The sequence below is a fragment of the Moschus berezovskii genome, chromosome 4 (genome assembly GCF_049115385.1).
Source record: "Moschus berezovskii isolate FMDL1 chromosome 4, NW_MosBer_1.0, whole genome shotgun sequence".
In the NCBI taxonomy this organism is placed as follows: Eukaryota; Metazoa; Chordata; class Mammalia; order Artiodactyla; family Moschidae; genus Moschus; species Moschus berezovskii.
The window spans coordinates 95,611,514-95,755,692 of record NC_142463.1 but is presented as its reverse complement, the minus strand read 5'-3'; the positions used below and the strand labels follow the sequence as shown (position 1 = coordinate 95,755,692).

Genomic DNA, 144,179 nt, shown 5'->3' with positions numbered 1-144,179 from the left:
CCAGGTTCCTCTGACCATGGGATTCTCCAGGCTAGAATACTGGAATGGGTTGCCATGCCCTCCTCCAGGGCATCTTCCCAACCCAGGGATTGAACCTGCATCTCTTACGTCTCCTGCATTGGCAGGTAAGGTTCTTTACCACTAGTGCCACCTGGAAAATGTTGATTGAGCATTTGCTATGCACCAGGTAACATTCCAAGAGTTTTACACAAATGATGTCACTAGAGAGTGACAACAGCTCTGTAGCAAACACTCCTGTTGCCTACCAAACCACCCATTCCTTTCTTCACAGCTGGCTAAGCCCTAATTTCGTTTGGGTGTCTACCACTCTTCCGAGTAACTAAAGGAGAGCTATATCCCAATTGGTCTAAATCAATTATTGTGAGTCCATTTCTCCTAGAGTGATTGGTTTCAGCATAGACATGGAATAAAATCCTGGCCCTGAGACAGGAAGAGAAGTCTAATGAGTAGGGGAAGGGAGGTGCTTCTCATTAATTTCTGGATGCCAGAAACTTTGGCAATCATTTACAATTTAGGAGGGGAATTAACCTCAGAGCAAGAAGACATAAAGAGAATGTCAGAACCAAGAAATGGAAAGTAATTGAGTCTTTGATGGGGTCATTGATTACAGAGGTAACCAACCCAGAAATATCAGGACTTCTTTTTATGTGAGGAGACATATTTTCCTTATTGCTTAAATTGAATTACTTAAAGCCCAGAGCATCTTAATCATTGCAAAATTAGTTAGAATGTTCTATTACTAGTTCCATTTCACAAATGAGATAATTGAAACTCAAAGAGCTTAAGTAAGCTGTTTACTCAAGACTGACTGCATATGAAAAGTTAACTAACTCTAGGACCCTTAGACTCCACATAGTGCTCACTCTCTCAGTGTGAGAACCCAATCTGACTTGGCTTTTGTTTATCCTTGCTTCTAGCTGGCATACCATAGGAGCTCAAATACTTTTTGAATAGTGAGTACTTGTGTGGTCTGAACTTTTATGGCCATTCTCCCGTTAACATCACTGAAATATGAATCTCCTGAAAAGGAACAGAAAAATACGCTTCATTTGGGTCCTGTACACTACAACTGGGTCCCCTGAAAAACAAGTTAAAAAAGGAAGTAATGCAACAGAAAAGTTCAGTTCAGTTCAGCTCAGTCACTCAGTCGTGTCCGACTCTTTGCAACCCCATGAATCACAGCACACCAGGCCTCCCTGTCCATCACCAACTCCCGGAGTTCACTCAAACTCATGTCCACAGAGTCGGTGATGCCATCCAGCCATCTCATTCTCTGTCGTCCCCTTCTCCTCCCGCCCCCAACCTTTCCCAGCATTAGAGTCTTTTCCAGTGAGTCAACTCGTCACATGAGGTGGCCAAAGTATTGCAGTTTCAGCTTTAGCATCAGTCCTTCCAATGAACACCCAGGACTGATCTCCTTTAGAATGGACTGGTTGGATCTCCTTGCCGTCCAGGGGACTCGCAAGAGTCTTCTCCAACACCACAGTTCAAAAGCATCGATTCTTCGGCGATCAGCTTTCTTCACAGTCCAACTCTCACATCCATACATGACCATGGGAAAAACCACAGCCTTGACTAGACGGACCTTTGTTGGCAAAGTAATGTCTCTGCTTTTTAATATACTATCTAGGTTGGTCATAACTTTCCTTCCAAGGAGTAAGCGTCTTTTTGAAAACAATTCCTTAGAACCTCTCCACTCCAACATAGTTGCCACTTTGGGGGATTCCCTTATAGTCCTTTTTATATGCATGCAGAACAGTTTGGCAGATGCATAAAAAGCACTCGATAAAAGTTGATAGTCATTTGTAATTTTAGAAAAAAATCTAATTTTAGCAAACTAGAAAATTAAGAAAATTTCTTTAACCTTTTAAAGCATTTCATCAAAAAACAACTGCAAACATCAAATTTAATGTTGGAGATTTAAATGATCTCCTTTAAGTTCAGTCTCAAAACCATCACTACTTCTACTCAGCATTATATTGAAAGTCCTAGTTGGTGGATTAACAAAAGGAAAATAAATAGAAGTTGAAAAGACAAGAAAGGAAGAAACAAAGCTATTATTATTCACAAGTATTACTATTATCTACAAAAAAGAAAAAAGAAGAGAATCTGTAGAAACACTATCAGCATTAATAAAAAACATTCTGCAAAGTTGTTAGATAAATATGCAAGTACAGATAACATTCCAATATACCTGCAACAATTAGAAAATGTAATAAAAAAATAGTACTTTCAATAACAATGAAACTTGTGAGTTTCCTAGGAATAAAAACCACAAAAAAAGGATATACAAAATCTCTATGGATAAAATTGCCAGAGTTTACTGAAAAACACAAGTTCTAAAAATGTGAAATATGAAGCACTTATGAGTTGACTTCAATTATTATAAAATTTCCAATCCTTCTGAAATTAAACTATGAATTCAACATGAAGAACAGAGGCGCACTTATCAGACATCAATAATTAAAGCTATAGTAATTAAGATTTCAAAAACATGGGTAGACTAGTGCTTCTCAAACTTTCAGGCCCCCAGGAATCCTCTGGGGATCTTGTTAATCCCAGATCCTAACTGAGAAGGTCTGGGATGGGGCTTGAGATGTTGCAGTCCCAATAAGCTACCAGGTGATATTGATGCTGCTGGTCCAGGAAGCACCACTTTGAAAAGCAAGGAAGTAAATAATTGAAAGAACAGAATAATGAGCCCAGAAACAAACCCATGTATTTATGAAAGCTTGCTCTATGACAAAAGTGGCATTGCAGATTAGTAGGGAAAGTGGATTATTTATAGATTGGGTTGACTCAAAGTTCTTATGAAAGGGACATCACAAGCTGAAATCAAGATTGCTGGGAGAAATATCAATAACCTCAGAAATGCAGATGACTCTAAGGGCAGAAACTGAAGAGGAACTAAAGAGTTTCTAGTTGAAGGTGAAAGAGGAGAGTGAAAAAGCTGGCTTAAAACTCATCTTTCCAAAAAGTAAGATCACAGCATCTGATCCCATCACTTCATGGCAAAATGATGGGGAAAAATCAGAAACAGTGACAGACTTTATTTTCGTGGGCTCCAAAATCACTGTGGACAGTGACTGCAGCCATAAAATTAAAAGACACTTGATCCTTGGAAGAAAAGCTATGCCCAACCTAGATAGCATATGCAAAAGCAGAGACATTATTTTGCTGACAAAAGTCAAATTTATGGTTTTCCCAGTAGCCATGTATGGATGTGAAAAGAAAGACAAGCAGGAAGAGTTGATGCTTTTGAACTGTGGTGCTGAAGAAGACTCTTGAGAGTCCCTTGGACTGCAGGGAGATCCAACCAGTCTATCCTAAAGGAAATCAGTCCTGAATATTCATTGGAAGACTGATGCTGAAGCTGAAACTCCAATACTTTGGCTGATGCAAAGAACTGATTTATTGGGAAAGACCCTGATGTTGGGAAAGATTGAGGGCAGGAGGAGAAGGGGGTGACAGAGGATGAGATGGTTGGATGGCAGGCATCACTGACTCAATGGACATGAGTTTGAGCAAACTCCAAGAGATACTGAAGGACAGGGAAGCCTGGTGCGCTGCAGTCTATTATCTTGCAGAGAGTCAGACAGGACTGAGCGACTGAACGATAGCAACATAGGAATGTCAAAGTTAGGGAGAGCTCTGAAGATTATACATGGCTGGCTTTGAAGATGGAAGAAGGGTCTACAAGCCAAGGGTTGCAGATGGGCTTTAGAAGCCAGAAAATGTGAGAAAACAGAGTCTCTCTCAGGGCCGAAAAAAGAATGTTGATTTTAGCTCAGTGAAAGCCATTTTAGACTTCCATCCTCTGGGCTATAACAAACTTGTTGTTTTAAGCCAAGTTTGTGGTATAGCATTAGAGGAGCATTACAAAATAAATGCACATACTGCAAAAGGTACAATAAAACAAAACAAAAACAGAAACCACAGACTGGGAGAAAATTTTTGCGATGCATACAGGTGACAAAGAATTAAATGGGAAACTATAAGGAAGGCAACAACACACATACATCATGAAAAATAAGCCAAGAGAACAACTAGAAAAAATGCAAAGGGTACGTATAGAATTGACAGAGGAAGAAAACTCAGTGATAAAGAAAAATAAGAAAAGATGCACAGCTTCATTAAAAATCCTAGATATGCAAATTAGAAAAACAGTGAGATGCCATTTTACACCCATCAGAATTTTTAAATTTTGATAATGCCAATTATTAATGAGAATGTAGAACAATGAAACTTTCATAAAATACTGACAGAAGAGAATATTTTTGTAATGGAGAGAGCAACTGAGTGGTATTTAGTAAACTTGAAGTCACTCATACCCTATAACTTAGCAATTCCACCTGTACATATTTCATTAGAGACACAATCACATGTGAGTACTCGGAGAAACAAGACTATTCATTAAGGCACTTTTGTAATTTTAAGCAACTGGAAACAACCTAAACATCCTTCCATGGGCAAATGGGTAAATAAATTATAGCATATTCCCACAATAGAAAACTCACAGCAATTAAAATCAATGATTCAGCACTTCCTCTCTTACCTAACTGTACACATAATTATGCCTTAGCTGGCTTCCCCATCTGTGGTGTCTTCTCATTTTTGTACCACTGGAAAATATTTGAAAATCTGATCATGCCTCTACCTTAGTTAAAAATTCACCAGTGTGTGGGTTGTTTGTTTTGTTTTTTTAATTTGATTGTGCAGGGTCTTAGTTGCAGGAGGCAGGATCTAGTTCCCTGACCAGGGATTGAACCCAAAAACCCTACACTGTGAGCACCAAGTCTTAACTATGGGATACAGGGAAGTCCTACCTGTGTGTTATTTTTACGTATAATTTCTAACCAATAGACCACATATGTTTAAAGTGTGCAATTTGATAAGTTTTGACACACATATAAATGCCACCATGATCAAGGGAGTGAACACTTCCATTGCCCTCAAATGTTTCCTGTGTCCCTTTATAGTCTTACCCTCAACCTCTCTCATCCCCAAATAGCCATTGATCTGCTTTCTGTCACTGTAGATCAGTTTGCCTTTTCTAGAGTTTTATGTAAACAGAATCATGCAGTATGTGTTCTCTTTTTGTCTGGCTTCTTTCTCTCAGCATAATTTTTTTGAGATTCATCCATGTGACTGTGTAGCTTATCCCTTGTTATTGTTGAGTAGGGTTTCTCTGTATATTCGTTTATACATCCACCTGTTGGTGGACATCTGGGTTGTTTCCAGTTTTTTGGCTTTTTTTTTAAGGCAAAGAATATTTTATTCAGAAAGACAGCTGACTAAAAAGATGGCAGACTAATGTCTCAAAATAACTATCTTATCAAAGTCTGGATCCAGTTTTTGACACAAATAAGCTTGCTATAAGTCTTCGTGGATAAGTCTTTGTGTAGACTTGTGTTTTCTTTTCTCTTAGGTAAATTCACAGAAGTGGAATATTTGGATTAGACAGTCGGTGTATGTTTAACTTTTTAAAAACACTGCCATAGACGTTGCACCATTTTACATTTCCATCAGCAGGCTTCAGTGGGTTTTTAAAAATAATTTTCTTCATCTATTTATTTTTGGCCATTCCGGTGTCGTCTTTGCTGTGCAGGCTTTTCTCTAGTTATGGTAAGTGGGTGCTACCCTCTAGTTGTGGTGTGCAGGCTTCTCATCACGGCAGCTTCTCTTCTTGCAGAACATGGGCTCTAGGGTGAATGGGCTTCAGTTGTTTGGTATGTGGGCTCCATAGATGTGGCTTCTGGGCTCTAGAGCACAGGCTCAGCAGTTGTGGTACACGGGCTTAGCTGCTTTACAGCATGTGGGATCTTCCCAATCCAAGGATTGAACCTGTGTCTCCTGCATTGGCAGGTGGATTCTTTACCACTGAGCCACCAGGGAAGCCCTTCAGTGGGTTTTAAGAATAAGATCTGGGGCACTTGTTACAGCATGGACCTACTGCATAGTACAGGGAACTATATTAATATCTTGTAATAATCTATAATGGAAAAGAATCTGGAAAATATTAAACACACACACACATATATATAAAGGAATCACTTCACTGTACACCTGAAAAATTATAAATCAACTCTACTTCAATTAAAAAAAATAAGATTTGGGGCACTTGTTAAGCACTGGAAAAAGGGCCTTGGGAAATGTGCCTCCCAGTGACAATTTTATATTTACCTGTGTCACTACTGCACTGGAGTTCACTTCCTGACTACCTGAAAGCTCCTTAGTCATGGGGACTGACCCTGTTCACTCATTTTCATGTCTCTGAAGCACAATCCAGTACTTGGTGCATGCAACTGTTCAGTCCATATTTACTGAATTAACAAATTGCACCATAGTTTTTAATAGTGAAAAACCGAAGAAAATTTCTTGATAAGAAGTGCAACAAAGGATGGCTTACCTATGCTCTGTAATACCATGCAGGTCTTTAAAAAAAGCAGCACAGTAGAGCCAAATTTACTGACGTGGAAAATAGGCTATAATAGACTTTGAGTAAAAAACAACAAAAAGCAAGTTTCAGAATGATTCTTAGAGTGAACCATTGCTTTAAAATAAAAACTGCATATATATAAAATATATTCTACTGGGCCCAGGGAAAGGTGTGGAATGCATGCTCAGTCATGTCTATCTCTTTGTGACCCCATGGACTGTAGCCCACCAGACTCCTCTGTCCATGGGATTTACCAGGCAAGAATACTAGAGTGGATTGCCACTTCCTACTCCAGGGGATCTTCCCTACCAGGGATCTAACCTTAGTCTCCTGTGTCTCCTACATCGTCAGGTGCATTCTTTACCACTCTGCCATCTGGGAAGCCCAAAGTTGTGGAAAGACAGCATCAAATCTTTAACATGCTTTGTGGCGCTGTGGGGCTGGAGGAAGGAAACAAGCAAGTCATAGTACTTCGTGAAGAATTTAGAAAAGTTTGCTTTGTTTGAACTTTTTATTTTTACAAGTATGTATGAGTTTTGTAAGTCAAACATGTTTTTAAAGCATACAAGAAAGACAAGAAACCATCCAAGGGTGGGGGGAGAGGCAATTTTTGCCAGCACCCGCTTTGTCTCTCCTCATCCCCATAAGTGCTAGCGCTGCTTGCAGTACACCTGGGCCTTGTCGTCTTACCTATACCCCTACTTTCTCAACTGCACCATGCCCTCTCCTCTGTGTCCGCCTTCTCTCATCTTAATCCTGTCCTCTCACCTGTGCCCCATTCTCTTACCAGTTCTCCAGAGTCTATGGTTCTTGGCAGTTTCACAAAGAGCAGAGCCTTTGGAGTATAGTTCACCTCAAGCCAATTCATGTTAGTGAGTTTACCTCCCCAGCTGGAATGCAAACTCTCTGGGAAGGAAAGGAATTAACATATTAAAAAAAAAAACTGAACTCCTAACCCCTGGCAGGCGCATCTCTAGCCAATCGAATCCTCACAAGAACCTTGTAAGCTGACCTTTTCATCTCCATTTCACAGAACACTAAGCTCAGAGAGCTTGTCACCTGCTCAGAGTCTCACAGCAAGGACTCAAACAGAGCTCTGATTGGCCCCCAGCTCCAAACTTTCTGTGCCGTGGCTCCAGGGATGCAATCACACCACACCCTCCCATGTACTTCCCAGATCAAAAGTCTGCATAATGATGGAGGTAGTTTATCCTTCAGCCAGCGAATCCATTAAATAGTCTTTGCATTCATTTTTCATTAAAGCTTCATCTCCCCAAAACTTAAAATAGGATTGGAAATTTGTTATGTTTGACCTAATTTCACCCGTTAACATAATTTATCAAATTAGAGAACAAGAGCTCTTTATCTCTTGGATAAAGAGCGGGGAGTCCAGGCATTTCACGGTGAGGAGACAGGGTACCACTAGGGTGTGGGGTCCCAGGAGCATTCAGCGAGAGAAAGAAGGAGGCCTGAAGATGGCTCAGCAGTTGAGGTGGGAAAGAGGAAAGACAGTGGTTCATGGCAGAGTAGGAGGGTCTCCAGGCTTCGTGGAGGAAACCTGGACTCATAGACCAGCTCTGCTGCCCGTCGGCTGGGAATCTGGGGCAAACCAGTTTACCACCTGAGCTTCTGCTGTCTCCTCTGAAAACTGTGAGAAATTACCAGTGTCACCAAGGTGAGAGCATTGTTATAATGAGGTGATTGTGTGAATGCTGCTAGTAAAGAACCAAAAGAGGGAGGCATTTACAATGTTTCACATCTACTGACATAACCTTACCTTCTTTTCTTTGGATTGAAAGCTCTCAGTCTGAAAGAGGGGATGTTATGAAATTGCTGTTAGAGCCTTAAAGTAAAGTGAAAGTTGTTCAGTGGTTTCCAACTCTGTGACCCCGTGGACTATACAGTCCATGGAATTCTCCAGGCCAGAATACTGGAGAGGCAGCCTTTCCCTTCTCCAGGGGATCTTCCCAACCCAGGGAATGAACCCAGGCCTCCTGCATTGCAGGTGGATTCTTAACCAACTAAGCTACTGGGGAAGCCCGTAATGGCTTAGAGGCAGGGATTATCTTTATACCCTCCCCACTGCCCCCATCTCCTGGGACCTAGAATAGTGCCTCCCAAGTGCTCAGGGAGGTCTGCTTGAATGAATGATGAATGAATGAAAAGCTGAATTCAATTCACAACTGCTCAAGCAGTGGCCTTATGCAATAATTGCAACCATGCTCCTGACCATCCTCCCAAGGGCTCTCCAAGTACAAGTCTATCCTGCAGCAGCTGGGAGCAGCTATTAGGAGTGGGGCAAACATGGTGAGGAGAGTTCAGTTTACAGGTAAGAGGAGGCCCCCTAATCACCTCTTGTTGGCCACGACAGGCCTGGGGCTGGTGCCGGAATAATCAGGTCTAAGACGGAGACTAGGGAAGGATGCAGTGACTGGACAATAAATGGAAAGGGATCTTCAGATTATGAGATAAAGCAACAGCAACAAACAAAAATAATAGATCCTCATCAAATAACTTTTTAAAGTATAACACACACACAAACTGTGCTTATAGTCACTCTAATTGATGATGACATCTAAGGAGAATAATACTGTGTTTTTTGTTGGGGGCTTAAGATAAAACTTTTGTGTGTGTGTGTGTGTGTGTGTGTTCTCTGTATCCCAGTAAACATGGTGCTGGGTTTTCCATCCATTGATGGTAACACATACTGTTCATTTCCAGCTGCAATTCTTGATTGCTTTTGGCAGAAAAAGCGCTGTTTGGGGTTGACATAAGAGAATGATTTGATACTGACAAGAGATGGGTTCTTACAGTGGGCTGAATTATACACACATGTCCTCCTCCCAAAAAAGATCCATATACACCCTAATTTCCCGAACGTGTGAATGTTACTTGATTTGGAAAAGGGATCTTTGGAGATATAGCTAAATTAAGAATCTTGAGATGAGATTATACTGGATTATCCAGTGGGCCCTAAATATGATGACTGGGGTCTTTATAACACAAGGGCAGAGGGTGGTGTAAGACAGACAGAAGATAAGACACTAAAAGGAGAAGGCAACGTGAAGACAGAGGCAGAGATTGGATTGACGTGACTACAAGCCATGGAAGGCCAAAAGGCCAAGGATTGTCATAAGTCACTGAAAGCTATGAAAGAGGCAGGGAATAGATTCTCTCCCAAAACCTCAGAAAAAAAGTCTGGCCCTGCTGACACCACGATTTTGGATTTCTGTCTCCAGAACTGTGAGACAATAATTATTACTGTGTTGAATCATCCACTGTGGGATAAATTGTTACAGTAGCCATATAGAACTAATACAATTCTGAAATACTATTTTCTCATGAAATGTTCAAAATGAAAGATACTAACACCCAAATTTCAATTTAACCTCAATAGTGAAAAGTCCCCAAGAAAGCTCGGGTCAGTTTCTCTGGGCTCAGCAATTTCTCAGAGTCATTTCCTAGACTCCCTAGGCTCCCCGACTCCTCCAGCAGAGTTTTGCCCCTTTCTCCATACTGTGGGTCTTGTATAACCCTCCCCAGAAATGTGCTCAGCTGAGCCCCATACCCCAGTTCTCATGAACATCTAGCACTATGCCCACGTTAAAGGGCTTGGGAAAGTCTGAGATGCCCTTGAAATCCTCGTAATGAGGGTATGTTGATTCTGGTTCTGGGAGCATAGGAACTTTCTTTGTAGCACTTAATGCTTATACCACAATGTCTCAACACTATTAAGCACCAGATAACCGAATGCTGAATGGTTAAATCTAGCATATATCTCTATGTTACCTGACTGAATACATGGTGAATGGGGTGAAATTGTGTTCTAATTTCCTTCGTATCTCCTTTGAAAGTTTCTATGCCCCTAAGCACTCAGGGACCCTGTGCTGATCTGCTCTACTCTCTGGGAAGCCTGTTCTGTGGCTCCTGCCATCTCACCCACAAAATGAACCTGTCCCATGCCTGTTGATCTAGGCCTTTCTCTAATGCTAGGGACAGTTATCAGTAATGCATTAATTAGGTCAGAGTCCAGAGAAGAAAAAACTCAGGAAACATAATATCTATCTTAGAGCCATAGCTGAAGAGCCATCCGCTTAGAAGAACTGGATGTAGATGGACGGCAGGTTGAAATTCTAGGTATCTTCAGAGAGTAAGACAAAGACAAAAGACTGGGTCGGCCAGATTTGGTTTTATGTCTGAGAATCAGAGGTGTATAACAATAGAGTGGTCTGTTTTATGAAGAGGTGACAGTACCGTTTTCAGAAATATTCAAGCAAAGCTATCACCCCAGTGATCATCAAGTTCACGCTAGCCTGGACTCACAGGCTGGTTGGGCTCCTCTTCCACCTTCACCACTATATGTATGTCCCCTTAGAAGCCACATGACTGGTCGGAAAGGGTGCCTTGTCCAGATCAAGCATGGCCATTTCTGGCTAGTCTCAAGTAGCACTGTCCCTGGTTAGAATCTTTAAACAAGCTCTCACAGTCCCTTGAACAAATCACTTGAATAATGTTATATTTACCTGTACATAGAATCATGATTATTTTGATTTCAGGTAAAAGACATCCAACTCAAGTCAGCTTAAGGAAGAAAAAGGGAATTTTTTTCATATGGGCTTCCCTGGTAGCTCAGATGGTAAAGCGTCTGTCTGCAATGTGGGAGACCCAGGTTCGATCCGTGGGTCAGGAAGATTCCCCTGGAGAAGGAAATGGCAACCCACTCCAGGATGCTTGCCTGGAGAATTCCATGGATGGAGCAGCCTGGTGGGCTATAGTCCATGGGGTTACAAAGAGTTGGACATGACTGACCAACTTCACTTTAATTTGTTCAGGTACTTCTGAAGGACAGAGGTGGAGCTGGTCTCAGACACAGTCAGTCAAGGCCTACCTCTCCATCCCCTACCTCTGCTTCCTCCTTTCAGAACCCAGTTGCAAAGACTACTGACTTCATCCCAGCCAGCAGCCCAAGGGAACAGGGCAGTACAATTGCTTTTTAGGGAAGAGCTCTGATTGGCTCAGCCTGGGTCACGTGTTCGCCCCTCAGCCAAATCACTGTACCAAGAAATTAGGGACTATGATTGGCCAGAACTGGGCGATTTTCACTATTTTAGCCCCAGAGAGGGGACTGCAATTAGAGGCCAAGTGAGAGTCACATGGATAGATACTTGAAGGAGGTTGCCTGGCAGATAAAACTGATGCTAAAGCTGAAACTGCAATACTTTGGCCACCTCATGCGACGAGTTGACTCACTGGAAAAGACTCTGATGCTGGGAAAGGTTGGGGGCGGGAGGAGAAGGGGACGACCGAGAATGAGATGGCTGGATGGCACCACCGACTCTGTGGACATGAGTTTGAGTGAACTCCGGGAGTTGGTGATGGACAGGGAGGCCTGGCGTGCTGTGATTCATGGGGTCGTGGAGAGTCGGACACGACTGAGCGACTGAACTGAACTGAACTATGCTTAAGAGTTTACAGAGCGCTTGTGCTCACATGATGTCATTTGATAGCTATAATCCTGTGAGGAGTATAGATCACACGCTGTTTTTCCTCCACCACATGATTCTGCTTCACCTTACAGATGCAGCTAGTCCCACATTTAAAATACTGTGAATTTCTTAAAGAACTTTGTTATAGTAGGATAGACTCATTGAATGTCCTTTATTGTCATCTGATAAAGTCCTTACACACCACCAACTCAAACTATTTCAACTCCTGACAGTAGAAAACTCCCTTACGAGTTTTCAGAAAGCAGATCCTCTAGGATTAGAACCTAACATCACACAGAGAGTAAATCAGTAGCAAAGTCATCACTTTACTCCCTGGGGACCCACTCCTGAAGCACGGATCCTCCTTCTCTTACTCCAAACTCTTCCTTGGCTGTTTCTCTGCCAGAAAAACCAGAGATGCCACTAGGTAAATCAGACAGGTTTTATCTGAAGCAGAACTGCAGATGGCAACAGGTCATTTGCTGAACTGTACACTCATTTTCATTCTTTTGTTAATCCATGCATCTGTTCATTCACATACTAAAACTGTATTGAGTACCTGTACACTGATTAGTGATCAGGCAAAGCAATTTTAATAAAGAAATCCCAAAGCAGAATAGCTTAAGAAAAAAAGGACTGTATCTGTCTCACATAAATGTTGGCACGAGCTGTCCAGGGACTGGAGAGCTTTGCCAAGGACCCAAGTTTCTTCCATCTTTTTTCTCTGCTTTCTCTGCTACACCTGCACCCCAGCTCATAGAAAAGGGAAAGCACAAAAAGGACACGCTACTCTGTTATTAGGAATGGGAAGTGGATGATTGCCTGACTTTTGCTCTCGACTCTTTGCAGAAACTCTGTAGGGCCATGCCTAGCTGCAAAAGAACTGGGAACTGTAGCTCCAGCTAGGCAGCCATGGACTCAGTCAAGACTTACTCAAAGGAAGGAGGGGAGCATGAGTAGTTGGAACAGTAGCAGTATCTGCCCCAATCTGCTCCACATAATGCAGGTTGCTAGGTAAGATGACAATTGCACAGAACTGCTCTCAGGTTGCTTGTAGACTCATAGGAATGAAGTGCCTTGTCCCTAGTAGCAATAGAAGGCAGTAAGAGGAGGAGAAACACAGAGGCAACACCAAAAGCTGAGAAAATTCAGAGGAGGAGGGATGACTTGAACTTGAGATCTTTAGCTTGACTCCTAAAGGAGGTGGCATTTAAGCTGTTTGGCCTGGGCTTGAAAGATGGATATAAACCTGAAAATGGAAATGGGGTGAGGCCAGTGAGCAGAGCAAAGAGCAGTGATCACCCCAAATCGCAAATCGAAGAGCAGGTCTGCACATGAATGAGCAACTCCTTGGCTGCCCCTTCCTGACAGCACTGCACACCCACTCCCCACCCCCCACCGCTGTATCCATCTGCTTTAGCATCTGCCAGTCACGGGCATCCCCCTTGGTCTTGGAAGACTCAGAGGCATGCAGAGTATTTTTCTAACGGTGGCTTGGTGGCTCCCCCTTAAGCCATCTTCCATTCCTCCAGTGCGAGAGAGGCCTCAAGGCCTAAGGAGACAGGCCAGGCTATGAGTCAGAGTCGAGAGACCTGCAATCTAATAACTTATTCATGACAAACCTTTTCAGAGCGTTGCAGTTTACAGAGCGTGCTGACCTGTAGAATTTTATTTGCTTCTCATCTCAACTCAGAGAAGCTGGCTCAAGGAAGACATCAGACAGGAAAAATGCTTTGAAAACTCAGCATTGCTACAGAGTGAAAAGCATCACCATAGCAACGCTAAAATCTTTTTATTTCAAACTTCATTGATTCAGAATTGGTGGTAATTTGCACAAGTGTCCAGGCTGAAAATTTTCTTTCTGCTCACTATAACTAAAAAGATTTGCTAAGCAAACTAACAGCGTGGCCAAGATTGCCAGCAGCCGTTTATAACCCACGGAAGACAGCCATTTTCAGTGGGAATTGTGGCACTATTGTAAGTGTATTGGCCTCTAATTAATTTTGAACAATGCCCTTTTCATTAAAGTAGGTTTGGCGGGATTTCTACAAGGCAATAAAACTTGGTTAGTCATTTGTTTGAGCTTCTGAATATTCTAAAAGAGTAAGAAAATTGCTAAGCAAATGAGTTTGGGGCCTCACAGAGAGAATGTGTTTAAGAAAAGACTGGACAACCATTTGGCCAGGATGTTGAAGAGGAGATTCTGGCACCAGTGTGCAGTTTGGATTAATTCTGGCAGTGAAAACACTTCCTTTTCCTTTCCCCTAAAATCTCCATAGAAGATCCATCAGGCTGACTCACACAGAGTGCTGCTGCTTGCACGGAGCGTGTATCCTCTTGATTTCTCACCTCTGACCTCCACTCCTCTCAAGGTATTACTGACGAGGCACTGGAGAGCTCCAAAACTTGGTGACATGTAGAACATCTTTAAATCCTGTGTCTATAAGTTTATGGAGAACTACAACAAATGACAGCTGACGCTTATTCAGAGCTTATTCTGTGGCAGGTCTTGCTAAGTACCTGTTTTTACAGATGAGAAAACTGAGGCTTTGAAAGGGTTTTTGTTTGTGGGTTTTTTTTTTTTTTTTCGTCATTGAGTGGCTTGAGATCTTAGTTCCTCGATCAGATCAGGGATCGAACCTGCACCCTTGGCAGTGAAAACTGAGTCCTAATCACTAGACCACCAGGGAATTCCCTGAGGCTTTGAGAGTTTAAGAAATTAGTCCATGAGCATGGCAGCGCTGAGATGCAGGCCTGGTCTCACAGGTACAAACAATATGTTTTAATAATCATCCTCTTTCTAGATCACACCTTAGTATCATCAACCCTCTCTCAGGTCAGTGGAACACGATTCAGTGGTCTTGCTGCATTTTTAATACTTTAAGTCCTTACAAAGAGGATGAATATCCATCTCCCAACCATATTTCTTGAAGCCTTAACCAGAAAACTTAGTGATACACCTCTGTCCCAGGGTCCTGGAGCTTCGGGGAGAAGTGGCCGACAGTTGAGGGTCTCAAGAAGGGTAACTCTGTAAAGAGAAACCTGAACTTAGCAATACTTATTGTGTTTCCAAGTGGATGCACATTTGCTGGGGACGTGGAGGGGGCTCCAGAAATCAGACACTGGGGATGAATATAGAGCCACATGAACAATTTATGGCACTTCAACTTGGTTGTTTTATCTGAAGGTCATTCATTCAACAGACATTTAATGAGACTCATTCTATGCCAGGCACTGGGCTGAGTGTTGTGAACGTTGAAAAAAGACGAGGCCTCTGCCTCTCAAGGGAAATGACTTGTTGAAAAATAACAATATTCAGAAAGTAAGAACAGCAGCACAGAGCGAGGAGCAGTCAGAACAGAAGCCCCGTGTGGGTGTCTGGCTCTCACTGCAGACTTCTGTAGGGACAGCTATTAAATGCCTACAGTCGTGTTGAAGGGGGTGAGCCCTCTTCCTTGAAGGGGAAGGGTCAAAAGAGACTTCCTGAAGGATACTTTAGTGACTCCTCATGATGACCCTGCAGTCTCACTGACAAAGATTTGGCCAAGGGGGAGGGACCCTCTTTCACTAGGCTCCCTCTCTGCAGCCCCGGGCTCCCCAGGCTGCCGGCTCTTGCTGCAAGCACTTAGAGAACAGGCGAGGCTGATGGGAGGGTTGGGAGGCTGTTCTCTCACCTCAGATAGCCTCTCACTTCGCAGAGGGAGGCTGCATTCTATTTGCGGACAAACTCCTGGCAGAAACATCTAGGATTCTGTCTACCTTGTGGGCCCTGCCCACCTGGGGATCTGCGTTCTCATTCCAGGCTTCTCTGTTGTTTTGACAGGAGAGAAGCTCCATGAGAAACAGGAACTGCCATCTCCTGGGGAGGTCGGAAGGAGGAAATGGATGATGGACCTGAGGGGAGACATGGATGGAACTGGAAAAGGGATTCTGATGCGGAGTACCACTCTGTTACTGGCTGTACCACTGCATAAGCTCTTTTTGAGACCTCAGAGGTCACCAGCTTTCCTTCTCCAGCCTTCTCTCTTTTTTAAATTTATTTTTAATTGAAGCATGGTTGCTTTGCAATATTGTGTTGGCTTCTGCCATACATCAACATGGATCGGCCACAGGTATACATATGTCCCCTCCTTCTTGAACTTCCCTCCTACCGCCTGCTAGGCCTTTGCTTAAATGCTCTGAGTTTCAAGAAACAGGCTCTTACCCAGTTTGCTTCAAGTGAAGGCCTCATTTGCATGACTGCACTTGGTTATGAAGACTATTGGATGCTTATAGGGACCTGGGGACAGCAGGATACTTGGCTCCACAGAGGCCAGAAGAGGGACAAGAGCCAGGACCATGGGACCCATGACAGTGATAGTCTACCCCTCTTGGCCCCAGGGGCTCCTCCATGTCACCATGGAGATGTCCCTCCCATCCTGCTGTTGCGCTGGAACATCCACAAACTTATCCAGCCCCTCAGCTTCTGTGGCATCAGGCCTCCTGCCACCTCCAGGGCCCTGCTACTCTCTGTGGACTTTTCTTCAGTTTCTCTTTCTTCCCCTAAACCCACCATCACTCTCTTCATAACCTCCAATTCATATTCCTGCTTCTGGAATTTCTTGCATTCTAGAAGCTGGTTCGGGCAGCTATGGCCAGATGGCCATAGACACATGGCATCACAGTGGCTTCCAATGAAGGAACGTCCCTTAGTAGAGGCCTCTGGGCTAGTTCCAAGGTCCCCACATCCCCTGCCTTTCCCCAGCCCCATGAAAAGGGAGCTGTAGGCACTAATGCATTAGGGGACCCGTTCTGCCCAGTTAGGGCCTCTGCTTTCAGACTCAGGCTCTGAAAGTGTGGGGGGGAGGGGGGTTAAAGGTGCTTAAAGGTCATCCAGACCACAGTCCCTATGAGGTTCTGGTCCCTTGCACCACAGTCTGGCCAAAGCATCACCCAGCCACTTTTTAAATACCCCGTGTGAGGACGCCCATGCCTTCTAAAGCAACCCCGTCAACCCGTGGTCTACTCTGCATGTAGAAGGAAATTCTTCTTCTATTTAGTTTGAATATGCTTTAGCCTGTATTCTGCCAAAGACAGAACCGTTGGTCTTATTCTATCCTTCCAGGCCTTGATGGGTCAGTTCAATCCCTTTTAAATATCATGCTCTTGTAGGTAACAGAAGACAGTTTCCTTGCACCTTCCCTTCAAGAACCTAATTCCCTCTAGTTCGTACAAGCATCCCTCACGTGACCTGTTTTGAGTTATCTTAGCACTGTACCATTCTCCCTGGACCTGTTCCCGTGTACTTATGTCCCTCTTAAAATGCAGCCCCAGAGGAGAAGCAGTTCTCTAGGCAACAAGTTCCCAGCCACGTGTGGATAGGCCTGCTTCCATTGCAGATTTCTGACTGTTCCTCTTATACTTGCTTCTAGTCAGGGCTTCCATGGTCCCCAGTGATCCTTCTGGGTGGCGTATTATCAGCAGTGCTTCTGTTTTTAGGACGTGCATATTTGTTCAAATTGAACCAGCCAAAGACCACCAGGGACAATCTGTGGTCTGGAACACACACACACACACACACACACACACATATCAGTCATATTTCTTGGCTTGCTACAGTGAGAGGGGACACTCCAGAGGAACCATCAGGTATGTGTTCCTGCAGAAGGATTCTGAGGGGGCCATGGGGAACAGTGCCCTGCTCTGGACTGGCTGCTTTCTGATTGGGGTTCAGGGGAAATGGAGGGATGAAGGGCTGTCAGGAGACCAGGGTGGTTTGGCGATTGGGTGTCCTCATTACTGGGAGGGTTTAGCAAAGCACGTCTGGAACACCATTAGGAAGAAAGTGGTGGTCATTCCTTTTACAGCCACTGCATGCATGACCTTGGGAGAAACAAGGTCACCGCTAGGTCTGCAGCTGCTTTTATCTGTGTCCTCCCAGACTGATTAACTAGAATACTCTCTCTTTTTCAGTCTTAGCTCATTTTCACTCTTTCAATCCCAGCTGGATGTTTATTCTTTCAGTATCTTCGTGGATTCAAGGGGCTTTCAGAGGCAGGAATGATGTTGAGCACAATCCCCATGTTCCACCATGTTTTTTCAATGACTGTCCCATATAAACCATGCAGGCCTGGTGGTGGTGCCTGCCTGACCGTCTTCTTTTTACTCCTCCTACTGTCATTTTTTGGGCTTCTCTGGTGGCTCAGCGATAAAGAATCTGCCTGCAGTGCAGGAGATGGAAGTTTGATCCTTGGGCCAGGAAGATTCCCCAGAGAAGGAAATGGCAACCCCCTCTAGTATTCTTGCCTGGGATAATCCCATGAACAGAGGAGCCTGATGAGCTTCAGTCCATGGAGCTGCAAAAGAGTCGGACACAACTTAGTAACTAAACAATAACAACAACTGTCATTCTTAGGCCTCACTTGGACTGTGATCACAGTCTACCACTGTCCCCAGACCTCTCATCTGAGCCCCACGTCCATTCATCCAAATGTCTGCCTGATAGCCCACTGGGAAGTCCAACGTGCCCTTCAAATTCAGCATTGACCTCTCTTGTCTCCTCGTCCACACCTGATCACTTGCTCCTGCCTCAGGGCTGCTACTGGGTATCGTGACTTCAGCCCACCCAAGCATCCTCCTCACCCAAGATGCCTCCTTTTCCAGGAAGTCCAAACGGTTGCCATACCTTATCCATGCTTCCTCCTAAATATCTTTTAAAGCTGTTTTCTCTATCTCTGGTCCATTGATACTTTGCTTGGATTAACATAACAGCCTCATAACCCAGCTCCCCCTCCAATCTCTTCACCCTTTAATTCATGGAATGCCCTGCTGCCAGAGAGGAATCTTAAATCATGCAAATTTGATCCTTTTCCTACCTGTGTGATGTCCTTTCACAGCGTCTCATCACCTGGTGCGAAACCTGAAATATCTTACACAGTTCATGAAGCTTTTCATCTGATGGGCCGGCTTTTCCAACCTTGTTTTCTACCTCATCTTCCCTTCAGCATGTGACCCAGCCACAGAGAACCAGCTCCCTGGACTGGCTGCCCTTCATCCTTTCCCCTCTTTGGACAGGCTGTTCCCACCATCCTGGATGTCAGAAATATTAATGACACTGTTACCAATGGTAACAACATTGATACCATTTATTGATCACGTACCATAGGTCAGACACTCTGCTAATGAATTCGCAAGCATGCATCAACATAGCAATTCTGTAAAATAGGTGATATCATTATCTCCATTTTACAGACGAAGAAATTGAGGTTTAAAAGAGGTTAAGAGACCTACCCAAGGTCACACAGCTGATCAGCAGCAGAGCCAGGATATGAATCCAGGTTTCCATCCACTGCACATGATAAATTTCAATCATGCTCTAAAACTCAACTGCCATATTCCTGTTTTTTGACTCCATCTCTTGCCTCTTCTTAATAAGCAGTTAGTAGATGCCCACCTTCCTGCCACGGCATCTTATACCTAATTCAATTATGTCAACCATCTGCCTGCTGTCCTGGGCTTGTAGATACATCACAGCCCTCCCTAATAAGCAGCCAAGCTCCTCACTGTGGGTTTTGCCTATAACCCAGGCTGTGGCTGCCATAAGGAGGGGCTCCTCCAAGCGGCCTTGGCTTGGGAAACTCTCTGTTGGTCTGGCTGAGACCTTCTCAGACCTGCATGGTCTCTGATGCTCTCCTTTCATAGGTGCTGTTTCTGCATCATTAATCTTCAACTCAGGATTCAATGTCTTCTACAGTTGCTGAATTCCCGTGGGTGGCATCAGCCCTGCCAAGTGTTCACTGCAAGCAAGCACCATTCCCATAACTTCTGGGGATGGTAGTGCCTCAAGTCACACATGCACAGCCCTGGGTGGATTCCCCTTCGCCAGGCCAGCCTCTGGGAAAACTTCTTTCTCCCCCAGACAACTCCTCTGTGATCAGATGCATTCTGCCTTCCCTGGCAAATTTCCTTGAAAAAGACTCTTCATGTAGAGCTTTTGGCACGATAGTCCAAGACAAGGTTATAATAAGCATCCTCTTGAAGCCTTAAATACAGTCTTTGGCTCTGCAAATACCATCATGATAGACTTGCGTTCTCAGTCCTAAGAAATGTTGTGGGCACTGGAGCTCAGAAATGTCCTAGGCCATGAGGCAGGCTTTGTTCTTCTTTGTGTCTGGGATCCAAGGAGAAAATAGGGGGTTCCAAGCGCCAGTTCACACGACGCTCTCCTGGAGGCCAAGAGAGGGTCTCTGCAAGCATGCTTCTGTGCTGAGACGGTGAGCAGAGCACATCTGTGTGGGCCGCTCAGTGCCTCTGGGCCATGGGGCTATGAGACTGAAGTATCAGGGACAAATTTTGACAAGTTAGTGGCCAAAAGCAGAGGCTGGGAGGAGGCCTGGATGGAGCCTCCCTGCACACACTGCCTGTGGTCAGAAACGCTCATGGTTACAGCTGGAATTGGGGACATGGGGCTCAGATGACTTCAGAAGGGTACTGGTGGGTTGCCTCACTGAAACCGTGAAAGGGTGAACATCAGGCTCCCTGTGTGCCCCACCCTCCTGGCCTCCACCCCTCCTTCATGCTCTCCCGGGTAGTAGCCCTGGGCCACATGTAGCCATTCCCGAGGGCTAAGGCAAATTCCTCCTTCCAAATCAAACTCCAATACTTGTTTCAAATCCACGTGTCCCTTTGTTTCCCAGAAGACAAACATGTTTGAGGAATTCAAGCAAAAATACAGAAAAGTTAAAAGCTTTGTAATTTTGATAGGAAGGAAGGCCTAGTTAAAGACTTTGGTTGGGAGTATTTTCACAAATCACACACAGTTTGGAAAGCTAGCTTTTTCATCCATTGAGTTCCTCAAGGCCTGGATAAAACTGCATTTTCCTAAGGAAACTGCGGAATCCTTGTGAACTGCCTTCACCTTTCAGGATTTTTCAGAGAGGGACAGAAAGTGAGTGGCCCGTGAGTTGGCTGCCTGGGGGGCACTACTGGGGCCCTAATGCTGGCACAACACAGGTCTGGACAGTAGGATGCAGTGAGGCTGGGCCAGAACCCTGGGGGAAACTACTGCTATGGCCAGAAAGTTTGCAGTTTCCAGGGCACTTTCTTCCCCACAAGGGAAGCCACTGGCAGCTGCAGCTGAACCTGGGCTTCCAGGCTTTACCAGAGGCATGGCCTGGGAGAGATGAGGCAGAGGTTTTCCTCCCCTGAGCAAATTCTCCATGAGTGGCACCTTTGCAATCATTTTTACAAGGTGATATTGTAACACAATGGTTATGTATACTAGAATGAAAAATTCATTGCCAGAAGCAGAGGGAAACAGAGGGTCAGTCTGCTCAGTTAGTAACTGATGCCTTTAGAGACTGTATTAGTCAGCACCAACGGCTGTAACAAATACCACCAACTGGGTGCCTTAAACAGCAAACATTTATTCCTCACAGTTCTAGAGGCTGAAAGTCCAAGATCAAGATGCCAGCCGGTTCAGTTTCTGGTGAGAGTTTCCTTTCCAGCTAGCAGACAGGGCCACCTTCTTGCTGTGTCCTCTTATGGCAAAGAGAGAAGGAGCAAACTGTCTGGTGTCTCTTCTTATCAGGTTACTGATCCTAACAGATTAAGACTCTACCCTTATGGCCTCTTTGAATCCTAAATACCTCCTTATAGGTGCTATCTCCAAAAATTGTCACACTGCGGGGTTAGGGCTCCAATATATGAATTTGAGGGTAGGGGGAATATAATTCAGTTCACAGCAGTGGTCCAACAGTGGAACATTCAGGAATGATGATACCCTTTGAGGTGCTTGCTGCCCTTCCAATCAAAGTCTCAGGCCTCATCCTCTAGCCTACCCACATCAGGCTCCTCTTCCCATCTGGTTGTTCAGTCACTCAGTCATGTCCGACTCTTTGCGACTCTATGGACTGTAACACACCAGGCTTCCCTGTGCTTCGCCATCTCCCTGAGCTTGCTCAAACTCATGTCCATTGAGTTGGTGATGCCATCCAACCATCTCACCCTCTGTCATCCCCTTCTGCTCCTGCCTTCAAGCTCTCCCAGCATTAGGGTCTTTTCTAATAAGTCGGCTATTCACATCAGGTGGCCAAAGTATTGGAGTTTCAGCTTCAGCATCAGTCCTTCCAATGAATATTCAGGACTGATCTCCTTTAGGATTGACTGGTTTGATCTCCTTGCAGTCCAAAGGACTCTCAAGAGTCTTCTCCAACACCATAATTCAGAAGCATCAATTCTTCGGTGCTCAGCCTTCTTTATGGTCCAATTCTCACATCCATACATGACTACTGGAAAAGCCATAGTTTGACTAGGTGGACCTTTGTTGGCAAAGTAATGTCTCTGCTTTTTAACATGCTATCTAGGTTTGTCATAACTTTCCTTCCAAGGAGCAAGCATCTTTTAATTTCAAGGCTGCAGTCACTATCTGCAGTGATTTTGGAACCCAAGAAAAGAAAGTCTGTCACTGTTTCCATTGTTTCCCCATCTATTTGCTTTGAAGTGATGGGATTGGATGCCATGATCTTCATTTTTTGAATGTTGAGTTTTAAGTCAGCTTTTTCACTCTCCTCTTTTACTTTCATCAAGAGGCTCTTTAGTTCTTCACTTTCTGCCATAAGGATGAGGTCATCTCTGTATCTGAGGTTATGGATAATTCTCCTGGCAATCTTGATTCCACCTTGTGCTTCATCCAGCCTGGCATTGCATATGATGTACTCTGCATAGAAGTTAAATAAGCAGGGTGACAATATACAGCCTTGACGTATTCCTTTCCCAACTTGATACCAGCATGTTGTTCCATGTCCAGTTCTAACTGTTGCTTCTTGACCTGCATTCAGTTTTCTCAGGAGGCAGGTAGTTGGTCTGATATTCCAATCTCTTTAAGAATTTTCCACAGTTTGTTGTGATCCACACAATCAAAGGCTTTGGCGTAGTCCATAAAGCAGAAGTAGATGTTTTTCTAGAAGTCTCTTGCTTTTCCTATGATCCAACAGATATTGTCAATTTGATCTCTAGTTTCTCTGCCCTTTCTAAATCCAGCTTGAACATGTGGAAGTTCTCTGTTCACGTACTGCTGAAGCCTAGCTTGGAGAATTTTGAGTATTACTCTGCTAGCATATGAGATAAATGCAATGGTGCAGTACTTTGAACATCTTTGGCATTGCCTTTCTTTGGGATTGGAATGAAAACTGACCTTTTCCAGTCCTGTGGCCACTGCTGAGTTTTCCATATTTGCTGGCATATTGAGTGCAGCACTTTCACAGCATCATCTTTTAGGATTTGAAATAGCTCAGCTGGAAATCCATCACCTCCACTAGCTTTGTTCGTGGTGATGCTTCCTAAGACCCACTTGACTTTGCACTCCAGGATATCTGGTTCACATCATCGTGGTTATCTGGGACATGAAGATCTTTTTCATGTCGTTCTGTGTATTCTTGTCATCTCTTCTTAATATCTTCTGCTTCTGTTAGGTCCATACCATTTCTGTCCTTTATTGTGCCCATCTTTGCATGAAATGTTCCCTTGATATCTCTACTTTTCTTGACGAGATCTCTAGTCTTTCCCATTTCATTGTTTTCCTCTATTTCTTTGCATTGATCACGGAGGAAGGCTTTCTTATCTCTCCTTGCTATTCTTTGGAACTCTGCATTCAGATGGGTGTATCTTTCCTTTCTCCTTTGCCTTTAGCTTCTCTTCTTTTCTCAGCTATTTGTAAGCCCTCCTCAGACAACCATTTTGCCTTTTTGCATTTCTTTTTTCTTGGGTATGTTTTGATCACTGCCTCCTGTACAATGTTACTAACCTCTGTCCATAGTTCTTCAGACACTCTGTCTACCAGATCTAATCCCTTGAATCTTTTTGTCACTTCCACTCAAGATCTGAGCCACAGTCAGCTCCTGGTCTTGTTTTTGCTGACTGTATAGAGCTCCCTCACCTTTGATTGCAAAGAATATAATCAATCTGATTTCAGTATTGATCATCTGGTGATGTCCATTTGTAGAGTTGTCTCTTGTGTTGTTGGAAGACAGTGTTTGCTATAACCACTGCATTCTCTTGGCAAAATTCTGTTAGCACTTGTGCTGCTTCATTTTGTACTCCAATGCCAAACTTACCGTTACTCCAGATATCTTTTGACTTCCTACTTTTGCGTTTGAATTCCATATAATGAAAAGGACATCTTTATGGGGTGTTAGTTCTAGAAGGTCTTGTAGGTCTTCATGCTGCTGCTACTGCTAAGTCACTTCAGTCGTGTCCGACTCTGTGCGACCCCATAGACGGCAGCCCACCAGGCTCCCCCATCCCTGGGATTCTCCAGGCAGGAACACTGGAGTGGGTTGCCATTTCCTTCTCCAATGTGTGAAAGTGAAAAGTGAAAGTGAAGTCGCTTAGTCGTGTCCGACCCTTAGCGACCCCACGGACAGCAGCCTACCAGGCTCCTCCATCCATGGGATTTTTCAGGCAAGAGTAGGTCTTCATTCCGTTCAGTTCAGTTCAGTTCAGTCGCTCAGTCGTGTCCGACTCTCTGCGACCCCATGAATCACAGCACGTCAGGCCTCCCTGTCCATCACCAACGCCCAGAGTTCACTCAAACTCATGTCCACAGAGTCGGTGATGCCATCCAGCCATCTCATTCTCGGTTGTCCCCTTCTCCTCCCGCCCCTAACCTTTCCCAGCATCAGAGTCTTTTCCAGTGAGTCAACTCGTCACATGAGGTGGCCAAAGTATTGCAGTTTCAGCTTTAGCATCAGTCCTTCCAATGAACACTCAGGATTGATCTCCTTTAGAATGGTCTTCATAGAACCATTCAATTTCAGCTTCTTCAGCCTTAGTGGTTGGGGCATAGACCTAGATTACTGTGATATTGAATGTTTTGCCTTGGAAATGAACAGAGATCATTCTGTCATTTTTCAGAAGCAAGTACAGCATTTTGGACTCTTGTTGACTATGAGGGCTACTCCAATTCATATAAGGGATTCTTGCCCACAATAATAGACATAATGCTCATCTGAATTAAATTCACCCATTCCAGTCCATTTTGGTTCACTGATTCCTAAAATGTCGATGTTCACTCTTGCCATCTCCTGTTCGACTATTTCCGATTTACCTTGATTCATGGACCTAACATTCCAGGTTCCTATGCAATATTGCTCTTTACAGCATCAGAGTTTACTTCCATCACTACTTCCATCACCAGTCACATCCACAACCGGGTGTTGTTTTGCTTTGGTTCAGCCTGTTCATTCCTTCTGAAGCTAATTCTCCACTCTTCTGCAGTAGCATATTGGGCACCTACCAACCTAAGGAGTTCATCTTCAGTGTCATATCTTTTTGCCTTTTCATACTGTCTATTTATGCCTCTGCAGCCATGAAATTAAAAGACACTTGCTCCTTGGAAAGAAAGCTATGACAAACATATAAGTGTATTCAAAAGCAAAGATATTACTTTGCCAACAAAAGTCTGGATAGTCAGAGCTATGATTTTTCTAATAGTCATGTATGAATGTGAGAGTTGGATCATAAAGAAGTCTGAGAGCTGAAGAACTGATGTTTTTTAACTGTAGTGCTGGAGAAGGCTCTTGAGAGTCCCTTGGACAGCAAGGAGATCAAACCAGTCAATCACAAAGGAAATCAACCCTGAATATTCATTGGAAGGACTGATGCTGAAGCCAAAGCGCCAATACTTTGGCCACCTGATGCCAAGAGGTGACTCACTGGAAAAGACCCTGATGCTGCGAAAGATTGAGGGCAGGAGAAGAAGGGGGCGACAGAGGATGAGGTAGTTGGATGGCATCACCGACTCAGTGGACATTAATTTGAGCAAACTCTGGGAGACAGTGAAGGACAGGGAAGCCTGGCACGCTGTAGTCCATGAGGTCGCAAAGAGTTAGACATCACTGAGCAACTGAAGGACAACAAATGCTTCTGCCACATCACCCAGATGGGCAGGGTGGGGACCCTTGAGGCATGATGCTGGAACATAGGCTGGCAGAGATATCTGGACAGCAGTCTTGTCAGGGAGCCCAATGGTTAGGCACTGGATGAGCCTGGGGGAAGGGGAAGAGGAAGCAGAGTGACCAATATCATCTATCATTTAGCAGAAGCCTGAAGCCATCTGAGGTCAGGACTCAGCAGTCTTATAAAGTCTATTCTTGGGCAGACTTCCTCATACATTTCACAGGTTAAACCACTGAAACTTTTGGGCCTCTGCCTGCCTGGCCTATGAGGCAGAGATAGTTCATCATATGTTAAGGCCAGATTCATCTAATAAATAAAACATACTTGGGTTGAGGAGGGATAGAGTGGGAGGTTGGGGTTAGCAGATGTAAGCTATTATATATAGAATGGATAAACAACAAGGTCCCACTGTATAGCATAGGGAATTTTATTCAATAGCCTGTGATAAACCATAATGGAAAAGAAAATGAAAAAGACTGTATATATATATGTATAAGTGAATCACTTTACTGCACGGTAGAAATTAACACAACATTGTAAATCAACTACACTTCAATAAAAATTTTTGAAAACACTTGGGATTTGTCTACCATTATAAATAGTTCAAATTATAGACAAAGGAAAATCTTCAATCCCCGTGATTCTTCCTTCTCACCCTGGAAAGTTCTTTGCTCCCTACCCCTGTTCTCCTCAGGCTGCACCCCTGCCCCCACCCCTGGCTGTCTTTTCTCTGCCTTTGTTTCACAGCAGTGAATGGTAATGACCTTCAAAAGCTCAGGGGACATTCTTTCATTGTTGGAGAATCCAGCCGCGCCGCCTGGGCTTCCCCCATCAAGACTTTATTCTTCCAACAATGAATCATTGCTGCCATCCTGGTCCTGTGCTTCCTGTGAGGAGGTAAGGGAAGGAAATGGGAAGGGGGTGGGGGGCACTGGGCAGCTCACGGAGCACCTGCAGGCCTGGGTGGGCTCTGCTCATAGGAGTCTGCAGAGGTAGAAAAGGCAGGAAGGGGAGTCAAGAGGCTGGCCTGAACAGGTGTGGGGTCACATGGGGCTTCACAGCCCTCTAGGTGAGGGGCCTAAGGCAGTGCCATTAACACAATAGGCTTTGGACTCCAACAAGCCTGGCTTTGACATCCGGATCCACTGCTTCTAGCATCCTGGCATGTGCCCCAGCCTTCTGGAGCCTTCCTTTCCTTATGTGTACACAGGAATCTCAGTCCCCTTCATAGGATCATGGCAAAGACCGAAGGACATGACCAACACAAACCAGCTAGAACAGGGCCTGGCATAGACCAGGAGCTGTGCATTTAGTAGCCTTCTTCCTTCTCTCTCGGATCTTCCTTTTCTCCTTTCTCTGCTTAATAGGAGAGCAACCAGACCTAAGCAAGGGTACCATCCTCAGAAAGGTTTGGCAGTGCCCATGCCCAGCCATCTCATGGCTGCCAGCTGCCACACACACAAGGGCACCGTTTCTTGCTTGGAACCAGAAACAGCTGGGGAAATGTCTGGGAACAATGAACCTTGCCATGTACCAAGAGGGACCTAGTCCTCTCGTTTGTTTGACCTCAACTCTGATCTATTAGTTAATTCTCACATCACAGATTCATGGTCAGAATTTGAATCCCCTCCTACAGGCAGCTCTTATCATCATTCGGCTCCATAATCATCATTCAATATTTATTATGTCCAGGCCTTCTTCCAGACACCATATATTTCCTTCAGTCTGGAAAGTGGAAGGCTGAGAGAGGCCGCTGAGAGGCCCGTGAGGTCCCCAGAGGTGCCCGGGGCTCAGGAGTGAGGCCTTGTTCGCTCGACCCTAGTGGCGTAGGTTTAGGAAGGGATTGGTGACACTGGAGCAAGAGGACTTTTTAAGTTACGTGAAAGGAATCTATTTCATACCAGCAAGTAATAAACTCACAGAATTCATTACCCAAGAGGGAGTTGAGCGTAAGCAGAGAAAGTATGTCAAGTGAGGTTTCAGGCAAATTCATAGTTGGCTGATCTGTGTGGGGTGTCCCCTGTCCCTGTGACCTTGCCACCAGGAAGGACACCCAGCATTCAGCAGGACTTACAGATGAAGGACTCTGTCCTCTTGGGCCTTGCATTCTGGCCTTGCGACAACTCATACGCCCATGAGACTGTGCTGAATTTCTTAGCTTTGTGATTTGTCAGTGTTATTCATCTGAATCGGTGGAGATAGGGAGTAGCAATCCTGGAAAAATGAGCCTTTCAACAGGGGGGGAAGCAGCAAACCTTACAGTGATTTCTTTTTCTTGTCTAAAATTCCAAATGCCTACACCCTTTTAAGACTGCAGCAATTTCATAAGAGCATGGAGCATTTGCACTGGGAGGGAACTGCTGGACCATTCCACCCACTGCAGCGTCTGCCCCGAACACTTCTGTGCAATAGCAATTAGACTCAGAAATAGAAACAGTGACGATGCTAGAAATGCAGTTGCTGAGCTATGTATCTTTGAGGCGAAAAAGTCTACATACCTAAGAACTGAACGTCTACTCCTTTATGCGACAAATATTTTGAGCAGCAACACTGAGCCATGTGCTTTGGATATGAAGATGAATAAGGCATAAAAATATCTCTTCTGAGAGCTCAGCCCATGGGGAAAACAGGCAAACAGCTCCCATAATGCGGGTGCTATGGGAACAGGGGACCCATCCATCTCTACCTGAAGAGGTCAGGATTCAAAGGACTACCAGGGGTTCCTGATGTAGGTGAGAAGGGTAAGAGGGATTCACGCAGACAGGAGAGTGGGGAACATTTAGGTGCTTAAATTCACTATGGGTGGAACTCAGGTCACCTGAGACAAAGAAGCAGGAGGTGAGTCTGGAAAGAAGACATTGAAGTGGTGATCCAGGCTAACGAGGAGGGCATTAATAACTTTTGGAAGGGAAGCTGGGAATTGGTGATCAGATTCTAACAGTAGGAAGATCATCATGGGATGAAGCTGGAAACAAGGAGAGGAGTAAGGTAATTTGCAGAAGAACAACGACTAGGGACCAGAACAAAGCCTTGAGGTTGTTCCAAAGGTAGAATCGATGGGCATATGGGGCAGGGAGAAAAGAGGGGGTATTCAGGGATGACTTCCTGGTTTCTTCGAGCAGATGGAGGTATCACTGAATGGTAACATAATGCTAAGCAAAGAATGTGACAGAGAAGGTAACAGCACATGATGTGCTGCACTTGCCTTCCGTATGAGGCAGTCAAACTGAGATTCCCGTTACGTGGTGTATATAGAGATCCACGGAGGAGGCAATGGCAAGCCACTCCAGTACTCTTGCCGGGAGAATCCCATGGATGGAGGAGCCTGGTAGGCTGCAGTCCGTGGGGTCGCTAAGGGTCGGACACGACTGAGCAACTTCACTTTCACTTTTCACTTTCACACATTGGAGAAGGAAATGGCAACCCACTCCAATGTTCTTGCCTGGAGAATCCCAGGGACGGGGGATCCTGGTGGGCTTCAGAGTCGGACACGACTGAAGTGACTTAGCAGCAGCATAGAGATCCAAGTCCCCAAAAGAGATGCAGTCTGGAGATCCCGGGTCCCAGGGGCGTCAGCTGGTGGTGATGAAAGTGTAGCAAGGGAGAGCCCAAACACGGACAGAGAATAAGATGGAGGCTGCCATGCCAGAGAACGCTGAGAGCAGAGGAAAAGGAACCCTCCAAGGAGAGCAAGCCAAGAGCTGGGAAGAGACAGGCTTCTTAGGAAACAAAGGAAGGGTGATTTGTGAAGAAAGAGTCAAGTGATGCAGAGGTAAAGGAATATAGGGACTGAAGAGAAGCTATTAGACGTGGCACCTGGGTCCTTACTGCTGACCAGGTGGAAGACGATTCCGTGGGAGACGTGGGGAGAAACCAGAAGGCAGCAAGTCAAGGAGTGAATGGAAGGCAGGCAGTGGGGACAATAGGTAGACTAGTCCACTCAGAAACTCAGCTAAAGGAAGGAGAAAGCTTGGAGGATGTACCAAGGAGAAAAGTTTGGTAGAGGAGACTCAAACACAATTAGAAACAGACTGTTAAAGTGATTTAAGAGGGAGAGAGAAAACTGATGGAGCAAGCATGAGGAAGATGCTCAGAGAGGAGCTCAGGTGTCCTGTGTCAATTTTTCCTCCCTGTTCCATCCCTCCTCTGCAACCCTCTGACATCCACTTGGACCATTCATCTAATGTCTTCAGACACTGCTTTACATTATGGTTATTTGAATGTATATCTTACCTTCTGTAATTAACTTTGTATTCCTTTCAGGGAAGGAACTCAGTCCTAAACATTTTTGTTGTAATCCATGGAGTTTTTTTTTTATTATTATTTAAATAAAACTGAGTTTCACAGTATTTTTTAAAGTGAGGTATAACTCACTCCAGTAATTTACACTCAGTAAATTACTGGACCCAAAGAGCATACAGCTTGATGAATTCTTAGATATGTATAAACCAATGAAATCACTACTCCAATCAACAGGATATTTTAAGCGCACGAAGCTCTCTCGTGGCCTCACCCAGATGGTATCCCATGTTGAAGTAACTATCATTCTGGCCTCTTTCACTGAAGTTTTGCCTGTTTTGGGTCTTCTTATAAATAGGATCTCATGTGCATGTTCTTTGGTATCTAATTTATTTCTCTCAGTAATATGTCTTTTATTGTGTGTGATGGTAAGTTCCTTTTTATCTGTGAGGTATTCCATTGTGTAAATATATACCATAGTTCTTCTATCTGGTGATAGATGTTAGGGCTTTTTCCACTTTGGGGCCAATAAAAATAGTGCTGTTATGCATGTTCTTGGCTATGTACATTGGGGTCATAGCACTCATTCTGTTGGGTGTATGTCCAAGAATGGTATCACAGGATAATAGGGCTGACATTTGTTCAGCTTTAGTAGATGTTGCCAATGTGTTTGTGCCAATTTATATTTCCTTGCAGTGTAGGAGTGCTCAGGCTCTTTAGTATTTTTAAATAAAATGCAATTCAATGAGGAATGCTTAAGACATTGAAAAGAACAACTGCTTTCAAGAACCATCAACACTTCAGAAGTATCTATTGATATGTTAACAATTGCTGTGTAAATAACAGACCACTGCTCGATCCACTAAGGGTTCTATCATAGAACCTCTGGTTGACCTACTTTGAATTAGGTAAGTTCTTGAATATAAAAATAAGTAAATTTCTCTATATGTAATTTCTATAATGTACTATTGTCACTAGCTTTTTTTTTTTTTTAAAGCTTTCTTGTTCATATTCAGGTCCATGAGGTTTCATTTTAATATTCAATTATGGATCTGATTTTCCTGGGAGCTGGTAGAACCACCTTGTCCTAACACGATGTATACACCTTGGATGTCTCAGGAGTCAGCATTAATTCAATTATTTATTTATTTGTTCACTCTGTAAATATATATGGAGCAGCTAATCTGTGCCAGGCACTGGGAGAGGTCAGGAGGGAGAGATCAAGAATCCTTAGCTATGGATTCTGCCCTGAAAGAACTTGGTCTAGAAGACCTATATAGAAAGGATTTAATGCAGAGGAGAAAGTTAGCAAGCCTCATATATATTTCATTGCAAGTTTTTCTAACACAGCAGAGCTAGTACCAACTTAGGAGGAACTTTAGCAAAAGAAACTGCCATTTAAGTGTCAGTTATCTCTCTGACTGGTGACAGCAGGTCCCCTGAGGGCAGAGCTTTGTTCTCAGGTCACTTGAGTATTTCAAGACAAGCTTCATCAAGGCCCATTATCTGAAGGGGAAAAGAAGTAACAAGAACCTTTGCTGTTGCTGTTCAGTCGCTCAGTCCTGTCTGACACTTCGCCACCTTGTGGACTGCAGAACACCTGGCTTCCCTGTCCTTCACCATCTCCTGGAGTTTGCTTAAACTCATGTCCATTGAGTCAGTGATGCCATCCAACTATCTCATCCTCTGTAGCCCCTTCTCCTCCTGCCCTCCATCTTTCCCAGCATCAGGGTCTTTTCCAAAGAGTCAGCTCTTTGCATCAAGTGACCAAAGTATTGAAGCTTTAGCATCAATCTTTCCAATGAATATTCAGGACTGATTTCCTTTAGGATTGATTGGTTTGATCTTTATGTTGTCCAAGGGACATTCAAGAGTCTTTTCCAGCACCACATTTTGTAAGGATCAGCAAGAACCTTACGGTTTGACAAAGGATGTTCTTTTAAATACCCCTGGGGAGAAACTGGACCAAACTGCATAAAGTCAAGAAACCTCTTGGAACTTATTACTCGTGTTTGTGTGTGTGTGTGTACGTCCAACTCTTTTGTGACCCCATAGACTATAGCCCACCAGGCTCCTCTGTTCATGGGATTTTCTACGCAAGAATACTGGAGCAGGTGGCCATGTCCTATTCCAGGGGATCTTCCTGACCCAGGGATGGGACTTGAGTTTCTTGCATCACCTGTACTGGAAGGTAGATTCTTTACCACTAGCACCACCTGGGAAGCCCTTGACACGTTTATAATCTTTCCAGTTATTGAGATAGTTCCAAATGGTGTTAGCTGGCAGCAAAGAGCTCAAGAATCCCCAAGAAAAACTCATTAAACTCAACACTAGGCTTAGATGGTTGCCTCGGGAGTGCTGATTCTGGAACAGTGAGCAATCAAGGAAAGAAGGCTTACTCTCTGGACCCATCACACCAGCATGATGGCCCTACTTTGGGGCCAGCTGCTGAGTATGTGAGTGTGACCTTGGAATCCAATTTAGAACATCCTTAGATAAACTTCACTTGGGAGAGGGTGGGATGTGGACATTTAAAAACTGAGTTCCTATTCACACTCTAAGTTGCTGAAGAGCTTCATACCAATTATAGGCTTAGCAGATATTGTTGTTTATGGTGGCAGAATTTTCATCCCATATTCCCTCCAAATCCCTTTGCTATTTCTTGAACACATGGGTTTCTGAGACCTTCCTACAGGAACACTGTCAGAGAAAAAGGACTGTCATGTATATTCTCCATCTAACATTATATATTCTGGGATTTTTTTTGCACCATCCTTCTGGAAAGACTTTTACTTTTATCCTGTGTTGAAACTTCTGTTCTTATTATATCTTTCCTTTTCTCTGGAAAGGTTTTCATAGAGAATATATTTTTTGAGATGTTGCATGTCTGAAGATGTCATTATTCTATCTTTGTAGATTGGGGATAATTTGGCTGGGTACAGAACTCTAGTTTGGAAGCATTTCCTTTCAGAATTTTGAATGCATTGTCTCATGTTCTTTTTGTTTCCATTGATGATACTGAGAAATCCAAAGCCACTCTCATTTCTGATTCTTGGTATGTGACTTTTTCTTTCTCTAGAATCTCGTAGACTCCATTTCTTCCAATTTTTTGACAATATCTAATGAGGTACCTAATATGGATCTGTTATTATGTGGTATATATTTAATACATTCTTTAAAGCTGGAAACTTTTAATTTTTTATCTCTGGGAATTCTGGGGGGTCATTTCATTGTGATTATCTTCTTTCTATTTTCTGTTTTTTATCTCGTTCTTTCTCTGAACTCCTATTATTTACATATTAGACTTCTTGAACTAGTCTTCTAATTTTTGTTTCTTTTCTTTCCAGTTTTTTTAATCTCTGATTTTTTGCTCTACTTTCTAAAAGACTAACTATTGAGTCTTTTTTATTTCTGCTGTTTTTAATTTCCAAGAATTCCTTTTTTGGCCTCTGAATGTTCCTTTTTTGTTTCACCTTGTTCTTTTTCCTTGGATTCAATATCTCCTCTTATCTCTGCAAAGATGTAATTTAGAAAAAGGCAGAGGCACCAGAGATCAAATTGCCAACATCCGCTGGATCATGGAGAAAGCAAGAGAGTTTCAGAAAAACATCTATTTCTGCTTCATTGACTATGCCAAAGCCTTTGACTGTGTGGATCACAATAAACTGTGGAACATTCTGAAAGAGATGGGAATCCCAGACCACCTGACCTGCCTCTTGAGAAACCTGTATGCAGGTCAGGAAGCAACTGTTAGAACTGGACATGGAACAACAGACTGGTTCCAAATAGGAAAAGGTGTACGTCAAGGTTGTATATTGTCACCTTGCTTATTTAACTTATATGCAGAGTACATCATGAGGAACGCTGGGCTGGAAGAAGCACAAGCTGGAATCAAGATTGCTGCGAGAAATATCAATAACCTCAGATATGCAGATGACACTACCCTTATGGCAGAAAGTGAAGAGGAACTCAAAAGCCTCTTGATGCAAGTGAAAGAGGAGAGTGAAAAGGTTGGCTTGAAGCTCAACATTCAGAAAACAAAGATCATGGCATCTGGTCCCATCACTTCATGGGAAATAGGTGGAAAAACAGTGGAAACAGTGTCAGACTTTGTTTTTTGGGCTCCAAAATCACTGCAGATGCTGATTGCAGCCATGAAATTAAAAGACGCTTGCTCCTTGGAAGGAAAGTTATGACCAACCTTGATAGTATATTAAAAAGCAGAGACATTACTTTGCCAACCAAGGTCCGTCTAGTCAAGGCAATGGTTTTTCCCGTGGTCATGTATGGATGTGAGAGCTGGACTGTGAAGAAAGCTGATCGCCGAAGAATCGATGCTTTTGAACTGTGGTGTTGGAGAAGACTCTTGAGAGTCCCTTATACTGCAAGGAGATCCAACCAGTCCATTCTAAAGGAGATCAATCCTGGATGTTCATTGGAGGGACTGATGCTAAAGCTGAAACTGCAATACTTTGGCCACCTCATGCGACGAGCTGACTCACTGGAAAAGACTCTGATGCTGGGAAAGGTTGGGGGCGGGAGGAGAAGGGGATGACCGAGAATGAGATGGCTGGATGGCATCACCGACTCTGTGGACATGAGTTTGAGTGAACTCCGGGAGTTGGTGATGGACAGGGAGGCCTGGCGTGCTGTGATTCATGGGGTCGCGGAGAGTCAGACACGACTGAGCGACTGAACTGAACTGAACTGATACATACTTTAAATCTCCTCTCCCTGCATGTTCTCAGTTTCCTCACACACTACTTTTATTTTTGTTTGTTGTTTGTCTTGGTGTTTATTGTCCATGTTATCAACTCTCCTCAGATAGTAGTATTGGGATATTTGATCATGATTAAGAGAGTGAAACTATTAATCTGATTGGAAGTTTTTAAGTTGTTTGAAAACTCTGGACAAATGTGTAGGACTTTGGCCTTTGTGCTGCAATGTAGGATTATTGGAGAACCTCCTATGTCAGTATTCCAAGTCTGTCCCTCATGGGTTACACAGATTCCCTAAGCACTCTAAGTATTTAAAAGAGTGCCTGACACATTGCAAGTACTTAGTACTTGTTAGTATTGTGCTAGCTATTACTACTATTATTGTAGAAAATACACTCACAGAGAAGCAAATATACAGGCAATTCAATGAATCAAAGCCAGTATCTTTGCTTGGATATTCAGAGAGAATCACAAAGGTGTAATTATTCTCAGAGATTTGGACACAAACTTTAAATGGTGGCTTAGATGCTTCGTGTTTGGGTGGATGACAGAGAAGGTGAATAGAAGGAAGATGCTTGGGGCTGACCTGGGAAAGGATGAGTAGGGAGCTGATTGAGAAGGAAGAAGTGGCTAGCAGGAATGTCAAATGGTCATGGTGGCTTCCAGAGAATGCTGGTGGCTTCCTCATTTAACCTGGTATCTAAACATTGGACTTCCCCAGTGGCTCAGCAGTAAAGAATCTGCCTACAATGCAGGAGCTGCAGGAGACACGGGTCAGGAAGATCCTCTGGAGGAGGGCATGGCAACCCACTCCAGCATTCTTGTCTAGAGTATCCCATGGACAGAGGAGCCTGGCAGGCTACAGCCCACAGGGTCACAAAGAGTTGGACATGACTGAAGTGACTTAGCATGCAAACATTCGCTATCCTTGTAGTTCTAGTGGAATGGGATTTGACGCACTTGGGAACAGATTTGTTAATTAGCCCCATGGCTCCCTGGGTGCCATCCATTTTATGGGTGATGGCACCAGAGGACCAGCTATGCCAGGGGAGAGAAGGAATATTCCATTAATCTGGCTATGGGTTATTAAGCCACTCTTTCTTCCTGTCACAAACAGATTGTGAATAACATCATGTTCTCTCCCATCCTCCTTCTCTGCCTCCTCTTCCTTTTCGACAGCCTGGGGAGGATTGTGAATCCCGCCGAGTCTCATTGTTCTCAGCCCTATTTCAGCCTGTCCAGCACTTGGTAATGGGAAGGGCCCTCCTTTTCCTCCTTCTGACACCTGTTGGTCTTCAGCCACCTGGGAGTCCCCTCCAAAAACCTGTCTTGCAGCTTCCGCAGTGCTGGACCGCTGGCCAGAGTGATGGATTCCTCCCAGGAGTTGCTGTAGCCTTTGGCAGGGGATCAGCTCTGCGAGTCATTGATTTCAACTGCTCAGCATCTTTCTCAGCTCTTCTTGTGAGTCTGCCTCTCCCAACTCAATTCTAATAACTTTATTGGCACAAAGAGGTGGAGAAAGCATTGCCAAAGTCAATAATCAAGTTTCTGCAACAGAGATAATTTGATTTTTTTTTTTTTTTTTTGTGGTTGCTTTGTGGAGATAAGAACTGTGTGGGCCTATATTGGGTTTTATCTTTGTATTATTCTCTGGTAAGGCAGTTCATATAAGGAGGTCTGAGTCAGATCATTTCTCTCAGTAATGCAGCCTCATTATCTTCTATTTCTTGGTTTATGCTTGTTTGTTTCCACATCTTTTTCACACATAAAATTATTTTAATGGCAAAAAATCAGGTAAGCAAATCTTCACTGATCACCTACTATGTCTTAGTGTGATGGGGTATTTAAAAAATACACTATGTTTTATTGAGAGTAGAAGAAAGATAGGACTAACTCTAAAGAAGTAATGAAATATGGTTGCTCATCCATCCAAGGCAACTCATAATATCATTCCTATCAGAGAGAAAAGAGAGCTGAATGGTTGAGTGTACAGGTTCAACTCTGCTCCTTCATTATGTGGCTTTGGGCAAATTTTCTTGTGCCTCAGTTTCCTCACCTACAAAAAGGGAATGATATCAATAGCACCTACCTCTTAGGGCTGTGGTGAAAATCATGTAAGATTGAACATAAAGCACTGAGAGAAAGCCCTGGCAATCACTAACCACTTAATAAATGTTAGCTATTTTTATTATTGTGACTTACAGAGACCTTACTGGTTTTCCTGTTCAAGCTCCTCCTCTTCCCAGTGAGTATCTAAGAGGCCAGAGAAATTGACTTGCGCAAAGACAAGGATCCAAATTACTGCTATGCTATAGCATGCTGCCCTGTTGGTCAATGGCATGAGTTTTGATTCTAGAAACTCAAGGGAAATTTCAGTAGGGGATTCCTCTCCAGCCCACTATACCACGAATAATCCCTCACAGAGTATACAGGGACTTTTATTGTCTCCGACTCACTTGATTTCTTGGAGCAGAGTTACACAGACATGACCAGCATTTGGCTGAATGATGGTACCCCTGGTTTAGATCGTGTCAAGGTGGTATAGTGGTTAAGAGTCACGGTCTAATGCCAAACAGACTTGACTGAAACCTTGGCTCTTCCTTTTATACATGCCCAGAGATCTTGGACCAGTTACTTAACATCCTTAAGTCTCAAGTTATCCATGAGTAAATATGAACAGTAATGACACTACCCCTTATTGCATCGTCATGAGGATGAACCATGGTAGTATATAAAGAGCTCAGCCGACTGGTACAGAGTAATGCTGACTACATGGGAATTAATATGGTTTTTGTACTAGTTTTTAGTACTTTCTCTTACTCATGCTCATTTTATCTTCAAGACATCCCTCTAAGAGAGGAAGGAGAGATTCTTTTATTCCCACCACCTATTCATAGAGGTTCACTGAGCATCACAGCTCACAAGTGGCAGCAGTGGGACCAGAACACACAATGGCTTCAGGGCACCTATAGCACTGCTCCGTCTCCTATGTTTACACCTCAGAGACTAAGAAAACCTGAAAATGTCCTCAAAATCAAGAGTGGGTAAAATAAAGAAGAAAAAGATGAATAAGGTCATCACCAAGTAAAAGCTGGAGTGAGGCTTTTCTTAGAGACATTAAATCAAAATGCACATAAATGAAACAGATATGAAAAAAAAGGAAGTTCCATGCAGTCCCCAAAGGACCAAACAGCAACATGAAGCATGCTATCCATAGAGAAAGACAGACGTGAAAATCGTCAGAAGCGCCCTCATAAGTTAAGGCTGGGACAATAGTTTAGGGAACTGAACACTTTCAGCTTATCCCAGATTTGCTGATTAAAAAAAAGATGGGCAGAGAGAAGGGGAGGATCAGATCATTGTTTGCAAAGATCATTCAATGCTCACGAAAATGGTTCTGAAGATGAACTTGGTTGCTAAGATCATAAACTCTGCATTCACACAAACACAAGCCGGGGAGTTGGCATGTTCTGGGATTGTTCATTAAGTCAGGATGCAATCAGATGAGAGGAGGGAATGGTACCCATTTGCTACAGATCCTTCTTCTCCCTCCCTCCTTAAGGAGCTGTGAATCTGGAGACCCTGCACAGACAAGCCGTCTGGTGTGAAGCATCTGTCTGAACCGATACTGAAGCCAGGAGTGAACCCGCCTCCCGGCTGCCCTGCTCCCTGTGCCGGCATGGTCTGGTTAGTCCACCTTCTCCCCTAAACCTCTCCCAGACATCAGCCACCCTTGGGATAGGCGGGAAACCTAATAGCTCTCTTAGCATCAGTCTCCCCAACTTTTGCTATTGGTGCCTGTGGCGGGAGCCTGGGAGTTTATAGGGTAAGAGGAAAGCTTGAGTGAGGACATGCTGGTTCAAGACCTGTTCTGACATGTATGGGGTTGGAGTATGCTCGCCATGGAAGAGACTGAGAACTAGACCCTCCCACCATCGCTGCCCAAAACTGCCCTTCTCACAGTCCTTGAGCTCCACAGGTATAGGCTGTCATCCACCCTCCCAACTAAAGCAGCTGGACCTTGGAAACTGGCCACAAGGGTCCAGCAGATATCAGAGGAACACGGACCCCAGGGGATGCCTGTACTGTCTGCAGTATCATTGTAGATTTGGCGCATCTGAAACTTTCTCTTTTTTTGCCTCACTGATAATTGGGTTTTTTTGGGCTGCGCTGGGTCTTCATTGCCGTGTGCGGGCTTTCTCTAGTTGCGGTGAGCAGAGGCTACTCTTCATTGCAAGGCGCCACACTGGCTTCTCGTTGCAGTGCTTCTCTTGTTGCAGAGCACAGGCTCTAGGCCCACGGGCTCAGCAGTTGTGGCGCTCAACTTTAGTTGCCACACAGCATGTGGGATCTTCCCAGACCAGGGATTGAACCTGAGTCTCCTGCATTGGCTGGTAGATTCTTTACCACTGGATGACCAGGGAAGGGAAATGCCACTGATAAAATCTGTTGCTTTATCACTGGTCAGGGTTAGTGCAGCCCTGATGCTCTCCATCACTCAGGGAAGTTTCATAATCCCCAAGTCAGCTCTCTGCTGGTGCTGGGAAAGGCAGCGGAGAGTCCACACACAGACTGCCTGCTCTGTGGAGACAGAAGCTAGGACTATCCACCCAGGACCTCAGCACCTGAGATGGACTGCCATCCTCTGTAACATTTTGTTGACTGATCCCTAGGGAAATGCTAATGGGCATTTTGCTATTGAGTGCTGAAGGGGCAGCTGCCAAGGCAGTAGGGCATGACAAGGAAAGAATGCTAAGAACCTCTGAGAAACAAAAAAGGAAGCTGCGCTTCTTTACACTGAAAGAAAGTAAGGCTGGGAAAGGGTATAAGGTGAAGGTACCATGGTGAAGGAGTGGGGTTGCCATTCCTGCCCTGAAGAGTCCAAGGGACTAGGAGCAGATCCACAGAGGAGACTGATCACAGCCTGGGATAGTCCCAGGGGTGGCTGCCTGGTTAGGACAGGCAGAGGAAGGAGCAACTAGAAGACTGTTTCATCCTCCATCCCTGGACTTTCAGCCGCATCAGCATGTCCTGACTTCACCTCCGAGGAATAGTGCTTGTCTGTGGATTAGAGGTATTCCAGTTGGTGTCTTTTTTCAAAGCAGCTGCTGGAAAAGGTGTAAGGCTCATCCATGAGTTTGAGGACAACGTTTGCTTCTGGAGGAGGAATCTTCTGCTCCTCAAAACTACAAAACCTACTTTGAGCCATACCCCCATGGGGTGCACCATTTTGAATTCAGCAAATTAAACTGGGAAGTAAAAGCCATCACACCATTTGGATTTATTGCCATTTCAGTTTTTAAGCCATTTGCCAAGCGCTATGTAATGAAAAATGGGCTTCCCAGGTGGTTCTTTACCAGGAGGTAAAGAACTTCCCTGCCAACTCAGGAGACTTGGGTTTGATCCCTGAGTTAGGGAAGATCCCCTGGAGGAGGGCATGACAACCCACTCCAGTGTTCTTGCCTGGAGAATCCCATGGACAAAGGAACATGGTGGGCTATGGTCCATAGGGTCTCAAAGAGTCGTAACTTAGCACGCATGCACGTATGTAATGAAAACAACCTTATATACTACCCATTTGGTTCTTAACTCTACTAGTTCCATTTTATAGAGGTAAACTGAGGTCTTAAAAATGTCAAATAAAGTCATGCAGCTAACAAATGTCCATCAGACTTCCTGATTTTTGCTGTTTTGCTTTCTTTATTTCTTCACATATAATCTTTTTTCCCCCCATTATCCCAATCAAGAGTATCATGAGGCTATAACTTAGAGTTCATGATTGAGTGACTGGACATGAGTGAATCTCCTAAAATTATTTGCAGAATTTGCATAAGAGGACATATCTTTTTTCTGGAGAGGAGGGGTCATAATTTGAGCAGATTCATGAGTTTTCATGATACACAAAACATTAAATAGTACATCATAAAAAGAAAAGTTGTATTGCGGAACACTTCTTTTGCGTCAAACATCTGCCCCCTCCCTATATACTCCAGTACAAGTATAACATCCTCCAAACTAAGCCCTTAATAATTATTTCAAATGTTTGGCATTGGCCTACATAAAACATTCAGAATGATTGACTCTTCACTTTTATTGGAATATTTTGGCTCTGTATGGACACAACCTAGCTCTTGTCCTAACTGTTCCCTGTGTCTTTTCCTCCCACTTCCACTCAGCCTGGGGAGGGGAGATGGTACACTGTCAGGAGATGTTTCTGGTCCTCTTTAGAATACTACCTTCCAGCCTCTTTAACAGATACTCTTGGTTTCCCACCCAGAATCCCAGTTTGTTTGTTTTTCTTCAGTGTGGTCATGGACTTTCCTGAACTTGGCTTTATTCCCAGACCCAGCACATCAATCTTGATAATATCACCAATCATGGTAATTTTATTTCCCTTGCTAGGAATTGGCTTAAGAAGGAACATGTAACTCAATTTTGGTTAATAAGATTGGAGAGTAACTCTTCTGGGAAAGAGTTTTAGTGTTTTAAAGAACTACAAAGAATACAGAGGTCTCTTTTCTACCTCTGAACATGGTTGCACAGAGATCTGATCATTGGAGCTGTGGTAGCCATCTTGGGTCCATAAGGAAAAATGGCCGACCGGGCAAAGATGCCTGAGCAGAAGGTACAGAAAAACCCTAGGTCTTTGAAGCAGTTGCTGAAATACTGAATTAAACAAGGAGCTGCTCTCCTTTTAAACCCTGTTTTATGTGAGCTAGCAAATGCCTTCATGGTTTAAGCCATTTTGAATTGACAGCAACTTGTCGGCAAAAGCATCCTATTTAACGTGAGCCCCTCACTATGAAACTCCTTCTATGGAAAGTCTTAAAGTAGGATTATTTGCTATTTTTGAGATAGACCCATCTTATAGAGAACAAAGAGCCAATGTAACTGGATAAATGACCAAAATAGGAGGGTTTGGGTAAGATATCATGAATTAACCTATATGACCCCAAATTCCAAATTTTAGAAGAGACTTTTAAGATAACTTAGGAGGTTTAAAAAATTCTGACCAATGGATCCCTACAGTTATCTAGGTATGATTTAGAAACCTACAAATATTTGATTCAAATTCATTTCTAACTGTGTTCTACAATTTTAAATTTCTCAATTAAAAAAATCACAGTTAAATATTCACACGCAAAATGTTATATACTGGAGACAAATCAGGTATTAGATTGTGCCTCCAGCTTTACATGCTTCTGTGTATACAGCTCCTGACATAAATGTTTTGTAAATGTTCATTTATTCAGAATGTACAGCTCTGCACTGGTTCTTTGTATATTATTATTTAAATGCAGGCTTTCCCATGTCTGTTTACATAAAATTACACAGATGAGTATCAAATATACCATGCATGGGCCCTGTGAAATTAAGTGTCAGGTGAAATATACCTTTGTTCAGCCCCTGTGTGATCATAGTACAATAATAAGCTTTAAAAAATAATAGGTAAATGTAGTACAAAGATTATGTCACATTATGTATAATTTTAGCACTTGTTATAAAATGTGAATGCTTCTCTCTCCCTTTTAAAGAAAATAAGCTCACCTTGACAAGGTAAAACTTCTGGGTTAATCCTAGAAAACTGGTCAGCAAAGACCTTATATTAATACCTAAAATATATATTCAGTGTTCTAAGCAAAATAAATTTGTCTATTTTAAAATTCTGAGTAAATATCTAACAGAGATAGGCAATGGAAAACCTTAGACATCACTGGATATCTTATAATTATTCACAGCTGTTGTTACTATGTATCCAGCACTGTTCTAAGGTCTCACTTGTATTGACTGATTTTAAACCAGCCAACGGGGAATTCCCTGGTGGGCAAGTGGTTAGGTACTCAGTACTTGCTGTGGACCAAGTCTGATCCCTGGCTGGGAAACTAAGATCCTGCAAGTTACACAGTGCAGCCAAAATATAAATGAATAAACTTAAAGCAACAGTGCTTCCCTTGTGACTCAGCTGGTAAAGAATGCACCTGTGATGCAGGAGACCCTGGTTCGATTCCAAGGTTGAGAAGATCCCCTGGAGAAGAGAAAGGCTACCCATGCCAGTATTCTGGCCTGGAGAATTCCATGGACTGTAGAGTCCATGGGGTCACAAGAGTCGGACACGACTGAGCAACTTTCACTTTCACTTCACCCAACAACTTTGTAAGGTTGGTACAATTAATGTGTCCTATTCTACAGATGAAGGACTGAAACAGAGGCACTCAGCCAGCAAGGGGCAATCCAGGATTGGAACCCACAATGTTTGTCTCCAGAATCTGGACTCTCATTCACTGTAGTGTATTTCCCTTTGGACAATGAAGATTTATTTCATTGAAAAAGCTGTTCAACAAAACTCCCTCCCTCCAGATTTGATGCTTGCCAGTTAAGGAATGAGAGCAGATATGCTGTTATTGACTCCACTTTGAAGAAGACTTGTCCTCATTACCTTCTTTCAAACTCTCGGATCTGAAATTGTAGAGTGAAAAACTGATATATTTGCAACCACTTACTTGTGTGAATTAAGATTCTCTCAATATTCTATAATTAAAACAAAATTTTAAAATACATTGGATGAGCATTATTTATAGTTTCTAAGATATAGAGGCAATCTAAGTGTCCATTAATAGATGAATGGGGAAAGAAAATGAGGTGTGTGTGTGTGTGTATATATATATATATGCTTGCTGTGCTTATTCGCTCAATCATGTCTGAGTTTTTGCAACCCTATGGACTGTAGTTCACCAGGGCCTGCCAGGCTCCTCTGTCCATGGGGACTCTTCAGGCAAGAATAATGGAGTGGATTGCCATGCCTTCCTCCAGGGGATCTTCCCAACCCAGGGATCAAACCCAGGTCTCCCACATTGCAGGCAGGCTCTTTACCTACTGAGCCACCAGGGAAGCCTATATATATATATATATAATGGAATACTACTCAACCATAAAGAAGAATGAATTTTTCCATTTGTGACAGCATGGATGGACTTGGAAGGTATTATGCTAAATGAAGTAAGTCAGACAGATAAAGACAAATACTGTACGATGTATTCCTTATGTGTGGGATCTAAAAAAGAAAACAAACTATAATAAAAAAGAAGTAGACTCACAGTTATAGAGAACAAACCAGTGGCTCCCAGGGGAAAGAAGGGAGGAGAAAGAGATGAGGGACTAAGAGGCACAAACTATGATGAACACAATAAATAAGCTACAAGGATATAATATACAACACAGGAAATAGAGACAATACTTTATAATAACTATAAATGGAACATAACCCTTCAAAAGTGTGAATCACTGTAGTGTACACCTATAACTTATAATATTGTACAGAAACTATACTTCAACAAAAAATACACTGAATGATGAGGTTGCTATAAGAATGCAACTGCCTTTGGTTTCCGCTTTATTTTCAAACTTTATGTATTCACTGGAAGAACCTTTCTTTTTCTTATAGATTAACATGGTAACAAGTACAGAACTCAACTAATAGAGTGAGTTTATGGTAATATCCACTTCTATCTTATTTGATAGACATGGACCTGTCCTTCCTGTTTTGGGCAATGAGTTTTGGAAGGTTCTGTGGTTGGTGGAGAGCAAATATTAGAAAAGCAATTGGGAACAAGGAATAGAAACTCTGCAGTCTGTGGGGTCGCTAAGGGTCGGACACGACTGAGCGCCTTCACTTTCACTTTTCACTTTCACACATTGGAGAAGGAAATGGCAACCCACTTCAGTGTTCTTGCCTGGAGAATCCCAGGGACGGGGGAGCCTGGTGGGCTTCTGTCTATGGGGTCACACAGAGTCGGACACGACTGAAGTGACTTAGCTGCAGCAGCAGCAGCAGCTTCAACAAAGAGGGGTTTGTTTCTATCACATAACAAGAAGTCAGGAGGTAGGTGGTGCTGGTGATGTTCTGGCTGCTTAACAATATCAGGGCCAACATCTCTGTTATTCTCCTGCCCTTTCCCTCATGGGCACAGGAAGACTGATATAGGTGAAGCCAACACATTCACCCTCCAGACAGGAAAGGGAGCAAGGACAGCACCTGCCTCCTCTTTCCCTTCCATCAGGAAAGCAAAATTTTCACAGAAAATTCCTGCAGGCTTCTGTTTATTCTGTTAAGCCAAATCTGTTACCTGCTCACTTCCAGTGCAGGGAGGCTGGAAAAGTACTTAGCTTCCTTGGACTTTATAAACAAGGTGGGCAAGAGAAATGAGGCTGGAAATGGATGCTGAGTCAGCCAATACATAGAAGCTGCCACAAAGTAAAAAACAAAGACCTTCCAGGTTACCTTGGGCAAATGGTCAGTTTGAGGGATTTAATAAGTAAGACAACCACGCACCCTTTTAAAATTGATTAACTGCTTATTATGCATTTAGCAGTGTACTGCATGCTTGGGAGTCTTAGAGGCTTGACTGTAACGGTTTCCCCCACCTGAAGGAGAAGATGCCCTTGCTAACCAGTTTTCCACTGTGCTAAGGAACCATGGGAAATTCTCAGTCTCCATTTTAGTATAAACAAAAGGATTAGATCTCAAAGGACACTTCAAACTCTAGAGTTCTCTTCTGTGTAAATAATCACTTATTAAGATGTTCTCTGTCCCTGCTTCAATGTCACTGTCAGTGTTATTGTCAGCACATTAATGATGCATATTTTTCCAGCAGCTTAAGTGTCATGGCATTAATTTGATGTGATGGGAGCAACCCGAATGTTACATGGCAATTATATTTTAATGGAAAGCAGTGCTACAAGCTTCAGAAGCAAAGACAGATGGTAGAAACTTGGAAAAGAAAGGAAAAATAATCAACATTAACAGAAAATAAGAATTTAGAAGGTGAAGCTAGTATCAATAAGCAATTCATAAACATGAATTTGTGTCCCTGTAAGATTCTATCACTGGTTAGACCCCCTTTCAGGAACAGGTGGTATAACTATTTGTGAAGGCGGCTGCTCTTCGTGCAACCTCAGGTGCTTACCCTGAGTGACCATGTAGACAGTTCTTCATACATTCAATAAGCCTTCAATGAACACTTCTTATGTGCCAAGCATTGTCATAGGTCCTTGGAACATAAACACAAAAGAAGTTGAGGTCCCTTACCTTAGGATGCTCATGTCTATCGGAAGAGACGGCTATTTTTGGCTAAAAGTTGAAATTTATTGGGACAAGCTGCCATAACAGAACTGTGAACCAAGTTCAGGGGAGATCCTGCGGTGATACAAGACAATTGTGCCTGATGCAGGGAGGGGGCAGGAATGGAGAGGGCGGTGGAGGAATGGGAAGAGTCTGCCCAGCAGAGGAGAGGTAACTTTTCGTGCTAGGATGAGTACAAAGGCATAGAAATGTGTTTGGAAGATTGCATGTCATTTTGTGCATCTCCTAGAATACAGCAAGCATGGGGGAGAAGGCCAAGTAAAGCATTTGAAGAGTTTAGCTCGTTTTGAAAATGTTTTGGCTACCTTACATACAAAAGGACAGGCTTAACAAATTAAGGCAAATCCATATGGGCTACTGGTTTTTCTTGGTTTTTTTGGCAATTAGCTTTTAGTTTTACCATCTGTACACTACAGGGGCTGGAAGCCTGGGAACTACTCATTCCTTTACCTCCAGGATTTTGAATACCACTGCCATTCAGCAGGTGAGATGCACTTGTTCACATTTGGGGGTAGAAGGCAGCTGGAAGTAAACTGTGTTAGTCTGTCTCTAGTATTGGCTTGTTTATGTTTGGGCTTTGGTAGAGGGGAGGATTTACAAAGTTCTCAAAGTATCCTTGTCAACTACTCGCTTCACCACCGTAGGATAGCTCTGATCAATAGTGGCAGTTTCCTGCAGTTTTCTGACCTGGATGCCAACATCGATTTTCTAATTTGTAGGACCACAGCTGCTGTGATGAACCTAAAAGTTAGCAGCAGCTATCCCTCCTTTCATTTCCCCAACAGTTGGGTCAGTATCCAATTCTATTTAATCTCGTTGCTTGAAATACGAAGAGTAATTTCTCTTTCCCTAACTGAATATTGATGGATAACTTATCAGTACAAATGAAGGTAAAGGAAAAACCATCCTTATTTGCAGGCAATAAAATTATCTACATAGAAAATCTACAGTTGTGTTTTAGAATTGAAAAAGAATGTTCATAAAGGTTTGCTAAATACTAACATATATATATATATATAATCAGTTGCACACATCACAAACCTGGATTCATCCTTGATTCTTTCTGTACTTCCCACATCTAATCAATCACCAAATCTTATTGCTTATACCTATTTGATATTTCTAAAATGTATCAACATCCCCCTGTGACCGCCCTCATCCAGACCACCAGCATTTTCTCCTAGATCGCTTAGTCCATTTGGGATACTTAAAAAACACCATAGACTGATATGACTCATAAACAACAGAAATCTTTTCTCAAATCCTAAAGACTGGGAAATTTAAGATCAAGATTCTGGCAGACTGCCTGTCTGCTAAGGCCCACTTTCTGATTCATAGATGGCTGCCTTTTCACTGTGTCCTGACATGGTTAAATGGACTAGGGACTTTCTGGGGTCTCCCTTATAAGGGCCTTAATGCTATTCATGAGGCCACCACCCTCATGGTCTAATCATCTCCCCTGAACCCCACCTTCAATACCCTCACATTAAGGATTAGGCTTCAACACAGGAATTTTGAGGGAATAAACACATTCAATCTATAGCAATGACTGTAGCAACCTCCTAACTGGTCTTCTCAATGAGGTTTTATCTTCTTGCATTCCTTACGGCATAGGTGGAATGGTCTTTGTAAAGCATGAACTCAGGTTTCCCTGGTGGTGCAGTGGATAAGAATCTGCCTGCCAATGCAAGAGACACGGGTTCAATCTCTGGTCTGGGAAGATTCCACCTGCCACAGAGCAACTAAGCCTGTGCGCCACAACTACCGAGCCGTCATTCTAGAACCCACAAGGTGCGACCGCTGAGCCCAAGTGCAGCTATTATTGAAGCCCAAGCACCCTAGAGCCTGTGCTCCACAAGACAAAGCTACCACAATGAGAAGCCCATGCCCTGCAATGAAGAGTAACTAGAGAAAGCCCACACAAAGCAACAAAGACCCAGTGCAGATAAAAATAAATAACATTTCTTGAAAAAGAAGTTCAGTTCAGTTCAGTCGCTCAGTCGTGTCTGACTCTTTGCGACCCCATGAATCACAGCACGCCAGGCCTCCCTGTCCATCACCAACTCCCAGAGTTCACTCAAAAAAAGTACAGTCATATAAAAAAAATAAAAGAAAACACACACTCAATCCAGGCATTCTTCTGCTTCAAAGGCCCCTCCTTGCTCTTAGGAACAACCCCAAATTCCTGAACACCGTTTTCAAAGCCCTTCACAATCTGCCCCTGTCTACCTCTCCAGCTTTACTTCTTTCTACAATTCCTGAACACCGTTTTCAAAGCCCTTCACAATCTGCCCCTGTCTACCACTCCAGCTTTACTTCTTTCTACATCTACAGAACCATACTGTAACTCTTTCACATTCCCAAATAAGCCTTTTCATAAAGCAGGTATCTTCATATGGGACACTGCATCTTTCTCCATAGGCACCCACCCCCACCCCTTTAGCTCCGAATCAACCATCAAGCTTGGGATTGGACCTCGTTTCCTCTGATTTGGTAAACCAAGCCAAGAATCCTGCCAAGTACTCTCAGAATTCCCTGGAACCCCTGTCCCACCATGGCACTTACCACACTTTATTGTTATTGCTTGTTTAATTCTTCTCTTTCAGTCACTTTTAACCTCCACAGAGGATGGAAGTGTGTGAATCAATGTATTTCTAGTGCCGACGAATAGATGTCTATTAAGTATTTGCTGAAAATGGACCCCTATTCTAGGCCCTTTTCAGCAATTGGATTCAAGGATGAAGGGGTTGGCAGAAAGGGCAGGTTAGGGTGAAGACAACCAGGATGCTACTGATGGATTACTGTCCTACACAAACCACTACAGAGGACCACAGTGAAGTTCATTTATATCTCAGTAAATTCCAGGACTAGGTGAAGCATTTGCCCTGGGTGCACAATTTAGAGAGGTACCAAAAAAAACTCAGGAATAGGGATACAGAATACTTTAATAAATGTGAGAACCATATAAAAGCTGGAGGCAAAAGGAAAAATCAGGAAAAATACCAATCCTGTCTATATTTAAAATTTGTCTATTTTGCATATTTTGTTGAGTTTTTACATTTTGATCTTTTAAAATATTTCATTAAAATACTATTTACTCCACTGATTACTGAACTTTTTGACACATGCTTAAATTTTGTAACTCAAGTACATTCATCACTCACCTAATCATAGTCCCAGCTCTTAAGTATCCATAGGATGTTTTACCAAACTCTCATGGGAGGCTTTTTCTGCTTCCTTGTTCAGTATAATATTTGCTGTGGGTTTTAATATACCTTTTATAAAATAAGAGCTTCCCTTTTATTCCTGGCTTACCAAATATATTTATTAGGAAAGGTCATTGAGTTTAATAAGTACTTTTAAAGCATTTATTAAGATCATCATACAGTATTTGTCCCTTAAAAATGTAGTGAATTTGATAGGCAAGAAATAACCTAAATGTCCATTGACAGATGAATAGATAAAGAAGATGTGTATATATAAAGATTATATATATATTCCATATATATATATAATGGAATATTACTCAGCCATAAAAAGAACAAAATAAAGCTATTTGCAGCAACACAGATGCAACTAGGGGTTATCATGACCCAGGTTCGATCCCTGGGTCAGGAAGATCCTCTGGAGAAGGGGATGGCAGTCCACTCCAGTATTCTTGCCTGGAGAATCCCATGGGCAGAGGAACCTGGTGGGCTACAGTCCATGGGGTCACAAAGAGTCGGACATATCTGAGTGACTCACACTACTACTACTAGGGGTTATCATACTAAGTGAAGTCAGAAAGAGAAAGACAAATACCATATGATACCACTTATATGTGGAGTCTAAACTATGACACAAATGAATCTGCCTATAAAACAGAAACAGATTCACAGACATAGAGAACTGATCTGTGGTAGTGAAGGGAGAGAGAGGACAGGAGAGGCATGAAGCGGGAGGTTGGTGTTAGCAGATGAGAGCTGTGATATAGAGAATGGATAAACAGCAAGCCCTACTATATAGCACAGAGAACTGCGCTCAGTATCCTGTGATAGACTATAGAGGAAAAGAATATAAAAAGGTATGTGTACATATAACTGAATCACTTTACTGTACAACGGAAATTAACACACCATTGCATGTTAACGATACATCAATAAAAATACACTAAAAAGAATGCAGTGAATTACATGGATAACAATGTCATGTTTTTCCCGATTTTTATCATTAATAAACAATACACGTATCTATGGATCATTTATCTTCTGTCACTTGAATTACAGCTTTAGGTAAAATCCCCCATTAATATTCTTATAAATTAAATTAGTGTGTTGCCATTTTATTTTTAGCTGCTTCGTTTTAAACTTTTCCCACATGAAGCACATTTTTTAAAAAATTCTATAATCAATAGTATCAGTCTTCCTTCATTAATGGTCTAGGGGAATTTGACACATTTTCTCTTCCTAGTGCTTCTTGTTTTCTGTCACATTTTGTGCTTAATGGAAGGGTTGGTGGTACTGACAGTACAGTAACCATTAAAACTGATGGGCACTTTCCATACCTTTTATGGGAAATAAAAGAAAATCTCCACATATGGCAGAATTCTGTCAGGAGAATTTACTGCCACAGACTTCTCTAATACATCTGAGGGCTGCAGAATAATAAAGTTGGAGCTTAAGTATGAGAAAAGGTAGCCAACTCTTTTATGTCTTGTCTTCATATTTTGGCTGGGAATATAAAGTAAAAAATTGTTTCATGACTGACTCACCAAGAACGGTTCAGCCTCTCTTTCCGAGGAGGATCTGTTGACTTGTTAATTGGATAAGTCAATGTGAAGTCTTGCATTGGAAGATGCAAAGTGAAACAGCGGCACGTGGTGAAGCTGAGGAAGTAAATGAGATTGTCCAGAAGTGTGGACAGTGGTCATGACCACATCTGCCACACTCAGCACAGGAGTACTCAGTCAATATCTAGCAATGGGTAAAAGAAGGAGCCATTAAATCCTGCCAGACGCCACTGTCAAGGACTAAGCTAAGGTGAGGAAGATGAGAAGAGATCAGAAAATCCAGCAATGTGGCGTCATGAATGCCAAAGAAAGAATGCTTTAAATGGAAGGAAATAGACATTGTAATAAATGTTGCTGAGAAGCTGCAGCAATTACAAAATAGTTGATTGGAAGTAAAACCGAAAAATGCCACAGCCATAACTTAAAAGAAGTAATGATTTTGATGTTGTTTGGCATGACAAGAAGTTCAGAGGGAGATATTCTAAGACAAGGCAGTAGCTCAGTAATGCCATCAAAGGTCCAGATCCTTTCTCTTCGCCATTTACAGAGTTGAGTTTCCTTTTTGTGTCACAACAGGGCTGCTGTATCTCCAAGTATTGTGTCCACATCCACAGCAGAAGGAGGGGCATGGGCAAAAGGGTAAGCCGTAGACCAGCTGAGTCCACCCATCTTTTTCAGGAAAACCAAAACTTTCCCAGAAGCTTTTACTTTCCCTTCTTTGATGAGATCTAGGTCACATAGTCACCTTCCGATCAATTACTGACCCAAAGTCTGGAGATTCTGTTACCCAGCAAGGACCTGCCATCTTACTTGCATAGAAGCCAATACTATGGCATGAGCTTTTGAAAAAGAGAGTTTTATCACCAGATGGAGGGACAAGGAAATAGGGGGTAAGACACTCAAACCTGCATCTTTGATCCAGGGTTCAGGATGATTTTTAAGGTATTAGGAGACTGTCAAACTTAGAAGCTGATTGTCTAGTCTTGAATTAGTCCATATGAGCTACTCAGCTGCTGGAAGACACAATCTCCTTATTGAAGTATTTCTCGTTCTTAAAGTGCTCTAGAGGCAACATTTCTGTTCTTTGAGTTCTGCAGACCAGGAGTTTCCAGCCCCCAGGGACCAGAACCAGTCTGCATACGGTCAGGAACTAGGCCATACTGTAGGAGCTGAGTGGCTGGCCAGCGAGGGAAGCTTCATCTGCCGCTCCCCACTGCTTCCTCACATTACTGCCTGAATCATTCCCTCCCCCACAGCAAAACCAGTCCCTGGTATCAAAAAGGTTGGAAACACCTGCCTTAGACTGAAGACTATTTAAGGTCAACCTACTCTTGAGAGTCCCTTGTACCGCAACGGACTCCAACCAGTCCATTCTAAGGGAGATCGATCCTGGGTGTTCATTGGAAGGACTGATGCTAAAGCTCAAACTGCAATACTCTGGCCACCTCATGCGACGAGTTGACTCACTGGAAAAGACTCTGATGCTGGGAAAGGTTGGGGGCGGGAGGAGAAGGGGACGACGGAGAATGAGATGGCTGGATGGCATCACCGACTCTATGGACATGAGTTTGAGTGAACTCCGGGAGTTGGTGATGGACAGGGAGGCCTGGCGTGCTGTGATTCATGGGGTCGCGGAGAGTCGGACACGACTGAGCGACTGAACTGAACTGAAAATGCGGGTTCCCATCTTGCACATGCGCAGTGCCATCTCTGTAAAATAACCACAAGTTTGAGTAATCAACAACCTATTTACTGAGGCAAAACTGATTTAAGCAGGTGCTTCTTCAGTTTGATTAATCAACAACGTATTGAGACAACCTAAGGAGGCGCAACCAATTTTAAGCCAGTCAGTGGTTTACATGTGTTAATCAGATTCATTCTCTACGATCAAGGGGGTCTTCAATGGTGAATGATAAAAATGGGGTTCTCTTGGAGAAAAGAAAGAAGAAAGTGTTGGGAAGACAGTGGATGATGTCTTTTGCCAATGTTACATTTTTAAAGGGTCTGAAGAGGATCGGTTGCATAATTTGCAGAGTTCAGTACAAAATGAGAATTCAAGATTCCTTATTCAAAATTAAGAATTTCAAGACAGAAACAGTGAAGCATTGAAAACAAGCACAGGGCCCTTTGGAGTGTGGGACCCTCTGAAATATGTTTATCCCGTGTCCATAAAGTCAGCCTTGGACCCAAAGCTGTCCATTGAACTGGGCAGTTGAAAGATCATTGGTCAATTCAGGTGAAGTGGGAAGGAGAAAGGAGGAAGAGAATGCAGTAGGCTGAGAATTGAATGGGATGTGAGAAAGTGAAGATGACACCAATATTTTTTGGAGAAAATAGACATGATGCAGTGGGAGAAAGCTGGCTAAATAGGGAAAAAGAGAAGAGAGTGGGCGGAGGCTATATGTCCCCAGCAAACCACTGCAAGGCATTTTCTCTCTCTCTCTTACACCAGCTTGTATTGGAGACTGGGGATGACTTTCATATAGGGCAGATAGAGAGGGGCTGGAGCTGAGAGCTCCACTCACCCTTATCAAGGCACACGCCACCTAACCAGGAGATCATGGATGCAGAGAAGAGAGCCCCAGGTCAGAAAAGTTGAGCTCAAAAAATCCCTGTTCTTCAATGGACTAGCAAAACCGAGTCCTTCTCTCTTACTTAGCTCAGCAAAGAATAGCAAAACATGTGTCACAGTTTATATGAGGATGACTTGCTACAAAGGGAAGGCACAGTTGTTATCCTTTGAACAGACACCCTCCACACAAAGCCTGGGCATCCTTCTCCTCCACACCAGCCCCTCAATACTTATTTTAAGAGGGGATGTCAATTTTAAGAGATTCATTACTTATATAATGATGCTGTCAATATAAGTGATGGTGAAATGGTATCGGGGGAGGGGCAGGAAGAGATAGACCTGTTTATGTAAACCCACTCTGCTCCCGCCCATCAATTTTACCATCCATTGGAGGCTTGGGCTCATGGTTTATGCCACTTGGTGAAATAATCAGTGCTTCAGTGATGTCACCCCCATCAGTGCCAGGAGACATAAATTTCATTTCCCAGAAGATGCAGCAGACATTAGCTTCTGGGCAAACAGTGACTATAGCAATAAATATTGGCAGAGAAGAGAGACCTTTAATGGAAAAGCTTTGTGAACCTGGAGTAGCTAGACTGTAAATCCCAAAACAGAGAGGGATTTAATTCTTTAGATCAGAAGACAGAGTCATCAGAAGCAAAATAAATAATTCCAGAGCCCATTTGAAGCAATCAACTATTTAAATCTAAGTATTAAATAAAAACCACAACTGAGGTTAAAATATATATATATGTATATATATGAAAATGAGACAGAAGCTCCCCATCTAGAAAGAAAACAGCCTTGCCTAGGCTCTGAGCTGTGTGGCCAATCAGAGGGGCCGTGTCCTCCTCCGAGAAAGCAGAGCCAATCAGAAGACCACAGGCAGAGCCTCTGCTCTGGGACCAGGAAGAAGGCTAGGGCCAGGAAGAAGGGCAGGGTCAGGAAAGCCAAAGAATTGGATCTTATCTGAAGGTTACAAAAGCTGAAAGTGTTCAGGAAGAACAGCAAAACAAAACAAAAGAGGATATGTTGCAAACTTATATTTGTCAGCAAAATACATTAAGAGAATGAGTTCTATGACATTTTAAGTAATTAAATGTGAATTTCATTCTTTATCCCTCTGCAGTGAGTTCGTGTCAAAGACTGCTGCTGCAGGAAGAAACCAGAGGCTTGTCTTCATCTTAAAAGATGTCTAGGCCCCTAATGCCTAACAGTCCCTGACACTTAAATCCTAGTTCTAGGAACAATCTCCCACCTGGAGAGAAGACGGTCTGGAACCTTGAACAGGTGGAGTTGAAAGAAGGTGCTCAGCTTGTGGTCTTTGCCTCACAGGGCATTTTCCCTGGACTGCAGATCCAGATGTATCCCACAGAAACTGGGTTGAGAATCATCACTGTTGAGACCTGCAGTGGAAGCGTTGAGAAGGCAGGCTTGAGAATCCCAGATAGATGGTGATACCCTCGGGACAAGAACCAGGTCTTATTCATCTTTATATTTCTCCTGCTCAGCGCATCGCCTGACCTTTGGTGCCCTCAAAACTCATTTACTGAATAAATGAACAAATAAACTTTGGATGAAATACTTGTATCTGAGTCTTGGTTCTACCATGTAAACCCCACGTGGCAGTAAGCAAACCCCCAGAGCTCTTCAGACTATAGTTTTCTCCAGGGAAGTCAATTATGCTATGTGGTTGTAAGGAATAAGTCAACTAAAGTGTGTGAAAGAGCCTGGTAAATTAAAATGCACTAAAAATATGTAAAAAGTCAAGAGAAATCTTTTTCTTGGCCTCTTGTTATCTTTCCTCACTACCCTATCTCTCTCCCAGGTTCAGACTAATTTATGATCTCCCACTATTGATGCTTTTGAACTGTGGTGTTGGAGAAGACTCTTGAGAGTCCCTTGTACCCAAGGAGATCCAACGAATCCATTCTAAAGGAGGTCAATCCTGGGTGTTCATTGGAAGGACTGATGCTAAAGCTGAAACTGCAATACTTTGGCCACTTCATGCGACGAGTTGACTCACTGGAAAAGACTCTGATGCTGGGAAAGGTTGGGGGCAGGAGGAGAAGGGGACAACCGAGAATGAGATGGCTGGATGGCATCACCGACTCTGTGGACATGAGTTTGAGTGAACTCCGGGAGTTGGTGATGGACAGGGAGGCCTGGCGTGCTGTGATTCATGGGGTCGCGGAGAGTCGGACACGACTGAGTGACTGAACTGAACTGACTATGGCCTTAAAAAGCACTAGAGTGATGAAGGATGGAGGAGGTAGAAAGAAAAAATCAGCTTCAAATTGCTGTCAGTTTATACATCTCTTTCTCAGCTAAAAGTAGTGATATTCCTAAAAGTGTATCTGCAATTTCCATGGACCCAGAGACTACCCACCTCACACCCAGGCATCCAGAACAGTGGCCATGTATTAAATGGACACACACACACACACACACACACACTGGAGAGAAGTGTAGATATCCAGCTGTTGAGGCACTGTATCTCCCAAAGGATACTAAGTGACCCAACAGATCTAGGCTTATTCCCACTGAAAACAGGAAGTGAGCTGTTTTTGATGCATTACATCAAGGGTCAGTACTCCGTAACCCATAGGTCACATCTGGCTTTTTGCCTGTTTTTATACAGTCCACAAGGTAAAGAATGGTCTTGCCCAAGGTCCAGCAGAAGAGCATATAGATTAAGCAACTAGTCCTCTGTGTTCCTAGAGATGCCAGATCCATCCTGGGTCCCTGGTTTGTACAGTGATCCCGTGCTCACTCACTCAGTCGTGTCCAACTCTTTGTGAACCTATCTACTGTAGGCCACCAGGTTCCTCTGTCCATGGGATTTCCCAGACAAGAATATTGGAGTAGGTTGCCATTTCCTAGTCTCCTGTGTCTCCTGCATTGGTAGGCAGATTGTTAACCATTGCGCCACCTGGGAAGCATAAAGGAGGAACGGAGCACCTAGATAGAGGTCCCAGTGTAAGGTAACATGGCCCCAGCTAGAGGTCCTTGCCATTCATGATCCCACTAAGGGTGCAGTTCTATTGGAGAGCAAACTGGTCCCTTGAAGCATAGCCAGTGGTCCCTGTGAGTGCCTGGGGTGTGGGCTGATCTTCACATCTAGGTGCTACCCTACACCAGCCAGCTCTGACTGGCTCTTTGCAAACAGATGTGGGGAGATCCAGTCAGGACAGGCTGAGGTCCCTTGTGCCAGACTACACTGCCAACGTCCCGGGGTCACCTGCCCTCTGTGTGTAGCTCCGTCCCCTGTCCCTTTAGTGAACTGCTTTATTGTTTCACTATTGCGGTTTTATTATCGGTACTGCATGCAATCTGCTTTCTCCCTCTTAGTACTCTCCCTGCCTCCTGGGGATGTAAAATGCCTCCTTCCCTGGGTAGACTCACCAAGTCTCTCCTGACGCCACCTTTGGTCAGACGCTCTTTACAGGGGGTGGAGGCAGAACCAACAACATTTAGCACCTAGCATGAAGCAATAAGAGCAAAGTAGTGAATGATAAAGTCAAGTTCAAAGTGCCAGCGGCCTAGGTGTCAATCTGTTTGGAACTAGAGAACCCGTCAACCAAGTGCAAGGGAGAAAGTCTAAACTTAAAAGTTATACAGGGAACTTCCCTGGAGGTCAGGTGGTTAAGAATTTGCCTTCCAACGCACAAAGTGTGGGTTTGATCCTTAGTCAGGGAGATAAGATCTCACATGCCTCGGGGCCAAAAAACAAAACAACAACAACAAAAACCTGTAAAACAGAGAAATATTGTTACAAATTCAATGAAGACTTTAAAATTGGTCCACATCAAAAAAATCTTTTTAAAAAGTCTTTAAAAATTTAACTTCAAAAAAAAAGTTATACAGTCCAGGGAATACTGCTTCTTTCAATGCCCAGTGCCCACATGGTGCTTGTCTAATGGGATCTATGAGCTGAGCTCAAAGGTAATGGGAAGGGCTAACATGGATTTTAAAAGTGAGCCTGAAAGATAACTAAGGATGTAAAAGAAATGCCTCTTGCTTCTGAATGGCAGGAACATGAGATTGTCTAGGGAAAGGCCCCAAAACAGAATCTGGCAAGGAGAGACGGAGGAAGCCTGGTGGGTCAAACGAGGCGACTCTACTAGGGAACTGAACTCTGGTTGGAGGCTTAAGAAGGCTCAATACAGACATGAAGGTGTGTATGTGCCTCATTCAGGAAGGAGGGTTGCTATGGCAAAGGTGTGGTTTTGGTGGTTTTGGAAGGAGGCACTCAAAGCGCAATTTGTAATCCTAAGGGGAGAGTTGAAACGGGCTATGGAATTTAGAAGCAGGTGGTGGCTCAGCAGTAAAGAATCCACCTGCCAATGCAGGAGATGCAGTTTCAGAAAGATTCCCTGGAGGAGGGAGTGGCAACCTATTCCAGATAGTCCATGAAGTCTCAAAGAGTTGGACTGGACCAAGTGGAGCACTCAGGCATGAAAGATTTCACTGGGATGAGGGGCAGCAGTTCTCTGAGCTGTGGAATTCACTCTTCTGCACCTGCTTTCAGCGTCTGTTCTACCCAATTGGCTGCAGAGGGCCCCCGGTGTGCTGAGCAGGGGACTGTGTTTACCAGCGTCCCTGTGCTGTCTGAGGCCAGCTGATATCCTAAGAAAAAGATTTCTCACTGGGACAGACTGCTTGACGTTGGAGCACCCTTGGGGAAACCACCCCCCCCCCCAACGCATTGGTGCTTCCCCCAGCACTATACCTCACTTTCTAGAAAACTGCAGAGGAGCAAAATGTGTACAATTTGCATCAAAATACAAGTGCACTAATGGAAATTACATTTCTAATTTGCATCTGTATAGTGCATAATGGTTGAAGTTATTTCCAAAGGCAAGATCTTCCCTTGGGAGGTGGCTATTATTTTCAGTTTTGCTGTTTTGCAGACAAGGATGATGAGTCTGAGTATGAACCTGTTACCTTACACAACAGTAAGTCCAGTAGTAGAGAAGTCCAGAAGCTGTGGTTCACGGGTTTAGTTGCTCCTTGGCATGTGGAATCTTCCCAGACCGGGGACTGAACCTGTGTCCCCTGGATTGGCAGGTGGATTCTTATCCACTGTACTACCAGGGAAGTCCAGATTGTGTCTTTCTTTCGTTCATTTTTATGATAAAGGGTATCTTCACTAGAAGCCCTTCTCTGCAGACTTTTCCTCCTGCTACATGAGCCAGAATAGGGTTACAGGTCCATCTCTAATGGAGTCACTGGAAGGAGGATGCATTATCAGGATGGGCTTGGATGAAACACACTGCTTCACTCTAAAATTCGTGGCCACTCACATCAAGAGGGCTCTTCCTGCCACAGTCCCGTGCACTGGAGACTCCTAGCCCAGTGCTTCTCCCACTCGAGTGTGCATCAGGGTCATCGGGGGGTGGGGGCGTTGTTTGAGCACAGGTGGCTAGACTTAGGTGAGCGTTTCTGGTCCAGGAGGTCTAGAGCAGGGCCTGAGAATTTGCATCTCTGACAAGTTTTCAGACGATACCAATGCTGTGGGTCCTGGGACCATACTTCGGGAACCACTACTCTAGATCATTGACCCTTACTGCCCTAGACCACACCATCAGCCTCTTTTCTTCTCAAACATCTACCACGTCTCCCCACTCGACCCTCCGTCTCAAGTGATACTGCCCATTTCAGTGAGACGACCTTGCAGCTCCCACCATCACATCTAACATGGTCCTCAGACATTCTGCTTTCCTCTCCATCACTCTGCGTGAGCTGCCATGCTCCTATTGAAGGTCAGTCCCTACATCTGTACACTCAACCTCATCTCCTCTCACTTATCCAAGAATATCACTCAAAAAAGTGGTAGCAAATATGCTCTGACATTGTCCGTCTCCAAACAAACAAACAAAAACCACCAAAAACAGACAAACTTCCTTGACCCAATTCCTCCTCAACAATTACCTCAATTCTGTTTCCTTTGATAGCAAATCTCTTGAGATCTCATCCTCACTCTCCTCACTTCCTTTCTTTCATCCTCTCTTGATCCCAGTCTGATCCAACTTTTGTTTCCACCTTTCCTGTTGAAACTGCTCTTGTCAAAGTCAACAATGACTTTCTGGTTCCTATTTCCAGTGGTGAAGTCCCAGTTCCCACCTTATCCAGCCCATTAGCAGTACCCAACAAAGCTCATCACTTCCTTTTTGGAACCACACTCTCTTTTGACTTCTGGCCACTGGTTTCTCTTGGTTCCCTTCTCTCCTCTCCGACTGTTGCCTATCAGTTTTTTCTACTGACTTTTCTTTTTTTCACTGACCTCTAAAGCCTAGAGATTCCTAAAGCTCAGTCCTCTCTACCTACATTTTAACTGGATATAGTTCTATCTAGTGTTGTACATGCTGTCTACCTGCCAAAATTCCCTAGTTCATATCTCCAGTCTACATCTCTCCACTGAATTCCAGAAACATGGACCCCATAGCATGCATCACAAGATATGAAGTGGATATGTCAAAATTAACATCCCCAAAACTGGGCTTCTTCTTCTTCCCCAGCAATCCAGCACATATATAGACCAACTTTTTCTTCCTACTTATAGCAAATGGGGATTTCATTCTTTCCAGGGCTTCCTTGGTAGCTCAGCTGGTAAAGAATCTGCCTGTGATGCCGGAGAACGTGGTTTAATTCCTGGGTTGGGCAGATCTGCTGGATAGGCTACCCACTCCAGTATTCTTGGGCTTACCTGGTGGCTCAGCTGGTAAAGAATCCACCACCAATGTGGGAGACCTGGGTTCAATCCCTGGGTTGCGAAGATCCCCTGGAGAAGGGAAAGGCTACCCACTCCAGTATTCTGGCCTAGAGAATTCCAAGGACTGTATTGTCCATGGGGTTGCAAACACAACTGAGCGATTTTCACTTTCATTCCTCATGCAAGAATCTTGGAATCATCTTGACTCTACTGTTTTCTCTCATACCATATCCAAACCATCAGCACATACCACTGGATCTACCTTCAACATGTACCCAGAATCTGATCCCTGACCACAGCTTCTACTGCCATAAATTCTGGTCCAAGCCACTCTCCTGTCCTGCCTCCACAGTTATCAAAGCATCTTAGGGATTTCCCTGGTGGTCCAGTGTCTGAGATTCCACACTCCAAATGCAGGGGCCTGGGGTTTGATCCCTGGTCAGGGAACTAGGTCCCACATGCTGCAACTGAAAAAAGATCCTGCATGCCACAGCTAAAGAAGCTACATACCACAATGAAGACTGAAGATCCATTGTGCCAAAACTAAGACATGGTGCAGCCAAATAAATACATTTTTTATTTTTATTTTTTGAAGACTACAAAGAAAATATCATTAAAAAAAAAAAGCACCTTAATTTCTCTACTTCTTATCTTTCCTCCCCTCACCTCCCATCATCTATTTTCAACACAACCAGCCAAAAGATGCCATTGAAATGTAAATCAGATTATGTCACTCTTCAGCTCAAAATCTCACTCAGGGCAAAAGCCAAAATCTTTACAAAGGCCTCCAAGTGATCCAGCCCTGGAAGTTTCTCTGACACCATCCCATTCCCTTTCTCTCACTTCTCTGCAGCTAGGGTGGCCTCCTAGCAACTCCCTGAACCCACCGAGCACAGGTTTACCTAACAATGTGACTCTGCCAGGGGCACCCCTCCTGCAGAAATCTCTGAATTTAGCTCCTTCACGTTTCTGCTCAGATGTTTCTTGTTCAGAAAGACTTTCCCTGACATCCCTAAGTGAAATAGGAACAATTCCTTCTCTCACTTCCACCACCCCAACATTTTCTCTTTCCTAAAAGAGAAAAACTGACCCTAATTTTCTCATAGCACATATTATACCTAACATATTATGTAGGTTATCTGCTTATATGTCTCCCTACTAAAATGAAGGCAGCATGAGGGCAGGCAATTTGAACTTATAGTGGACACCCAGTAAAATTTTTGAATTGATTAATGGAAAGGGGAGTTCCCACAGAAAACAACGAATTAGCAACTAAGTTATACTTTGAACTCTTGTGAGTTAGGTTAACGGGAGTCAGTCCCACAGAGTCCTATCAACTCTATTTTCAGTCTGAGCTTCTGGTCTGCAAGGCCCAGAAATAGATGCTCGACTACATTATCCCTTGGTAGATGCTATCATCCTCAGAGACATGGCCATCTAGCTTTCATCAAAAGAGCTCCATTTTGTAAAGGGAACACTTGTACATTATTGAGAATATAAATTGGTACAGCCTGTGTCAAAAACATTATGAAAGTTTCTCAAAAAAGAAAAAAATAGAACTACTATATGACCCAGTAATTCCACTCCTGGGTATATACCCATTAAAAAAAGGAAACACTGGACTTCCCTGGTGGTGCAGTGGATAAGAATCTGCCTGCTGATACAGAGGACACGGCAGGGGACATGGTTTGATCCCTGGCCTGGGAAGATTCCATATGCCTCTGAGCAATTGAGTCCTTGCACCACAACTACTAAAGCCTGCAAGCCCTAGAGCAACAAGTCTCAACTACTGAGCCCGCATGCTGCACCAACTGAAGCCCATGTGCTTAGATCCCATGCTCTGTAACAGGAGAAACCTGCTAAACAAGAAGCCTGCACACCACAAGTTGAGAGTAGCCCCGTTCTCTGCAACTAGAGAAAGACCGCATGTAGCAATGAAGACCCATCACAGCCAAAAATTAATAAATAAAGCAGTGTGTACGTATCAAAAAAGATTTGCATATCTTCTAAAAAAAAAGAAACACTAATTCAAAAAGATCAGTGCAATCCAATGTTCATAGCAGCATTATTTACAATAACCATGATATGGATGCACCTAAGTGTCCATCAACAGATAAGTGGGGACTCATCTGGTGGCCCAATGGTTAAGAATCCCCCTACCAATGCAGGAGACAAGAGTTCCATCCCTGGTTTGGGAAGATTCCACATGCCGTTGGGCAACTAAGCCCATGCACCACAACTCCTGAAGCCTGCATGCCCTAAAGCCCATGCTCTGAAACAAGAGAAGCCAGCACAGTGAGAAGCCTGGGCACCACAACTAGAGAAAGCCCACATGTGGCAATGAAGACAGCACAGCCAAAAGTAAATAAATATTGTCGAAAAACAGGTAAATGGATAAAGATATGGCATATGTGTGTGTACATATATACACACACACATATATACATATATATATACATATAGTAGAATATTACTTAGCCAGAGTAATTTTAAGAAAGAAATTTTACCATTTACAACAATATGGATGGACTTAGAAGGTATTATGCTAACTGAAATAAGTCTGACAGAGGAAGACCAATACTGCATGATATCACTTGTATGTAGAATTTAAAAAATAAGATAAACTACTGACTATAACAAAACAGAAACATACAGATATAGAGAACAAACTAGTGGTTACCAGTGGGAAAATGGATCAGGGAGGGGCAAGATAGGGATAGGGAATTAAGAGGTACAAACTATTATGTATAAAGTAAATAAGTTACAAGACTATCTTGTATAGCACAGGGAATATAGCCAGTATTTTATAATAACTATAAGTGGAGTCTAACCTTTAAAAATTGTGAATCACTATTTTGTATACTGGAAACATACACAATACTGTAAATCAACTATACCTCAATAAAAAAAGCAAATTCTCCAAGTCCCAGTTCCTTTAGTAGTTAATGAAACTGGTGGCAAATTTATTTTACAAGCAGATAATCCCTCCCTGATTGATTAGGTTCACAACCAACTAATTCTTGTACATTGTTTTTGCTCAAAGCTGGGCACACATGTATGCTCCCATAAAGAAACTTACTCATCAGAGTTGACCCTCTCCTGCCACAAGTTAATGCTCAATAAAAACCACCCAATCATTTTGGTGATTCCATTCTGCACAGTATAACCACCTGTGTGAATGTGTGCTCAGTCGTATCTGACTCTTGACTCCATGGGCTATAGCCTACTAGGCTCTTCTGTCCATGGAATTTTCCAGGCATGAACAATGGAGTGTGTTGCCATTTCCTTCCCCACAGGATTTTTCTGACCCAGGGATTGAACCAACGCCTCTTGCATCTCCTGCATTGGCAGGTGAATTTTTTACCACTGAGCCACCTAAGAAGCTCCTATACCTTGACAAATAAATTGATTATTCTATGAGGAGTCTTTACTCTTTTATCGGCATTGATTTGATTTCTTTCACGTAAGCCAAACTTGTTCTCATCCCCAGACAATGGTGTTCTTTTCTTAGAAATAAACAGCATCCTGTGAAAATGGCAAGAACGTCCATGAGGAATTGTCTGGGTTGGAGCCTTGCCAATGTGGCATTTAATACCTGTCTGCACTACAAAGAGACCTGAAATGACCTCCCCAGGTGATTTTTTTCTCTTCTGTGGAAGACCGCACTAGAGATTTTGGAACAATTCAACAGATCATGAGACTGGCAAAAAGAGACAGAAGGACTCAGTTGGGAATGAGACGGAGCAGCAGCCTGACCCCTCCACTGAAAGGGATTAAATTGAATTAATTGGATTAGAAGCTAAGGCAGGAGGTCTCAGATACTGAGAGGGTACTGGAGTCTTTCAGAGTCCTGCCAGTGATAAAGCATAGGTGTCACTGGTTTTAGAACAAGCCACCTGAAAATAAGGCAAATTCCAAACCCATTGGGTGAAATCTTTGCCAAATAAATCATTAACTCTCCTTGTTGTAAAAAAGGAAGAAAAATCTCCTTAGGCAAGAAACCCAGAGCTCGCTGGGGGCATTTTGTTTTGAGAGCAGTATGAAGGGAGTAATCATCACATGAATTCCAAATAGAAACTTCAGAAAAGAAAAAAATACAAAAACAAAACAAGAAAGAAACTTCCTCCAGTCTGAAACAGGGCCAAATGCTATGAAAATGGCCTGGGGTCACCCATTGATAGGTGTGAAAAGAATTTAAAGTTGTAGGTATTCCTGATAGTTAAGTGATTAGAGTTTGTTTCTCTTTACTTGTGGCTTCCCTAGTAGCCACTCCAGTACTCTTGCCTAGAAAATCCCATGGACGGAGAAGCCTGGTAGGCTGCAGTCCACGGGGTCGCTACAAGTCAGACATGACTGAGCAACTTCACTTTCACACACTGGAGAAGGAAATGGCAACCCACTCCACTGTTCTTGCCTGGAGAATCCCAGGGACGGGGGAGCCTGGTGGGCTCTCGTCTCTGGGGTCGCACAGAGTCGGACACGACTGAAGCGACTTAGCAGCAGCAGCAGCAGCAGTAGTTTAGCAGTAAAGAATCTGCCTGCAATGCAGGTTCAATCCCTGGGTGGGGAAAATCCCCTGGAGGAAGGTAAGGCTACCCACTCCAGTATTCTTGCCTGGAGAATCCCACGGACAGAGGAGCCTGGAGGGCTGTGGTCCACTGGGTCACAAAGAGTCAGATACAACTGAAGCGACTGAGCATGCACAAACTCGTGCTTGAGCTGAGTATTTCAACATTTTTTTCGGATCTTGCTGCATGGCATGTGGTATCTTAGTGCCCCAACAAGGGATTGAACCTATGCCCCCTGCCTTGGAATCATGGAGTCTGAACCACTGAGCCTCCAGGGAAGTCCCTAAACATTTTTAATAGATGTAGAACTAGTCATAGGTGAAAGGATAAATTGTAAAAGGCAAAACATAAACCAAAAGGGACTTCCTTGGTGGTCCAGGGGTGAAGACTCTGAGCAGCCAAATTCATTGATTAATTAAAATAAACCCCAGACCTGTTGTGTTTGTTATCTAGCTGCTATTATTCAGATTCAGAGTTTATGTATTAAAAAGCTCAGGTGAGTTTCTGTGTTACCATGTCTGTTTGTGCCCATCTCCAGTGAGTCATCACAGCTACTCTGCCTGGGGACCTCTGCTCATCTCCACTGAGTCATCACAGCTACTCTGCCTGGAACCTCTGCTCATCTTGTAAGGCCATCAGGAGTCACATGTCCAGTAGGAATTAACACTCAGAACTCACCTCAAAAGCAGAGCTTGTCAGATTGTGCTGTGCCTTCAAACCAGGTCAGTCCTGCTAACATACAGATTCCGATTCCCTGGGTCTAGAGTGTGGCTTGAGAGTTGGCATATCCAACAAGCTCCCAGGTGATGCCAATACTGCTGGTCCACTGACTGCACTTTGAATAGCAGGGCTTTGAGCTACATAATCTGCAACTTGGGTTCTCTTTTCAATGATAGGATGTCCAAGGAGGTAGATTCAGGTGTAACTGGTTAGGTCAAACGTCTGGAGCAATGGCTCTCAAAGTGTGGTCTAAGACAAGCAGCATGAGCATCACTTGGGAGTTTGTTAGAGATGCTAATTCTTGGGCCCCCCTCCCCAGAGTTTCTAAACCAGAACCTCCGGTGCAGTGGCAGTAATCTGTGTCTTGATAAACCTTTCATGTGTTTCTGATGCTCGCTAATGTTTAAGAACCACCACTCCAGTACACTAAAATCACCTGAAAAGTTAAAAACAAAATCAAGACCTGAGTCCATTCAAGAGAATCGAACTCGGTCATTCTGGGGTAGGGCCCAGGCATCCATAGAGATTCTATTGTGTAGTCAGTGCTGAGGATAGCTCGGCTGGAACAGAAAGCTGATTCTTCTCATGCAGGAGGATTATGTTTAAAGCATCTCTATGACCCACCGCAGGCTTGTTGCAGGTCTGAACATCTATCCAAACAGTGTGCACCCTGGGTCTCCAGTGTAGCTGGGTCAGAGTGTGGATGATGCAGAATTAGGCCCTCACTCCTCACCCTGACACTCCTCCCTGCCTAACCCGTGTCTCTCTTCCCTGCTCACAGTGTGCTCTGGCTGGAGCAGCCTCCTGCTATACCACCACCAGTCAACAGTCACCCATCCTTAAAGACCCCTATCAAACCCGGGTCTTCAGAAATCCCTCCCTGAACTCTTGCTAGGTTAGATTTACTCTTCCGTAGGGTTTCATGGCATGCTATTTGCAATTCTTATTTTCCTGTATTAGCTTCATGCGTCGACTCTTCCTCTCCACTGAATTGTAGACTCTTTGAGATACCAAGAACCGCATATGACTCAACTATGTTATCTCTTCCTTCAGTGTAAATGCAAACCTAGTAGGCATTCAATAAATATCTTCTTGAATCTGGAGTCAGAGCAGCTGGGGTCGGGGTTTGTCTTTGCTGCTAGTGGCTGTGAAACAGGAGAGAAGAGGGCAGGGCACAACCTTTAAAAGAATGACATAGTCGTTGAGGATACGACATAAACTAGTTAGAACCAACTAGGTCCAAAATGGCAGAATATTTGACTTTCAGGGGAACTTGGGCCTCATTATATGTTCATTGTAACGTATTACCATGCTAATGACATACCCACTCATGCCATGACAGTTTCCAGGCTGACCATAAAAGTCCACAAAGTGGGCAGTGGTCCAATTCCTGGAAATCTCCATCCCTTTCCCAAAATAGTTGCAATAACCCTCCCACTCATTAGCCTATGGAATTACCCAGCACAAGAAACTAACCATACAATACTTTGGGGCCTCTCACATTCTGAGATGGCCCACATTCTGTCTGTGGGCTGTGTTTCTCCCAGGGCCTCTCTCACCTTTTCAGATCGACTGTATTCTGTCTATGGAATGTATATCCCTCTAAATAAATCCACTTCTTACCTATCACTTTGTGTCTCACTGAATTCTTTCTGTGATAAGACATAAAGAACTTGAGCTTCAATAAGTCCCAATCAGAGTTTTGGCTGGGTTCAAATCCCACTGAGTTCTGTGGTTTCAGCCACATGACTCATGTTTGCCAATTCTCTCTTAGTCTTGTTTATCTTATCTTTAAAATTAGGATGTTGAACAAGATAATCTTTAAGGTCGTTTCCAAACCCCAGATTCTATGATTCTGCGTAGTCTATTCTTATCCTTATAGAATACACACAAGCCCTACTTATACTCAGTATAGTTGGCTACTGGATTAGAGTTGGACACAAATTCTTTGATATTCCTCTCATAGAGGGGTGAGGTCTACTTCTCCTCCCCTTTATTCTGGGCTGTACTGTAACTTGCTTTGGCCAATAATAGACTGCAGTGGACATGATATTGTGCCAGTTCTGGGCACAATAAGTGACTCTATATCGAACCTGTTTCTTTTACTTTAACCTTTGTATTATATTGCTCTTGCTACAAGAATGCTGCCTATAGTCTGCAATATATAGGACAGTCCATTCTCAAGGCTCTGATGTTTCAAGGTATAACGTCAGAGATACATTTTCCACTCATACAGAGATAAAAGTTGCAGAACAGAGAGTAACATCTGTCTTGTTGGAAGTTTACAGGAACATTGTGACCAGACCTAGGTGAACAGAAGAAAGGATTCTGGCACCAAGAAGTTCACAGCAACCAACCACACTCCGTCCCCTTTTCGCGTAGAAGAAACCTGAACTCTAACTCAAGAAAGATGGTTTTCGGGGATACTAGTCTGCCACCTTCTCAGTCTGCTGGCTTTCTGAATAAAGCCGCTATTCCTTGCCCCAACCAGTTATCTATTACTTGTCTGCTGTGTGGGGAGCAGTATGAGTTTGGACTCAGGAACAGAATTGTTTGTTACGTGAAGTCTGGCCAACTTACTGGAGAGATGATGCAGAGAGGCTTTGAGTCTATAGGAAGAGAGAGGGTCTATGGAGTCCAGTCTTCCAGTCATCCCTGCCAAGGTGCCAGACACGTGAGTAAAACTGTTTTGGGCCCTCCAGATCAGCCACACCACTAGCTAAAGGCCAGCCAGTGATCCCAGTTGACACCACCTCAAGCAGGAGAATCACGCAGCTGAGCCCTGCCCTCCCTCCTGAGGTATAAAATCACAATACATAATAAAATGGTTGCTGTTTCAGTCACCACATTTAGGGAAGTTCATTATGTGGCCACAGACAACCAGAACACCGTGTTGATGGCATTCTGTGAAATTCTTTGCAGTTTAACATGCAAATATTTGATAGATGTTGGAGAAAACATAAATGAATACACCCGTTCATAAAAGAAAACTGTTAAAGTGGATGACATTTTGCGCTCTTTCCACTGACTTTGATTTCTCAAGTCAATTACATGGGCGGTGGACACATTTTTAGAGCAAACTGCATACCCACTAAAAACAAGGGCCTCCTTGAGATCTCTCTCAATGACTATGATGTAGCCCAGGAGCGCGGTGTCAGGACTTGTCCAGCAGATGTAGGAGGAGGCAGGGAATTGTAATGAAGGCTGGAGAAGGTGGGGCCCTCACTCAAAGAGGGCTTTGTCTGTTCCTGAACACAGTGTGGCCATTTCCTCAGGCGAAATGTTCAGTTTGGGAGAGACTTGCTATTTGAAAAGACAGATTTTATTTCCTCCTCTTCCCAGCTAATTTAAACCTCCACCGATCCCAGGGGAGATTTTTAGTGCAGTATAATAAGGACGCTTTCAGAATCACAGCCTCTTTTTTTCTGAATGTGTTTCTTATGTAAATCCTGCATCAGAGCCATTTCCCTCTTCTTTACACTTTACTTCTGCTTTTAAAACCTGCAAAATAGAAACACAGAGAAAGACACCTTGAAAATACTTTGGGTTTCATCTCTTTTCCATTTTTACCTCAGGCTCCCCACATTTTAAAAAAATCCTTATTCTTCAAGTCAAGCATATTTTAAAATCATGTCCTGTTGAACTGGAGAAGCAGAAAAAAAGGTGATTCTTGTATATTTAGGTCTAAATATACCAAGAAATGCAAGGCACTTCATAATGATCTAATAATCCTCAGAATGCCGCAGTGAGGTCAGGGGGCCCTGAGCAAGGGCGTCAAGAGTCATTAAAGAGGCCCCTCTGAGGCTATGGTTCTCTCCTCTCCCATATCAGTGTTTCTGGAGGCAACACCGGGGAGGAGGGAAGAAAAGTGCTGGCTGCATAGGTCTCTTTCAAGAAGGTTTTCTTTCTTTCCTGACTCCCTTCCACTTTCCCACTGCCTCTTACTACGGAGAACTGGCCACGGTGTAGTATTTGTGGTCCACGCAAGTTATCCTATATGGCAGCTATTCTACAACACCTAACTGTACCAATTTGTTCATGACTATTCACCTGGGATCCCAGTCTGACTGTGGCTCAGATCATGAATTCCTTATTGCCAAATTCAGACTCAAATTGAGGAAAGTAGGGAAAACCACTAGACCATTCAGGTAGAACCTAAATCAAATCCCTTATGATAATAAGTGAAAGTGACAAATAGATTCAAGGGATTAGATCTGATAGACGGAGTGCCTGAAGAACTATGGATGGAGGTTTGTGACACTGTACAGGAGGCAGTGATCAAGACCATCTCCAAGAAAAAGAAATGCAAAAAGACAAAACTGTTGTCTGAGGAGGCCTTACAAATAGCTGAGAAAAGAGAAGCTAAAGGCAAAGGAGAAAAGGAAAGATATGCCTGTTTGAATGCAGAGTTCCAAAGAATAGCAAGGAGAGAAGAGAAAGGCTTCCTCAGTGATCAGTGCAAAGAAATACAGGAAAATAATAGAATGGGAAAGACTAGAGATCTCTTCAAGAAAATTAGAGATACCAAGGGAACATTTCATGCAAAGATGGGCTCAATAAAGGGGAGAAATGGTATGGACCAAACAGAAGCAGAAGATATTAAGAAGAGGTGGCAAGAATACATGGAAGAATTATACAAAAAAGATCATGACCCAGATAACCATGATGGTATGATCACTCACCTAGAACCAGACACCCTGGAATGTGAAGTCAAGTGGCACTTAGGAAGCATTACTATGAACAAAGCTAGTGGAGGTGATGGATTTCCAGCTGAGCTATTTCAAATCCTAAAAGATGATGCTATGAAAGTGCTGCATTCAACATGCCAACAAATTTGGAAAACTCAGCAGTGACCACAGGACTGGAAAAGGTCAGTCTTCATTTCAATCTCAAAGAAAGGCAATGCCAAAGAATGTTCAAACTATGGCACAATTGCACTCATCTCACATGCTAGCAAAGTCATGCTCAAAATTCTTCAAGCCAGGCTTCAACAGTACATGAACGAAGAACTTTCAGATGTTCAAGCTGGATTTAGAAAAGGCAGAGGAACCATAGTTCAAAATCCAACATCCACTGGATCATTGAAAAAGCAAGAGAGTTCCAGAAAAACATCTACTTCTGCTTTATTGACTATACCAAAGCCTTTGACTGTGTGGATCACAACAAACTGGAAAATTCTTCAAGAGATGGGAATATCAGACCACCTGACCTGCCTCTTGATAAATCTGTATGCAAGTCAAGAAGCAACAGTTAGAATGGGACATGGAATGACAGACTGGTTCCAAATCAGGAAAGGAGTATGTTAAGTCTGTATATTGTCACCCTGCTTATTTAACTTCTATGCAGAGTACATCATGTGAAATGTTGGGCTGGATGAAGCACAAGCTGGAATCAAGATTGCTGGGAGAAATATCAATAACCTCAGATATGCAGATGACACCACCCTTATGGCAGAAAGTGAAGAACTAAAGAGCCCCTTGATGAAAGTGAAAGAGGCGAGTGAAAAAGCTGGCTTAAAACACAACATTCAGAAGACTAAGAGCATGGCATCCGGTCCCATCATTTCATGGTAAATAAATGGGGAAACAATGGAAACAGTGACAAACTTTCCTTTCTTGGGCTCCAAAATCACTGCAGATGGTGACTGCAGCCATGAAATTAAAAGACACTTGCTCCTTGGAAGAAAAGCTATAACCAAACTAGACAGCATATTGAAAAGCTGAGACATTACTTTGCCAACAAAGGTCTGTCTAGTCAAAGCTATGGTTTTTCCAGTAGTCGTGTATGGATGTGAGAGCTGGACTATAAAGAAAGCTGAGCACCAAAGAATTGATGCTTTTGAACTGTGGTGTTGGAGAAGACTCTTGAGAGTCCCTTTCACTGCAAGGAGATCCAACCAGTCCATCCTAAAGGAAATCAGTACTGAATATCCAGTCCATCCTAAAGGAAATCAGTACTGAATATCCATTGGAAGGACTGACGCTGAAGCTGAAGCTCCAATACTTTAGCCATCTGATGTGAAGAACTGACTCACTGGAAAAGACCCTGACACTGGGAAAGGTTGAAAGCAGGAGGAGAAGGGGACAACAGAGGATGAGATGGTTGGATGGCATCACCGACTCAATGGGTATGAGTTTGAACAAGCTCTGGGAGTTGGTGGTGGACAGGGAAGCCCAGCGTGCTGCAGTCCATGGGGTCGCAAAGAGTCGTACATGACTGAGCAACTGAACTGAACTGAATGATTCACCTGGGTTCTCAGGTGGCTCAGTGGGTAAAGAATCCACCTGCAGTGCAGGAGACCTGAGTTGGATCCCTGGGTCAGGAAGATCCCTGGACAAGGGCATGGCAACCCACTCCAGTATTCTTGCCTGGAGGATTCCATGGATAGAGGAGCCTAGCAGGATGCAGTCCATGGGGTCACAAAGCGTTGGACAGGACTGAGGCAACTGAGCACATTCACCTGCTTAGGAGCAAAAGCAGTGAGGGAAAGAAGGATTATATCTCATTTCCGTATCCCTGCACACAGCAAAAACAATAAAGAATAAAAATACACTTAATGAAAGAACGAATGATTGAACAAATGAGTTTCAGTTCCAAATTGGGCACTTACTAGCTGCATTTCCTTGGGCAAGTTCTTCCACCTCTGAGAAGATCCTGGTTTCCTTCTGCGTGAGATGCGGAGCGTAGCAAGCCCCTCCCTCGTGGGTAGCTGTGAGGGAAAAAGGGGTAACATTTGTGAAGTGTGTGGCAGAATGTGTCAGGACGTGTCAGGCACACAGTAGCTTCTCAGCTAAGGTTCAGCCACTCCTCTTTTCCAGATCCACCTCCTAAAGCAGGGCCTCAGGATGGACTGGGCCTGGCTGCTCTATAAGCCTTGCGTGCCGGTGGGGGAAGGGGGTCACCTGTGGGGCTTGCTGTGCCCAAAGTACTGCTCTGCCTTCCTGGCTGTCACTTATATCAGTTTCCTTAAGACCTGGTCCTTTAACCTGAGGCTTTCCTGTTGTTTAGTTGCTAAGTCATGTCTGACTCTTTTTGACCCCATGGACTGTAGTCTGCCAGGCTCCTCTGTCCATGGGGATTCTCCAGGCAAGAATACTGGAATGGGTTGCCATGCCCTCCTCCAGGGGATCTTCCCCACCCAGAGATTGAATGCGTGATCACTGGGCAGGCTGATTCTTTACTACCAAGCCACCAGGGAAGCCCCAACCTGAGATTGAGATTCTATTTAAAAGGCAAATTTTGGCGAGGGAGGAGAAGGGGACACTTCAGGCCTGGAACCTCAGTGTGAATGAGATAAGGAGAGAGGGGAATGGAGGAAATTGGGAATCTTGGGATTCCCAAGACAGGTATCAGGAGAGGCTGCCTGGTGTACAAGAGAGATCAGAGTTCAGATCTGAGCTCTTCCTGTTGCTGGAAGCAAGTAAATTAGTTAATGTCTTCAAATTGTAGCTTGTTGTTTGTCAGTCACCCAATCGTATCTGACTCTTTGCAATCCCATGGACTGCAGTACCCCAGACCTCCCTGTCCCTCACCATCTCCCAGAGTTTGCCCAAGTTCTTGTTCATTGCATTGGTAATGCCATCTCATCCACTGATGCCATCTTCTTCTTCTGCCCTCTATCTTTCCCAGCATTAGGGACTTTTCCAATGAGTCCTCTGTTCACATCAGTTCAGTTCAGTTCAGTTCATTTCAGTCGCTCATTTGTGTCTGACTCTTTGCGACCCCATGAATCACAGCATGCCAGGCCTCCCTGTCCATCACCAACTCCCGGAGTTCACTCAAACTCATGTCCATTGAGTCGGTGATGCCATCCAGCCATCTCATTCTCTGTCGTCCCCGTCTCCTCCCACCCCCAATTCTTCCTAGCATCAGACTCTTTTCCAGTGAGTCAACTCGACACATGAGGTGGCCAAAGTATTGCAGTTTCAGCTTCAGCATCAGTCCTTCCAATGAACACCCAGGACTGATCTCCTTTAGAATGGACTGGTTGGATCTCTTTGCAGTCCAAGGGACTCTCAAGAGTCTTCTCCAGCACCGCAGTTCAAAAGCATCAATTCTTCGGCAATCAGCTTTCTTCACAGTCCAACTCTCACATCCATACATGACCACGGGAAAAACCATAGCCTTGACTAGATGGACCTTGGTTGGCAAAGGAATGTCTCTGCTTTTTAATATGCTGTCTAGGTTGGTCATAACTTTCCTTCCAAGGAGTAAGCGTCTTTTAATTTCCTGGCTGCAATCAGCATCTGCAGTGATTTTGGAGCCCAAAAAAATAAAGTCTGACACTGTTTCCACTGTTTTTCCATCTATTTCCCATGAAGTGATGGGACCAGATGCCATGATCTTTGTTTTCTGAATGTTGAGCTTCAAGCCAAACTTTTCACTCTCCTCTTTCACTTTCATCAAGAGGCTTTTTAGTTCCTCTTCACTTTCTGCCATAAGGGTGGTGTCATCTGCATATCTGAGGTTATTGATATTTCTCCCAGCAATCTTGATTCCAGCTTGTGCTTCTTCCAGCCCAGTGTTCCTCATGATGTACTCTGCATATAAGTTAAATAAGCAGGGTGACAATATACAACCTTGACGTACTCCTTTTCCTATTTGGAACCAGTCTGTTGTCCCATGTCCAGTTCTAACTGTTGCTTCCTGACCTGCATACATGTTTCTCAAGAGGCAGGTCAGGTGGTCTGGTATTCCCATCTCTTTCAGAATTTTCCACAGTTTATTGTGATCCACACAGTCAAAGGCTTTGGCATAGTCAATGAAGCAGAAATAGATGTTTTTCTGGAACTCTCTTGCTTTCTCCATGATCCAGCAGATGTTGGCAATTTGATCTCTGGTGCCTCTGCCTTTTCTAAAACCTGCTTGAACATCTGGAAGTTCACGGTTCACATATTGCTGAAGCCTGGTTTGGAGAATATCTGTTCACATCAGATAACCAAAATACTGGAACTTCAGCTTCAGGATCAGTCCTTCCAGTGAATATTCAGGGTTGATCTCCCTTAAGTTTATTGACCTATAAAAAAGGACTGTAAAAGAGAACGTACGGGGTGACTCTGGGGTTAAATGAGGCGGTATAGCAAATCCTTAGTGTTTGTGCGCAGTGGGTGCTGGAGAGAGGCATAGGCAGCGCCTGCGGGCTCCAGTAGGTTAAATAAGGCTCACATTGGGGCTCCATCGGGCCTTGGTTACTATTTCCTTTCCATCACCTCAATTTCTCAGGCTCCGCTCTTTGCCTGGGGCCAGCTGTGACCACACTGACAGCCACCTAAATTAATTATGAGAGAATGCACCTTTTCCATCCTCAAATCACAAACCAGAGACAAAGGCGAGAGTACACCAATAATATTTCATACCAGCGGAGACAGTGGGCCTCAACTTCAGCCTCAGGAAGGAAATGGTGAAAACATTTCACCACTGAATTGAAAGCCAGGAGGAAACAGTAGGTGGGAGGCAACCCAGACAGTGGGGCCGGGCGGCTGCGGGATGTGCCTCGGAGCCCGAGGCGCTAGGGGCTCGCCACCTCACTCCTCCCCACCCCCCAGGGCTCGGGCCTTGGCGCCGAGCTCTCACCGCTTTGTTTTTCTCCCCGGCTCCCTCTCAGCCCTGCCCGCAGCTCCTACACCTCCTCTCCAGGAGCCCCTGCGGGACGAAGGGTTCACCGGGAGCACCGCGGGCTTCTTCGCCCTCGCCTCGCCCCTCCCCTGGCTCCGCCTTCCCTTCCTCTCTCTTTCCGTTTACTCTTCGCGTCCACCTGCAGTGCGGGAGACCCGGGTTCGATCCCTGGGTTGGGAAGATCTCCTGGAGAAGGAAATGGCAATCCACTCCAGTGCTCTTGCTGGAGAATCCCACGGACAGAGGAGCCTGGTGGGCTACAGTCCATGGGGTTGCAAAGAGTCGGACACGACTGAGTGACTTCACTTTCACTTTCCTCTACTCTTAGGGCTTCCCTTGTAGCTCAGTCGGTAAAGAATCTGCCTGCAGTGCAGAAAACCCGGGTTCGATCCCTGAGTTGGGCAGATCCCCTGGAGAAGGAAATGGCGCCCCACTCCAGTGTCCCTGCCTGGAAACTCTCATGGACAGAGGAGCCTGGTGGGCCGCAGTCTATGGGGTCACAAAGAGTCAGGCACGACTGAGCGGCTAACACTTACACTCACTGACTTACCTCTACTCTGCGCTCTTTCCTCCCCGCCTTCTTGCTTCTGCCCTCCCTGCCTCGCACAGCCTCCCTCTCCGCACACCCCCTGGTCTGGAAAGCCCCAGAAGAAGGCTGATGCCCTGAGACGGATCCCAGCACCCCGCTGATCTTTCGTTGCTTTGTTTTGAGGAGGAGCTAGCCATCTCCTAGCACGCCCTGGCTGGCTTGTCCCAGTGGCCCGGATGAGCTGCTGGACACCCAAATCTCGATCTTCCTCCTGGGCAGTCCACAACGCCTCCTCACTGTCCTGTGTGCACACTAGGCCAGCCCCAGACCCATTAAACCAGTCAGTCTCTGTGGTCCCCAGACAGCAGGGTCTGAGAGCCACATGCTGAAGACACAGTGAAACGTAACAAGGTATCTACCGTCTGCTCTCCCTGCTGGCTTCTGGTTGCAGAAATGCCACTACAGGGCTCAGGTTGTTCAGGGAGCCCAGTTAGGAGTGGGAGGTGCAGGCAGGAGAGCCAGGTACACCCCTGGGGTGGGGATGGAAAAAGGCGTCTGGAGGGCCTTCTGGCGAGGCTGGGCCCCAGAGCGGAGCCTTATCCAAATCAGAATTCAGTGCCACACTCTGAAAGCCTCTGACATTTCCTCCAGGGTGGGGATGGGTTTCACCACAGGTCACATTGCTCCAGGAAAGAAAAAAGAATCGTGATCTGAATTGTCATGGAAAGTGTATACTTGAAATCTTATTAAGGTTTATTTTTAGATCCCATGTCTGCTGCACTTATCACCAGAGACAAATTCTAGAGGGGTCTCTCTGCTTTACTGACCTTTAAGAAAAGACTTCAAAGATGAGAGAAGAGTGGGAAGAGGTAGGTCTTGTCCTGGGAGGGTATGTTTTTGTGAAGCCCTCACCTGCCTTGACAGGGCAGTAGCCCTGGCCTGGGTCCAACAGGCTTCCTGAATGTACCCCGTAATGCCAGGACTGTGGGAATCCTTTCCGGGGGTGAAGGACATTGCCCCTGTCTTCTTCCAAGCCTTGACACCACAGAAGACAGGTCTCCCTACCCACCCCGACCCCCCAAGGCAGGGTCAATCAAGGCAAATTGACCTCTGGAATTGTCTTCTAGCAGCAAACAATTGTTGAGTGCTTTCTATATGCAGGTACCTTCTATACAGCAACTCACTTAATTCTCACCACCACCCTATTTCCATCCTCTAGTTACAGGTTAGAAAACAGCCCTGCAGGGAGATCCAACTAGTCCATCCTAAAGGAGATCAGTCCTGAGTGTTCATTGGAAGGACTGATGTTAAAGCTGAAACTCCAATACTTTGGCCACCTCATGCGAAGAGCTGACTCATTTGAAAAGACCCTGATGCTGGGAAAGATTGAGTGCAAGAGGAGAAGGGGACAACAGAGGATGAGATGGTTGGATGGCATCACCAACTCAATGGACATGAGTTTGGGTGGACTCCGGGAAGACAGGGAGGCCTGGTATGCTGCGGTTCACGGGGTTGCAAAGAGTCAGACACGGCTGAGCACTGAACTGAACTGAAATAGAGAGCTTAAGCATTTTGTCTGATGTCACAGAGCTTTCCGATCACTTCCCTCATCCTAAAAGTGTCCACACCTGCAGGTACCCTGCCTAAGTCCCACTAGCCAAAGAGCACAGTGAGGGTGGTCATTCACATCCTGCAGTCCTGATCACAGGTGCTGAGGAGGAGGGAGCCTGGGCAATAGCGCAGGAGCACGGCTGCAGACGGAGTGACTCTGCATCAGTGCTCTGGCAGCCGGTGCCAAGAGCTGCCTGTCCCTGCCAGGCTGCAGAACTGCCGCCCACATCTGCCTCTTGAACTGGTACTTCTCTCCTAACGGCCCATCAGCAGCTTAATCTCTCCCTCTCCATCAGAGTCTATGTAGTCATTTTGTAACAGCCCCCTACAGTCCCCAGTTCTCCCAGCTTTGAGGGCAATGTGGAGGCACTGAATACATTCCCTAGAAACCTAGAGAGGAGCCTGGAGGCACCTTGAAGGATGCTGCTGCTCCCCACTGGAACCAATCAGAGACACAATGACTCAAGAAGGGAGGGGTCGGGGAGAGACTCAGGTCAGAAGGGGATGGAGTGTGGGATGCAGAGGTTCATGGACATGGTCCTGCCATGCCTCTGGGGACTCTTGGCACTGTCCTTTCTTTGGCTCAAAAGCTGCTTCTGTACCGCATGTTTTGCCAGCTCCCTTCTGATGAGGCTGGGGGGCGAGTAGGGAACAGTCTACAAGAGTAGGCCAGAGCAGGAGAGGAGATACCAGTGGGAGTAGGGAAAGCTGGAGTGGCTGCTCCTACAGGAACAGAATCAAGCCAAGCCACCTCCCTCTGCAAGGCAGGGCCCAGATCACCTTGGAACATTGCAGGGGGGTGTTGGGGCAGCAAAGGAGGAATGCCAAAATGGCTGTAAGCCTCTCAGAGCGTGTTGAGAGTCAGCCCATGCCCACACACATGGATGCACAGTTATATACCTCCAGCGTCCCTCTTCCACACACACAGACTTTGACACACATTATGGGCTCCCAAGGTGGTGATAGTGGTAAAGAACCTGGCTACCAATGCAGGAGATGAAGGAGATGCGGGTTCAGTCCCTGGGTCGGGAAGGTAGGTCCCCTGGAAAAGAAAATGGCAACCCACTCCAGTATTCTTGCCTGGAGAATACTATGGACAGAAAAGCGTGGTGGGCTACAGTCCATGGGGTCACAAAGAGTCGGGAATGACAGAGCAAATTTCTTTCTTTCTTTATGCTTAGGTTACATACTCGGGCTTCCCAGGTGGCTCAGAGGTAAAGAATCCACCTGCCAATACAGGAGACATCAGAGACATGGGTTCGATCCCTGGGTTGGGAAGATCCCCTGGAGGAGGAAATGGCAACCCATTCCAGTATTCTTGCCTGGAGAATCCCATGGACAGAGGAGCCTGGTACAGTCCATGGGGTCACGAGAATTGGATACAACTGAGCAACTAAGCACAAGCATAGAGTACATACCCACATTTGACATAAGCCACACACACACACACACGTGGGCAAAACAAAGACACGAAGGGACCACCAGTGAGCCACACCCTTGTGAGAGACGTTTTTGTCCGTTTACCCAGACAGGCCCAGACCCAAAGGCACACAGTGACAGACTCCGAGATGTGACCACTGGGCATTCCAGACAGCTGGTCCCAGAACCCAGGTGTCCAGCACTGAGTTGTCCAGAGCTCAGCTGCTCTAACCCAGCCTGGTTCTGGAAAGCTCTGAGAATCCCAGGAATGGCTTGGAGGTGCTGGGCTTCCCCCGAGGGTGTGAAACACACAAACTGGGGTTACCCGAGAAGCTTTTGGAATGCCTGAAGGAGACGAGGGAGCTCTGTCCACTCTGAATGGCCTCAAGCTTCCATGGGGGTCCTCTTCTTATGTGGGTGGTGGTGAGTGCTGGTCAATTGTACTCCTTGTGGCCACAGTGTCTACTGGCCTGGATGCCACCTATGATGTGCCCCCTGATCCACACAGAAAAAGCACCAGACCTGGAGGCTGAATGTGATGTAATGTGTGTGCTCAGCTGTATCCAGCTTTTTGGGACCCTATGGACTGTAACCCGCCAGACTCCTCTGTCCATGGGATTCTCCAGGCAAGAATATTGGAGTGGGTTGCCATTCCTTCTTCAGGGGATCTTCCTGACCCAGGGACTGAACCAGAATCCACTGGTGCAGAAAAAGCACCAGACCTGGAGGCTGAATAGCTCAAGGTTAAAAGCACAAATTCTGGAGTCACACAGCCTGGATTTGAATCTGTGCTCTGCCGCTGACTAGCTATGTGACCCTGGGCATGTTACTTAACCTTCTTAACCTCTCTAGGCCTCAGGTTTTTTCAACTGTGAAATGAGAACAGTAATACTTACCTCCTAGGGCTACTGTAAGAGTTCAATGGGTATATTTGAACAAATTGCCCAGTGGTGTACACTGGGAGCACTTTGAAGTGGTGGCTACCTGAGTGAGAGGGCTGGGGGCCCCGGGGTGGGCAAGAGAGGCTGATAAGGAGAGGAGTGTGGGGCAGAAAGAAATCAATGGTCTGACCATGACCACAGATCTATGACTCTGTGCTGTCAACTTTGATATTCTGGAGGGAGAATAAATAACAGCATATTTCCCCACAGAGTACAGTGTGCTCAACCAGGAAGCCACAGAAGACAGGAACATTTCCTCATTATTATATAATCAAGCAAAGATAATGCCTCTTTCTCAAAGGAGTCCAGAGCACTTAGAGACTGCATGGTCAGAGCCCAACCTGCATGGGCCCTGTGCTGGAGGATCCAGGCTGCTGGCTGCCAGCTCGGGCTGCTCCTGAGTGGCAACAGCAGACTGTTGACCACAGGCATCCCGAGGACCCCTTCACACACAGGCATGTGCGCGCACATGTACACACACACACCCCAGCAGCAGCACCACCACCACTATACTCAACATCAACACTGCGTCCTCAGAACTCCCGCGACAGGTCCCCTGCCACGTGGCTGACCCACACAGCGAGGCCACTGACCCTGGGGGCCACAGAGCAACTTATAAGCCTTGGAAGGGCTCCGCAGAAGGAGGGGAGCCCTCTCAGCCCACTGTCTGTCAGCAGAAGTGAGGTGAGGGGTACCGGCCTGACACAAATCGGCATTTCCTCCTCCCCTCTTTTGTAGGCTGTTTGTGTCTGAGAGGGTCCCATGAGCAGGGCAGCCAGAGGGATGCTCCACAAAGGAGTATAGGAAGTGACTCCCCTTCTGTCCAGCACAAGCCCTCACTGCGTTGTGAACTCCACTGGGGTAAGAAACCCAGGAGGGCACAACTCATGGATGAGGACCTCCCCTCTCTGTCCAAGCTCCGGATTGGACTACATGGAGGGGAGAGAGGTTTTCTCCTTGTATGAAGAAGCAGAGACCCATGGAAGGATTCCACGAGGCCAAAGAAATTTCAGAGTTGCTGATTTTATAGAGTGGCTGAGGCAAAGGAAGGCTATGCGGGATCAAGTGTGAGTCTGGTACCACAAAGACTTAACACTTCCCTCCACTATTAAGCATAGTTGGCATTTGCTTTTAGGAGAAAGAGGGAAGTGTGTGGCTCCAGACTCGGGAGGTTTTTTAAAATTAATTTTTATTGGAGTATAGTTGCTTTACAATGTCATGTTAGTTTCTACTGTACAGCAAAGTGAATCAGATATATATATATACACACACACATACATATATCCTATATTTTCTGGATTTCCTTCCCATTTGGGTCACCGCAGCTCTGAGTAGAGTTCCCTGTGCTGTCCAGCAGGTTCTCATTAGTTATCTATTTTAACATCGGAGAAGGCAATGGCACGCCACTCCAGTACTCTTGCCTAGAAAATCCCATGGATGGAGGAACCTGGTAGGCTGCAGTCCATGGGGTCGCTAAGGGTCGGACACGACTGAGCGACTTCACTTTCCCTTTTCACTTTCACACATTGGAGAAGGAAATGGCAACCCACTCCAGTGTTCTTGCCTGGAGAATCCAAGGGACGGGGGAGCCTGGTGGGCTTCCATCTATGGGGTCACAGAGTCGGACACAACTGAAGTGACTTAGCAGCAGCAGCAGCAACAATAGTACATACATGTCAATGGCCATCTCCCAGTTCATCCCACCCTCCCCTTTCCCTGCCTTGGAGTCCGTATGTACATCCATGTGTCTATTTCTGCTTTGCAAATAAGATCATCTATATCATTTTTCTTGATTCCACATATATATGCCTTAACATACGATATTTGCTTTTTTCTACAGTTTCTAGTTCCATCCATGTCTCTACAAATGACCCAACTTCATTCCTCTTTACGCCCAAGTAATATTCCATTGTACATATGTAACACATCTTATTTTTTTTTAATTAATTTGTTTTTTAATTGGAGGATAATTGCTTTTCAATATTGTGTTTGTTTCTGCCATATATCAACATGAATCAGCCATAAGTACACATATGTCCCTCCGCTGAAATTCCCTCCCATCTCCCACCTCATCCCACCCCTCTTGGTTATCACAGAGCACCAGATTTCAGCTCCCTGTGTCGTATAGTAAATTTTCACTGGCTATCTAGTTTTTCATGTGATAATACATATGATTCAATACTGTTCTTCCTATTTGTCCCACCCTCTCCTCCCCCGACTGTTCCCATAAGTGTGTTTTCTATGTCTATCTATGTCTCCATTGCTGCCCTGCAGACAAGTTCATCAGTAATACAGGATTGGAAAAGGTCAGTTTTCATTCCATCCCAAAGAAAGGTAATTCCAATGAATGTTCAAACTACTGCACAATTGCACTCATCTCACACACTGGCAAAGTGATGCTCAAAATTCTCCAAGTCAAGCTTCAACAGTACATGAACCAAGAACTTCTAGGTGTTCAAGTTGGATTTAGAAAAGGCAGAGGAACCAGAGATCAAATGCCACCATCCATTGGATCACTGAAAAAGCAAAAGAGTTCCAGAAAAACATCTACTTCTGCTTTATTGACTACACCAAAGCCTTTGGCTGGGTGGATTAGCACAAACAGTGAAAAATGCTTAAAAAGATGGGGATACCAGACCACTTTACCTGTCTTCCAAGAAATCTGTATGCAGGTCAAGAAGCAACAGTTAGAACGGGACATGGAACAATGGACTGGTTTCAAATTGGGAAAGGAGTACATCAAGGCTATATATTGTCACCCTGCTTATTTAACTTCTATGCAGAGTTCATCATGTGAAATGTCAGGCTGGATGAAGCACAAGCTGGAATCGAGATTGCCAGGAGAAATGTCAATAACCTCAGATATGCAGATGACACCACCCTAACAGCAGAAAGTGAAGAAGAACTAAAGAGCCTCTTGATGAAAGTGAAAGAGGAGAGTGAAAAAGCTGGCTTAAAACTCAACATTCAGAAAACTAAGAGCATGACATCTGGTTCCATTGCTTCGTGGCAAATAGATGGGGCAACAGTAGAAACAGTGAGGGACTTTATTTTCTTGGGCTCCAAAATCACTGCAGATGATGACTGTAGCCATAAAATTAAAAGATGCTTGCTCCTTGGAAGAAAAACTGTGACCAACCTAGACAGCATATTAAAAAGCAGAGACATTACTTTGCCAACAAAGATCCATCTAGTCAAAGCTATGGTTTTTCCAGTAGTCATGTGTGGATGTGAGAGATAGACCATAAAGAGAGCCAAAGAATTGATGTTTTTGAACTGTGGTGCTGGAGAAGACTCTTTAGAGTCCCTTTGACTCAAGGAGATCCAACCAGTCCATCCTAAAGGAAATCAGTCCTGAATATTCATTGGAAAGACTTGATACTGAAGCTGAAGCTCCAATACTCTGGCCACCTAATGTGAAGAACTGACTCATTGGAAAAGACCCTGATGCTGGGAAAGATTGAAGGCAGGAGGAGAAGGGGACAACAGAGGATGAGATGGTTGGATGGCATCACCAACTCGATGGACATGAGTTTGAGCAAGCTCCGGGAATTGGTCATGGACAGGAAAGCCTGGCATGCTATAGTCCATGGCATTGCAAAGCATCAGACACGATTAAGTGAACTGAACCACCTTTCTAGATTCCATATATACACATTAATATACAATATTTATCTTTCTCTCTCTTCCTTCACTCTGTATTATAGGCTCTTCATCCACATTATTAGAACTGAGTCAAATGTGTTCATTTTTATGGCTGAGTAATATTGCATTGTGCTTATATACTGTAACTTCTTTATCCATTCATCTGTTGATGGACATCTAGGTTGCTTCCATGTCCAAGCTGTAATGTAAGTAGAGCTGCAATGAAAATTGAGGTGAATGTGTCTTTTTCAATTATGGTTTCCTCAGGGTATATGCTGGCTTCCCTGGTGGCTCAGATGGCAAAGAATATGCCTGCCATGCAGGAGACCCAGGTTCAGTCCCTGAGTGTGGAAGATACCTTGGAGAAGGGAATGGCTACCCACTCCAGTATTCTTACCTGGAGAGTTCCATGAACAGAAGAGCTTGGCGTGCTACAGTCCATAGGGTCACAGAGTCGGACACAACTGAGTGAGTAACACTTTCACTTTTCAGGGTATATGCCCAGTAGTGTGATTGTACCACATGTTCTTTATCCATTCCCCAACTTGAGGGGTTCTTATTGCCCTTCTTTTGGCCCTCCTGCCTCCCTGCGCTCTCAGATATACACGCTTATGCTTGCAGCTGATCCTAAGCACTTTCATCAAAGGATGGATGGACCATTGCCATTTCCTGAATATGCTGGCACTTGGTATCAGGGAACCCCATAGTCACAACACTTTTTGCCTAGATTTCTGTGATGTCCAGGTCTCATACAGATGTCATAAGACAAGGAAGACCACTGTATTTCTGGTGCTTCATGTAGAGGCAGACACATAGTAGGTGCTGACAGCTTTTAAAAATGTCTTCCTGTTATTGATCGCACAGTCAGAGTGGTGACCCTGACAGCAACAACCATTACCACTGTGTGCCAAGGGCTCATTATGGGCTGGCACAGTTCTGCACGCTTTGTATGTACTGTCTCATCTAATGCCCTGAGTAGCCCTATGGACAGGTACTTTTCCCAGCTACGTGTTACAGATGAGGAACTGGGGCACAAAAATGTCAAGTACATTGCTTAAAGTCACACAGGTCCTATGGGGTGGGGCCAGCATCTGTATCTGTGAGGAGTCCAAGCACCACCCCGCTGTGAGGTCAGACTTCAGCACTTCTCTCCAGCTTCAGCTCTTGATGTTCTCTGCCTTACATCCCACACACAACTTTTGTACCTCTCTGCCTCTCCGTCTATCTGGGCTATTTTTCTACTGCAACCCGCTCCCCCCAGTTTCTCCTGGCTATTGCCTTCCTCTCTTTCCAGATTCATTTTACCTGCCGCCTCCTCTTGCAAGGCTCCCCTATCCATCGGCCCACAGCCCCCAAGGCTGAGCTGGGTGACTCTTGTTTGTTTCCCTTACATCGTGTAGATGGTTCCATTGCACTTGCTGTGAAGGCGCATTTATTTTCTCCCACAAAGTTCAACAAGGACATCCTACCTATCACTGTATCACCACCGCCTGGCAGCATGCTGGGTGCCTGGCCATTGCTTGCTGAGTTGTGAACATTACTTGTAAAGGATCAGAGAGTAAATTAGACTTTGCAGACTACATGCAGACTCTGTTGCTGCCTCTCCTCTTCCTCCTCCCAGTTCTTGAAAAATTTGAAAACCATTCTTATCTTGAGGGCCACACAAAAACAGGCCATGGGGTCAGTTGTACCAATGGTTCATAGCCAGCCAACTCCCCTGTCATTGGGTAAGATATTTCTGAACAAACAAAAATTACTTGTCAAACTAATTCAATGATTTTTCATGTGAGGGCCATATGGGTATATCAAAACGGCAGGCAGAGGTTGGGTGGATGTCTTTGGTTGTCACGATGACTGGGGAGAGGGGTTAGCCACACTTGGTGCCCTGGCACCCAGGACGCTGAGCATCTGGCAATGCTCAGGGCTGTCCTGGACGACATGTCAGTGACTCACTGAGGCACACAGGTTGGTTGGTTAATGCTTCTTTCTTACTGCTTTCAGTAAGATGCAATCATGCTGAGAATTCACTGAAATAAAAGGCATTAGAGAACCATCAGTTCCTTCTCAGATCCAGTTGTTTAGGTGGTACAAATAGGAGAAATGAGACTGTATGCCTTGAAGCAAGGAGGGGCCCTCTTGGGTTTTTCTTGGGATCCCTGGAGCAACCTTAAGACCTTCTGTAGCTTTTTGTGCCTTCTAAGTTCTGCCCCAGAGCAGGGTTGGCCCTGGAAGATCACCTGGGGAATATGAACGGAAGCAGAGATTCATTGAACTGTGTCATAATCTGTCCTGGGCAGGCCAGATCCATCCTCGAGAGCCGTCCTTTGTTGAATCGGGGGAGACACAAAGCTGTGTGTGGGCGGCTTCATTGAAAGTGGACAACCAAGCAACAGGAAGCATGGAGTGGAGAGGCTTGGTTAGTGGTTGATCCAGGAAGCCCAGCGCAGCCTGCAGAACAGCCACCTGACCCCTCTATATCCCCCACTTCATCCCATCATGGCTTCCCTGGTGGCTCAGATGGTAAGGAATCAGCCTGCAATGCAGGAAACCTGAGTTTGATTCCTGGGTTGGGAAGATCTGGAGAAGGGAATGGCAACCCACTCCAGTATTCTAGCCTGGAGAATCCCAGGAATAGAGGAGCCTAGCAGGCTACAGTCCACGGGGTCAAAAAGAGTTAGACATGACTAAGCGACTAACACTTTCACTTTCATCACGTTACGCATCTGGAGCTTAAGCACATGTTGCAATTCAAGTTACACAGGTAAAATCTCTCATGCTGTCATCATGAAAACTAATCAAATATTAGTCTAAATGTTTACTTAGACTCTAGCAGGCACTTCAGAAAAATGTACCAATAAGTACAAAAGGGTCCAATCTTCTTTTGAAGAGCTTTAACGGTAGTTCTCTAGACCATAGAGACTTAGAATTGGGCATAAGGGTCTAGGTTTGGAGACTACTTCTAGCTCTTATTAGCTGTGGGTGAGTTCTTTTTTTCTTAGTTATTTATTTTCGGTTGCTCTGGGTCTTCTTTGGCATGCCTGGGCTTTCTCTAGTTGTGGCGAGTGAGGGCTGCTCTTCCACGCAATGCATAGGCTTCTCATTGCTCCTCTTGTCGTGCAGCACAGGCTGTGGTCATGCAGTCTTCAGTATTTGCAGCCCCCAGGCTCAGCAGTTGTGGTGCACAGGCTTAGATGCATGTGGAATCTTTCCAGATCAGGGATGAACCCATGTCCCCTACAATGGCAAGCAGATTCTTATCCACTGTGCCACCGGGGAAGTCCAGCCACGGGTGAGTTCTCCACTCTCTCTTGGAGTCTTCATTTTCCCATGTGCAAAGCCAAAATGATTGACCCTTTCCCAGCCTGTTCTCCAGGGGTGATTTTGGTAATGCAAAAGAGATGAGGCATGTTAAAGCCTTTGATGAACTATAAAGCATCATAAAAAATAGAAAATCCCTTAGGACATCTTGTTTTTGCATAAATCAGAAACTAATTTTCTATAAAAATTCCTTTTGCCTTAGAATCACCCCTCTTTAGAATAAACTAGTTTGCTCAAGAAAACAGGTCATACTGACCTTTCCTCTGGGGGCCAGACACTAAGGTATCAAGATTAGTTCCAATTTTATAGCATTATACAGAAGTTCCAAGATAAAAATTAATAAAGCTTTGGGGTGATTTACTCTGTCACTGATTTATTCATGAAGTTCATATCCATACCTCGCTTCTACACTTCTCAGCTGTGTAAGATGCTTTTCAGATTGCTGTCTTATTGACCCCATGTCACGGCAACCCCATGAGGTAGGTTTTATTACTTCTGTTTTACAGATAAGGAGATTGAGACTAACAGAGTTTAAGTAACTTGCCTACAGAAATTCAGTGGGAAATTAACTGTTTTCTTTAAAAACCTTTTTTTATATAAAATTCAATCTAGTTGTCTTGGGGGAGCTGTGCTGTGCAGCATGTGGGATCTTAGTTCCCTTCAGTTCAGTTCAGTTCAATTCAGTCACTCAGTCATGTCCGACTCTTTGTGACCCCATGAATCACAGCACGCCAGGCCTCCCTGTCCATCACCAACTCCCGGAGCTCACTCAAACTCATGTCCATCAAGTCGGTGATGCCATCCAGCCATCTCATTCTTTGTCGTCCCCATCTCCTCCCACCTCCAATACCTCCCAGCATCAGAGTCTTTTCCAGTGAGTCAACTCGTCGCATGAGGTGGCCAAAGTATTGCAGTTTCAGCTTTAGCATCAGTTCTTCCAATGAACACCCAGGATTGATTTCCTTTAGAATGAACTGGTTGGATCTCCTTGCAGTCCAAGGGACTCTCAAGAGTCTTCTCCAGCACCACAGTTCAAAAGCATCAATTCTTCGGCGATCAGCTTTCTTCACAGTCCAACTCTCACATCCATACATGACCACGGGAAAATCCATAGCCTTGACTAGACGGACCTTGGTTGTCAAAGTAATGTCTCTGCTTTTTAATATGCTCTACCAGGGATCAGATCTGTGCCCCTCTGCACTGGAAGCATGGAGTCTTAATCACTGAACTTCCAGGGAAGTCCATATCTAGTTATTTTAATCTGTGCTAGAAGATATGAAACAAGTATCCGTTCCTTATTAAATCATCAATACATGTACCATCATTCTTCAGTAAAAAAAAAATATGCAAGTGAAAAATTGATGGAAAATATGCAAAGACCAAAATTTCATAAATTCTGTTTTGTTTTTGTTTTTATGGGCTTAAAGCAGAAACTTCAAATCAGTTTTTGAAGGAAATATGGGAAAGGAAGTGAAAATAAGCCTGGAAACTTCAGGAAGAATGAAAAAGACTGGTTTATGAGGACTTTAGGCTGTCAGCTCTCACTTTCACCAGAAGTCTTTCTTGTTGGTTGACCTCTCAGAAGTCTTGAAGGAATAGGAGCTGTTTTCACCTCACATTTTTCCCTCTGTTCCTTCAGACAATGAACTGAAGCCCTCAGGCCTGAAGCAAATGTTTTCTTCCCCACTCCTTGTCATTTTGCTCTTCTGTGGCCTCTGTGACTCCAATATTTCCTGGTTTCTATGGGCCAAGCTAATTTGACTCACAGTTACAACATGGCAACATCACTTGATTGTCTTCATTCCCTTACCTCCACGTTCTTAGCTCAATTTCTGACAAAGGTCAGGGACCAACTCTATCTGTGAGGCTGCAGGATGTGAGGGAAGTAGAATACTCTTTTCATCTTCATTTTATTTCTATAATCCCGCCTTCACCTCTGCTGGCCCAGAAGCACCAATACCCATTTCTCTAAAAGCATTAGGAGCTGCCTGCAACCTTCAGAAGAGCCTCCGTCTAGTGAGTCTGATGAGTCCACTCCCCACATGGATGTGAGTTGAGCAGGTCAACTGTGAGAACTGGCAGCAGGCTTGGCCGGGCACAGGGAGGAGAGGTGTCCACAGGGAAGGAGCTACTGCCACTACCAAGCAAAGTTCCGTCAAGCTAGACGTGGCCTTCGCTAAGACCATCCCTTGGAGAAGGAAATGGCAACCTGCTCCAGTATTCTTGCTGGGAAATCCCAGGAGCCTGGTGGGCTACAGTCCATGGGGTCAAAAGAGTTAGACATGACTGAGTGACTAAACCACCACCCACCAAGACCATCACTATAGAGATCCTACCTATTTTCAAGGTCCATCTCCACTCTTCAAATACATGGCTTCTCTGAGTCTTCATTGCCGTGCACGGGTTTCCTCTGTGAGGAGCAAGCTTCTCATTGAGGTGACTTCTCTGGTTGTGAAGCATGGACTCTAGGGTGCACAGGCTCAGTAGTTGTGGCACACGGGCTAAGTTGTCCCAATGCACGTGGAATCTTCCCAGACTTGGAATCAAGCCTGTGTCCTCTGTATTGACAGGCAGATTCTTAACCACTGGACCATCAGGGAAGTCCCCACCTCACACTCTTGACCTTGACCATCTCAGCTGGAAGAGACGTCCATCGCAGTGCTGCTCTGTAAAACATAGAAGAAGCATGTATCACTGACCACCAGTGGTGTATCATTGACCACCACTTATTTGTCAGAGTGGTTTGGTTTCCCTCCTAGACAGTCAATTCCCTGAAGGCTAGAATTAAATCTCATGCAGCCTTGGACCCCAAACGGCACCCAGCCTAGTACCTTGCACATAGGAGGTGCTCAGTAAGTTACTGAGTTTTAAAACTAATGGCTTTTTTAGATTTCTGCAGTATTCTAGGTGTAATAGTCATAAAAAGCATATGTGAGAAAATCTCTACACCCTTGGATATTAAACGAAACACTTAAAAATAATCCATTATTTAGAGAGGATGTCTCTAGGAAAATTAGAAATATTTTGAACCAAATGAAAATGAAAATCTAACATATCAGAATTTATGGGACTTATAACAGTGCTTAGAGGGAAACTTATGGGATTAAATACTTAGAGTAGAAAAGAAGAAAGGTATGAAATCAATTATCTAAGCTTATACCTTGGGAAACTAAAACAAGAAGAGCAAATCAATCTAAAGCAAGCAGAAGGAAGGAAATAATAAAATAAGAGGAAATATCAGCAAAGTTGAAAAAAAAATAGAGAAAAACAGTGAAACCAAATGATCATTCTTTGAAAAGATCAATAAAATTGATAAACATCTAACTTAAAAAGGAGAGAAGACACATAATTACAAGCATCAGGAATGTAAGAGTGATATCACTACAGACCCTGCAGACATTGAGAAGATAATAAAGGAATTACTATGAACAACTCTACACACACAAATCTGACAATCTACATGAAATGGACCAGTTTCTCAGAAACCACAACTATCAGTTCAGTCATGATAAAACAGATAATCTGAACAGTCGCATAATGATTAAAGACATTGAATTTATAGTTTTAAAACCATTCGAAAAAGAAATCTTGGGACTTCCCTGTCAGTCCAGTGGTTAGGACTCTGTGCTTCCATTGCAGAGGGCACTGGTTCCATCCCTGGTTGGGGAGGAAGATCCCACATGCTGCAGGGCAAGGCCAAAAAGAAAAAGGGAAAAGAAATTTCCAGACCCAGATGGCTTCCTGGCAAATTCTAACGGCAAAAAGAAGAGGAAGAAACACTTCCTTACTTAAATTTGATGAGGCCACCGTTATTCTGATACGGAAACCAGACAAGGACATTACAAGAAAAGAAAACTTGAGATCCATATCCCTCATGAACATATATGCAGAATTCTCAACAAAATATTGCAACTTGAATCCAGTGATACAATACAATAAGAGCATGACTAAATGTCCTTCAGTGAGTGGATGAGGCAATGACAGTCGTCTATATTCTCACTGTGGTGATGGCTGCACAAATCTATACATGTACTACAAGTCACAGAAATGTATACACACACACACAAACTAGTAAATTTTACCATATGTTAATTTCTACAATAAAGTTTAAAAACGTGTGACATGTGTATGCTTTGTGATGATAATAACTGGCACTTGTATTATACTTTATTTAATTTTTTATTGAACATTGTTGAAAATCAACAATGTTGATGGTTCTTTGAAAAGATCAATAAAATTGATAAATGTTATGCCAGTCTCTGCTGTACAGCAAAGTGGCTCAGTTATACATATATAGACAATCTTTTTTTAAAAATATTCTTTTCCACTATCTTTTGACAAAAAGTGCTTTCAAATACGTTTCACAATCTCCCCTCAACTACAATCATATGAGGCATGAATTACTGATCTCATTTTTATAGACAGGGAACCTGAGTATTAGGTGAAATGTCCTCCTGTGTATAAGAGTCAAACTACAGGTACAGACCCTTAGTGGAAGGTCCCATCAGCCCAGATTCCCACTAGCATCTCCGGGCTCTGTGCTTGTAGCCCTGGATGGGGATGGTGTGAATTCCTTGTCCTCTGGATAGAAAGTGAATCCAGGAGCAATGGCTGTGCTCAAGGGCAGTGGCTGCAGGGATTTCCCTGGAGAAGGAGTTAGGAGCTCACAGTGCAGAGAAGCTCTGGTCATGCTCTTGCTTACGGCAGGTACCTCCGTACAACTAGAGTTCAGTTCACTGACAACAGAGGAGCTTTCCACTCTGAATGCCTGCTCTCCGTGTGGTTTCTTTTCATCTCATGATTTTCTTTTCTACAGTGAGGGAAAGGTATTCTACCACGTCCCAAGGAAGTAGTGGGAGGTGCAAGCAGAGGAGTGAAAATGAAGATTGCCAGAGTATTCCACCCTATTTTTTGTAATCCCCTGCAACTTTGTTAAACTCCTTCTCTGAGAGACCCTCTACTATCCACCTCCCCCCTCCTCCAAGAAGCACATGAGTTAAAGGCAGAGGAGAGAGCAGGACCTGGGAAAGCACACTCATTGGTGTCCTGTTGACGGAGGTGGTCAAGAAGAGTGGTGACGTGCCGGGAACACACCTATGAGACATTGCTAATGAGCAACTTTATTATATGTATATATATATCCCCTTGTTCAATTCAATTAGTGTATTAGTATGTATCAAATATGGGCTTCCCACAGTGGTAAAGAATACTCCTGCCAAGCAGGAGACATGGGTTCAATCTCTGGGTCAGGAAGATCCTCTAGAGAAGAATAACACTCCGGTATTCTTTCCTGGAGAATTTCATGGACAGAGGAGTCTAACAGGCTACAGTCCATGGGGTCTCAAAGAGTCAGACACAACTTAGTGAGCAGGCTCCTCCAGAGGATCTTCCCAAACAAGGGATCAAACCCAAGTCTCCTGTGTCTCCTGCATTGCAGGCAGATTCTTTACCCGTTGAGCCATCAGGGAAGCCCAAACAACAATAATTTATCAAATATCTAGAGAGGTATTTGATACCAAACAATTGCTTATATTCCTTCTTCATCAGAGAAGGACTTAAATTTTAAAGTCATTTTTAAAGGACTTAATTGTAAAATGGAATCACAGCTCAAGGTGCTGCAGGAACTCTTGATAAAATGCTAGAACCGCTCTGGAAACTTTGGACAAGCAAGGGTCCAGTTTATTTCCCAGCAGTTGCCCTACTGGAATTATATTTTGCTGGAGTGATATTGTGCTTTAGGCTTGATTCTGGCTGCAGCGTCCTGAGGCTGACTCATTCCCTACCATTCCAACCTCACGGGAATAAGTCTGGCAACGGGACTGCAGGGATGAGACAATTCTGCAAGGCACAGATGATGTAAAACTGAATCTGAGACTATGCTGGGAGGGAGCAGTGGGCTAAAGGAGAAGTTTGCAGGGTCTCCATATCCTGTGGTCGGTGATCAGGGAGTATAGGCAAGCCACCTTTCACATACCAGCATGAGCAAATCATAGCAAAGGGCCAAGGTGACTTCATCGTGTTTTTTCTGGGAGCGTGATGCACGGGGACATGCTTTTTAGGGAAGCCAGTTGTGTGGCTCCTGTGCTTGAAACACAAATCCTAATGGTTGGAAGAGGTACAACCCTAAGAAGACATATTTTAAGGATGTGTAAGAAAGAATGTGGGCTTCCCTGGTGGCTCAGTGGTAAAGAACTCACCTGCCGATGCAGGAGACACAGGAGATGTGAGTTCAGTCCTGGGGTTGGGAAGATCCCCTGGAGAAGGAAATGACAACCCACTCCAGTATTCTTGTGGGGAAAATTCCATGGATGGAGGAACCTGGCAGACTACAGTCCATGGGGGTCACAAGAGTCAGACATGACTCAGCAACTAAACAACAACAACAAGAAAGAACCTAACTGCTCCTCAGGCAGCCCGAGGTTGTCCTGTGAACCCAGGACCCTTTCTTTCTCAAGAATCAAGAACAGTAGACTTGGAAATAGTATTTTAAAAATCCCTATATCCAGAAGCTTTCTTCTTTTGGGGGCAGATAGCCTGCCTTTGGAAGGAAATGGCAACCCACTCCAGTGTTCTTGCCTGGAGAATCCCAGGGATGGGGGAGCCTGGTGGGCTGCCGTCTATGGGGTCGCACAGAGTCGGACACGACTGAAGTGACTTAGCAGCAGCAGCAGCCTGCCTTAGTGTTCCCCAAACCAAGCCAGTACAAGGACCTAGAATAATTCTGAATTGATTTCAAGATTATGGGGTGCTTTATTTTAGTTTAGGAAGCAATTTCTCACATACTGTCTTCTGTGTGAGAAGACACATTATTTGGTTTTACAGTTCTGTGAGGCAGGTTTTATGATCCCCTTTTGAGGAAACCAAGGCTCAGAAAGATTAAGGAACTTGCTCAAAATCTCTCAACCATCCCGCGGTGAGGCAGGGACAAAATCCCGGGTTTACTTAGCACCTGGAGGAGGAAATGGCAGCACACTCCAGGATTCTTGCCTGGGAAAATCCATGGACAGAGGAGTCCATGGGGTCGCAAAGTCATGTCGCAAAGTTGGACATGACTGAGCAAATAAGCAGAGCACAGCACGGGAAATGTTCATGTCCCAGATGACAGAAGGAGTGTGGGGCCAAAGAACAACTGGTTGGGTAAGAGACACTGCGTTTGGCTGAAGCACAGGGGGCACGTGGAGGGGGAACTGAGCTGGGCCTACATGAAGGGGCGGACTTCCCTGGTACCTCAGACGATAAAGATACTGCCTGTAATGTAGGAGACCCAGGGTCAGGGTCAGGATTCTTCCATCCCTGGGTGAGGAAGATCCCCTGGAGAAGGGAACAGCAATCCACTCCAGTATTCTTGCCTGGAGAATTCTATGGACAGAGGAGCCTGGTGGACTACAGTCCATGGGGTCGCAAAGAGTCAGACACGACTCAGAGACTAACACTCACCCCACGTGACGGGAACCTCAGGTGGCAGCGTTTGTTCACCTGGCCTTAGGAAACCATTCAAGTGTCTGTAATGCAGAGAGGCTGTTCAGAGCCAGGGGGTTAGGGCAGTGACCCAGCAGTGACACTTCCTATAGGTCGAGTGGAGAGTGACAGAAGCAGGGCTGTTGAGGGTGTGAGGGGAAGGGGTGAGAGCTCCTGTGACAGATGACGAGGGCCCGAACTGGGCAGAAGTCGTGAGACTATGCAGAAATGGAGCACTTCACATAAGACCAGCCTGTTCAGGTCTCAGCAACCAAAGGAATATGGCGGCTGATGGACAGCAAGCCTGCAAAGATGGTTTGAGGCCCCCAACTCCCGGGCCAGGAAGAGAAAAGGAGAAGCCAGAGGAGCTGGGCTGTGAAGAAAGGCGGAGGGGAGGGGTGATGTGTCTGCCTGGGGCATCTGAAGGTTGAGAGCCCAGTGGGATGTCTAGTGAAAATGTGCAGCTAACTGTTAGAGATATGGGTGTGGCCGACAAGCCCTCTAATCACTGAGCCAAAAATAGAGCTGGGACAGAACAGAGCTGGGGGAGCCTTTGACAGCAGCCTGCAGGATTATGGACTACAGAGTGCTGGCCTTGATGGGGATCTTGGAGCCTACTCTTCCTAAGTTCAGAAGGGAGATCTGAAGCCTAGAGGGGCTGGGTGACTCGCCTAAGGTCACACAGCCTATTTGCCCTCCCTAATTCTTCCAGGAGGTCAATGAACTTTTAGGTGACCGAAGTGTTCAAATTCAACAGCCCTTAGCCTGCATCTTTCTAAGTGTGAAGCTGATTAGGATACTGTTTGTCCGTGTGTGCTTAGTTGCTCAGTCGTGGCCAACTCTTTGTGACCCTACGGACTGTGGCCCGCGAGGCTCCTAGGTCCATGAAATTTTCTAGGCAAGAATACAGGAACAGGTTGCCATTTCCTACTCCTGGGGGATCTTCTGGATCTTGGGATTAAACCGGGGGCTCCTGCATTGCAGGCAGATTCTTTACCATCTGAGCCACCAGGGAACCCCACCTAGAGAATGAACTCTACTGGTAAACTTAGTTGCCACCCAGGTAAGTGCAAGCTCCTAAAAGAATCAGGTGCAGAACGGGTGGTGGCTTGGATTTTATTGGGCTTTTGTTTGTGGCATGCTTTGTCTCCTAAAGTCTCCTACAGCTTGTACCCCTTCCCCCCAGAGCCACAGCTATAGATGATCCACTTAGTATTCTGAGTCCTGGATTCATAACCTCTCACTGAGCAAATGTTTCTGGGAGATGGAGGGCAAGGAAGAAAACCACAATTTGTCCTAGACCTCCAATTCCTTTCTCCTTTACTGAAAGGACATTGCTCTAATTACAAACTCCAGGACTTTGAAGAAAAGCAAACAAAAGCCCAACCACATGGCAAAGGTCACCTGGCCTGTGGAAAGAGTGAATGATTAACTCCTGTGAAAGTGAGTTTTGAGGATTTTTTTTTAAATAGTGTTCAAAGGTGCCACTTAGAAAAATTTAGCTCAGGGCAAATTCTAAGCAGGCCTCCCTCTCACATCCTGCCCTGCGGTCCACCCATCCCCCTCCCTGAGGACTTTGACCCCGGCCCATATGAGGAGTGTCCTCTGTCCAGAGCAGAGGGTGTGGGTCCCTTCCTGCCAGGCTCCTTTCCCTTGGTTCCTGCAGGTTCACTCTGCTGCAGAGCCAGCAGGAGGGGTCAAGGTTTCCACGTGGAAACCAGGTCCGAGTGTGCTTTGCCCCACGTGTCTCTAGTGTCACCTGCGTGGTGAGAATTCCTTAGGCCAAATGCAAAAACATGTCCCTGTTCACCTCCAGTGGGACGACCTTGGGGGAGTTCCTCAGCTTCCAAATGCTCATCAGCAACATGACTTGATGATGCCTACCTACTTCAAAAGGTTGTTGAGAGGACTGCGTGAGATAAAGCATTGTGTGCTGTGTTGCTGTGCTTAATCGTGTCCAGCTCTTTGCGACGCCATGGACTGTAGCCCACCAGGCTCCTCTGTCCGTGGTCTCCAGGCAAGAATACTGGAGTGTGTTGCCATGCCCTCCTCCAGGGTATCTTCCCAACCCAGGGATTGAACCTAGGCCTCCCCGCATTGCAGGCAGATTCTTTACCGTCTGAGTCACCAGGGAAGCCCGATAAAGCACAAAGCACCCCCCCCAAACACTGCCCCACACGAGGCACGGCTCAGCACATCTTGGCTTCCTTTCCGATCCTGGAACGATCCCCCACCCTCTCCTCAACCCTCCTACCAGGAAGCCTTCGGCTTCTACTTTTCCCCTCTCCTTTTCCTTCAGGCATTATCTAAGGAAAAGGGCTCCAGGGAGCGCGGCAGCTGTCTTCCCTCTCCCGAGGCCCCTCCAACCTCGCGTGGAAGGCGGCTAAGCGCCCTGCAGCGGCACCCGATGGGTCTGCAGGAGCTGACGTCTGTCCTGGGGTCACCACGCCTCCCCTTGTGCAATAAACACTCCCCACTGCAAAGAAGAGCCCAGGGAGGACGGCCCGCCTAGAGGATGGGAACTGCCTTCCTGGGCACTGAGTGAGCTGTGGATGCGGGGCCCGGGAGCGGTCGCTGGCAGCGGGTACTGCGCGCGCCCGACAGCGGGCGAGGACCGAGCGGCGCCGAGGGCCGCAGTGTCCTGGCCTGGCCCCCGCGGCGGGCGGGCTCCGCGCGGGCGGAATTTCCCCAGGGTCGGATCTGCGGCGGCCGGTCTGCGCGAGGAAGCCGCGGGCGCCCCCTGCTGCCCCAAGCGGTGCAGCGCCACGACCACCGCACCGCCGATCCCCTCTTTTCCTCCCCTCCCAGCCCAGCCGGCCGAGGACTCTACCAGGCCCGCCTTGCGCAGGGCCGGCTTCCACCCTCTTTCTTGCTCCTTCTCGCTCCTTCAAGAGACCAAGGACTGGTTACCAACGGCAGCAGTCACTAACGGTAGCCCCTGGACACAGTCAAGGACAGGGAGCGGTCTTGATGCCCCTCGCATCTCACTCGGCGGGCAAAGAACATCCTGGAAGGAATCAGGAGAGGAGAAGAAAGAGCAAGAGGAGAGGAGCGGCCCGCTGCGCCGCTGTGACGACGGCGAGAAGCACCCTTTGACCACCCCTCTCCCCCACGGCCTCCACCGACGTCCCCAGCTGTGCCTTTGGCTCCCAGGGGAGCCTGGCTTGCTTGGCTGGCTGGTCTCCCAGGCCTGAGAGGACAGGTTGGGGCACTCGCTAGTGAGCACGCCCTGTGTTGGGTGCTGGACCCAATACTCTCATATCCCTCTGTGCCCTGAAGAGAGAGGTGACACATCACATGACCATGAGGGTTCCGCACGAGGCTGTCCAGGCGTTTTTGTTCATGTACAACCACATTCTCTCTCACAGGAGCCCTCTCACTGGTCTTTTGTACCCGTGTTCAAGGGTGGGTCCTGACAGGAGAGTCATAGTTTCCAAGGTCCAAATACAGAAGATAGAAGTTCACAAAGCAAAGTCGCACAGCCAAAAATAAGCTGGTTGAATGAGAGGAAATGAATGACCTAGACTTGGAGACTGTCTGCCAAGCCCACTACTGTTGGTCCCCACACTTGGCAGGAAGGGAGGGTGAGGGCCTTTCTGACATGCTTTGTTTAAACGCAAAGTGTGTGTGTGTGTGTGTGTGTGGCTTACAGTTCACAAAATGCATGTGTTGAATGCCGACTGAGTAGTAGCGTCTGCAGTGAATACACACCCGGATCCCCACTGGTGGTGGTGGGAGGCTGAGATGCCCTGACGTGGGCCCGCCCCTCTGCAGCATGAGTGAGCATCCTGGCTTTGCTGCACCACTGCTGTGTTCTGCAGTAAGAGAGGAGCCAGGCCCTTCCCAAGGGAAAAAAAGAAGGTTTTTGGAGCCAGAGGTAATTTCTCTTTCTCTAAAGCTAACTATGTGATTCTTCAACCCCTCAAAATGTCACTTTGTGGGGAAAAGAGCCTGACCAGAGAGTAAGAAGACTTGAGTTCAAGTCCAGGCCTTGCCAGGAAGTAGATGCCTGTCATGGAGCAAAATCAATTCATTCCTTCATTCATTTAACCAATATTCACTGAGTACTTGCTATGCACCAGCATTGTTCTGGGTGCAGGAGATACAGCAGTGGGGGACCATCTCTGTGTTGGTGCGGAGTTTGTACTCTAACAGGGGACCAGGCAACCCACTATGGGAGAGTGAACCAGGGCAGGAGCAGAGGGAAAGGGTGCTACCTGTTAGACTGGACAGGGAGGAGTGGGCTGCGACCACAGGCAGGGCAAGGGAGGAGTGGGCTGCAACCACAGGAAGGGCAAGGGAGGAGTGGGCTGTGACCACAGGCAGGGCAAGGGAGGAATGGGCTGTGACCACAGGCAGGGCAAGGGATTTCTGAGCAGAGGGGCAAACAGGTATAAAGGCCCTGGGGCAGGAATGAACCTAGTGTGTCTAAAACAAGACAAGAGAACTGATGTCCTGTCCCTGGCACAGGGTGAAGGAGGGTGGCAGTAGGCAAGGGCAGAGACAAGGAGGCAGCTCATGAGGGTCTTGTGAGCTGTGGAAGAGAGTTTCAAGTTTTTTCTAAGAGTGAAAGGAAGCTATTGGGAGGATTAGAGCAGGGGAAACACATGGTATGATGGACACATGGAAAAGACCATTCTGGCTCTTGTGTGGAGGAGACTCTGGTGGGATAGGGCAAAGGTCCGTCTAGTCAAGGCAATGGTTTTTCCAGTGGTCATGTATGGATGTGAGAGTTGGACTGTGAAGAAAGCTGATCGCCGAAGAATTGATGCTTTTGAACTGTGGTGTTGGAGAAGACTCTTGAGAGTCCCTTGGACTGCAAGGAGATCCAACCAGTCCATCCTAAAGGAGATCAGTCCTGGGTGTTCGTTCACTGGAAGGACTGATGCTAAAGCTGAAACTCCAATACTTTGGCCACCTCATGCGAAGAGTTGACTCACTGGAAAAGACTCTGATGCTGGGAGGGATTGGGAGCAGAGGAGAAGGGGATGACAGAGAATGAGATGGCTGGATGGCATCACCGACTCAATGGACATGAGTTTGAGTGAACTCCAGGAGTTGGTGATGGACAGGGAGGCCTGGCGTGCTGTGATTCATGGGGTCGCAAAGAGTCAGACATGACTGAGCAACTGAACTGAACTGAGGAAATCCCTGCAGAGTTTAGAAAGGAGAGGAGGATGAACTGGCCCAAGGGTGGGGCAGCTTCCGGGGGTGTGGAGGAGTCATACTTGAACTATATTTAGAAAGTAGACTGAAAATGATCTGCTGGTGGATTGAAGATATTGGGTGATTGAAAGAGGCTCCAAGGGTGACTCCTGGATTTCTGGCTGAAGCAAATAGTCAAATAATGATTCTACTTACTGAGGTGAGGGTAGGATCGAGAGGGGAACTTGCGAATTCCATTTGGGACATAATAAATTTAAGCAAATAACTTTTCCTCCTCTCTTTGGGCCTCTGTCTTCTCAACTGTAAAATGAAGGGGATGCCCCCTCCATCCCCAGGATCTCTTTATGGTCATTAGGGTTATTTTTCTGAATTCTTCCACACTGTCATGTTTTTTTTAAACCCACTACTATATTTTTAATTCGGAGAAAAGAAGTGATAAGAAGATAGAACATGTCAAGACTGGGGTGAAGAGGAGATGGAGACCAATGATACTATTTTATGTAAAGAAGTTAAGGAAGGTCTTCAGGCAGAGCATAAGATTCTAATGCTTTGGAGAGCAAGAAAGAGAGAGAGAACAAAAGCAAGTCTCCGTGTCCCACAAGGGACACCCATTGCTGATGTTTTGACAACCAGGAAAGAGGACACAGGGTGGAGGGGGAGGGGAGTGAAGCAGAGCGGAGTGCGTGGATGAGGAAGAATCACCGCAGACTGGTCACAGGCTGCGTTAGACTTCACTTCCTGTGTTTCTTTGGATTGCACTTGAGAGGTCTCAAGGGCTCCTGAAAGGAAAAGCACTTTAGACTTTCAATTACAAACCACCTCAAAGTTTGTGATTTGAGCCAAAACAGTCATTCAACCTGCATGAAACTCAGTTTCCTCTCCTGGAAATGTGAAGACCTCTACTTTCTCTACGAGCTAGAACATTCTGTGATTCTATGGCTTTTAAGGCAAGAGAAACATCCAAATGCATGTCAAAGTCCAAGAAACTTCAGAACTGAATGGTTTTTTTTTTTTAAGTTTTGCATTTTCGTTCAACACAGTATTTATTGGGCACTATGTGCCCAGGGTTGTAAAGATAACAACCTTAAGAATGCAGATCAAAAGTTCCTTCCTTATGGAGCTTTCAATCTGGTGGGAGATAGACAGATAGATAGATATGGTAGTACACATAGGAATAAAGCAGAGAAGGAGGGTAGAACATGTGAAGGCTGGGGTGAAGAGGAGATGGAGACCAGTGATACTATTTTATGTAAAGAAATTAGGGAAGGTCTTCAGGCAGAGGAAACAGCAAGGACAAAAGTCATCAGGTGAAGTCATGATTAGAGTGTTCCAGGAAGAACAGGGAAGGCAGCTGTATGACTGGAGATGAATGTTAGGAAAGGGAGAAGGAGGAGGAGCAAGAGTCAGAGAGGCAGGGGCGCCAGACCATCCAGGGCCTTGGGATTTTTGTGTGAGTGAGATGGGAAGTGACTGGAAGATTGAGTGCTGAGGATTGACATAGAAGAATAGAGTATCCACTTGAGGAATTTTGTCTAAGAACAATGTGATTCTGCCCGAGCCTGGTCAAGGTGCTCACCTTTGGGTGTGAAGGCAACACTTGTTAGGTTGGAACAGCCTGTGAAACATCAGGTGAAGGCGGTCTGTAGGAATTCTCTGGAGTTCACAAGGAAGGCTTGGCTGGAGCTATGCACTTGGACACCCTGGGATGATGGATGGGATTTGGAGCTACAGGAGTGGTCAAGCTGCCCAGTTGAACGTGGAAAGTCTGAAGAAGACGACAGCTCAGGACTGAGCCCTCGAGGGAGGGGTGACGACATTCAAGGGTGGCCAGAGAAGGGGTCAGAAAGGAGGCTGGGAAGGAGCAGGGGGGAGGAGAGGCACGGGGGTCACAGGAACCCAGAGAAGAGTGGTGCGAGGAGGAGGGCGGACTGTGCTGCGTGCTTCCCAGAGGCTGCACAGGGTGGGGACTGAGAAGCGGCATTTGATTTGTCACGTAGGGTCAAGCAGAAGCCACATTTGGGCTGATGTTTTAATTTTCAGCTCCCTTGGGTTGGGCTAAATGGCCAATAGCATAGCAGATTAGGTGTTCTGGATGACTCCTAAACTGAAGGAGCTCAAATGCTGGGTTAACCTTTATAAATGTCTCCCTGAGATAGAATGAAAGCAATAAATCCATAGACCGCCCCCACCCCCCACCCCCGCCAATGAAGTAGAACTAGGAACCCTGGCAGGTGAGTGAATAAATCTCTCTTTCACCCTGAGGGTTTGCTGATCCCTAGAGATCTGGACCTTTCATTGGCAGCTGTGCAAGTGTAGGGCCTGCCCAAGATGGGAAGTCTAATAGTATTCTCCTGAATAAATCCAGAGCTCAAAAGGCTATATCCTCAGAATAAAGGTGAACAAGAAATAAATCTGCCATGATGAAGGCAATGAGCTTGCTTTGACCTTGGCACTCAGTGGAGGGAAATGAATCCTCCCAGGATTTGCAGCCATAAGCTAGCCTCAAATATTTCTGTCTGAATTCATCCATCTGTTGACCTTGAAAAATCTCAAACATTTAAATTTAATTTAAATGGACTTGGGTTGGTAGTACTCTCAGATAACTGGCAGAATTAAAAAGAAATCCTTTCTGGGTACCCCAAACAACTTCAATCCAGACCTCAAACAATTCTCACAGGTAAAGTTTTAAATGAACAGTTTACTTTAAAAATTTATAAAACACACAAAGAAATAAGCTCTATTTCTGACAATCAGTTAAAGAAAAAAAAGGAAACAACCAAAGATTTCATATATTTGAATTTCAGATGTGGAATATAAAACAATTATGTTTAGTACACTTAAATGAATAGAAAAGAATCTTAAAAACATGAGCAAGAATAAGAGATTTTAAAGAATGAACAGGCAGACTTGAGAAATAACCAAAAAGGCCTAAATGAGAACTGAAAATGAGAACTATAATACTAAAACATTTAAGTGGATGGGTTAAAATTAGATTAGATGCAGCTGAAGAAAGAATTAGTTAACTAGACAACAAACTCAAATAAATTATTGAAAATGCAGTTTTGAGTGATAAAAAGATGCAATTTACAAAAGAAGATGATAGCATAGAAGGTAGAATGATAAACTCTATTATGCATTTAAACTGGATTTCCCTTTCAAATGGAATCTAGAGAGAAGGAGGCAACTAGCATTTAGTATTAAATGCTGATAATTTTTCAGAAATGAAATAATGCCTCAGATTCAGGAAGTTTAACAAATCCAAAGAAAAGCAAGATGGGCGGTGGAAGGGAAAGGAAGAGAAAGGAAGAGAGAAAAGAAGGAGGAAGAGGAAGAGGTGGAGGGGGTGGGGGAAGGGGTGGGAGAGGAGAAGAAATTCAAAGCAGACAGAGAGAGAAAGCAAAGTAACACCAAATCGTCTAGTGATTGACTTGTAAACAGCAACACTGACTGTCAGTTTGTGCTGAGAAAAACTGTGAGATCCTAAAACGTAGCACTCAAGAAAAACTAGCTTTCAAGAATGAAGGCAAATAAGGACAGTTTCAGACAAATAAAAACAGAAAGCTTACTCTTGTGGACTCTCTCTATAGCTCATGCCAGAGCATATCATCCAGGCAGAACGAAAGTGATCCTGAATAGGAAGTTTGAAATTCAAGGAGTAGCAAGAACAGATCGTGATAAATATGTCCCTTCCGTTCTGTCGCTCAGTCGTGTCCCACTCTTTGCGACCCCGTGGACTGTAGCCTACCAGGCTTCTCCGTCCATGGGATTCTCCAGGCAAGAATACTGGAGTGGGTTACCGTTTCCTTCTCCAGGGGATCTTCCCGACCCAGGGATCGAACCTGGGTCTCCCGCATTGGAGGCAGACGCTTTAACCTCTGAGCCACCAGGGAAGCCCGATAAATATGTCAGTAAAATATAAAACGATAATTATTACTTATATTATTTATGAAAGATTAGATTATAAAATTATAATATAATAAGATGTGGTACAATATAAATATATGAAAGTATATTATATTTATAAATAACAATAAAATATCCATTTTACATGTGTTTGTATGTGTGTGGAGGGGGGCACAGTGGCAAACAGGCTAGAACCAAAATCCTGCCTCAGAGCAGCAGGTACCATGGAAGGGGGACTGGAAGCGGCTGAGTCTTCCAGATTCCTTGTTAGGAGAGGACAGGAAAGGTGTTGGACAACATTTGACTATAGAGTTTAGTCTTTACATATAGATTTGGTAACTGTTAAAAGGACAGAGATAGGGTATGAGCCTTTTAAACTGGCAAGGGGTGGGGGAAAGGAACGAAAATAGCATTAATTTTTTAAAGGCAAGAAGGTGGTGTGGGAGGCAGAGCAAGAAATGGGTCAAATAGAAAGAAAGAAACAAGAGATAATTACATCCACATACATTATTCAACAGAAAAGATGTAAATGGACTAAGCATTAGATCTCAACTGTCAAATGGAATTTTTTAGAAAATCAGCCATTTACAAGAGATAGTTATTAACCACATCAGTAACAAAAACATAACTAGGGAACACAATATATTTTTGAAAATATTACTTTTTTAAAAATTCTAAGCACCTCATGAGTCAAAGCAGAAATCATGGTAGAAATTGATAAGTAAATAGAACTGAAAGAAGATAAAAATACAATATACCAAAAGAGAAACAGAGAAAAGTTAAAGGATGAGAAATTATGTACTAGGCAACAGGGAAACAAAATAAAGTGATGTCCCCATATTAATATCAGACAGAATCAATAGTTAGACAAGATATTTACAAGTTTAAAAAAGATCACTTTCCAATGACAGAATCTTGGATTAACTGGGAAGATGTAAAAACTCTAAATCTGTATGTTTCAAACAATATCATCTCGAAGTATATTAAGTAAAAGTTTGACAGAATGATAAGGAGAAATGGAAAAATCCAACTCATAATGGGAGATTTTTTTTTTTTTTTTGAACAGAGGAAAATTTATGCGTCGAACCTGGACTGGTCACTTATGATAATATACATGCTACAATTCCATTCTCCCCAATCATTCCACCTTCACCCTCTCATAATGGGAGATTTTAAAACAACTCTCTCAGTAAATGTTGGAAAATGCAGCCAAAGGGTAGTCCGTGATATACAGAAAAACTTGAGCAATGCCTGATCTAGGTGACATTTCTTGAACATTGCCTGTAAACTTATACCCCTTCTTTGTATGACACAAAGTAATGAAGCAATGCTAGGCTAAAAAAGCTGAACTTGAAGGTATCAGAGGATTGAGGCCTTTCAGACATCCCTCTGACTATAAGGCAATACAGTTAGAAATCAGTAACAGAAACATGACTAGGGAACACAATATATTTTTGAAAATATTACTTTTTAAAAAATTCTAAGCACCTCATGAGTCAAAGCAGAAATCATGGTAGAAATTGGTAAGTAAATAGAATTGAAAGAAGATGAAAATACAATGTACCAAAAGACATAAAATTTCACTAAAATGGTATGGACAGGAAATGTATATAGTTAGGACAGCAGAAAATTTGGGGAGCTGAGCATTAATTTAAGAAGTTATAGAAAGAACATCAGGATAAACCTGAGGAAAGTAGAGGGACATAGAGACATGAGCAGAAATTAACAAAACAGAAAACAAGTATATGATGGATAAGCACTCACAGCTGATTCTTCGATTAGTCTCTAGCAGACTGCCAAGAAAGATGTACACAGATGAATTAGAATTCAAACAGATAATAATAAAATATTATGAACAAGTTTGCCAGTAAATTTGAAGACAAATAAAATGGGTAAGTTTCTAATAAAATACAAATTGACAATACCTGCTTAGGAAGACATAGAAAACCTGAATACCCTTTATCCCTTAAGGAAGGAAATTAATAATTTAAAATCTCACCAAAAAAAAAAAAAAAACCCACACATAAGGCCCATTCAATAATAACTTATGCTTGAAATAGAAGAGCATAGAAAAAAATAGAGGGCACTTCCTAAATCCAGTAAAAGGTACAACTGTAAAATTTTAGAGAACAATAGAGAAGCACATTTCTGTGACCTTAAAAAAATGGGAACGATTTCTTAAACAAAACACAAAATATGCCCCATTACAACGGAGAAAGTCAGTGAAAATTCACATCCGTCAAAATGAAGGATTTAGATCTGTGTTACCACCTCGGAAGATATATTGACATTACCTCATAAATTGAAACATGATTTATTCCTTGAACCTGAAATTTCACTCTAATGTATGTATGGTTAAAAGACTTGAGAGTATCAGAAGACATGTATAAAACTGTGCATAGAAAGAGTTCTAATCACTGAAACTAGGAACCACCGAAAGGCCCAGCTGACATAGATACATAAAATGGCAAAATCTCACAGTGGAATATTATGCAACAGCTAAAAGGAACACCATGCCACATGCATCCACATGGGAGTTTCAAAGGCATACTGTGGACATAGATGCAAACAACAGAAGACTTCATTCAGGATGGTTCCATTTACATAAAGCTTAAAAACTAAGAAGACAATTGCGATGTACGCAGGTCACATTTTGTTGATTCTAAAACATACTTTTTCACATTTTAACCTCTCTGAAATTAGGATGCATCTTACAATTTATGGTGTTTGTAATTACCCTTAGGAGTACTTTCTCTTTCTTAGACATGAAATAATGATGCATTTCACAATTGTTGAGGACTTAGGTTCAATGAAATATGGTAAAACTAGAGAAAAGCAATAGAATGATGAATGTAGAATTCAGCATGATAACCTATGTCAAGGAGGGAGGGGCCTAAGGAACAGGAGAGGAACCTTCTAAAGAACCGGCAAAAAGAATCGGCAAAATGTTTGGGTTTTTTAACCTAGATATTGAGTATATCGGTGTTTGTTTTACTATAAGTCTTCAAACACAGTTTAGACCCTCATATGTGTGATATTTTTCACAATTAAAAAAGTGTGAAGAAGTAAGGAAATGGAGACACATGTATAATTGAGGAAGCTGGAGAGAGAAAGCGGAGAAGAGATGCAGGTGATGATTGGAGGAGGGTGCAGAGGACGCCACAGGAAAGACAGGGTAAGAGGACCCCGAGATGCTAGGAGGCGTCAGCCCATCACACAGGGAGATATCAGGAGAGAGAGCTCTTCCTATACTGTAGCAAGAGTGACGAAAGATGGGCTTACGGAACATACAGAGTGTCATGGGGATGCTTTTCTTGTGGTGATTTTTAATTTCGTAATGAAGAATTCATCTGTGGGGTGGCAGTAGTTATCAGGAATGGCAGAGGTGGACAAATGGACTTGAGGAACAGGCATCTAAATGCTAAACGTTTATTCAGTGGTTACATGCCAGCTTTAAACAAGCAGCTTTTCACATCCATTGTGCTCTTTATCCCCCCCATCAAAGTGTGAGGCATATGTTCTCTTATGATATATTAGTTTCCCAGGATCACCATAACAAGATACCACTGACTTAAACAGCATAGCTTAAACAACAGAAAATCGTTTTCTCACAATCTGGAGGCTACAAGTCCAAGATCAAGGTGCCAGCGTTGCTGGTTTCTCCTGAGGCTGCGCCCCAATTTTCAGGTGGCCGTTTTTTGCACCCCTGTCCACTGTGTCTCTTCTTCTAAGAACATTAGTCTTATTAGATTAGGACCCCACCCTAACAGCCCTTAGTTTTGAAGCCCCTAGTTTTAAATACAGTTGCCTTCTGAGGTATTGGGGGTTAGGGCTTAAACATATGAATTTTGGGGGGACACAATCCAGCCCATAACAATGCCCATAAAGTAATGGAGATTTAGAGAGGTTGAACAGCTTGCCAAGGGCATGCAGTTAGTTTCAGAAGTGGGATATGAATGCAAGCAGATCAACTGCAATCTCTGAATGCCAACCATTCCACTAAAAAAATAGTTGGGGGATGCCTGAAGAGTGGAGATGAATGAAAAAGGGCTTTGGGAGAATTAAAAAAAAAAGCTGACCTGAATAAAAGAATAATATTACGAGATTTCTCAGAGCTGTGTCATCTATTCCAGGAAATGGAATAGAAGGATGATCCTCTCATAGACTCTGTTTCTAAGTTTGAGCTTTAATCAGAAAGACGGTAAATTTTTGGCCAAAATGGCAGACAAGGAACAATTCAGCATCAGCTGAAGTCCTCTCCCCTTGGTTCCCTTTTTGCAGAGGCCAGTTTAAATTATGGGCTAAGAAGGGCGACACCTGCTGGGCTCTGCGCTGTATGGGTGGGAACCTGGCTCTTTTCATATGCAGTCCCCCACTGCCCTCTTCTGGCCACATCCAGGAATGTGCACATACCTGTACTTTCTTCAAAAACACAAAACTAGGGAAAGGTGGAAAGAATCTACTGGAATCAGGCTGTGGAGTATGTCAGTCCCATTCCTTTCCATTCACATACATACACTTCAGTTCAATGGTACAATCAACTTTCACTTTTTGGAATTCTGTGGCTGTCTTAAAACTTGCATCAGCTGTTTTCATCATTAAAGAAATGTATCTGCCACCTTCTCAAAAATGATGTTTCTCAAGAATATGAGAATTCAAATGCAGAATAACCAATGAAATATTCGTTTGCTCATAATTTCATGTTTTTCAAAACTATTAACTAATGGTACACTTGTTCAATATTTTAAAAACACGATTTCCAATGTGACAATGCAAGGACCCCACTACTTGCTTACGGCATTTTTGTAAAAATAATTGTATCATTTTCAAACATGACTTTTCTTTTTTTAAAAAAATCAGCAGCTCATGCTTTTAGAAATTATATATCGGGGGGAAATGTTCTAAGTAATAAGGGATTCCCTTGAATTGAGAAGCATAAATGAGTTCCAGAAGAAACTGAATCCCCAAGAACTCCTAGAATTCCTTGTCTGTGTGCTTCACAGGATTTGTGGCCTTGATGATCTCAGTGAAATTCAAATACGTGGGCTCAAGCGTCTTCAGGGTCCCCATCCTAGTGTGGGTCCCCAGACCCCCTTTATACAGTTTCTAGAATGAACATTTAAAATGCAAATCAAGTCATAATACCTTTTGCTTCTGGAGAGGTCAAATGTCACACCTCTGATTTTAGAGTAAAATACACATTCCTTACCAGCTTTACAAGGCCAAGTGATCTGACTCTTGCCAGCCCCTGGCCCCCTTTTCTTCCCTTTCAGCTGTTAGCGATTTCATCCTCTATTTCACAGCTCTATTTGAGTATTCTGTTTATTTCCTTTGGGGCATTTGCAACCATCTGTAATAATCATATTTATTTATCACGTGTTCATTTCCTGTCTCCCATTAGGTGTCATCTGCATAAGGTGAGTCCTCATCTATCTTGCTTTCACTGCATCCCCAGTACCTAATGAGCATATATTTATCAGTGAACAAGTAAACCAAGTGAGCAAAGGAAGGAGCTGAGAGGGGAATGACACCAAAGCCATTCCATGCAGATCACAGCACTGAGTTCCTTCCATAAGGAGAAGTCCCACCCTTGACCCATAGCATGGGAAGCCAGCACTGGAGTCACAGCAGTTTCACCTTTGACTCCATTGCTCATCAAAACCACGCCCCTTTTCTTAGAGAACACCAGGGGACCAGGTAGACCCACAAGCCCTAGCCAACATAAGGAGAACTGGAGGGCACAGGGGCAACACAGGCAAGCTAACCACCCATCAGATGTAATCTGATCCTGAATGCAAACCCACCACTAAACAACAATAAAACATTGTGTTGATCCAGCGCCTTCCCCTTGAAAGGGCAGCAGCACAGTCCCATAAGCTCGCAGCCCTGCCCTGGGGGAGGCAAAGGGATAGTCCCTTTTAACAAATGGAAAATCATGAGCCTGTGCTCAGTGGGCTGGAGAACCACTCCTGGGAAGCAGGATGATGCCTGGCCTTTCAGGGGTTCTCACTCTACATCCTCCCCATCAGACAATCAGAGCCTGAGTCAGGGAAAATAAATTCAGAACCATCATCAGTTCAGAATCTATGGCTCAGGGAAGCCTGATGAGAGCCGTCCCGGAAGAGGCAGAGTGGGGCAGAAAGGCTTGCTTCATTGCAGGGAGCGTGGACCAGACATCACGGGGCAGAAGTTTCCCCACTGAAATGCTGCTGGGTCGATGTAATTTCCACTGCCATCTGTGGCTTCTCTCCCAGACAGGATCCTGGCATTTGACTGAGGAACGATCCACGGAGAGTGAGGTCAAGCTTGAATGAAATGTCCAAGAGCGAGCCAGGCCAGGCAGCATCAGGGCAGGCTGATCTGGGGGTCCTTCAGGAAGAAGGCCAATGTCTGGGCCAGGGCGTCCAGCTCGCGGGAACTGGCATACTGCAGGAGGTTGCTCTTCCGCACGAAGAAATGCTTGAGGAAGTGCTCACTCACACACTTGTGCAGCTTCCTCACCAGGCGCAGGAACCCCCTGGTGAAGACCTGCCAGTCCTTGGGGTAGGGGTACTTCTCACAAGTCCAGAAGAGCACCGTCTGCGGAAGCAAGAGGTGGTGTCTGACATCGTCCTGGGCCACTGAGGAGGGTGTCTTCAGGAGCGTTCCTGAGCTCACGTGGCCTTGGGAGGAGGAGACAGGAGCCCCAGGGTTCTAACCATGGATTCAGGATCCCCAACCTCCTCCTCCTCGTCTCCCTGCCTCTTTGGTACTTTCTCCTCTGACTTCCTTACCTGGTGTCACCTGGCCATCTGAAGGTTATCTCAGTCCACATGAGGATAAGATGGTTAGATGGTATCACCAACTCAATGGACATGAATTTGAGCAAACTCTGGGAGGTAGTGGAAGACAGAGGAGCCTGGCATGCTACAGTCCATTGGGTCACAAAGAGTTGGATGTGACTTAGCAACTGAACAAAAACAACAACAGGTCCAAACTGAACTCCTGGCCCTCCCTAACGTACCTGGTGTGCTTCCAGGGTTGCTTATTCAGTCTGTTATGCAAGATAGAAATCGAGGAGTCAAGCCCCTCCCTTAGCACCTCCTATCAAGTCCTGCCAGTCCTTCTGCCTATGCATTTCTCAATCTACACTTACCTTCATCACTGATATTATCCTCTGACACAGCCTGCACCTCTTCTAGTCACCATCTTATCTATTGCCATCCATACTGGAGCCAACGTGATCTTTTTGAAATATCAATCTATCTTGTCTAAACTACTTCAAAGTCTTCCCATTGCTTGTTAATTGAAAAACACAATTGTTAGCATGGTTTGGTCCCTCCTTTCTTTTCCAGTCTCACCCTGTGTTCTCCCTCTCTCTCCTTCTTTCCACGCTGGCCTCATTTCATGCTCTCTTCTATCACAGGGCCTTGCACAAACCACTTCTTCCGTATGGAGCATTCTTCCTCCCCGACTTGTCCAGGAAACTCATCCTTCAGCTTAGACTTCCCTATGACACTCTCTTCATCACATTCTTTTCATTTATTCATCACATTCTCATCATTTCAGCAGCAATGATGACAGAGGTGGTCATTTTCCTGTGTATTTATGTGTATTACTAGATGGCAAGAGCTTCCCAGGTGGCTCAGTGGTAAAGAATCCACCTGCCAATACAGGAGATGCAGGAGACTGTAGGCTCGATCCCAGGGTTGGGAAGAGCCCCTGGAGAAGGAAATGGCGACCCACTCCAGTATTCTGGCCTGGAAAATCCCAGGGACAGAGGAGCCTGGTGGGCTACAGTCCATGGGGTCACAGTGTAACATGACTAGTGACTAAGCAGCTAGATGGCAAACTCCACATGTGTAGAGAACAAGACCTATTTGTATTCACACTGATGTCACTAGCGTTCAGCAGAGGGACTGGCCCAGGAGAGGGAGTTAGTAAACATTTTTTGACTGAGTGAAATAATGAATTAATGTTTGGGTTTAGAGACTGAGCATTTTTAAAATACAGTCTTTACTAAAAAGTAAAAGAGCAGTTTTAGGTTCACAGCAAGATCCTGAGTGTGTTTTGATTTAGCAGACATTGTTTTGAGTAAATGAGTTGGAGATAATTTCATGCTAGTCAAGATAACCTAGATACAAAAACATGTTTTAATTCCTCTTGTAGTTAAGCTTTTATCTCCCTAAGCAAACAGAAGCACTTAAGCCTATTATAAGCAAGCCTCTGTGACTTTGAGCAGGTTTAAACATAAATAAGCCAATGAAAGATAAGTTCTTTCTTCAGTTGAAATTGCTATGGGGGAGGGACTTCTCTGGCAGTCCACTGCTTAAGGTTCCATGCAGGGGGCACGTGTTTGATCCCTGGTCAGGGAATTAACATTCTACATGATGTGAGGCAAGACCAAAAAAAAAAAAAAACACGTTAAAAAGCCCAATTAAAAAAAAATATTGTTGGTGGGGGAAGCCTCTTTAGGAAGGATGTAACAATTTTCTATGAGGTGACTGTGATTGGTACATCCTTCCTGATGCTGTTTTGCAACCCAGTCTCCCACTTTCCCCAGACTAAAGCCTTGGCAAGGATCCTACACACTCAAGCCATCATCCAGGGTGGTGTTTAATAGCACATTGCCATCAGCCAAGTCCATCCCAGTGTCTGCACATGAGAGAATTCTGCCCTTGGAGCAAGAGTGGAAGACGAGAGGAAAAGGCAGTCAGTACTGCTTTGATTTCTCAACAAACAACCCCACCCCCTTTTAAATGCCCACTCTTAAGAATGTTCAATTTTATTATGCCATGCAGGTGGGCTAGAGAAGACTAAAACGGAAGACATTTAAGGAGTTGCCCTGAAATCCTCTAGATGAGCTAGAAATCACTGGAATACAAGTAAATCCTGGCTGGAATGCAGCTTTGAGAGCAGTCAAGGGTTAGGAAGACCCGTGGTGGCCCTATTCAAGCTTCCTAAAACACTCATGCTACTTAAAGCATTTCCATTCAGCCTGATTGTGGAGCAATGAAGTCGGTGGTTAGTTAAGAGTATGAGATTTGATATGAGATAGCCAAGGGTTTCCTTCTCAGCTCTGACTCTTCCTAGCATGGTCTGTGGAAAGGTATGTAAGAAAGAAGCTAAACCCCCCAAATGAATTAGACGACCTTCAGAAAATATGCATCCTCAATCCAGGAGAACAGGTGTATGTTTTTAGGGGGACATGCTTGGGGACACTTTAAGAATGCTGAAACAGAAGAGGAAGGCCTCACTATGTGCAAATGAGATGTTAACAGAGTCTTAGGCAGGACAGGGAGAACAGGTTATCAGAAAAGATAGAAAGCAAAGCAAAAACTAGTGATTCTGCAGGGGGAAAAGAGGGGTGAAATGTAAGGTCATTCATGACCATGATCAGCAAGTATTTACTGAGCAACCACTATGTACGAAGCATTGGAAGAGATACAAAGGGTTTGGTACCAGTTGCCCTTGAATAGCTTGTGTTAGGAGTGAAAGAGTAACATAGGACTAGAAAACAGTCATCCATGGATGAGACAGAGCACAGATAGGAGTGTGCAGAAGGGCACAGCACACCCCAGGAACCTGCGCTCTCCCATATAGAAGGTCAGGGAGAAGGGCTGATGCTCTGCAATGGGTAACAGCTGGGCTGGGGCTGTGCTGTCTGTAAGAGGCAGATACCTCCATCCTCAGTGTGATACACACAGTATTGTCGGAGCATCCAGTTCACCAAGTGTGGTTGGCACTTTGAGAAAGAGGAGTTGAGAGTGTGATCTAAAGTCCTCTCCCTGGGGTAAGCCCCTGATCCCTGAGTCCAGGTCAGGTTCTGCTGCCCTGCATCCTCCTAAAGCAATGCTCCTCTCCTTTCCAGTATTCCCCACATGGCACGATTCCACGTGCACCTGTAGACTGTTGACCAACATCTGTCTCCCTTGCTAGACCACAAGCTACGCAAGAGCAAGACCACGTCGTGTTTGTGCAGCTTGCACCTCCATATGTAGAGCACACAGCAAGTGCAGGGGCAGGTGACTGGCCCACAGACATCTCAAGAAACATTTGCTGGGTGAATGAATCAGTGGGTGAATGAGTGAACGCATTCATGGCTGTCTAATGCTAAATCCTTGCCGGGGACCTCCCTGGGGGGCCAGTGGTAAAGAATCTGCCTGCCAATGCAGGGGACATGGGTTTGATCCCTGATCTGGGAAGATTCCAGATGCCGCAGAGTAACTAAGCCCGAGCACCACAACTACTGAGCCCGTGCCCTAGAGCCTCTGCTCCTCCACAAGAGAAGCCACTGCAGTCAGAAGAACAGCCCCGGCTCACCAGAACTAGAGAAAGCCCATGTGCAGCAACAAAACCCCACGGCCGTCAAAAATAAAAAAAATAAAATAAAATAAAAAAGTAAATCCTTGCCAGGTGATTTGCAACCTGGAAGTTCAGGTTTGCTGCCATGTTCGTGGGGAAACCCCAACATTTCCGGGTTTCCTCCTCTGCACAAAGCGTGTGCGTGTGCATGCACGTGAGTGGCCGCGCCTGGGCTAGAGTGGAGACTGAATGCGTGAGAACATGAGGGAAAATGCGAATCCACCTGAGGTCTGGGCAGCTCACAAGATCTCACCAGACTGTAGACTGCTCAGGGGTAGAGAATGCATGCTGCCATTCATTTCTGAACCTCGGCAGGGTTGCTGGCACACAGTGGGCACTTGGGTTGGTTTGTTGAGTGAAACAGGGTGAGCGAGAGAGGGAGACAGAGAAGGCAAGACGGAAAGGGAGTAAGAGAAGAGCGGAACCGGAAGAGGGGAGGAGGAGGCGGAAGACGGGAGCCCGGGCAGGGCCGCTGTGGGCACGCGGCACGGCTGCGTTTCTACACACAGACACACGCGCGCGCTGCAGAGCCCGCCCCGCCCCGGCCCCTCTGCGCTGGGGCCACCCCCTCACCTGCAGGTGGTAGGACGTGATCACAGGCCGCGTCCCCGGACACCAGACGTCCTCCTTCATCTGCCTCAGGGCCTGGAAGCACTTCCGGCGGCAGCCGCCGTCCTCGTCCAGCTGCTCCAGCAGCACCTGCTCTGCCCGCAGGAAGCTCAGCTGCCAGTGGTAGCTTGAACAGGCCAGCAGGCTGAACCCGAATGACTGGGAGGGAGAGAAGCACCGCGGGAAGTGAGAAGGGTGGGGCTGGCCCGGGAGAAAGCCATCTCCGAAGCAGCCCACCGGGGTGGGGGACCTGCCGTGGGCAGGCAGCGCGGCCCACGCGGGGACACGGAGGGAGCCTCCCGGCCAGCCCCTTGCCCGCGGGCAGTTAACGGGGAATGCTGTGCCCGCTTTCTCTCGGGCAGTGGTTCTCCAACTGAGCCGGCCCCAGAATCACCTGGAGGCCTCACGAGAACACAGACTTCTGGGCCCTGCCTCCCGCGTCTCTTCAGCAGGGCCAGAGGCTGCATTTGTAACAGGTTCCCAGGTGCCCCTGCAGGTTCTGGGGATCTAGTGAAATCTCAGCTATCCTTCTGAAGCTGGATGGCGGCCAATGATGCCGTGGATGGTTAAGCTGAGAGCACCTCTGGGGAGCCGGTCCCTGCAGGATGATACCTTGATGCACTGCACTGTCTCTGGAGAAGGCCAGCGCTTCAGACACGAAGGCCACTGGGCTTTCTTGGACCAGGCGGTGGGGATGTCCACTGAGGGGGTCAGCTGTAGTTCCACCTGACCTGCAGAGGTTTCCACGACAACTCGAACTACAAGGCGGTCCATTAGCATGCGAACCCTGCCTGGTGGTAAATGACAGACAGACAGAAGGCAAATAATGGTTCAATACCAGCGTTTGAAGAAGGAATTTGTGAGCTGTGGCTTGGGCTAGCCCCTTGTAACTAGTGGAGCAACTTTTAGAATTTCATTAGCACTCTCAAGGTGGCATGTTTAGGTCAAAGTGAAAGTGTTCATCGCTCAGTCATGTCTGACTCTGACCTCATAAATTGTAGCCCACCAGGCTCCTCTGTCCATGGAATTCTCCAGGAAAAAATACTGGAGTGGATTGCTGTTCCCTTCTCTGGGCAATCTTCCTGACCCAGGGGTTGAATCCGCATCTCCTGCATTGCAGGCAGATTCTTTCCCATCTGAGCCACCAGGGAAGCCCATGTCAACATGAGACAGTTAGCTAAGAAAATACTAATAGAAGCATTGCTAGAAAATCTCACTGTTGGTGGGGTTTTCTTTTCTCCTTCATCCTCTCCCCCCAAGGTTTTACTGTACCTTTTCTAAAAAAGCAGTTGACTCTTTCCAGAAGGCTCAACTGAGACATAGTATACAAGGAAAAGGAATAGTTTTTGCTACTATAAGATGAAACCCAAGCATTTTTCTATAACCCAGGTGTCCAACCACATTTAGGATAGCCTCAGACCCCTGACATTCATTTGCCTTTGTTGGAGTTCAGCTTAACCTGTCTCTTAACCAAGTTCCAGTCTCAAGGATGGTATTTGTTCCCACCACCCATTAACTAGCCCAACTTTGGAGGGATTTATCACCGTAAGCCTTGTAATCATAAAATATTTCCAAGTGTGTCATAGCCACTGGCTTAAAGGGTCAAATGGGCAGAAAGAAGCCCTCCTTGTCTTTTCCAACCAAGCAGAGAGGGCGAAAAGGAATGGGTCTGGGGACGTTTTCCAATTGATAGACTAGAATTCATTTCTAATCTGTTTCCCCTTTCTTTCAAAAGATACACAGTAGTTTTTTTGTTTGTTTGTTTGCTTGCCTTCATTATAGATAAGGATGAGCCTTCCTGAATCGAAATCTATTATTTTGTTTTTCTTTGCTCAGAGAAGGAAATGAAAACTCGTTCATTAATTGTGTTGTGTTGTTCAAAAGGAAAACACTCCTTTCCTTGACTGGGGTGTGATAAAGAGCTTATTGTCTGTATCTCATCAGAGCCGCCCAGACAGGAACATGACAACGTCTGGCACTTCAGCATTATTTACTGAAAGCACCTCATCAACCTGGCCCAGTTTGAATCTTTTATTTGCTCTTTCAGTATTAACAGTGTTGAGTGCAGAATGAGGAGGTAAGCAAACGTATTGGCTCCAGCCTGCCGAGTCCACACCTGGCTTCTGCAGCTCTGCTTATTTGGTGTGTGAAATTCAGCCTATTACTTGATCTCTCTAAATCTCAGTTTCTTGTTTGTAGAACAGTTAGAAAAATGATCCTAACTCTAAGAGGATTGCCAACAGTATTAAATAATCCATGAAAGCATCCTCTACATTGTAAGAAACTATTCAACATAAACTATCTCCATTACAGAATCTTTCAGAACTATTCTGTCTAGACAAGCAAAAGTACATGCAAATCCTTTGCTTTCTACACAAATGGAGTTTCATATTGTTCAGCAGTTTGGTTTTTCACTTAACTATGTTGCACAGATGGAAATCAGTCCTGAATATTCATTGGAAGGACTGTTGTTGAAGCTGAAACTCCAATACTTTGGCCACCTGATGCGAAGAGCTGACTCATTTGAAAAGACTCTGATGCTAGGAAAGATTGAAGGTGGGAGGAGAAGGGGATGACTGAGGATGGGATGATTGGATGGCATCACCAACTCAATGGACATGAGTTTGAGTAAACTCCGGGAGTTGGTGATGGACAGGGAGGCCTGGCGTGCTGCAGTCCATGGGGTCACAAAGAGTCGGACATGACTGAGCAACTGAAATGATGTTGCACGGAAATTTTTCATAACTCTGTGTATAAACACACATACCCCATTCTTTTTTTAATCCTAATTTCTCTCCATTAGTGAGAAATACATGCAAAATGCCAAAGTCAACAAGTATTTTAAAAGGGAAATTAAAAGGAGGGATTTCCATTAAAGTCATAATTTGGATTGGAGATTTACAAGCCCATAGCCTCTAAGACATATAAAAGTTTAAAAACATTATTTGCAAGTAAGGAAAGAGACTGCTAGAAAATAGGAGACTCATATGAAGCTAGCAATGAAGCAAGAACATCTATCTAGGAAAGTACTAAGTGGGAGAATTGCTAAAATACCCTGATGGCATTAACCCTTGGTACTTACAGCTTCTATGTATAGAAACAGCACAGAGAGGCAGAGAGGGGGTCTAATGGGCCAAGGCTAGGTGGTGAGCCTCACAAGCCTGGAATCAGGAAAAGCTGTATCTTGAGGAAAATTAGGAACTAAGAGAAATAGACAGATTTTTCTTGTGGGCTCCAGGTAGTTGATTCAATATAAAACACAATAGCAACAAAAAGCAAGCTTTTCCCTCCTCCCTAGAATTTCAAAGGCATTAGTCACCCTCCTGTGTTTAGGGCTTGAATGTTTCCATCCCCAAATCATCCAGGTAAGGTGGAACTTCTGGGAGTACCAGGAAAAATCAAACATAAGTTTTCTTGGAGAAACATACCCCAGCACACTCATAAAGTGTGAATAATGTTGCCTAGACAGATGATGTGTGTCCCCAGTCCCATACTGACAAACTATTATTTTTAAAAGCTGCTTAAAAGTCCACTAGGCAGATATAGAATAATTTATGCAGTCAGGGTTCCTTTGTTAGCCATCAGATGATTTCTGATTCCTTACTATTACCAAGCCTATTTCACTGGATATCCTTGTGCCTATTTCTTTGTGTATCTGTAGGAATGTATTTTAGAACTGGAATTGTTGAATTGCCAAGTAAGCACATTACAAATATAAAAACCCTTTAAAAAGGTGGGGGGGCACCAATTTACACTTCCTAGAATAATGCATGAAAAATGCCTATTTAACCATACTCATCCCTGCATTGAACAAAATTGTCCATTTTCATCTCTGTCAACCTACCAGGTGTTTTAAATGTACATTTCTTAAAATACATGTTAAATGGGACAATTTTAAATTCTTACTAGCCTTTGTTTTTTTTCTGTGAATCATGTTTTTTAGTCAGTATTTCTATTGGTCTGCTCATAACTTTTCTTATTGGTTTATAAATAAACTTTTATAATTAAGGAAATTAGCCGTTTCCACATTTTGAAGTTCACCATTTAACTCTGTGTGAACAAAACGTGAATGTGGGACTTCTCCGGTGGTCCAGTGGTAAAGAATCTGCCTGCCAATGAAGAGAACACGAGTTCGATCCCTGGTCCAGGATGATCCTGCATGCTGTGGAACCCCTAAGCCCACGTGTCACAGCTGCTGAGTTCGAGTGCTGCAACTACTGAATTGCTCATGCTCTAGAGTTGGCGTCCAGAACAAGAGAAGCCACCGCAACGTGAAACCTATGCACAGTGACTAGAGAGTAGCCCCCCTTGCACTGGAGAAAACCCGTGTGCAGCAACAAAGACCCAGCACAGCCAAAAAGAACTTAATTTCAAAAAAGTATGTGTGTAGGCAGGTGTGCACATATGGTACACTGAACTACAGCTTAGGACTTGGGGGTTGTGAGAAAACTGTAATTCAAAAAGATTCATGCACACCAAAGTTCATTGCAGCATTATTTACAATAGCGAAGACATGGAAGCAACCTAAATGTCCATCAACAGATGAATGGATAATGAAGATGCATATTTAGGTCTATGTGTGTATATATACAATGAAATACTAGTCATCCATAAAAAAGAGATTATCATACTAAAATCAGAAAGGGAAAGATATGATATCACTTGTATGTGAAATCTAAAAAAAGTATACAAATTAATGTATTTACAAAACAAAAAACTATAGACATAGAAAAGAAACTTACGGTTACCAAAGATGAAAGGGGCAGACAGAGGTATAAATTAGGAGTTTGGGATTAGCATATACACACTACTATATAAAAAATAATAACCGGGGAGGGGGCACTCTCTGTCCCCCTTCTGATGTCTATGTCAGAAGCTTTCTATGTCCCTTTTTGTACTTTAATAAAACTCTGCTATACACACACAAAAGCAATAAAATAGATAACCAACAAGGACCTACTGAATAGTACAGGGAACTATACTCAATATTTTGTAGTACCCTATAAGGGAAAAGAATCTGGAAGAGAAAAGACACATATATATCTATAACTGAATCATATTGCTGTACACCTGAAACTAACACAACATTGTAAATCAACTATACTTCAATAAAAAAAGGAGAAAGAAAAGATTTTGTGGTTGTCAAACATAACCGGTTCCTTATAGCTTCTGGCTTTTGTGTTCTGGGGTAAGTCAGCGTTTCCCCAGTGTGTTGCCCCAGAACACTGGAGGAACAGTGCAGTCAGTTGGAGGGTGTTGTGGTGAAGATGTGCTAATAACAAAGATCTGAGCTTTACGAGGAATTTGCTTGTTCATGAAAATACCCAGGTTTTGAAGCTAACATCTTGGAAAGGGTGCATAACCCAAAGACTGCCTTATCTGTGCCTGGGCAATAATCCACTTTAGGCCATGAATGTGTGTTGTAAGTTTGAATTCTATTCTGTGTGTCACACCAGAAAAAAAAGAGCTAATTCATGTAATGAAGATTCAGTTAAGTTCAGTTCAGTCACTCAGTTATGTCTGACTCTTTGTGACCCCATGAATCAGAGCACACCAGGCCTCCCTGTCCATCACCGACTCCTGGAGTTTACCCAAACTCATGTCCATCGAGTTGGTGATGCCATCCAGCCATCTCATCCTCTGTTGTCCCCTTCTCTTTCTGCCCCCAATCCCTCCCAGCATCAGGGTCTTTTCCAATGAGTCAACTCTTTGCATGAGGTGGCCAAAGTATTGGCGTTTCAGCTTTAGCATCAGTCCTTCCAGTGAAAACCCAGGACTGATCTCCTCTAGGATGGACTGGTTAGATCTCCTTGCAGTCCAAGGGACTCTCAAGAGTCTTCTCCAACACCACAGCTCAAAAGCATCAATTCTTCGGCGATCAGCTTTCTTCCCAGTCCAACTCTCATATCCATACATGACCACTGGAAAAACCATAGCCTTGACTAGACGGACCTTGGTTGGCAAATAATGTCTCTGCTTTTTAATATGCTATCTAGGTTGGTCATAACTTTCCTTCCAAGGAGTAAGCGTCTTTTAATTTCATGGCTGCAATCACCACCTGCAGTGATTTTGAAGCCTAGAAAAATAAAGTCTGACACTGTTTCCACTGTTTTCCCATCTATTTTCGATGAAGTGATGGGACCAGATGCCATGATCTTTGTTTTCTGAATATTGAGCTTCAAGCCAACCATTTCACTCTCCTCTTTCACTTTCATCAAGAGGCTTTTGAGTTCCTCTTCACTTTCTGCCATAAGGGTGGTGTCATCTGCATATCTGAGTTTATTGATATTGCTCCGATTAGGCAGATGTAAAAAGCACATGATTTTATCCTCAATTTAGGGCCGTGAGCTTCAGGAAACACCCAAGCAGAGGACTTTTTTTTTTTTTAGAGCAAAACAGAAATGCCAGACACTTTGCTTGTCGCTCCCCCATTGGCTCACCTGACAGGTGACAGGTCTCAATTGCATTTTCGACCAGTTTCCGGAACACCTGGAGGACCTTGGCAGGCACAATGTCTCCCTCGATGTTCACGTCTGCCTCGTGCCACTGCCCAGGGCTCTTCAGAAACTGCTTCACCTCCAGCCACTGTTGCAGGCCCTCTGGGTCCTGCAGGGGGCAGGGCAGACGGGCGCCCTTCAGGCTGTAGTAGCGCCAGCGCTGCTGCCGGGCCTCCCTGTACCCGGCCAGGCCTCTCATCGGGACTGTGATGAGGAACTGGGTGGGAGCCAAGACCTGGGGTCAGGAAAGGGGAGAGTAGGGATGTCAGTCCGTAGACTCAGGAGGTAACGGAAGCCCTGGGGGAGCCGCCCTGCTGACCCAGGCCACTCAGTGAACCACTCAACCCTCAGCAATGTGACAAGGAGGACAGAACCGCGCCCACCTGCCCGCCTGTCGGCAGAGGATTCCATCTCTGTTGTGCCACTAGCCCATTGTAACGCTTCGGGCAAAGAAATTAACTCAGTGAGGCCTGGGTTTCATGCATCTGCAAGAAAAAGAGTGAAGTGGACCCAGAACTCTAGAGGCACCTGACATTTTGGGTGGGGTCGGGGTAGGGGAGAAAAAGCAGGGAGGGGAGCTGGTAGTCACGGCATTCTGCACATACCAAGCACTCCAATGCTTGCATTGGCCTATCTCGTGTTCACAGTCACACACGAGTCGGGCTTTGCTAACATTGACCAAATGAGAAACCTGAGGCTCAGAGGGGTTCCGAGTCTCCCCAGGGACACACAGCCAGCCAGTGGTAGAGCTGGAACCTGACCTTGGATCTTCTGATTGTTCATTCAGTGGTTAATTTTCTCTCCTGAGCTGGTTCTTGGTCAAGAATGAATGATCTGGGGAGACTTCCCTGGTGGTCCAGTAGCTAGACTCTGTGCTCCCAATGCAGGGGGTCCAGGTTCAATCCCTGACCAGGGAACTAGATCCCTCATGTTGTAACTAAGAGCTCGCACACTGCAACTAAAGAACCCACGTGCCACAACTAAGACCGGATGTAGTCAAATAAATAAATAATATTAATAAAAAGAATGAATGACCTGGGATGGGTGAAAAATCTGATAATAAATTAAGGGTGGGAAGGGGTAGAGAGAGGGTGAAACCATTTTGCCAAATGAAGACTTTTTTTACTTGGACTGATGATCCACAGACAGTTTTAATGACTAATCCTTACAGAATCACAGAAATGAAAACCTTTTTGTTGAGACAATGTGAGTTACTGAGATGATTCTAAGTTAAATGGGAAAAAGGTGAATGCTAAGAATCTACTTTGGAGAAGGCAATGGCAACCCACTCCAGTGTTCTTGCCTGGAGAATCCCAGGGACGGGGGAGCCTGGTGGGCTGCCGTCTATGGGGTCGCACAGAGTCAGACACGACTGAAGCGACTTAGCAGAAGCAAGAATCTACTTAACTCTATTTTTACAAGAACCAGGTAGGCAGCTGTCACGCCAATAGTCCAAGAGGTAGAACACGAGGGTAAATGGTTTGGTACCACCAAAGGGAAATGACACTTAACCACATCACACAGCAGCCCACTCCACCCTCTATGTTTCCCTACCACTCAGTTATACGCTGGAGGAGCTACCTCCTTTCCATGGAAAGTTCTGACAATGGAATTGGATAACTTTTGCCCAGGGACCTGTTGGTGCAAATTCAGGGGTGAACACTGAAATCAGCAGCAACTGAATCTTCCTCATTCTCAGGGAACAGTAGTTTGATTCTTGAGATGACGGGTCTGAAACGGAGCAGGAACCTACGTTCCTTGCCCCCCCCAACTCCCCACCCCGCCCCGCCATGTCTTCTGCCTGCCTTTTGTCTGTGGAAAACTTTAGTCAAAAAATAAGTTTAATCAGAGAAATGAGAACATGTGGAAACAAAGGAAAACCGTCAAAGGAGATGAAATAATAATAATGTCATCATGAAGCATGGTCAAGGACCTTTAGCTCTCCTCAGGGGCTGTCATTAATATTCTGAGCCATATCCTTGAGATGTCTTACAGATACTGAAACCCCCACCAGCTGGAGAAGTTAACTACACAATGACCAGATTGTAGCCATGACATAAGCTGCCTCAATTCCGAGAATTGGTCTCAAAGAAACGGAACTGAACCCTGCAACTGAAGATTAACTGTACCTAAAACAGCCAAGATGATGCTGGTCAGACCACCGATGACCAATCTGAAGATGACTGTCAGAGACGACTGGGCTGTTTTTGCAAATAGCCCCCTCCCTGTCTATAAAAACTCTTGCCCCCGATTGTCAGGTGGGGAGTTGGCCTTTGGACAGACGCCCTCCCTCCCCCACCAGTCGCCGAAATCTGAAATAAACTTTCTTTTCCACCAATGTGGCCTGTTTATTGGCTTTTGACTGGTGAGCAGCCAGACCCCATGACTCAGTAACAGGTCACATGACTTCTGGTATCCATTGAAACGTGGTAGGATTAAAACAAGGGGGACCTAAACTATGACGTTCAAAATCTATACATTTTTTTGAACCCACTTGCATGTGAATCCAAAAACACAAGTATCATGTTATTAGTCACATAAATGGTGCTTAATACATATTGAATTTGGTCCAAGAGAAAATAAAAGCATATTTATATGCCCCACTGTAACTACTTTTCCCAAAACTCAATGTATTATATAGGACACAATGTATATAAATGCAAGATGTATTTTAAGTTATGACTTCTAAGTGAGACAACAGCAGGAAATTTCCCCAGATACAGTTCTAGAAAAAGTGATGTTATGTTTCTATTCGTAGTCACTGCTCTATATTTGTCCTGTTTAGGTTGGCAGGGTGGCAGAGGTGGGCAGATGATGTTCTGACGTCCCAAGATCCAATCTAACTTTATAATTATCATCCTGGGGTAAATTTCCTAAAATCTGACACTGTCCCCAAATCCACAAGTCCCAGAATTTTGTGGATGGTCCTTGTACCCACCAAACTTGAAATGTACTGGACTGACTTCCCAGGTGGCGCTAGTGCTAAAGAACCCACCTGCCAATGCAGGAGACATAAAAGACTCGGGTTCAATCTATGGGCCAGGAAGATCCCCTGGAGGAGGACATGGCAACCCACTCCAGTATTCTTGCCTGGAGTATCCCACGGACAGAGGGGCCTGGTTGGCTACAGTCCATGGGGTCGCAAAGAGTCGGACACGACTGAAGCAACTTAGCAGAGCAATGGTTTTCCATTCAGGTACTAATTCTTTTGCTTACTTATTCATTCAGAAGCTGAGTGTCTACCGTGGGCCACCCACCATGCTGGGTACTATGAAGGGAACAAGCAAGAGACATGATCCTTATAAACAAGGAACTTACAGCTCTTATGTGAGAGCTGGGGCATGTTTACATATAAGTTTACTACTTATATTAAGGCTTCCCTCGTGGCCCAGCTGGTAAAGAATCCGCCTGCAATGTGGGACCTGGGTTTGATCCCAGGTTGGGAAGATCCCTGGAGAAGGGAATGGCTACCCACTCCAGTAGTTTGGCCTGGAGAATTCCATGGACTGTATAGTCCTTGGGGTCGCACAGAGTCGGACATGACTGAATGACTTTCACTTTCACTTATATTAAAGTATAATATAATCCTTTAATTCTTATGTGTCATAAGAAAAATCAAAATATAGGAGCATGGGGGGCTTCCCTGGTGGCTCAGTGTTAAGAGTCCATCTGTCAATACAGGAGACACGGGTTTGATTCCTAATACGGAAAGATCCAGACGCTGTGGAACTAAGCTCGTGGGCCACAACAATTGAGCCTGTGCTCTAGAGCCCACATGCCGCAACTACTGAAGCTCTCACTCCCTGGGGCCTGTGCTCCACAACAAGAGAAGCCGTTGCAATGAGAAGCCCTTGCACTCAACTAGAGAGTAGCCCCTGCTCGCCGCAAGTAGAGAAGAGCCGGAGCAGCAACAAAGACCCAGCATAGCCAGAAACACATAAAAATTTTTAAAAGGGTGCAGGGGGAGGGGGAAGTACAGGGATTCAGAACGATTCAGAGCCTCGTTTCTCTCATCACTAAAAGGGAGCCAACCATAATGTCTCTTCTACTAGGCTGTGTGCAGGTTTGGATGCGATCTCTGTGAGCCTCGCTCTGCCCACACTGCAATACCCCATGAATGCTGATTGTCACATAGGGGCCTTGGGCTCACAGTTCTGTGGGACTCCTCAGCAGGGACCAGGTTGCCAGGCGGCTCCTGCAATCTCTAAGGGCCACCTCTTCTACTTTCTTTCTTCTCTGACCTGTAGCCCATCGACTATCACTTTCCACTATTTTTCTCATCAATGCCCTGAGTCCTCTCTCTACACAGTGCCTAGTCTATTACGTGGGTGCTTAATAAATGAACTTAATAAATGCTTCACTGAACTTTAATCGGTACGCTAGGACTTGCTTTTGGGATCAGAAGCCCTGGGTGGAATTCTGGCTTTAGTGTCTGAAAGGCTTGATCAAGTCCTTTGACTTCTCCAAGCTTCCATTTTCATCATCTGTTAAGTAGGAATGTGGGACCTCAACTGTGGTAACATCTATGCCATGAGTGTGCAGATGGCAAATACTAGGAAGCCGTATTGGTACTTTTAGTGGTGTGAGTGCCTGATACACACTGAGACTACCCACCCATTTCCTGGCTCACTGGGTGGGCACTTAGAGCCAAGTGACCTGCTTACCTTAATGTTCTCATTGTACGTGTCACAGTAAGGGATGGCTTGAAATCGAAAGTCTTGGTAGCTTATTTCTGTGGTCAGGTGATGGACCACTTTCTGCACCTCTTCCACCATCTGGGAAATCCACTGGCGCCTCAAGTCCACCTGCATGTGAAGAGATCAGCAAAGGTGGTTATACCTGGATCAGGCCCTGGGGAAGGGAAGAGACAGGGCTTGGTGGTGGGGACCAAAGCAATCAGCTCAGGAAATCCTGCCTTCCCAAGAACTCACATCTGATGATACGCACTGGTGCCTCAGTGTTCTTTTCTGAAATAGAAGAATTGCTCAATATTGATCTAGAACCTGCCACGTGGTAGATGCCTGTCTGGGTCCTTGGCACAACAGTAGACAAAACAACAGCAAACAAGACAGAGATGCTTGCCCTCTAGTTGAAAATCTAGGACATATGCACATATGTCTCTCTCTATATATATATAGACACACACATGTATAATGTAAGATCAGGTATGCTAAGTCCCAAGAAGAACAATAAAATAGGGGAAAGGACTGGAGAATAAAGGGGCTGCCATTTTAGGACCCCCTGGAGAAGGAAATGGCAACTCACTCCAGTATTCTTGCCTGGGAAATCCCATGGACAGAGGAGCCTGATGGGCTAAAGTCCCATAAGGTCACAAAAGACTCAGACATGACTCAGCAACTAATAACAACAACACTTTCATTATTTTTATTTTATTTTTTTTTTACTTTTTGGCCATGCTGTCTGGCATGTTGGATCTTATTCCCTGATCAGAGATCAAATCCATGCCCCCTGCAACAGAAGTGTACAGTCTTAACCACTGAACCACAAGGGAAGTCCTGGGGCTGCTATTTTAGACTGGGTGGGCAGAGAAAGCTTCTGGAAGGAGGTGACATTGGAGTGAGCCCTGATGACAGATTGGGAAAGGAAATTCCTAGACCCCTAAAGCAGGAGTGAGCTTAGCAAGGCTCAAGGGCCAGCAAGGAAGCTGCTGTCATTACAGGAAAAGGAGGGTGAAGAAGATGAACTTGGAAGGGATGGAGGGACAGGCGATCCCACAGGGTTTTGTGAACTGTGGTGAGACTCGAAAATGGGATAATAAAATACCTGCTCTCCAGGTTGGTGAATATGAAACAGTCTAACGCATGTGAACCTGGGACAGCTTGCTTCCTGTATGTCATCAATAAATGATGGTTCCCTTCTCCCCTGTGTTCACTCCCTCCTTTGGTTCCTAGACCCATAAGAAAAGGTGTGCAATGATGTTTCTTCTGACTCTGCACAGAAAGTCTCCAAGAACTGGAAGGGGCTCTTTGTTACTTTACTTGGAGGCACCTACAGGCTGACGTATGATAAGCATCTCCCTCACAGATGCTGGGGAGCATGTTTCTTGTCTGACCTTAAATATGATGATCAGATCTGTGTACATGTGTGCTCAGTTTTATTTGACTCTTTGCAACCCCATGGACTGTAGCCAGCCAGGCTCCTCCATCCATGGAATTTCCTAGGCAACAATATTGGGGTGGGTTGCCATTTCCTTCTCCAGGAGATCTTCCCGACTCAGGACCGAACTGGCATCTCTTGCATCTCCTGCATTGGCAGGGTGTTTCTTTACCACTGCGCCACCTAAGAAGCCCTGATCAGGCCTATACTAGCTTCTAATTTCATCTTCTTGCCACAAGCAAGAAGTTGTGTCCGACTCTTTTGTAACCCCATGGACTAGAGTCCACCAGGCTCTGCACATTCCACACCTCTCTGTATGTTCATCTCACAACATTCATCCGTAGCAGAAGGGACCTAGGGTAGCTTTCTTGAGCATCTGTAAACTACCAAGATTCTGCATCTTCCAGAGTGTGTAAGTGAAAGAGAGAAGGTAGAGAGGGGAAGGTCATTTGCCATGCCAAAAATAAAGGCAAATGTTTGTAGAAGCATCATCAAGGGTCCTTTCCAGTGTAGGACTTCTCTCACATGTCGGGATTCAATTCTATTAGACCAGTTTTTGCTGAACATCCACTTTATGCCAAGTTCTGTGCATACAACGTTTCCAAGAGATTGACAGCAGACCAATAAACTGGAAATTAAAATTATAGCCATCTACTGCTAAATACAGGCTTCCCATATGGTACAGTGGTGAAAAATCCACCTACCAATTCAGGAGATCCAAGAGACATTGGTTCAATCCCTGGGTCAGGAAGATCCCAGGAGTAGGAAATGGCAACCCACTCCAGTATTCTTGCCTGGAAATTCCATGGACAGAGGAACCTGGCAGACTATAGTCCATGGTATATACTATGGTGTATATATATATGGTATATAGTCCATATAGTTTCAAAAGAGCTGGACACAACGAAGTGACTGAGCACACACGCATGGGCAGTACTGACTACAGGTTTGCACAGGATGGTGTGGGCGCAAAGAGAATGGAAGCTGCATCTAGTTTGGAGGCCCTCCGGGAAGCCTGGTGTATCAGAGTTGTAACTTAAAAGGCTGGCAGCAGTCAGCTAGAAAGAGAAGGGCATGAAGATTGTTCTAGAAAGAGAAAACCTAACCTGAGGAGCACAAGCAGAGAGACACAATTGTTTCTACTTTGTTGGAGCAGACGTTACCTTGGAGGAGGATGGTGAGGTGGGAGAACAAACAGTGAGAGGTCTTGAAAGAAAAGGAAGAAGAACGTCAAAAACAAGGCCAACAGTTAGTGGCTGAATGAGATAAGGTCCCCAGATGTCCATAGTCTGGCAACTAGAACCAGAGTGACGTGTTTGGGGAAAACAGTGGGCGTTAAGTCAGGCAGCAGTGGGTTTAGAGAGAAAGTGAGATGAGCGAGTAAACTCAGAAGCAAGCGACTTCTCTGGGAAGCTTGGCTGGAGAAGGAAAAAACAAGAACAAGGATGGCAACATGTTTATTCCAAAAGGACACACAGATTCAAACATGTTCAATGCTGAGAGGCAAAAAGCCAGCGGAAAAGGAGGAAGGCAGAGAGCAAAAACCCCCAAGCAAGCGTTTCCCAGCCAGGAGGAGTCATGGAAATCCAGAAACCTGGTGAGGAGCTGGCCTTGGTGTTTCGGAAGGGACGGAAGATGGGTGCAGATGCAGATAAAGGCACAGAGTTCCTGCCTGATGCCTGTCTTCTTTATGGAGCAAGAGACAAGGCAGTGTACTGGCAGCGAGGTGAGAGGAGGAGGGCAGGGGACTTCAGGGTAACAGACATTGGCAGAAGCGTCTCTAACAGATGAGGGGCTGTTTGGGTCGCCAAAGGTTTGTGTAAAGCTCCCGGGCCTCCCGGGTGGTGCCAGTGCTAAAGAATCTGCCTGCCAATACAGAGGATGCAAGCGATGTGGATTTGTTCTCTGGGTTGGGAAGAGCCCCTGGAAAAGGAAATGGCAACCCACTCCAGTATTCTTGAAAATTCCATGGACAGAGGAGCCTGGTGGGCTACAGTCCATGGGATCACAAAGAGTTGGACATGCCTAGGCACTCATGCATGCATGGTAGATAAGCAAAGTTTCCAGGTAGTGTCAACACTCCACTGTGTGTCCATGAGGCTGTGGATTAACAGTGGGCTGAGTTGTAAGAGGTTGTCCAAAACCTCTCAACTCTCTGGGGTAACAGTAGAGGTTAAGATTAGAGTTTGCTGGACTTCCCTGGTGGCTCAGTGGTAAAGAATTTGCCTGCCAATGCAGGAGACTCTAATTCAATAAATCCCTGATCCAGGAAGATCCTACATGCCACAGAGCAACTAAGTCCGTACGCCACAACTAGTGAGCCTACAGTCTAGAGCCTGGAAACCACAACTACTGACCCCACATGCCTCAAATACTGAAGTCCAAGCACCTAGAGCCTGTGCTCCACAACAAGAGAAGCCACTGCAATGAGAAGCCCACACACCACAATGAAGAGTGAAGTGAAGTCGCTCAGTCGTGTCTGACTCTTTGCGACCCCGTGGTCTGTAGCCCACCAGGCTCCTCCATCCATGGGATTTTCCAGGCAAGAATACTGGAGTGGGTTGCCATTTCCTTCTCCAACAATGAAGAGTAACCCCCTTCAACTAGAGAAAAGCCTGCACAGCAACGAAGACCCAGTACAGTAAAAATAAATAAATAAAAAGAAAGATTAGCGTTTGCTGGCACCATCTGGAGAAGAGAGAGGAAGGGGGTCAGTGGTGGGCCATGTTTTCAAGCCTGGGCAGAAAAAGGATGAAGTCAGTTTGGGAGATTAAGGGATGTTACGTAAGTTCACTGGCCAGATGTCTGATCAGGAATAGCGGAAAAAAGTAATACAAGGGCTAACTAGATAGAAAACTGCAGTCAGAATGGTTGGGAAATAGTCCTTTCAAATAGTTAAGGTCTCAGAATGTATTAAGGACTAAGGCCAACTTCCCAGATCTTCCAACTCCATTGATGTGAATCCAGAGAACTTGAATGTTAGGAACATAATGGTGACTCAATAGGAAGGCTTCCTCAGGTGGCTCAGAGGGTAAAGAATTTGCCTGAAATGCAGGAGACACAGGAGACGTGGGTTCAATCTGTGGGTCAGGAAGATCCCCTGGAGGAGGAAATGGCAGTCTACTCCAGTATATATCTGCATACATATTTTGTTTCTCATGTTAATAAACTAATGGAAGATTTATGACCATATTGACACTATTATATCATTTTTAATTGATAAAAACTTGAGAGAAAGTGTGTGTGTGTGTGTGTGTGTGCGCGTACGCGCCTCTTGGAAACAGTTCTCCACCGGGAATCTCTTCTACAAATTATGCCGCCATTTGGTAGTAGAATTTTCTCACTGGCGAGGACAAGTTCAGACACTCCTTAGAAGACACCTAAAATTTCTCACTCATGATTCCTCTAAACCAGCAGTCCCCAACCTTTCTGACACGAGGGACCGGTTTTGTGGAAGACAATTTTTCCACAGATCTGGGGTGGAGAGGGGATGGTTTCAGGGTAATTCAAGCATACTACATTTATTGTGCACTTTATTTCTATTATTATCACGTCAGCTCCCCCTCAACTCATCAGGCATTAGGTCCCACAGGTGGCGGACCTCTGGTCTAAACCACAACCCAGAAACCCCAGGTTGTTTCCCTTCACTTGTCCTGACTGTGGCGTAGCGAGGTATAACAAGAAGATTCTAATTCAGGGTGCAGAAAAGCAGGGAATGGGGCTGGAAGCAGCTTTACAGGGAGCAATCTTGGTGAAAGAAGGAGGCTCCACAACAAGTAGAGACCTGTCACTAGCCCAGCCTCAGAATCCCTTCGATGGCTCTCAAACTTCAAGAAGCAAGCTAAGACACCAACTGCAACCTTGAAGCAGCCTTGTCATTACATTTATTTCATGGCAAAGCTCTGAAGCAAACTGAAGATGGATCAAAGCCCATTCAGTCCAAACTTTTTTCTTCCCTTTGAGCACCACAAGCTTGTGGGATTTTCCTGACCAGGGATTGACCCCCAGCAGCAAAAGCACCAAGTCCACACTACTAGACTGCCAGGGAATTCCCCCATTCAGTCCAAATTTGACCTCGGGTGCCTGTTTAAGTTTCACTCACTTTTTCTGCTGATTAGGTCAATGCACAAAGGTGTGTTTCTCTTTCTAAAGAGAAACATTTTGTTTACAAAGAGAGCATTGGTGGGTGCGACAGAGCAAAAACAAAAATGAATTATAATAATTTAACCAGGCCCAAGATGCTAGGTGTATGTGGTTAGATTATCTTGTTCAATCCCTGCATTGCAGTGACTGGAAAAGTTATGCCACACTCATTAACACGCAGATTCAATCACTCTAACCAGAGTTTACACAGGAGCAGTCATCAGAGGCTGCTGGCACTTTCAAGGTTTGGCCACCCACTTTCTGCAGGCCTCCCGCCCTCCAGGGTATGTGTACATGCCCGCACGAGTGTCTACCTTCCCAGGAGCGACGGCAGGCGTGGTGCTGGCCTACATCATTCGCTACTAGTAATAGCTCAAGTCTGTGAGCAATCTACTGTTTCAAATGTAAATTATTGCCAATTCAAGTTTATTCCTTAAAATAACATCAATCTGACTCACTTGTATTCCCGCATACTTCCCTGAAAGAGGTAGCGGGGGTAAGAAATAGCGTGACAGGAATGCCACACAGGGCTGGCCACACCCATGAGCAAGTGGCCAGTGCAGATGTCATCCACAATGAGTGCCCTTGGGGGAAAAAGGCTGAGAACTTCTTTCTAAACAACAGGAAGTCAGACTTTAAATTCTGGAATTGCCTTAATTCCAATAATCAGTTTAAAAATGTGGTGGTGTGGGACCCCGCTGGTGGTCCAGTGATTAAGAATCTGCCTTCCGATGCAGTGGATGTGGGTTCAATCCCTGGTCAGGAAACTAAGATTCTATAAGTTTCATGGCAACGAAACTCATGTGCCACAACTGGAGAAGCCTGCACGCCACAACAAACTCTCAGAATAACCAAAAAAAAAAAAAGTGATGGTCATGGAACAGGCACTGTTTCTATCTTTCAGGGGTTAATAATTTAAAGGACTGGAGACTTAAATTCAGTGACCATACAGATAAGACATCACATTCCCTATCTTTTTAGACTAATTCTTCCATGACTTAAACACTCGGACCCCACAGGATATTTGCAATTCATATATATAGCAGAAGCTATAGTAACAGCAGCCCCGCAGAGGCAAGGCTGGTGAGGCATTGCAGTGTAAAAGATACTTTATAAGGCTGAGCTCCTTTGAGGCTTCCCTGGTGGTTCAGATGTAAAGAATCCACCTGCAATGCAAGAGACCCAGGTTCGATCCCTGGGTCAGGAAGATCCCCTGGAGGAGGAATTGGCAACCTACTCCAGTATTCTTGTCTGGGAAGTCCCATAGACAAAGGAGTCTGGTGGGCCTCAGTGCATAGAGTCACAGAGCTGGACACAACTGAGTGACTAACACACACACATACACACACACCTACAGATCCTTAGAGCGTGGATAATCCTTTAAGGTGGATGCTCTGGTAATCCCCATTTTACAGAGGAGAAAACAAGTTCAGAAAGTGTAAGTAATTTACCCAAGGTCTGGGAGTTGGCAAGTCACAGGAATCCACACCCAGGCAGTGTCCTTGTTCACAACCACTGCACCACTCTGCCTCCCCAAGGACAAAGCTACTGGGAATGAAACCCATGCTAACTGCTTGAATGGGGTTCCCTGCGCTGGAAGTCCTCTCTTCTTGTTAAAACTCGACTCATTAAGCATGTGCTGCTAAGGCTTTTTCTTCACTCTGTGAAAGACCTCTCTCATCAGAGCTCACCGTGCTCTCTTCCCCTCCAGCACCCTGTTCAAATCTCGGTGTAGCACTTGTGATGTTAAACATTGGCCTGTCTGCATGGGGAACTTCCTCCTTTTAGCTTTGGGCTTATGTGCAAAATCTGCAGGTGAGACAGGGCCACCCTTAAAGACACCCAAACACAAAACGTCTCTCGCACTGAGCAGGCCACATCCAGATCTGTGTTTTGGGCACTGTGTTTTGTGCTGTGTGTGTTTATGGTGATATAGAGGGTTTAGCAGAGGAAATGTAGTTTGGTGCATAATAGAGTAGGTTGAAACCTCAGCACCTTCATTAACTCTGTGACTTTGGATACGTTTAATTCACACGAGCCTCTGCTCCTTTCTATAAAAATGAAGGTCATATGCATGTGTCATACGGTTGTTGCTTAAATGACACACTGTAGGGCCTCAACCTGCCAGCACCTTTAACACTCATCTCACATTATCTTCAATGAGGCCTGAAGATACTTCTAACCACATACATGCAATGATCCTATGTGAATGTCAAGAGGGAATAAAGATACCCAAGGCACTGTTCTTCCTTCTGGAAACTTATACAGAATAAAATGATATAGTTCAATCACCACCAAGATAACAGTAGGAAAGGTGTCGGGAGCTAAGATACAATTGATGGCCAAATAAATATTATCAGTGATGATTATGATGGGAAGTCACAGAAAGGCACAAATGTTTTGTGTTGGGGTGTCAGGTCTCACTTTCATGAGAAGGTGGACTCAGAGCTGAGTTTGAAGGATGAGTATGAGCCAAGAAAAATGAAAAAGAAGGGGATGTTTCCCTGAGTGGTGGAGGGAGAGCTTCAGCCTGAGACCTTTTTAGGGCACAGTTCTTATAGGACAGGACTGTCAGACTCAACCACCTGTAGGGGCAGAATAGTGGACACACGCAGGAGAGGGAGGATTTGGGGAGGGGGATTGTCAGACTCAGCAGTGCCACAGCCTCCAGTGGGACAGACACTCAACTCCAGTCCATGGCTGCCAGATAAGAAACTAGGATGAAGTTTTAACACCTGCATTGCACTGACTGGAAAAGTTATGCCACAGATATTTTGATTTTTATTATTATTATTCCAGAGAAGAAGGAAATCTGAATTTCTATGCAAAATCTATAAATGCTTGTAACAAAATTGAAAAATTTGAAAAATTCTCTGTGGGCCAAAGTAAACACATGCACAGGCTGGAGTCAACATAGAGAGCTTTTGTTTAGAATTTCTGTGATTAAAGATGCAGGGAAGCAGAGGGTAGAAAGATAAAGTATTATCTGAATGCCAGGCTAAAATATTTGAACTTGTTTCTTTCAGAAAACACAGGACTATGGGGAAATACTAGGTTACACACTTTCTCCAAAGGGAGAAATCACTTTGTTTGCTATCATTTTTATTATCATAAGTTTTCCCTATTTATCTCTCTTAATGGATTTGGCTAAGAAATCAATTTATCACTGTAATAATGAATTCTACTTTGTTAACTTATAAAGGTATGAAAACATTAGACTAATCTCTAACTCTTAACTTTTTAGTCTAAAGGGTGGTGCTGTCTTAGCAGCTTCATCTGTAAACAGAAAGGCTTAAATTAGATAATATTTATGGTTCCTTCAAGTTCTAATATCCTAAGAGCCTAAGACTCTACAGAGAAGAAATTAAATTGGTTCTTAATCCATGTGTACTAAAAATATAGTCAATTAGTTCAGTCGCTCACTTGTGTCTGACTTTGCGACCCCATGGACCGTAGCACACTGGGCTTCCCTCTCCATCACCTTTATATTGTAATCTAGCAGTTTTACAGTTTTCAAAAAGCTGTCTTATTCACTCTTTTTCAAAGACCCCCCACTAAGATCCTATTATCACTCCCATTTTACAGAGAAAAAACTGAGGCTTAGACAGGTTAAGTGCTTTGCTCATGACCACCCAGACATCAGGTTTCCCAGATGGCGCTAGTGGTAAAGAACCTGCCTGCCAATACAGGAGACTAAGAGACAAGGGTTCCATCCCTGGGTTGGGAAGATCCCCTGCAGGAGGGCTCGGCACCCCACTCCAGTATTCTTGCCTGGAAAATCCCATGGACAGAGGAGCCTGGAGGGCTACAGTCCATGGGGTCACAGAGTCAGACATGACTGAAGTGGCTTAGCACACCTGCACGCACCCGGGCATCAGTGGGGAGCTGGAGTTCAGCCACGCTGTAACTCTTTGAAACATTATACACCCAATGTACCTCTTGCACTGGACTCTCAAAGACAGGACTGAAACATGGTAAATCCCTGAACACTCTTATAGGTGATGGTCTTGGGGCATTTTCTATGTCTTTGGAATCAGCCTGAAATCCTTTCTGCATCAAGGTTGGTGGGGTAGGAGGAGTGGTAGAGAGCATGTGGGAGAGAGTGGTATTTGTCCTTACCTTATTCAGCAGGCAATCTTCTAAGTCTCCTTCCATCCGGGATTTCACAGCTTCCTGGTCAATTCTGAGCGGAACAGCAGCGTCTCGGTTTGTCTGTCAGTGGAGACAGCGCTTGTGCGTGCCTTTCCCAGTGATGTGAATCTCTGGGGGCAGAATTTTTCTGGTAATGTGTGTGTGGACCAGAGACTTACCTTCTCAATTCTTCATTCAAGTTCTCATTTCCAAGTTGTGAGTGTCCATCTTTTATCTTTGGGAAATAAAAATCAGAGAAGAATTGAAGAAGGAGAGTTGACGAAATTGAACTTGAGTCCAACCTAATTTTACTCTATTCAGCTCTACTGACATGTGCTTTGACCGAAAGGCAATTTTCCAAGTTGTATTTTCCACTCAAATACTCAAAACTTCCATTCAAGATAGAAATGCCTGTAGGTGGCTTCTTCCCACTTGTTTATGCTCTTATCCTGACACCAGATGCCTCTAACTCACAGAGGAGAGCTCCGTATCTTATATCTCCTTGTTCTAATCCTGTTGACAGTAAATAGTTTCCTTGCTCTCCCATCCAGAAAATCCTGCAAATGAATCTACCTTCCTTAAAATAAACAAATAGGAAACTGCCAAACAACCAGCGCACCGTCATTATGTCTACAAACAAGTGATCAGGACACAACAATTTGCACATGGAAACACACACACACACACAGGTATGGACACACACACAGGCGCAAGCACAGAGATACACACACAGAGGCACAGCCAGCAACAGCAGGACAAGAATCCTTCTGCTCACCCGCTGGCCTCCCCCCAGAAAGCTAGCAGTAAAAATAAAGTCAGTGTAAACACGCCCCTCAGGAGTTGAGGAAACACTCACATCTGGTTTTGCCAGCAAAACTGTGTTGGAAAACAGCTCAGGCAGCAAATTCCCAATCTGGCTGGCTGAGGCTAGTTTTATTACAGAAAAAAAAAAAAAAATCGAAATGGCTTGATCTCTGAACTTGGTAAACATCAGAGTCAGCTATTGGATGATCTAAAGAAATTACAGTGCTTCTGGGAGCTCAGCTCGCTCCAAAGGCGAGTGTCTTTCCAAACCCACCTCTGAATGCTGTCTCTGAGTGCTCAGTGGCATGCTGGGTGCCTGGGCCACTCTGTGTTCTGTAACCACAGCATTTGCATATGTTTCCTGAACTTGGCATCATCTGAAAGCCACATCAGAGCTCAGGCTGCTTGGCAGGTGCTCCACCCACCTCACTAATCCCAGTGTTCTATCCAGCTTCTACAGCTCACCTCTGGGAATCTGTGTGTGCGTGTGTGCATGCTAAGTCAATTCAGTCAGGTCCAACTCTTTGTGACCCCATGGACTGTAGCCCACCAGATTCCTCTGTCCATGGGATTCTCCAGGCATGAATACTGGAGTGGGTTGCCATGCCCTCCTCCAGGGGATCTTCCCAACCCAGGGATGGAACGGTTGTCTCTTAGTCTCTTGTATTGGCAGGAAGGTTCTTTACCACTAGGGCCACCTGGGAAGCCCTGGGAGGGAACCTGTACGCTGATATATTAATATTAATACATCTGGTAAAGCCAGAACTCCTCAATACTGCCTCGATTTTTCATTTTCTTCCATTTGTAATTTATCTCTCCTGCTTTTGATAGCAAATCCTCCCAAATATTTCTGAATCTTCTTCCTTTGCCTTCTCTTACCATTGGCTAGTTGTTTCAAACTATCACTTTTTCACAGGAGGAACAAGAACCTCTCCCTCTGAGCTGCTTGCAGTTCTTGAGTTCTCTTCCCAATTCATTTTCAACTTCACCAAAGTTGTCCTGCTTTTCCCAGGTGTTTTTGCTTTTTTCCTTTCTGCTGCTTCACTGTAATCATTAACATGGGAGTCCCTTTCCTCTGGTGGGGCCTTTCCTACTAGTCTAAGGTTACTCCAGATGCCTGTCATCAGAGGCACAAACTTTCATTCTTTTGTGCTTGAGGTGGTCCTACCTACCGCGCCTGCTCCAGTCCTACAGCTGATCAAACGACTGAAAGTAGCATTCTTCTCTCATGCTAGGGTCCAGTGACACTGGCCTGAAGTGAGCAGTGACAGCAATGAACAGGGCCAAATGAGAAACTTGGCAGAAGAAGGAGCACGTACAGGGTGGCTTATTAGACTCTAATTTTACCTGGAAGCTGTACCCAGGAAATAAGAGTGTTATATAAACACAGCCAGTTCCCTGCTTTGTGATATGGTTCCTTACGGGCAAAGGTTCTGAAATACAGGGCAGATCCACAAACACAGACGCTGAGAGGTTGGCAAAGAGAAGCTGTTTTTGTTGATAGAGATCTCTGGCTAATTGGATATGGGATCAGCAAATATTTATTGAACAATAGACTGCCTGAGGCATTGTGCTGTGTCACTGAGAGGGATTCACTGCTGACTCATATTCTCCTCCTTCTTCAGGAAACAAATGTCCTCATTTCCGATGACTCATATCAAATGCAAGAATGAACATGTAGACCAGTGTTGGCTCAATTTCGGGTGTGAGGACCAAGAAGTCATCCTTTACAGGTAGTTTAACAAGGTATTCAAACCCTAAACCATTAATATGAGAAGCCCTGGAAGGATCATGTTACCTGGTTCATCAGCAAAGCTGTCTGCTTACAGATTTAGCCTTAGTGGCCAGGATTTTCATACCCAAAAGTGAAAGGGTCAGCTTGATCCAAATCAATCTTAAATATACAAATTTGTTTAAGTTCACCAAGGTTATAAATTCTGACTTATTCTTTCAAAGAGTTCTTTTAATCCTGGGGTAACTCAAACATGACAGTTCAGAGGACCAAATAGAGATAATTTTTTAAGCTGTTAGGAAGCTCCCAACAATGAACAGCAAGGCAGGGACTCTGTTCTGTGTCACCTGGATAGCCTGGTATCTAACACATAACTGACCCTCAATATCTAGTGGTGAATATTTTGTTGCATTAAATGCTAAAGTGACCATTCTAATAAATAAAATAACTTTGAGATGCATAAAACAGCAATGATGACCTGTTACAAAATAGTATATACTTAGTGATATACTATATATATACTATATACCTGTTACAAAATAGTATATACTCAGTGATCCCAGATTGGGCTAGAGGAAAGAAAAGGAAGCTCTCTAGTCCTGTGTCTATCTGTCTGTGTGTCTATCCATTTATATTTCTGTGCACTGGGATGTCATTCTGAATTTTTCTCATTCAAAAGGCCCAGTGTTGAAAGGCAATCCAGAAACTTATTTTGAATAGAGACCAGCTGCTGATGTAATAAAACTCTCACTGTGACTTGGATGCTATCTCATTTTCAAGTTAAATAGTAAGGTATGTCCATGTTCATATCTCTCTACCTGGTAGACAGAGTTATATTTTCATCTGAACTTTTCCTTAAGTCAGGGTGCTACTCCCTTGCCTCTGCTCAAAATCATACGAAGCTGGCATGTTTTTCAGTTGACATCACCAGAAAAACACTGGGAGTGAAGAAAACCTTTGAGGAAGAAGACGTTTGGTTTCATTAATTGCTTTCCCATGAAACTAACTGGCTCGCCTCAGTTTCCGTGATACCTACTTGAGGAAGTGGCAGGAAATTGATGAGGGGAGACGTGAATTATTCCTAGTTCTCGGGTACACAGGGAACTGCTTTTCCTCCCACCCTCTTTGCTCATGACACATGACAGATTTGTCTGTTTTCAGTTACAGGAAACCCAAACAGAAGATCAAGACAGAGATCAATAGAACAAAATAGAAAGTCCAGAAACTGACTCACACAAACATAGTCATTTGATCTTTGATAAAAATGTAAACACATTTCAGTGGAGGGAAGATATTTCTTTCCACTAACGTGTGTTGAACCCATTGGTCATCAATAGGAAAAGAAATAAACCTTGATATAAAGTACATACTTTACATAAAGATTACCTCAAACTGGATCATAGGTCTAAATGAAAAGCATAAGCTAAATCCTTGTGATCTGGGGTTAGGCCAAGAGTTCTTAGGAATGACACCAAATAGATTATATATTTTAAAAAAATCGATAAATTAGACTTCATAAATTAAAAATCTTTTGTTCTTCCAAAGATATTGTCATGCGAATGAAGAGACAAGATATGGACTAGGAGGATATATTTGAAAACTACATACCCATCAAAGGACTTGTATCCAGAATATGTAAAGCACTCTCAAATTCAATGATAAGAGAACAACACAACTTAAAAAAAAGTAAAGGACTTGAATAGACATTTCACAAAGAGGGTATAAGGATGGCAAATAAAAATGTGAAAAGACAGTATCATAAAACATTAGAGAAATACAAATTAAAAACACAAATAGATACAATTATCTACATACTTATTTGAACAACTAAAATGAAAAAGTGCTGTCAATACCTAGTGCTGACAAGTATTTGACAACTGAAACTCTCATACATTTCTGATGGGAATGCAAAGTGTTTTGGTAATTGCTTATGAAGTTATAAATACATATTTGACCCCCAGCAATTCCATTTCTAGGTATATAGACTAAAGAAATAAAAACTTGGTTTACACAAAAACATATCCATGAATGTTCACAGCACTGTCACTTGTGATAGTAAAAATTTGGACCCCACCCCAAAGCTTTTCAAGGGGTGAATTGATCAACTGTGGTACATCCATACCATAGAATAATATACAAAAATAAAAAGGAACAAACTATTGATACCCACAACTTGGATCAATCTTAAATACACTGTGCTGAGTGAGAAAACCCAATTTCAAAAAGTTACATATTGTATAATTCCATTAATTTAGCTTCTTGCAATGCAGGAGACCCAGGTTCAATCCCTAGGAAGATTCCTTGGAAGATCCCCTGGAGAAGGGAATAGCTACCCACTCCAGTGTTGTTGCCTGGAGAATCCCCATGGACAGAGGAGCCTGGCAGGCTATAGTCCATGGGGTTGCAAAGAGTCAGACATGACTGAGCTACTAACAATTTCACTTTTCATTCAAAAATTCTTGAAAAAAGATCAGGTTATACTGGTAGAAAACAAAGTAGTGTTTGCCAGGGGTTTGAGATGAGGTGAGGGCATGACTATCAATGGATGGTATGAGGGAGCTTTTAGGGATGGTCTGTTCTGTGTTCTGATTTTGGTGGGGTTTTCATAAATCTGTATATACGTTAAAATCCTAGAACTTTTCAGTAGAAAAAAAGTGTCATTATAGATAATTTTTAAAGAAGCCCAAGGATATTGACTATAATGAAAACATAATCAAGTTACTAGGTCCTCATGGATAATATTTTCTCTTATTTTATTGGAAAATATAAGTATTGTGAAATCAAATAGTGTCCTTTAAAAAATCTTTTTAGAGCAATTTTAAGCTCACAGAAAAACTGAGAGAAAAGTAAAGATTTCCCATATATTCCCTCCCCCGACATATGCATAGCCTCCCCCATTATCAACATCTGCCACCAGAGTAGGACATTTGTCACAGCTGATGAACATACACTGTCATGTCATTATCACCCAAGTCCTAGTTTACATTATGGTTGACATTGTTGTATATTTATAGGTTTGGACAAATGTATACATCATTGCAATATTGTACAAAGTATTTTCACTGTCTTAAAAATAGTCTGTGTTCTGTCTCTTCATCTCTCCTCCATCACCCTTCCCCTAACTCCTGGCAACTACTCTTCTTTTTTGCTGTCTCCATAGTTTTTCCCTTTCCAGAATGTCATATCAGTTCAGTTCAGTTGCTCAGTCGTGTCTGGTTCTTTGCAACCCCATGGACTGCAGCACGCCAGTCTTCCCTGTTCATCACCAACTCCCGGAGCTTCATGTCATCGAGTCAGTGGTGCCATCCAACCATCTCATTCTCTGTCGTCCCCTGCTTCTCCTGCCTTCAGTCTTGCCCAGCATCAGGGTTTTTTCTAGTGAGTCAGTTCTCCGCATCTGGTAGTCAAAGTATTGGAGCTTCGGCTTCAGCATCAGTCCTTCCAATGAATATTCAGGACTGATTTCCTTTAGGATAGACTGGTTGGATCTCCTTGCAGTCCAAGGGACTCTCAAGTCTTCTCCACCACCACAGTTCAAAAGCATCAATTCTTTGGTACTCAGCTTTCTTTATAGTCCAACTTTCAGATCCACACATGACCACTGGAAAAGCCATAGCTTTGACCAGATGGACCTTTGTTGGCAAGTAGTGTCTGCTTTTTAATATGCTGTCTAGGTTGATCATAGCTTTTCTTCCAAGGAGCAAGCATCTTTTAATTTCATGGCTGTAGTTACCATCTGCAATGATTTTGGAGTCCCCCCAAAATAAAGTCTCTTACTGTTTCTATTGTTTCCCCATCTATTTGCCATGAAGTGATGGGACTGGATACCGTGATCTTGGTTTTCTGAATGTTGAGTTTTAAGCCAACTTTTTCACTCTCCTCTTTCACTTTCATCAAGAGCCTCTTTCATCAAGAGGCTCTTTAGTTCTTCACTTTCTGCCATAAAGGTGGTGTCATCTGCATATCTGAGGTTATTGATATTTCTCCCAGCAACCTTGATTCCAGCTTGTGCTTCTTCCAGCTCAGTATTTTGCATGATGCACTCTGCATATAAGTTAAATAAGCAAGGTGATAATATGCAGCCTTGACAATGTGCAAATCTCCTTTCCCGATTTGGAACCAGTTTGTTGTTCCATGTCCAGTTCTAACTGTTGCTTCTTGACCTGCATACAGATTTCTCAGGAGGCAGGTCAGGTGGTCTGGTATTCCTATCTCTTGAAGAATTTTCCACAGTTTGTTGTAATCCACATAGTCAAAGGCTTTGGCATAGTCAGTAAAGTAGAAGTAGATGTTTTTCTGGAACTCTCTTGCTTTTTCAATGATCCAACAGGTGTTGGCAATTTGACCTCTGGTTCCTCTGCCTTTTCTAAATCCAGCTTGAACATCTTTAAATTCATGGTTCACGTACTGTGGAAGCCTGGCTTGGAGAATTTTGAGCATTACTTTGCTAGCGTGTGAGGTGAATGCAATTATGCGGTAGTTTGAACATTCTGAAGACTAGAGATTTCTTCAAGAATGTCATGCAATTGGAATCACACAGTATATAGCCTTTTTAGATTGGCTTCTTCGCTTAGTAATATGCATTTAAGTTCGCTTTCTTGGCTTGATAGCTCATTTCCTTTTGCTACTAAATAATATTCCAGTGTCTATATATGCCACAGTTTATTTATCTGTCACATACTAAAAGATATCTTGGTTGCTTCCGAACTTTGGAAATTATGAATAGAGCTGTTACAAGCATCTAGTTACAGGTTTTTATGTATATAAGTTTTCAGCCCCTTTGGGTAAATACCAAGGAGGACAATTGCTAGAGCTGACTCATTGGAAAAGACCCTGATGCTGGGAAAGATTGAAGGCAGAAGGGGATGACAGAGGATGAGATGGTTGGATGGCATCACCGACTCAGTGGACATGAGTTTGAGCAAGCTCTGGGAGACCATGAAGGACAAGGAAGCCTGGCATACCGCAGTACATGGGGTCGCAAGAAGTCGGACACAACTGGGTGACTGAACAAAACCAACAAATGACAAGGATATATTTAGTTTTGTAAAAGTCCATCAAACTGGCTTCCAAAGTGGTTGTACTATTTTGTATTTCCACCAGCAATGATTGTGAGTTCCTGCTGGCCAATCCTCTCTAGCCCAGAGGCTTGTCAGTGTTTCAGATTTTACTCATTCTCATAGGTGTGCAGTGGTATTCCACTGTTTGTTTTTTTCTTCTGCAAATCACATATTTCACTTAATATATTGTGTATGGACAATACTCCATAGGAGCATACATAGAATTTAATCTCTTTCTACTAACTGGACAATATTGTATTGAATAATCACAATTTAATCAATCTGTGTCATAATTAAAACAACTTTGCAATAAACATTATTTATACTTATATATTAAAAAGCAGAGACATTACTTTGCCAACCAAGGTCCGTCTAGTCAAGGCAATGGTTTTTCCCGTGGTCATGTATGGATGTGAGAGTTGGACTGTGAAGAAAGCTGATCGCCAAAGAATCGATGCTTTTGAACTGTGGTGTTGGAGAAGACTCTTGAGAGTCCCTTATACTGCAAGGAGATCCAACCAGTCCATTCTAAAGGAGATCAATCCTGGATGTTCATTGGAGGGACTGATGCTAGGGCTGAAACTGCAATACTTTGGCCACCTCATGCGACGAGTTGACTCACTGGAAAAGGCTCTGATGCTGGGAAAGGTTGGGGGTGGGAGGAGAAGGGGACGACAGAGAATGAGATGGCTGGATGGCATCACCGACTCTGTGGACATGAGTTTGAGTGAACTCCGGGAGTTGGTGATGGACAGGGAGGCCTGGCGTGCTGTGATTCATGGGGTCGCGGAGAGTCGGACACGACTGAGCGACTGAACTGAAATGAACTGAACTGAACTGATACTTATATATTGATTCAAGTGGGATGAAACTCCTAGATCTATAATTACTGTTTCCAAAGGAACACACGTTTACAGAGTGGACAGGTCATGCCACATTGTCACCTCAAACCAGTGGAGATGCATTTATACAGGTAATGATGAACAGCCTCCTGCTTTCCTCCTGTTTTCCACAGGTATGGCATATTAACCAGGTTAGATTTTAATCCATCTGAGAGTCAAGACTTGTTATAAATTTGTAAATTTTCTGACTAATGGGGTTAAGAACTTAACATGTTTTCCTTATTCAAGTTCTTTGAGCATGACACACCTGTTGGTATGCACTGCCTATTCCCCCAGCTGCTCTGTATGTGTCATAGCACTCTGTTCTTAAATGACATATTTATTCATAGGCATTGTGATTTTCTGCCCTTTGTCTATTACATCATTTTGGCACCTTCTGCCATGCCAAAGATGATTTAAATCTTTGTATGTGCTGGCTTACTGTCTTCATGTCTTCCAGGGCTCCATGTCCTACTCAGTAAAGCCTTTCTGAGTAGGCTTTAGGAGAAAGCCTCAGGAGAACCTTTCTGTGTTTGCCTCTCATATATTTCATAATTAGAGCTGCTAAATGCCATTGTCTCATATTTCTTTGTAACATCTAGGTATGCTTTCTTTTTTTTTGGAGAGACGATAACTGATTGTTAAAACATCATTTCCCCAATGATGAAAAACTCATCTTATTATATGTTGTTGTTTAGTCACTAAGTTGTGTCTGACTCTTTGGGACCCCATGGACTGTAGCAGTTAGGCTCCTCCGTCCATGGGATTCTCCAGGCAAGGATACTGGAGTAGGTTGCCATTTCCTTTTCCAGGCATCGTTGTTTTAATTTGCATTTCCCTGAAGACTTATACATGCTCAAAATTCTCCAAGCCAGGCTTCAGCAATATGTAAACCGTGAACTCCCAGATGTTCAAGCAGGTTTTAGGAAAGGCAG

General features: G+C 44.4%; 1 protein-coding gene across 6 annotated transcripts; it reads right to left on the bottom strand.

Moving 5' to 3' along the window:
* Positions 1-68,461: 68,461 nt before the first annotated feature.
* On the bottom strand, positions 68,462-136,021 carry MAB21L3 (mab-21 like 3). 6 transcript variants are annotated; one of them, XR_008682755.2, is made up of 10 exons: positions 135,624-136,021; positions 134,947-135,002; positions 134,756-134,848; positions 125,041-125,181; positions 120,320-120,611; positions 114,492-114,670; positions 113,844-114,038; positions 84,551-89,065; positions 71,932-72,030; positions 68,462-68,822 (listed from the first exon to the last, which is right to left on the bottom strand). XR_008682755.2 is itself a non-coding variant. In XM_055402735.2 (8 exons), exons 3-8 carry the CDS (start codon positions 134,789-134,791, stop codon positions 89,033-89,035), a joined length of 876 nt encoding a protein of 291 aa, XP_055258710.1. In that variant the 5' UTR covers positions 134,792-134,848; positions 134,947-135,002; positions 135,624-136,021; the 3' UTR covers positions 81,666-89,032. The 6 variants fall into 6 exon arrangements, 4 of the variants coding, with proteins under 4 accessions (XP_055258710.1, XP_055258712.2, XP_055258703.2 ...); XR_008682759.2 differs by having other exon boundaries at positions 88,736-89,065; XM_055402735.2 differs by lacking the exons at positions 68,462-68,822; positions 71,932-72,030 and having other exon boundaries at positions 81,666-89,065.
* Between the last annotated feature and the right edge of the window lie 8,158 nt (positions 136,022-144,179).

Coding starts and splice junctions, on each gene's coding strand:
- MAB21L3 (XM_055402729.2), bottom strand. CDS start 134,791: ATGGAAGGAGACTTAGAAGATTGCCTGCTGAATAAG. Junction 120,612..125,040: donor CGTACAATGAGAACATTAAG/GTAAGCAGGTCA, acceptor TCCTGACCCCAG/GTCTTGGCTCCCACCCAGTT. Junction 109,506..113,843: donor TCACGTCCTACCACCTGCAG/GTGAGGGGGTGG, acceptor TTGCTTCCGCAG/ACGGTGCTCTTCTGGACTTG.